Here is a 105,719-nt window from a genome sequence, read left to right on the forward strand (position 1 = left end):
CGGGGTCAACTTCTTCTGTGTTTTAAAGTAAGTATTGGCCACATTGTCAGTCACCACCGTGAACTTAGTACCCAGCAAATAGTGCCTCCACACATCCAGGCAATGAACTACTGCAGTCATTTCCTTCTCATGTGTTGAGTATCGTTGCTCTGCCTCCTTCAACTTTCGACTCTCAAAGGCAACAGGGTGGTTGTCCTGCACTAACACACCACCTATTGCTCTGTCATAAGCATCAGTATGCACCTCAAACGGCATACTAAAATCAGGCAGCTTCAAAATAGGCTCTGTGGAAATGGCCTCTTTGAGCTTCTCAAAACTCCTCTGGCATCTTTCATCCCACACCCATTTTGCATCCTTTTTCAACAAATCTGTCAAAGGACTCACTTTCTTGGAATAGCCTTCTATAAACCTTCTATAGTAGTTGGCTAGTCCCAAGAAAGACCGCAACTCAGCAACCTTCGTTGGAGGAACCCACTCCACTATTGCTTTAATCTTTCTCCCATCCATACGAATCTGTCCTTGGCTAATCCAGTGGCCAAGGAACATCACTTCCGAGCAACAAAACTCACATTTCTCCTTCTTGACATACAGCTGGTGCTGCCTCAACCTTGCAAACACCAATCTCATATGCTCCACATGAGCATCCAAATTCTCACTGTATATCACAATGTCGTCTAGATAGACTACCACAAAACGATCAAGGAATTCATACAGCACATCGTTCATAAGATTACAAAACGTGGCAGGAGCATTTGTGAGGCCAAAAGGCATCACAAGAAACTCGTATGAGCCATACCTTGTTACACAAGCCGTCTTCTGCTCATCACCCTCCGCTATTCGAACCTGCCAATAACCTGACCGCAGGTCTAGTTTTGTAAAAACAGAGGCCCTTGACAACCGATCAAACAAGTCTTGTACATTGGGCACAGGGTACTTGTTCTTCACTGTGATCTTGTTCAAGGCTCTGTAGTCCACACACATTCTTAATGAACCATCCTGTTTCTTCTGAAACAAAACAGGAGCACCATATGGGGCCTTGGATGGTTGAATGCACCCTGCATCAATCAACTCATCCAACTGTTTCCTCAATTCCACTAACTCCGATGGGGCCATTCGATATGGGACACGAACAGGGGGTCTCGTTCCAGGCTCCAATTCGATTTTGTGGTCAAATGTGCGGCGTGGGGGTAGTGTTTTGGGCAACTCAGGAGGCATCACGTCTGTAAACTCCTCCAAAACACTGGCCACTGCATCGGGCACCTCCACCACTTGATCAGGTTTAACTTCCACCAAATCCGCAACAAAAGTGTCCACACCCTTCTTCAGTCCGCTCTTCAATTGTAAAGCAGAAATCACCTTCTGCTGCTCCTTTTCTTGTACCTTCCCAGCCAAGGTACATTCAACAAAGCAAGGGCACATGCCACCCGAAATCACCATACCCCGCTTGTAAGGTGTCAAGGTCACTTGAGCATTGAGGAAGAAGTCAATGCCCAAAATCACGTCAAAGTCATCCAGAGGGACCACCATGAAACTGCATTCGTCATCCCAGCCACCCACCTTCAGATTTGCCACCGCCATGCCACACACCGGCTGTGCAGCCGAGTTGAGGGCTTTGATTCGGCTTGAGTGTTGCACAACACTCAACCCCAAATCTTGAGATCTCCTCTGTGCTACAAAGTTGTGTGTAGCACCAGTATCAAGCAAAGCCATCACCTCTTTCCCATTGATCCTTACTGCAACATATAAGAGTCCATGCTGCAGTTTGGATCCTTCGACGGTCACCACGTTCAGTAACTGAAGAGGGGCCACACGCAAAGGAGCCACTTGACTGCAATCACCACTTGCATCTTCAGCAACCAATGCATTGATTTTCTCCTTCTTTGGGCAATCCCGTGCCCTATGGGGACCATTGCAGATAAAACAGCCACCACCACCCTTGGTGCTGTTTTTGGATTTCCCACCGGATTGGTCCACTCTCTTGGACTTGGAAGGCTCATCCTCCTTCGGTTTCTTCCATCGACTCCCGTCTTTGCCATTTTTGGATTTCTTGCCCTCAGCACTCTTCTTTTTACCATTATCATTCGAAGATGATGAGGAGCCAATATACTTGAAATCCAACAACCCATCAGCAGCGGCAAAGGCAGCAGGCAAAGTCTTCACACCCTGCCTTCTCAACTCTGTCTGTGCCCAGCCTTGTAACCCAGAAAAGAAGTTGAAGAGCTTGTCCTCCTCGGACATGTTCTTGATGTCCAACATCAAAGAACTAAATTCTTTTACATAATCCCGAATACTACCTGTGTGCTTGAGTTTCTTCAGAGATTCTCTAGCCACCCAAGCAGTGTTGCAGGGCAAGAATTGATCCTTCAATTCCTTCTTCAGCACTTCCCACGTCTCAATCTTTGGCCTGTTTGCATTTTCATCGTCCTGCAAACGAGTTCTCCACCAAAGCTTAGCATCACCGATGAGGTACATGCTAGTAATCATCACTTTTTCATGGTCTGGACAATGGCCAGCATCAAAATACTGCTCCATGTCCCATAAAAAGTTCTCCAATTCCTTCGCATCCCTAGCCCCATTAAAAGGCTTTGGTTCAGGAACCCTTATTTTAGAAGGAAAGGGCTCAACCGAAGAAGTGGAAGGTATGCTGTGTGCAGTCCTCCGAAGCACAGACACCTCCCCCTCCAGCACCTGCAACTGGACCTTCACAACACCTGTGAAAGTCTCCATATCCTGCATCAAGGCCATCTGCTTCTCTTGCGTTTCTGTGATAAAAGAAGCAACGCTGTGAGATAGGGACTCCAGGTTTGCAGCCAATTGATCCATCCGTTCAGAAACACTCGCTGATTCATCGGATGGAGGGGCACCGAGATAACTCTCCAGGCGTGCCACCCGCTCAGGCGTGACAATTGGTATCAGAGCCTAGTTATGGCTGGTGGTGCTGCGATTGAAGTCCTACCTGAAGCGTAACCCGACGAGGACGTCGTCTATTTCAGGTGGGGCAGGTTTGTCAGGACCCTAGTCCCTCGGCATGGCCATGGCATGGTTTGTCTTGCACCATGCCAAGGCAAGATAAGCATGGGCGTGTGCCTGTGGTGGGCACAGCGATGGCAAGCAAGACTCGGTGATATGCTATGTTGGTGCATGGCAAGGCATGGCATGGGTTGGTGCCCAGCGTGCCTCACTCGGTGATATGCTGTGTTGGTGCATGGCAAGGCATGGCATGGGCTAGTGCCCAGCGTGCCTCAATTGGTGATGTGCTGTGTGGGTGCGCAGCAAGGCATGGCATGGGCTGGTGCCCAGCTTGCTTTAGTGATGACATGTTGTGGTGCGTGTCCGATGTGTGGTGCATGGCTGAGCGTTGGCACGGGTTAGTGCCAAGACGGCGTGATGGGCGCACACTGCATGAGTAGGCATGCAGGTGTGTGGGCGCAGGACAGCGCATGGGCACAAGTGATGGTGTGGCAGTCTTGACGTGCAGACATGCAGGCTGCGCGCAAGTGCTTAGCGTTGGGCAAGTGTGCGGAGCATGTTGCGTGTGGTGTTGGGCGCACATGGAGTTGGGCGTCAGGCGCACGGGCAGCGCCTAACGCATGCGCGGATCGGTGCGCGCGCGCTCGCATGGAGCAGCGCCTGAGACACGCGAGGGCTGATGTGCGCGCGCTTGCGCGGGGGCGCGAAGAGCTGGCGCGTAACCCTGTCTGTGCGCGGGCTGTGGGCTGCGTGGCAGGCAAGCAGGCAGGTTTCAGAGGGCTGTGTCTGCATGCCACACGTGGGCACCATGCACTTGCTGGGCTGACTTGGTTGAGCGGTTTCCAACAATTATGAGCGGTTCCCATCGGTTACGAGCGGTTAGACTTGCTGGATGGTTTGGTGGCCTTCATGCAAGGGTGTTGGAGACCTAGTCCTTTGAGGTGGCACGAGAAGACATGAGACAGCATGTCATGAGCAGTTGGCGAGGCAACTGCAAGGCCAGGTGGCTTGATTGTGGATGGTCCAGCATACCCATGGCAGTTAGGGTTGTTAACTGCCAATTTTGTGAATGTAATGCTGGAACCATGCTTGAGACATCAGAGGAGTGTAGTGTGGTGATCCTTGCATTGGTTCTTGGCCGGATTCCTTATTCTTAATGAGATAAAGAAAAAGGTTGGGGTGGTCCCCGTAAATATTGGTGTTGCTTTGTGTTGCCTTGTGTTGTGATTGTGTTGCTTGTAGTTTGATTGGTGGCATTCGTTGCTGTGTGAGAACCTCGGTTTTATTGAAGGGATTATTGAGTAGGTTGACTAAGGAGGAGTTCCTTAGGCCGCACAAAGGCAGAAAAATTTGATTTGAATTTTAGCCCTTGTGACAATTGGCAGGTTAACATCTCTACTCGTATTAGTGACACGTATTTTGGTGGAAAGTGAAAAGTCACTAAACCGTAGCAGCTGCTAAGCAAAACATAGATATTGGGAGGAGGGATAGGAAGGCGGCAGCAGCTATTACAACTCCTTATAGTGTTGGAGGCTTGCGGAAAAAACTACAGCGCACTTTACCCGGTGCATCTTCTACTTTGAAGTTCGACCCATACAAACCAGTACCCACGCGACTTGTAAAAAATTTTGACAAATTTATGAAGTCTGGTTGGGCAGCAAAGGTTGATATGGACATTTTGACTGCGGGTAAAGACTTTTTCCAGTTGCTTATAAACAGTGAGAAGTGGCTGAATCACGATGTAAGTATTTTTCGATCAAGATTTTTATTTTATAATTTGATAAATTCCATAGATAGTTGTTCAACTGCATGGATGTAATTTAAAATTAACTCGTCTTTCAATGCAGCATATGGAAGTCCTGCCTTACCTATTTTGTGTACGTGCCAATCAATTTTCTGATATTTTTTATCCTAGTTTTGAGGTGCTAGATGGAGAATTTTGGGTAAGTAACGACCAGGTGTCCTATATGTGGCTATTGTGATTTTGGATAACTAATAAATTATTTTGTTGTAGGTATACATTGAGCAATGTCATGGAAAGTTCATCGACAATCCATCTAAGTTCCAATTCTCATACGCAATGCAAGAATATGTGCTGGGGATTCGAATGAAGGAGTCCAAGCCATGGAAATACATAAATCATGTAATATATACATGTCCAAATTGTGTAATGTTAACTATTCATTTATTCATGTGCCTTCCTTTATTTATTGTGCTAACTGAAATTCTGTAATGTATTGACAGTTGTTGATTCCACTAAACAAGCGCAACATACATTGGGTGGTAGGGCACGTGGACTTGAAAGAGCGTCGCATGACTGTATATGATTCAGATAAGGCTGGTAACCGATACAAGGGACAAATTTATTTCCAGAAATTATGCATAATGTTACCATATTTACTGCGGTCTGCATCCTTTTATGAGCATCGGCCGGATCTTGTAGACTCCGTTGACGAGTTTACATGTGAATAGGCACAAAATACCCCTCAGCAAAGTAACGGGTAAAACCCCTTAATACTTACATGTTTGTTGAATAAATATTAACTATTGAATATGGTTCTAATAATACTAATATATGTTATAATAATTGTTTGTTTTTGTAGTGGTGACTATGGCATATTTACACTCAAGACCATCGAATTTTTACATGCTAGATTACCATTGACATTCACACAAGATAACATGGAGTTCTTTAGGAAGAAGTATGCATATGAGGCTTACAACAAAGAACTTAGCATATGAGCTGCGTGGTGATGCTTTTTTCTTTCCTTTTGTCATGTTTATAGATGCATATTATTTATTATATTTGACTTTTAATTGTAAATATAATGGTGGCTTATAATGTTCATTCAACAAAGATAACAATGTGGTATTGATGTAAGGATAAGTAATTGACCTTATAGGAAATGTGTCATGTTTATTTATTAGAATTCCGTTATGCACAAAAGCCTTAAGAGCTCAATTGCAAATTTTAAAAAATTTTCCGTTTGTCGGAAATATTTCCTATAGGCGGAAAAATTTTCCTACTGGAGGAAAAATGGAGGAAAAACGTTCCTCCAGTCGGAAATCACATATGAAGAAAAATTGAAGCCTCTTGATAAATTTCCGCCAGGTGGAAAAATTTTCCTCCAAGCGGAAATAGTTTTCCTCCTGTTGGAAAACATTTCCTCCAAGCGGAAATCGTTAAATAATTTTTACTCCTGTTAGAAACTAATTTTCTCCACTTGAAAAATCAATTTCTAATAGATTATATAAGTTAATAGTAGGGTAAAAAAAATTGGGAGTGGAGACAAATATTATATAAGATGAAGATGGAATTAACAAAAAATGTAGTGACATTTAAAATCAATAACCATTTTAAATAAAAAAAAATTGATATATGTTTGTTTTTATTTTCAAAATCATTTGGACATTTCATAAAATGATATGTAAACTAAAGATTGAAAATCAATTCCAGAAAGCCTCTTTTCATTTAGGATTAAATTCAAAAAAAAAAAAAAGATTGCTAATAAATCTTCCACCGTGGAGTAGAAAATATTATATCCAATATATGAAATAATTATCAAAACATATTAAACCATAACACTAAATTAAAACTTTCTAATTCGAAGCATAAGACAATGGATTCGTACGTCTCTGCCTATAATGTCCAACACCACCGCATCGGCTACATCTACGTCCAATAACATCTTCACCTTCGGATGGTATGCGTTGCATCCTCGATCTACCGGCTCGCCTACGTGTCCATCTTGGTGGAAGAACAATGCAACTTGCCACGTCATCCGGGACATGCTACTGTTTTTCATCTAACAAAGGATAAATGGACTCAGCATAAGCTGCATGATATGCATCCGCGGTGTAGTAATGAGAACACATGCCATAAGGAGCAATTTTTCGGTCTCTGCAAGCGGCAATACAATGATCACAAGGATATTGATCAAGATCGAAGACTTTGCATGATCATGTTTTTGATTGGAGATTAACTGTACCCCTCAAACTCCCACCTTGCACAAGAAATTCATGCATATTAATGGCTTTCACACGTAGTCCGATGGACTCCAAATTTCGTAGTTTGAGTTGCTCTTCCATATGGTTAGTCACAGACTTTGTCAATTTTGCACCTGCAGTACGTCGCTCATAAAACCACCTTTGCAGTAAATCCCGTATGTCCTCTATTAATGCTACTATTGGCATCTCTCTAGCATCTAGCAGAATGCCATTCAAGCTTTCTGCAATATTGGTGGTCATGATAGTGTACCTTCTACATGGACAAAGAGACCGTGCCCACCTTGTAGGGTCACATGATCGAATGTACTGGGCAGCCCTACTGTTTTTTGCCTCAATTTGCCCCATATAAAACTCAAAATCTTCAACCAAATATGCACTAGCTGCGAGTATGAAACATTGTATTATTGATTCATCTTTCGCATGTCCATTTGCTTTAATATTTCTGCTTATATGGTACGTGCACAACGCATGGTATGCATTGGGAAAAACTTTGCGTAATGCCCTTTCAATAGCGGGGTGTCTATCACTCACAAACACCAAATCTGGAAAATCTCCGATGGCATCCTTCAGGTTTTGGAAAAACCATGTATATGCTTGCTCGTTCTCTCCATCTCCAATGCCGAAAGCCAAAGGATATATTTGCTTATTGCCATCCATGCCCGATGCAATATACATGTACCCTTTGTATTTCCCTTTCAATGTAGTTGCATCAACAGCCAATACGGGTCTTATGTGGGATTTAAATCCCCTAATGCTTGCTCCAATCGCCATAAAGAAATATACAAAATTGTTATTATCGTCTGTTTTGATACGTGTAACAGTCCCAGGGTTCTTCGACACTAACTCATAACAGTAGGCAGGTAACTTAGCAAAATTCTCCTCTGGAGATCCCCTAACACTGTTAAGTGCATACTCTTTACCTCTCCATGCTTTGTTGTAGCTTATATTCACCCCATATTTCTGCAAAAAATCATGTTGAATTTCTTTGGGTTTGTAAACACGTGCAATACCTTCATATTTAGATTTGATACATTGCCCGATAACCCGGCTACTGGCTTGCTTGTGTTCTCGATGCACAATATCTAACGAGCAACTGTGTACATTATCAAAAATTCTCACAACAAATATTTCTCCATTTTTAAATGTGGTTGCACGTAGTCGCCATTTACAAGTATTTTCCAAGCATACAACCTCATACCGTTGTGTAGTTGACCGTGTCACCTTGAACTCCTTATTTTCTCGCATGCAATAGCTACTCAATTTATTCTGTAGGTCACGTTTGTTGCGAAATAATTGTCCAACTACTATGCTCTCACAGCCAGTGAACTTTGACGAAAATATGGCCATAAAACCACTTCTGTTGCTCGATGATATGTGGTCACTTGTAGCACGATGAACCCTAACATCATCAACTCCTTCATTGTTCATTTCAGGATGCATATCATTATCATTGTCCTGCAACTCATGATCAAAATCTACATCATTATGATCAACATCATCCCCTGCTGTATTGTAATTCTCATCATGATCAATATGATGCAACTGCTCATACTCCTCGTCGTTAGGAAACCGTTCAGCATAGTCACCTCCAACATCAACTCCTTCGTGAATGTTAAATGATGTCCAGGCCCCACGAACATCAACTTGATCTCTAAACTGAGTTTCTTGAACCATAATTTTCTGAGATGTAGCCTGAATAGGTTCAGTACCGGAAGCTTGTGGTAGACTAGCGCCAATTGGAGGACAAGAAAAAGAATGAAGATTACTCCCACTATCCGAAGCAAATGCTGTTTGATGAACATTTCTACATACATGCTCAACTTTCGAAATCACCTCAACATACAATGGAGGCCGCATCATTGTCATCCCTCCATTCCTCACTTCTTGAAGAAAGCATTTCACATCCCTATCACATCGTATTTCTGTAGGATCCAACTTTTCTGCACATCGTCCATATATCCATTTTAGCTTTAGCAAATATTCATTTCGATCTATCTCAATAGAATTGAAAATCTCATCCTCTAACTCTGATTTTGTGCATCTCTTGCCGAGGGAAACCATTACATTTTTACCATTTCGATATTCCCAATCACCACTATCATTTTGTACCAATGTTCCATTGTATAAAACCGTAATTACAATGTCATCATCTTCCATTTTACTACAAAATTAAATGAATAACGTTAAACTAAATCAATAAATATATAAAATTTTGAATAATACTAAACAAACATATTAATTGTATTAAAAAAGTTGATTCTGTTTTTTTTTTCGGGCCAAATATAGCTTTTTCCTACTGGCGGAAAATTGGCGGAAAACTGGCACAAAATTGGCGGAAAACTGGCGGAAAAATGGCAGAAAACTGGCGGAAAACTGGTGAAAAACTGGCAGAAAATTGGCGGAAAACTGGCGGAAAACTGGCAGAAAATTGGTAGAAAAATGGCGGAAAATTGACGGAAAATTGGCAGAAATTTTGTGAAAACTGACAAACTGGAGGAAATTGGCGTAAATTCATCTTTTTCGCCAAATTTCCTCCGTTTTTACTGTTTTTCGTGATTTTTTAGTTTTATACAAAATTTCTCCCATTTTCCAACCATATGCCACCTAAGTATCTTTAAAATCACATATAACATCTCATAAATTAATTTCTTGCATACCCATATCAAATAAAAACTTAAAAAACCCTAAACTAATAAAACTTACAAGAAAAAAGAGAAAGAGAGAAAACAAAAAAAAACACATATTTCCTTACTTTCATCTAATAAGAAAAAAGATAAAATTTTTACCTGATTTTAGTTTGAGATATGAGAAAATACAAAAAAATGAGAGTGAGAGGCGATGAGATGCAAAGAGTTTAGAAAAACCCCACGAATGGCTGTGTAGAAACCCCACCCCCACGAACGGCTGTGTAGAGGAAGAAAGGAAAGGGTGTAAAAAAAACTTTTTGTGTAATTTTTAATTTTATCAAGGGTATTTTTATCCCAAGGTGGCTAATTTTTTTTAAAAAAAAAATTTTTGCTATTTTTCTAAAATGAAGTTGTAAGGTGGCTATTTATGGAAAAAAACTCATACTATAAAACCTGAAGTAGAAAATCTAATGGGTCAACTCAATCTCGAGCCCATATAACACAATTCATTGGGTTGTTAGATATATGAGTCCAAAATATTTTATATATATATATATATATATAATTGTGCTTTTTATTTCTAAAAGTTATTTTTTTCTTTTGTATGTTCAGGATTTACTATTAGATTATTGATAAATTTGAATACTATTTATTTTCTATGAACTTTTTGTTCTTTTATTGTTTTATTAGATTAGTAAGGTCTCGTAAAAGGAGCATCCTAATATAAGCCCCTGCAGGACACATCCCGATAAAATTGGAACATATATAGGAAAAAAATATATATTATACGAAGAAAAAGCAAATAGCAATTTGTAAAAGTAAGACAAAGAATAATTAAATTTGAACATTCAAATGACGTTGAAAAAGTAGTATTTCTTTTTCATTTATCCTCATTTCCTTTCTCACATACTTTTTTCTTCAAATACTCAAAGGAAGAGCTGAGAAAAAGAAAATAGTACATAGTTACTAGACTTTTTTTTTTTTTTTTGTGGGTAAATTACATAGTTACTTTACTTTGTGTTGAATACTTTAATTTTATTTATTTATTTATTTATTTATTTCTTAAAGAAAAAGAAAGTCCTCTTGAGTTTAAAAAAGTTATATATTAAGGATTTTATAAAAAGAGACCCACAGGATAGCCAACATTTAATCCGACCAGCAGCGCATCTGATGCGCAGCATTAGCGGATTTTGCCGATCAAACCCAACGATTCTTCCCTACGAATAAAACCATCCGAAGATCTTTTGCACACGTAAATCTCCACCATTCAGATTCTAAAGTTTCACAGTGGGTCCCAATCAAAATATATAGTCCCAGTTATCAAAACCAGTTTACAAAAATGAGTCAAAGGTCCCTACGCTAGTAGCACTATACCTAACCACAGCAAAAAGAAATCGAGAGAGACTGAGAGAGTGGTACACGAAAACCGAGTCACGCGTTAATTGAAACATTGATGAAGCACAGCTGTTACCCAATCTTTCTCTCCACCGCCATGTGAAGTCTGTCCCCTCTCTCTCTCTCTCTCTCTCTCTTCCAAACCTCTCCAAATCCAAGCATAGAGTCCCAAACCCCTTGCTCTCGCTTTGCCCAGTTCTCTGTCTTTCTTCATCGTTAATGGCTTCTCTGAGTGTTCCTAAGCTTCTAGCACTCTTCTCTTTTGTAATATTACTGGGTTTGTGTTCATTCTCTGATGCTCAGCTCGATGATACGAGCTTGAAGCTGATGAGCGACGCATTGGAATGGCCAACCACAATGTCATTCTACGACGAGCTTGACGAAGGCGATGAGGAGGAAGAAGACGTAGACGGTGCGTTTGGACGTAGATCTCTCTTCTGGAGGAGAATGAGGTACTACATTTCTTATGGTGCGCTTTCAGCCAATAGAATCCCATGCCCACCTCGTTCTGGTAGGTCTTACTACACCCATAACTGTTTCAAAGCCAGAGGACCTGTTCATCCTTACACCAGAGGTTGCTCTCGGATCACACGTTGCAGGAGGTGAATATAATATTATGCAATATGATCGAAGTTGTTTATTTGGGTTTTAATTTGTTTAATTAATCTTGTTTTGTTGGGTTGGAAATTGGGAATGTATAAGAATGTTGGGAGATCTAAGAATGTGGAACTGATTTTTTCTTTTTTTTTCCTTTTTTCCTTTTTTTTTTTCTTTTTGGGGTATATTAGTGTGTTTGAGTGTGTCATAGACTCATAGCTACGCATCAATTCGTTGCTGGCTTAATTTTAATGGTGTATTGTTATTGTTGGCACTATTATTTCTATGCGAAAGAGACATTATGTTCATGATGATTTTTATATATGCTGATGGGGAAAGATTAAAATCTTGCTTAGTATTTACATTTTTGATTACTTGTCTTTTCCATACATTTTCTTTTAACCTTTTGTTTGTTTAGCTTTGACTGGCAAGTCGAATGGATTAACAAACAACTAATGCATTGGTATTTTATATATTTCGTTGACCAAAATCCTTATGAACAAAATCCAATGAAAATGGTTCGTAGTAAAGAGTAAAAATGCAGAGAAAAAATTGAGAACATGCATTTCGTTGCCTGTGCTAGTTTGAAGTGGGCTTAAACCATCCCATCCACCGTCCAACAACATAATAAATTTTTGTCCACTGTCCACGTTAAGTAGTTGATGTGCATTGAATTATGTTGTGGCTGGAAAAGTAGCTTGTTGTCTCTGGCACCACATTAGCTCTAACTCATAGCCTCATAGCTATCAAGATTTCTCCTTCTTTAGGTGGCATATTTATTAGTTCCAGAATGGCAATTTTGGCATTATAAGCAAATGTTGAAGATTATTAGAGTAAGCAATGGAAATGGTCATGTTTCAGGATGCGTTGCCAAATCTATACAAACAGCTTCGTTAATCTTTTGTGGTGCAATTATGGCAAATTATTAACAAAGACTATAATTTGTGTGGTTCAGGTGGTTTTCTCTCTCTTATTTTTTTATCTTCGAAGAATGGTTTTTTTTCTTTATTTTTAAATTTCTGTAGAGCATGATTGTCCATTGAGCTATAGATTCTCTGTTTTGTCTCAAACACCGTGCGATGATTCCAAGTGTAGTGCTGATCATGATGCATGATATGATTTGCATTATCCCGTTGATTGAGGAGTGCAAGGAACCGCAATTAGCGTGTCCTTTTTGTTATCATATTAAATCTGTCTATATCTGTTTATAAATATTATATTGTATATTTAATATGATTTAGACAATTTGACAAAATGTCCTTTGTTCTGAGTACATTATTTACGTTAGAGTAATACAGCGTGGCTAAAATTGTTTATCGCATAGGGTTTTTGAAGGGCTAATGTCTAAGGGCAAACAGCTCACGTCCTCAGTAATTAGTATATATTCTTGCAAATCCAAAAAGAATTACATATCAAATCTATTTTTAAAAAATAAATTATCAAATAACCAATGATTAAGTATTTTATTTAAAAAAAAATTGCAATGATTAACAAGAGTTGAGGTCCTATAAATTGAATTGACTTCTAATTATTATGTTTTCCCTAGTTGAATCTCCAATCGTTCAGCCACATCTTTAAATATCTTGGAGATTTTTTTATTTTTTTTTAACCTGGCCTTTTTATTTATTTATTCATTTTTCTTATAATTAATCTCCATCGCCGTCCGGCCTCCCATTAGACAGGGGCGGATAATGTAGTTTTGCCGGTTGTTTTACTTTTATCATATTGTCATATGACTTATTTGAATGTTAATTTAAAAGACCAAACACTACCTTAAAATTTTCTTGGTTGGGGGAATGAAAATGCTGTAGTTTTTAATTTTTAGGTGAAAAAATAAGGTAGTGTTTGGTTGGTTTGAGCGTTTCTATCACAAAAAAATAGATGTGGAAAGTGGTTTGCAATAGCGTCTATTTATATGGATATGCCTTCTCATGTCTCGTGCCCTTGTTCGGCTCGTTTTTTATTGTCTACCTACCATTTCTGACGTCTCGTCCATTTGCCTCCTTTTTATTTATTTTTTGAATTCTATGATAATATTTTATTTGATTATTGGTGGTCAATACATTTTTTTTTTTTTAAATGTTAAATTTGATTATGCGGATGATCGGAGTATGTGATTTTTGTGAGATAAAACGTTGCACTTGCATGTATTGTCATTTTTGTTTCACAGTTTTATTATTATTTATTTTTCTTCTTTTGTTTTGAAAGAGATTCTGACTAAGAAACACACAGGCTCGTAAGGAAACAAAAATACACGAGGTAGAGTATTTAGGCTTAATTATCGTCTTCCTGAAGAAGGTCCAAAAAGAGAGGAGGGAAGCTGCTTATGCATTGATGGACTCCTCTATTATAGCATTATCTAGAGGTTCACCCAAACACACCTGAGGCACGACCTTTCAATTATAAGATACTACAAGGTTTACCTTTATCAAAAAATTAACATAAAATGAAGAATACGATAGTAAGATTTTTACAACTCCAAACAAAAGAAAATGCTTTAACGTCCAAATATGAATTCCTAATCTAGATGCCTATTTTTCTTTTGAGGATTCTTTGTTTCTTTGGATAATTTTCTACATTTTGATGATTTGTTTTGAAACTAGCTATTTTTTTTCTTGACCAACTAAATAGAAAGGAATTATAAATTCTTTTAAATAATTCTACAAATATCAAAAAAATTAAAAAATGATAAATGTCATTATATTATGATTAATATTTAATTATGCGTAAAATTTTATTTATCCATATTTAAGATATATAAAAATAAAATTCTAACCCATAAAATAAAAATATATCACTTTCACATTATTTTGATTGAATAATTAGCTCATCTAATATAGGAATGACAATTTGCCCCGAATAATCTACTATGTGCAATGCACCGCCCCTAAAGGAGCATTTTTTTCCCCAAAAATCGACATTGCGATATGGACTCCGGGCAAAAGTTTAAAATCCAAATCGGGAACTAACTAAGATCCGAGAATAAAAATCCCAGTTCGAACCCGGCCTAGTATATATATTTATTTTATTTATTTTTTATAATTTCATTTATATAAAACATCAAGAAGTATAATTATAAATTTAAATCTTAATGTATTTTATTGTATTTTTATTTTGCATTTTAGTCATTTTATTTTTTCAAAAAAAAATTTATATAAATTTTTCAAAAAAAAAATTATATTAATTATTTAAAAAAAAAATAGAAAAAATCATCCTATCCCGTCTTCGATTGAGAGATCCCATCTTCGCCCCATCTCTAAAAAAAAAAAAAAAAAACAAGAGAAACCAGGAACGAGATGGGAATTTTCCTACAGAGATAGATGAAATTTGAAAAACCGGCCTGCCTGCCTCGTTTACAATCCTAATCTAATATTTTTTTTTTTTCTTGTTGCTCCAATAGCCATCATGGGCTCAATCTAGATAAGAGAAAATGAATCTTTGTTATAGTTGCTTGTTGGCCTAATTTAATCCGTCTCGTGTCCTAGACGTATTTTTTCCGAGCATTTTAAAAATAATCAATTAAAATAAAAAATGAATCTGGGCCCAAAGTCTAGTCTTTCAAACCAAGGTAGCCACAATCCACATATTGGACTGGATACAATTCGCGGCAGCAACATTATATCATTGAATGGGGTACTCAGTTCAGTTGGGCATCTGTTTTTTTTTTTTGGTTAATGAAAAATCAGTTGGTCATTAGTTTTGGTGAAAATTGGGAGTCTCCGGAGTATGCACTGTGTCTTATCGATATACTTAGGACTATTATTATTATTATTTATTTATGAATGGCTTATCAATATAGGCTTTGACGAAATGCTTTGGAAACTCACCAACCTACTAACATTTGTAATTTCTATGTTGTTTAATAACATGTTTACATAAATAAACAAACAACATAGTTAGTTTTTAGTTAAAAAATAAATAAATAATATGGTTAGTTTTTAGCTTTTGTTTCTTTATTTATTTTTAACTTAATTGTTTATAATATTTATGTTAAGTGTATATCAATCGTGATTATAATTTGTTAGATATTTTAGACTAACTATCGATATATAAAAAAAAAAAAAAAAACTAAAAAAAAATTCAATCAATGCAATTTGAAGTTGTGTTTAATTTAATATTTATATTTTTTTTGTCTTTCTAAACTAAATCTTAACTTAAATGCTTAATGAACTCTAACTATTACGAATTGATATAAATAAATTACATATAATTAAATAGAGATAAAAAAAAAACAAAAAAAACAAAGTAAAAAACAACTATGTTACTTAAAAGAATAGTAATTGTAGAATATAAGTATATAAACCTAAAAATGTCTACCATGTCCGTGTTAGCTGCCAGCCTCAAGGGTGTTGTTTATGACCGATGGCAAAATATAATACCCAAAAAACTAAAACCTAGTAAGACCATTTTATTGATGGCTTTTTCCTCTTTTTTTCTCTATGCTCTATTTTGGGGTTTTTCATAGTGTGAAATGGCCATTATTTTTTATAATGTCCACGTGAATAAGCAATTGAAATTGAATTTCCGGGAAACTTCAATGCATAACCGAGCATCTGAACCTGGACTTCATGCCAACAGTTTCTTCCTGATTTCTCACCAAACTTGGGCCTCCTCAATATTTTTAACCATGTGGAGGAATAGTCTCATCTTTTCCTCTCTCATTCTATTGCATAGCACAAAAGACAAACTACGACATTTCCATCTCTATCTTCTGATTTTATCATTGTTTGGCCGTGCAAATATAATTTTCAAATAATTAATAAAGAAAAAAAAAATTCTGAGAAAGAGAAGGCCATGATTGGTGGATCAAATCTAGTTGTGTAAACCCCCATTTGATAAATATGTCCACTTATGGATCCATCCCATCCGTATGCGTCCAAAGCTCATTCGGCTTTACACATTCACAGGAGAGCTAGTCACGGTGGCTCAAAATCAAAATGGCTGGCTATTGGGCCCCCACATAAAATCTATGAAATGTAGGTGAGCCCAAGGTCAAGCCCGGGACCCACCCCGTACAAATTATGGTTCTTTGGACGGAGACTAACTTGCGACCCCTGACCGCATTTGGTGCACCGTGCACCACATGCTTGTGCTGTGCGGTGGCTATTATTTTATTATTTATTGTTTTTGATTTTTTATTAATTTTGGGTGGGGAAATTAAATATTAAAATATTAATAAATTGACCTGACCATCTGCAGGGTCGTAACATCTGCTTACACAAACGGTTCGGTGCATCTGGGCTCACGTGGGCTTCATTGTTAATCGACAAATCACAATATCTCGCTTAATGCTTCTCAACTCTCAACCAACAATGACATTTTTGACGCCCACTTCAGATATTTGCCCTCTGCCTGATTTACTTGTGGAACTGTACGCTATTCACTGTACAAAACTAAGCCACAATAATTTAGCTCACTATAGATTTTTTTCTTTCTTTTTTTTTTTTTTTCAGTGTTTTGATATTTTTATATGCATTTTCGATTTGTTATTTTTTTTCAATTTTCTTAGAAACAAAATTAGTATTTGTACTTAAATGAAATGCTAATGATATATATGGTGGGTAACAACTATTTTGAATAACATAGTAGTAGCAACTTTTCACTTAACAAAATCCTATATGTATTCAATGGAAATTCTAACATCCTGTATTTAAAACTATCATGATCTCTCTCATTAGTTTTTAAAATTATTTTAAAATATGTTTAAAGTTTAAGTAGCAATTAGGATCATGACACGAAATCAGATTAAAAATAAATTGTTTAATTAACTCAAAATTAACATGAATAAATTAAATTAATGTATAAAAAATTAAAAATATATTACAATGGAAAAAATAATTAAATTATATAATAATAATAATAACAATATTTTAGTTAAATGGGTTTAAATAGGTTAGTCTGTTTACCACAAATATTAAATAGGTATAATTTATTAACATGAATGGACACATCTTTTGAATAAATTTAAACGAAGTTTTACTTTACTTTTTAAAAATTTTAATATGTTTTTTTTTTTAATTTAAATATGTTGCTAAACTTATATGATACATGATTATATTTTTACATTTTGATTAATAAATAAATTCAAAAAATAATAATAGCTATTTTGAAAATAAACCTATATGGATGTTCTAATGGAAAAACTAAAGCGATACATTCAACGTATTATTATAGATTAATTAGACACAATAAAAAAATACACACAAATACAAATGGATGTGTATCCACCTGTTTAGATTTATATTATATAAAATTTAATGGCTATAGACACAAGTATCTGGTTCTCAACTTTGGAACGAGAGCCCCAAAACAGAGCTTTGAACAGAGAGATTCAAAAAGAAAGGGTGGCGGTGGATTGCGGCTAACAGTCTTTTCTGCACTTAAATTATTACATGATTCTAAGCAGCAACTTTACGTCAACAATATAACGAACCCAGTCAAGTAAATGTAACGCATTCTTTTCATATTGCAACGCCACATGAAATTGACACCGTCCAATTGGAAATATGTTGCATGGCTTAGAAAATCCCTTTAATTAAATAAAAAATCCATCAGCCTTACAAACTTTCATGTGAAAAGGATTATAAGGACAAAAAAATAATCCCATCATGCGTTACGTAAGCTTTTAGTCCCTATTACATGGTTCATATAATATGACATATTTTATTTTATTTTTTGGGTGAAAGGTTCATGTAATATAACATGTTTTTGTGTGACATTGACAATTACATATTGCGTTTTTTCAAGGGTCCCACTTTTTAAAGATTTAATTCTCATAACCCAAAAGGCTGCTACACAATATTTACTTTGCAGGTCCAACACTCCAACTTGAAGGGCTGCTCTTATATTCAATTAACCGAAATAGGTATGGTTTTGGGTGGTGGCACGTGACTGGACGCTTTGGTACCCTGGAAAGTCGGAATCTTAAGTATCTAACTCCACGAAAACGACGCAGCTTTCTTCAAGGGTAGGGAAAATTAAATTTTTTTTATTTTAGATATTTTTATTTTCTTTAGATTTTACAGTATACTTATTAACTGATATATATAAGCCGCAAAAGATTTACATGAAGAAACGTTGGGTCCCAAGGCTGAAAATGCGGTGCCCAACAGGAAATATAGGCAAGTGGCAGATAATATAGTTTTTTTTTTTTTTTTTAATAAAAAAATTATTATTATTATCATTGTTTTTATTTTTTAAAATAGGTAAGAACGTGGTCACATGTGGAAGCAAGTTTGCGGACCAAAAAACATGACCCTCTTCTTGTTCTCTATGTGGTTGAAGTTACATGTCCTGCTGATCTTCTACTGCTATCCTCTAGTCTCAACCACTATCTCTGCCTCTTCATTTTGCTTTGGGCCATTTTTCTTTTTAGCAACTTGCCTCTATTTACTTTCCGACTTGTGTCTTCTGTTTTACTTGTATATATCTTTTATGTGCAATTTTAGGATAATGTTTGGTCATAAAAATACTTTATTCGATTAAAGTTTCTTAATATTTTAAAAAAAGTTTTCTTAATAATTTTTTTAAAGCATAAGATTTTAAGTATATGTTCTAAAATGTTTAATAATTTTTGTTTTTTTTACAAAAATCATCTGATCATTGAATGGATACATCATATGTTTAACTATGTTTGAATCTTATCTTTAGCTACCCATAATTTCTATCTGATTTTATACTCATTTGATTTATATATATGTATATATATATATATCCATTTAATAGCCAAAATAATATTTGTCAACAATTTTTGTTAAATATTTTGGTTTATAAAACACTCCCTAAAAATGCCGTAGATAAAGGCACTTGAGATACTACAAAATAAATCTATTAAGATTATATCAAGTGCTGGCTATTTTGGAGCAAAATTGATTTTTTGAAATGTTATTCGATATTAAATTTTTACATTATGGAATGAACATGATCATTTTTATGGTAAAACTGGATAATTAAATATTGATACATAACATTTAATATAAATCTGATAAATTAATTTGTTACCTCTAGCATTATTTAAATGATTTAATATGAGGTTGCTAATTGATTATTATTTATAGCTTTCACCAGACAATTTAATTAGGTGATCGCCATCTTATTTTATTAACCTGATACATGTGTTTTTTATTTTTCATTTTGGATTTCAAATGGTCCCTATCAAGATTTGATATGACATTCAGTTAGCTAAATACAGAGAAGGTTGATCTGAAATAAAAAGTTGTGAGATAGATGCATAAAATTGAGTGGCTTATTTTATTTTATTTTATTTTTCACAGCTCAAACAGATGAAGAAACTTTAGGAATATCCAATAATACCCATACTCTATGAGCTGTTTACACCCTGAAAATTTAAGGAAAACATGTGGTTCTGCCAACTTTGGTTATCATTACCTCTTCAAAATAGTAGCAATCTGTGCAATCACAGCATCGGCATATGTTTCATTTTTTTTTGTATTTCGGAAATATTTCAAATGCTTATGGGTCAATTTTTTTTACATTTAATATGAGTCACGCTTTGCCAAATCTCCATATCTATAGATAGTTGCATTGTACTTTTTTTTTTTTTTGTTCTTTTTAGGTTCATATAGCTGCATTAAGCTTCAACATCTTATAAAGGAAAACGAAATTTTAAAAGTAAGTAATTATTTATTTATCAGTAATGCAATAATTATCAGTAATGCAATTACATTTCTTTTTCTCGAAGTAACAAATTAATATAGAGGCTGGCCGTCACCTGCTTTGACAACGAGAGGAAGAAAAAGAAAAAGAAAAAAAAAAAAGGGGAGTGGGGACATAATATTTTGTTGCACTTCCTTTATATATGCACGTTTTGGGAGTGTCCACAAACATTGTAAATAAATAAAATGAATAAGAAGCACCTATAATAAAAAAAAAAAAAAGCACCTAACTAAATTATTGCTTTTTATTTATTTTCAACTTGATGAAATAATGCCTTGTCTACATTGGAAAATCTTATACTCGCATGCATTGTTTACATGAATAAAATAGATTTCCTACTAATGAAATATAAAATATTCTAAAAGCACTTCACGTGATGAATTTTCAATGGTCTTACTTTTTTCTTTTTATTTTGGATAAGAAAAATAAAACAAGTATGGCCAAATACAAACAAATAGAATAATATTTTTATGTTTGCGTTCAGATTTTGATGATTTTATATTACCTAAAGGAGATATCTTTTTACAATTTGACCATTTTGTGTTTCAACGAACTTCCGTTTTACCCAGTCCGCAGAAATATGTAAAGAAATATATATAAAAAATACTTAAAAATAACAAATAAAAAAATAATTTGCGAAAGAAAAAGTATGCTTCCTATTCATTGCTGTATAATAAAATAATAATTATCAGTTGAGCCATAAATTATGAAATCGCACAATTTTGGTAAGGAGATAATATTATAATAGTTGCCATTTAAAAAAGCTTGTGTAATGCTTGATGAGCACTCGATTAAAGTAAGAAAGTTTGCTTGTAAGACTAAGGAATTAAATATAGAAACAAAATACGTAAATCAGTGGCAATTTAGTCTTTTTACATATATAATCTCCAATATTCAATGAGAATCTAAATCCGCGTGGGCATAAGGAAAAATCTTTACAGTAGAAGAAGACCAACCCCCGAAACCATATCAACCACGTTTCAAAGCTGAGGTACGCTAAATTCAGCCAAATTAGGAAACCAGTCTTATGAGCCAAAATATCCTCGACTATCACGTGCTTTAATTATGTCATTTACAAAAAACCCACAATTTTTTTTTTTTAAATATTAATTTCTCCGCAAGTTCTCTATGTGTATATAAAAAGGATTTGGACTCCCAACCTTGTTTCCTTATTTGTGCTTCTTTCTTTTTTCTTCATCACAAAGAAAATTTTCTTGATCTTCAAACAGAGAAAAAAAAAAAAAAAAAAAAAGAAAGAAAATCCCACCCATGGAGTGGGTTCGAGGAGAAGAAATCGGTAGTGGAAGCTTCGCTACAATCAGTTTAGCAGTACCCAGAAAAGCCTCAGCTGAAATTCCTCCATTGATGGCCGTGAAATCTTCGGAAATCTTCAACTCTGCTTCGATCAATAACGAGAAAGAAATACTGGATCAGCTCGCAGATTGCCCGCAAGTGATTCGGTGTTTCGGAGAAAACTACAGCACTGAGAAAGGCGAAGAATTTCATAACTTGATGTTGGAGTATGCTTCCGGAGGCAGCTTGGTTGATCAGCTCAAGAAAAATGGCGGTCGGTTGTCGGAATCGGATATCCGACGATATACGAGGACGATACTCAAAGGTCTTTCGTTTATCCATACGAAAGGTTTTGTTCACTGCGATATAAAGCTTCAGAATATCCTAGTGTTCGAAAACGGCGCGGCTAAGATTGCAGACTTTGGATTGGCGAAGAAAACAGGGGAGAAGAAAACAGAGGTAGAGCTGAGAGGCACTCCTCTGTATATGTCTCCTGAATCTGTAAACGACAATGAGTACGAATCGCCTTCGGATATTTGGGCACTTGGGTGCGCAGTGGTTGAGATGATGACCGGAAAACCGGCTTGGAATTGCGAACCGGGTTCGAATATCTGTGCGCTTTTGATAAGAATTGGAGTTGGAGAAGAATTGCCCCAAGTTCCAGAGGAGTTGTCTGAGGAAGGAAAAGATTTTCTGGGAAGATGTTTTGTGAAAGATCCGAGAAAACGATGGACGGCTGATATGCTTTTGAAACATCCGTTTATCTCCGACGACGACACTGTTTCATTGGAGGAGTTATCTACGTCGCCGAGAAGCCCTTTTGATTTCCCAGAATGGGTTTCGATGCAATCGACGGTGCGATTTTCAAAACTGTCTGAATTTTCACCGGAATCGGAAAATTGGTTCGGAAGGGAATTGGATTCTTACTTTGGTTCGTCGTATTCTTCCTCTTCTTCTTCTACTTGTTTAGAAAATCGGCTCCGGCGGCTTATGTCCGATGAGACACCCTATTGGTTAGTTTCAGACAGTTGGGTCACAGTAAGGTGATCGGAATTTCTATACCTGTGACGCAGAGATTAGTAAGAGAAGTTGGAGTTGATGCAAATTGGAAAGAGAATTCTCATCACATCAGACGGTTGTGAATCACTTGGTTACAATTATTGATGATATTATTGTTTATTTTTATTTTTATTTTTTATTTTTGGGTTGTAAATAGGAGGAGGAGACAGACAGACGATTTTAGCAGTCCGATCTGACTTTAACAAGTTGATTCAACGGTTCCAATTGGCCCCTTTGTTTTGGGTGATGAAATTGTATATAAAACAATTTTTGAATATGAGAAAAAATTGTTCATAGAGTTTTACAAATTATAATTGCTTTTTGGTTTTTTGGTTTTTTTTTTTTTACCATTTTAATTGGAAATTTGGAATCGGTATTTTCTTCTTCTTCCTTGTTTGAAAAATTCCATTCAAGTTTGTAAAGCGTTATCGTGGCGTGCTGAAAACTGACACATATTGACCTCAACGTGGACCTAAAAAGTGGGTGAAAAAAATTGCTTACGAGTTAGTGGCCAACTTGAAGTTAGAACTCAAATTCTCTTGTTATTTCTTTATTTTTTCTGTCTCGGAACTTTTCCTCTTTAAATCCATGAATTTGCTGACTTTTTTTTTTTTTTTTTAATTGTATGATCGGAACAAATTGGTTAACATCCGACCTACTCTTCCAATTTGGTTCTTAACAATAATAACATTAATATTGTTATTTTATCAAAATAAATCCAAATATTAATATTGTTATTTTATCAAAATAAATCCAAATAATATCTTTAGTTTGATTCTGATTACTATTAGGTCGGGATATAAAAAATTAATAATGTGCAAAACTCGAAGCGAGATTGGTTGGGCATAAGAAGTGTTTTTCACATGGTTCCTAAGGTTCTTATTTTTATTTTTATTATTATTATTTTTTTTTGGGTGATCTTGCTGTTGAAAGATACTGTTAATGAGATTTATGGGTCAGAATAATATTTGGTGAAGTTGTAGATTTTTCTTGACTTAATAGTTAGTTTGTCACTATAAAGCTTGATGGTTACCAATAATAGGTGAGTTTCATAAGATCATTCATGTTTTGCATCACACACAAAACCTAATAGGTTGTGACGCATACGATCTCCTTCCTATTTAATTTCAATTTTAATCTCATGCTATATATATTGGCTTTCTATGATTGCAACTTCTGGAATTCCGTTGTCTTGCATTTGTAATTGGAATAAATATTATGATTTCGTGGAGTATTTTATATGTCTATAAAACATTCATTAATTGTTTAAGTTACATAATTCCCTTGGATGCAATCGTGAAGCTAAAATTCCCCCTTCACCTAATTAATCATATGTCCAGAAAAAAAAGGAATTAAAGTTACATGATTTGCAAGAAATATAGAGAGGTTTATTTATTTTTTAAGAAAATATTTATATGGATCAAGATTATGTTTTGTTTGCATTTGGTAAGTGACACCAACCCGAGTAGATGGTCTTGGGTCCCGGTGAATGGTAGATCGGATTTACGTGCGATGGTCATGACCAAACGCCTAAAGGCTAAAACAAAGGAAAATGGGCCCTTGAGTGAAAGGTTAAATAGACCCAACATATCATATTCCCACCCCAACTCAATCTTATAAATAAAAAAATCATTCACCGACACTGCTAAATTTATATTCTATTTATTATTATTATTATTTTTATCATCCTTCATGATGATGTCTAAAATCTAAGTAATGGCAAATCGATCTCTTTGATATAGACCCAAATTCCATTATGCTTTCTTTTTTAAACGTGTAGGGTAAGTATAAATGGGGACCAATATGCTCCCACCAAACTTGAAAGAGGAAAAAAGAAAAGTTTGATTTTCCTGAAAAATGAACAGCAGAAGAAATATAATGCGAGATTGAAACTTAACATCCTATACTTATAATTGCATTCTAAAGACACAATGCATAACAATCCTTCGTAAAAGGCTTGCAACTGTTAAATTGTAAACCTCATTGCTATTACCAAATATAAAATTGAGGAAACACAATCACATTGGATATGAGATATTATGTTGTTGCTTTTTTGTTTTTTTTAAGCTTGATATTATGTTAGTGTCAGCTGAGCTGAGCAAACAAAATCACTATTTTTTCTAACCAAATTCAAGGAAATTGAATTGAAACTCGTTAATTATGCAGGTTAATAACAATATCAATCGGTATGTTGAAAATTTGTTCCTGAAATTTTATTTTGGGAGTCATTGACATTCCTATAGGATCATTTCCTAGCTTCCGTGAGGAGAGACCAAACTATGCCCCTTTCATGTCATACCAGAAAAAGATTACTAGAATCCTAATCTCTCCAAATTTATTTTAGACATAGGGACTGATTATGTATTTAGCGTGAGCTACCATTAGACATTGGAATTTGAAAGTGGAAAAATATCACTCAAGCTACTGAAAACATCTGTGTAGAAGAAACGCTGACTAAAGTTAGTATTTTTTCGGTGTCGACTTAAAGAGCTCAATCCGGATCCGAATCCTAGCAGTCAATCCCTTGGGCCCTCATATAGGCCCAGAAGATCTGATTTGCCACTGTCCAGCTGTACACAGCTTTTTTGTTTTTTTATGGAATTAATTATATATAATCAAAACGAGAGAGATCCAAAGAGAGAGAGAAACAAATACAATATAAAAAAATTAAGTTGATTATGACAAGTACAATATAAATTAGAGTTTTTTTTTTTTTTTTTTAATAATAATTTACGTAGATCATTGATCACTGGTAATTGCACTTGTTGTTGAGTTTGATAGCCACATTCATCTTGTTAGGATCCATAACCACAGAGCACACGACCTTCTTGTAAAACTTGGGCTTGACCAGTTTTCCCAAAACATAAGCTCTTGACCGAACCATGAAAACCAGTGTAAGTGGCACAGGCTGATTGGGTGCACCATTCAAGCTGCTCAAGCTAGCTCCTCCTCCATACAGTGGAATATGGTTTCCTCTCAACACCACCGTAATAGATCTCTGACTCTTCCTTGACTGATAAAATTTACGAATCTGCAAATTTTAAAAATATATTTATTGCCAAAAAAAAAAAAAAAAAACCCATAAAACTATGTGAATTATGTATAAGGGAAAATGGGGCAGTTGACCAAAAGACAACGTACGGTTCCAGTGGCTAAAGTGAGTTGAAAATAGGAGAGATCTAGGGGTGTGGACGTGACGTGGACTCCGAAAAAAGTGGCAGTGTTTCGAAAAGTAAGCTTCACCGTTGAATTCATCGACACCATGTCGGTGGCCACTCCTGAGAAATCCGCACCCGCTTGGATCACGAACTGCTCAAACGTTATGCTCTTTTCGTAACCACCCCAGAAAAAGAAAAGGAAAGAAAAATCGTCAATCACAAATTTAATAAAATAATTAATTAATATTTCTCAAAAAAAAAAAAAAAAGGCAAATTTCAAAAATGAGGGACATTTTGATTTTCCTGAGAAAGTGACAAGTGAGAAAACTTTCTTTTTTTTTCTACCTTCATAGTGATTGTAGGCTTCTGGGGCCGACTTGCACCCCAAAGAATCAGCGAGAAGAGAGAAAAGAGAATCAGAAAGCCTGCAACGAAGGCGGGAAAATAACAGCGGCGAGGGATTCCGTGAGAGTTCCTATCGTCGTCGAGAAGGCCTTCCTCTTCAATGGCATCGAACCGATCGATCTCTTTCCATGGCTTCCAACCAGCCTTGCGTGCAGAGCCATTGGTGGCGTTGTGCTTTCGGGAACCAGAGAAACGAGTCGAAGCGGACTCGCGGGAATGGGGGCCCAAAGAGGAGTTGGAGTGGGAGTGGGGAGGGGAGCCCATTGGGCTGAGGACCGGACTGGAATGGAAGGAGTTGGTGGTCTTTTCGCCATCGTGGGAATCGCGGGAAGGACTCTGGACGTAGTAGACGGGGCGGCGAGGGGATCGAGCCGGCGATGATTGGCTGAGGCTGCTCACCTCCGAGTCAGTCTTCGCCAGCACCGACATTGTTGTCGATTTTTGATGACCGAATGAAAAATAAAAAATATAAGCGAGAGAGAGAGAGAGAGAGAGATTTTCCCAGAGTTTGTGTGTGGAAGAAGGAAAGAGGAGGAGGAAGCGACTGGGGGAAGAAGAGTGAGTGTTTTTTTTTTTTTGGTAATGAGAAGAGTGAGTGTATTTGATAATTGATAATTTTGATAATTGATATAGGAGGAGGAGATTAAAATTTATTTTTCACTAAAAGGTAGAATCTCCATAACGTACGGTCTGGGGTTTGCACGTCGTGTTTTGTATTGTTTACTGTTTCCAAAGTCTTCGTCATTATGAATGTAATTAATATGAGAAGGTGCCCAGTGGACTTACAACACAAAACAGTATATCGCTGCTTGCTGTTAAGTACCAATATCAAACGTCATGATCAACTTCAAATTGATTATTGTTGATTTTTTTTTTTAAAAATTTTTAAAAATTTTTTCTTGTCCTTCTCTGTGCCTTCCTCCGTCTTGTTTTGATGGAAATTAATAAAATATTTTAGCAAGTTACTATGGACCCAAATCAAAGAAAAACTCTTTGAGTAACGCAAGAAAATAGTAATTGGAACTGTAAAAAACACACAACAGAGATGCGGGGCAATGTATGATTAAAAATAAAGAAAGGGTACATTTTTGTCACATACTGAGAATTTCACCACACGAACGCTTGGGGTCAAAGGTGTACCTCATTTTGTAGCAGTTTTTGCTGCAGAAGATACTACCACAGCAAGGTATGGAGGTTGGCAGGTCTCAAGCCATGGATAAGCGAGAAGGGTGAGAGCCAAAACATTCAATTAAGCTGCTATGCCTGATGACAATTTGTCGGTTTCCATCATCCTTTCTGAGACTATTGGAGACTTATCGGAGAATCTAAATTACAACAGCTAGTAATGGAGCAAGTTCCAAAATGTTTCAATAAAACATTTATCCGTGAGGCCGAATCTACTCAGAAGTTACAGCATGCCTTTTGTTTTGGTCGGGGATTTGATGAGGATTCCATAGTGTCAGTACTGGAACCCATTTGTCATTTCATCATGATGCAGTATGCCATTTTTAAGGTCAAATTCGAATAACATTAGTTGGGGAATAGGCAGTTTTCTTTCGTTTTTATTAATGACATTGAAGTTCTGGAATTAGTCTGGTAACCATAATGCTGATACTTTCACCACTTATTGCTCTCTACAACCCAACTTACTATGAAAACCAACTTGTTCCGTACAACCTATTATATAGCATTGAATGCATCACACATAACATTGAACTAGGCTACAAAAGATGGGCAATTCGAATCCAATCACCTTGATGAAGAAAAAGAGGACGTCACATCATCGTGGTGAAGAATAAGAAGAATAAGTTATGGTTTAGTAGTCACCAACGACTCCCAAACGATTTGTAAGCAAAAAAAAAAAAAAAAAAAAAAAAACGACTCCCAAAGGATTTAAATTTTAGTGAGAATATGTCCAAATTCTTTAGATACCATAACATCTCTGATAAGCTAATCAAGCGTATTGTCAGATGGAATGCCCTCTAATCTTCGGCAGAATGGCTGCCGCAGGACTTCACATTTATTTTTCAGTCAACTGCAGGACTAAATTTGATGCTAGGTTCAAATCCAAATTAAAATTTGGCTGAAACTGCATACTAGCACTTGTTTAGAGCTCCCTATTGATGTGAAGCAGAATATTTGAAGCACAAAAAACAGCTAGATAGAAAGTTTGGATCAAAAGTTTTTCCAAGGCGCCAATAATCCGGGGATGTGGGTAGTGAAACTTGTTAGGTAATTCTCTCACTTCAAAGATATAAAAGATGCCCAATGATGACGAAGGGTTTTATCTCTTACATGTTAATCTTTCATCCTCTACTTACAAACATGTTGATCAATAATGGTCATGTGTTCGAATGTAACATCTCAGGATCAGATAGTGTTCCTAGTCCAAGTCTACCTACCGCTTTCCACTACTTACAAAGCTTTCAAGCAATACAATCTAAGCTAACAGACTCGAATCATTTAAAAACCTCTTTTTGGCTTTTTGGTATCTAACCCAATGTACAGAAATTTGGTCTCATAAATTAATCAAACTCAAATTCTAATAGCATGCGATGTTCTAGTTGAAGGTTACTGCTAACACAGACAGAAGGTTAATTCGGAATTCAAAACGAGCTAGGGGATGATGCTATTGAATTTTAGCCTTGAAGCCAAACATTGAAGCATAGCATTTGCAAAAGCAAAAACAAAATGATACTACAAAAGAAGGCGATTTTTTTTTTTCAGAACAAAGTAAACACAACTAAGTATCTCGCTGCAGGCAAAAACCCAAAATTTAGTACTTTTCCAACATCGAAAATTTCAAATGATAGCAAACAAAGATGGCATCCCAAAATCCCCAGTCTATTAATAGTGATAATTCCATCATAAAATCAAAAAACATACTGTTAAAACAATATCTAAGACATAAGGACAAAAAAATGAGAAAGCAAGCAACAGCCCCATCAACGCAACCTCCTTGCCTCTCTTTCAGACTCGAGAAGGGTAAGAATATCGCCTTCCCTAACCGGTCCCTTAACATTCCTCATGATGAAACGGTTTTGGTCATCCAGAAACTTGACTCTCACCTGAGTCACCTGTCCTCTCGATCCAGTCCTACCCATAACTTTCACCACCACTGCATGTTTCACCTGGGATTCCATTCTTCACCTAAATACAAAAATACAAAAAAAATATACAAATTCAAACCCCACAATTATACTCGAAAACAATATACATTATAGTGCTAGAAAAATATAAACGAAACTAAATCAGATGTAAATATGAAAACTTTTTTAAACGGGTCGCTATGCTAGCATAAAATGTTTGCTAATCCACATAACTGCTTAGATCTAATTAGATAGGCTATCAAAAACAAAATCAAACATGGTGAACCATTCCGTTTCAATCAGACAAATAACAGAATCTGAAATACTTACTTGCAGAGATCTGAACAGAGGGAAGACGATGAGCAGCTGTGAGAGAAGAAGAAGCGGCAAGACGAAAACTAGGGTTTTATGTTAGCGCGGTATTATGTAGGCTGATGGTTTAGTATACAAATATTAGGACTGAAAGGCCCGGCCCAACTTTATTGTGGGCTTAGTCAAGTAAAATATTTTTTTTATTTTTTATTTTTTTTATTTTGTTTTTTGTTGTGAAACCAGAGAAACAGTTTTTTCCCCCTAAATAAATATGACTTTTATATTAAATAAATATTAATAAATGTATATTCATAAGTTATTTAATTTAATTTTTTTTTTTTTTGCATTGCTTTGAACATATATTTTTCTTGAATAAAACTCTTTGTTATTTTTATACTTTTTTTTTCCCCAAATGATATGAAGCGGTTGTCTATAATTACTTTTTTTTTTTTAATGATAATTACATTTTTGTATAAACAAATGAAGAACATAATGTTTCAAGTATTCCATTATTTGAAATTAAATATGATTAAATAATATGCCGATATTTTAAGAAAATTATTATAAAAAATGATTAATTTTAAATATAAAAATCTATATATTAATAAAAGCAAAATAAGAAAATAAGGTTCAAATTTAATAACGTTTAATAACTATACAACTGTTTAGCTAAAATTGTAAATATTGGTAAATTTTTTTCAGACCCCAAAAAGAAAGAGATATGATCGAAAAATCAAAATGATCAAGTGCAAGAAAGTTCCATCTATTGCAACTTCTTTTTCTCCAGAAAATCATCTATCACAACTTACTAGCACAAGCTATCCAAGTCAATTCCAACCACTACAATTCATCATTTCCCCCTTTAATTTGACCATAAAAATTATCATCAATAATCAAGATATCAAATCAATTAAGAGGGCCTCAGATCATTGACATTTGAACCGAAATTTTCAATTGTGGGCTCTTATGTGGCATTAATTAATTCCACATTCTTTAGTCAAAAAAAGTTAAAAGTGCTATGAAGAGTACCAGAAAGACGTCAGGAGAAAAAAGGAAAAAAAAAAAAAAAAGTACAAAGAGAAAATGTCGAATTCTCATATTTCCACATTATTTTTCTTGCCTTTATTATTGCCATTATTAACCCACCCACATTTGCTCAAATGAGCAATTATAAATGGCTTTCCTTATAATGACTTTGGGTCGAGGTTCGTGGCCAATATTGGACTCCTCACTGCATATTTACCACTATCCTCCACCCAAGTCAGAGAGCCTTGAACCACCTCCTCTTCCAACAATTTTGGACCTTCCAATATCAATTTGTAACTTAGCCTTTCAAACTTCTTCCTAAATACCAGTCTCTGCGGCTCAACCTTCACATTCAAACCAGCCATGGAAGTCAAATTTGCTGTGTAACTCGAATTGTCCTCACCTACATTTGTCACTGTCCTCCTAAATTCCTGTACAACTATGGCTTTCTTACTTTTTTCATCTCCAATAAAGTAAGCAATGAAAGAAGGGTAATTAAGATCCAAAGACTTATTAACACAGCTTTGAGCAGATCCACTAATAATCCGGATTTGTTTTGCTGTGTAATTAAATGCACAGAGGAACTTAATGTAATCCTCTGTTTCAGCTTCATATATGAGCCCCGGATCAAGAGCCTTGTTGGGTTCGATATGTCCAGAGCCAATGCCTAAGGAGTTGGCTGGCTTGTCATCATCCCCTGCAACATCTTTGATGGGTGTCTGAGCGTTGTCCAATGGATTCGCTGTGGTCATGATAGCCGATCGAATGGCTGCAGGGCTCCAATCAGGGTGAACAGCCTTGACCAGAGCCGCTACGCCGGCGACATGAGGTGTGGCCATGGAAGTGCCCGTGTCGATGTTGAAATTGCTGAACAAGAACTGCGATTTCACCTTGGCGACCGATTTGGTGGGTAACCATGATGCCAAGATTGATGTACCAGGGGCGAGAATGTCTGGTTTCAGAACATTTGGGCAGCTCAAAAATGGTCCTCTGGAACTGTAATCGTCCACTTTTGGTGCTGGCTTTGTACCCAGGATTGTCTTCCGGAATTCCAATTTTGCTTTCGGAATGATTTTGGTGCTGTTTTTAATGTAGTCGATTACTTCTTGTCCATCTTTTAAACCGATAAAAGCTGACAAAAATCCAGTGTCTCTGGTGTAGGAATCGGATAATGTAATATTGGTAATGAATATTCCTCCATAAACATTTGCGGAGTTGACATTTTGGACTTGGTCGTTTATATTCAGATTGTCTTTGCAGACTACAATCTTGTTTTTGTGTCTCTTCAATTCCTTCACATCTAAGCAACCATCCACGAAAACAATCGGAACCTGGTCTGAAGAGTAATTCCCTGGATATAAAGTCTCAATGCTAATTTTCACACCATTTCCCAAAGTTATAGTCCCTGAAAATTCTCGATCCACTGTTCCTGCACCTACTGTTACTACCCATGGGGCTCCATTGATTAAAGTCCCATGAATAGATCCATCGTTTCCTGCTGCAGCGGCAACAAAAATTCCCTTCTTCGTTGCGGCAAAAGTGACTACAGCAATTATATCATCTTCAAGAAAATGGTTATCTTCATCGTTAAAACCCAAAGAGATAGACAATATATCAACCCCATCTTCAATGGCTTGGTCTATTGCTGCAATAACATCAGATTCAACGATCCCTCGGTTCCAGACCACTTTGTATATGGCAATTCGAGCCATCGGTGCCATGCCTGTAGCAGTGCCATTTCCATAACCGAAATACGAAGCTCCTTCTACGAATCTCCCTGCAGCTGTGGAAGCAGTATGTGTTCCATGACCATGCGTGTCGCGTGAGGAGTTCATCTTAGTCTCAACACCGGGATTGCTTTTGAGATAACCCTTGTTGTAGAACCGAGCTCCGATGAGTTTCTTGTTGCACAGAGAAGAATTGAACTCTGTTCCGGCTACGCATTTTCCTTTCCACCTAGAAGGGACTTCACTCATTCCTTTATCGTTGAAGCTCTCACTCTCTGGCCAAATTCCTGTATCGATTACACCGATTATGACATCTTCACCGTAACGAGAAGCAGGCCAGGCACCAAAGTTGGATCTTAAACCCAGAAATTGAGACGAGTGGGTGGTATGGAGCTTAAGGGGACGATCAGGGGTAGAAGAAATATAGCCAGGGGAGTTTTTGAGAGCTTCAAGCTCGGAAAGAGTGAGTTTTGCAGTGAAGCCATGGATGGAATTGGTATAAGTATGGATGAGTTTTGAGCTGGTTGGTGCTTTGGAGTTGTCTGATATGGAAGAAAGAGTGGCTGAATACCAGCTGTGGTGCGTTGAGAAGGCTCTAGGCATGGCTGATGAATCCATGTGCACAATGTATACGCGAGACTCAGCAGAAAGTGTGTAAAAGCATGAGCTTGCAAATAGAATTATGCAGAAAACCTGTAGGTTTAGAGTTTCCATGGCTGAGCAGATGAAATTCTATGTTGGGAACGATTCTGCAGGAACAACAATGTTCGGTAACCATGTGTTTTGCAGGGACAGTGGAAGCTAGGAAAGTCAAAAGGAGTTGCCAAAAGCACGATGAAATTCCGCCATTGATAGGCATGTATTTGTTTGTTTTTTATCTTCGTCTTTTTCTAAAGCCATTGAATAAAAAAGTGGGACAATTCTATCTTTTTCGCCATCCAATATCCACCTCATGCTCCATATCTATATACAAACTATTAATTTGCTTTTTGGCAAATAGCGACTTTTGGTTTTAATTTGCTTGTGACCTTATAATAATTATGAAGTGAGAAAAAAAGAATCTACCTTTTTTTTTTTTTTTTTTTTTGGTGGGTAATAAAAGAATCCACTTGCTTTTATATTGGGTTAGTCTGACAGAATAACTAGATGGGCAATCCCTCCACTACGAAAAAATTGTGTATGACTGTATGGATAGGATTAGGTCTTCTTTTGTTGTTTGTTCGAAACGAGTTTTCCATTTTTTTTTTCTAAAATTAATAATAAGTCGGTTAAACATGTTCATTTTTTTTTTTTAATATTTTCAAGATTCTATGTATATTACATCAAATGTTCATTGCAATATAAAAGTTGTTTTAAATCAAGTTCAATATCAAAAAAGTTTTCAGATTCCAAAAATTGCTATCATGGCATTATATTAGTCGAAAAGATGCAGCAGCACAACAAAACTAGTGTTTTATTTTACGCAGTACTTTGTTGCCAGAAGGTTTAATATGCAAATATATGGAAAATAATTTTACATATTTTTCGTAAAAAAACCTAGCTATTTAAAGGAATAAAGTACAATTTTCAAGGGAAAATATTTTATAAATAAAAGAGAATCTAATAAATAATTTTGAAAAAGAACAATTAAGAGGGGTCAATTTATTTATATTATATTTTTGAGTGGGGCCACTATTTGTTATGTTGTGTAAAACAATTTTTTTTAAAAAAAAAAAAAAAGTAAATCTGATATATACATATAAAAAAAATAAAAATAAAAATTGAGAGGCGCATTTACCCTCCCTTGTCAACATGTAGATCCGATGAAAAAACACTTTGTTATTATTATATTTTTTTGTCCAAATGAATGTTTATTATAAATTTTTTATGAAGCTGTCAATATTTTTCATTATTTACATTGTAATACTAACAAATGAAGAATATAATGTTCGAATACATCAAACATTTTATAATTAATATGACTAAATAAGCATGAAAAAAAACGACCAAATAAAATACTAATTAAATGTTCTTTCAAAAATTAAATAGAAGAAAAATATTATCAAATAAGATTTAATTCAAGTTTTGAAAATCAATATATTAGTAACTATAGAATAACAAAGAAAGTTTCAGATTTAATAACGTTTAATAATTATACAATCACAATTAAATTTTGTAGCTCTATTGGCTTTTTTAATTTTAAGAAAACTTTTTAAGTTTTCTCATTTGTTTTTAATCAATACGATCAAAGGGAATTTCTGACCCCCACGTAGAAAAATGTTGTCTTCGTAATTGGAAAATTCTTTATCTAACAGAAGCATTTACAATTAAGCAAAGTCCTAAAAGTTTTTCGTCTAAAAAACAAAGTCCTAATTGTTAGGAAAATTGAAGATTATTGCTACTGCAAAATGGAAATCAGAAATTTTCTTTTTCATTACAATTTGGATGATAGGGATTTTCATCCAAAGAACATGTACTTAAGAGTGTGTGTTCCCAATGATTTTTACCATTTGACCAAGGTCATGAATACAAGAACAGCACAAAATTTAAGCGAAAGAAAGAAAAGATAAAATTGAGAAAGTGTTCAGTTATAATAGTAAATATTTTTTTTAAGAGCCCAAAGAAAACAAAAATTATAATTTGACAGAAAGAACAAAAGTGATAAGTGCAAAAAAGTTCCTTCGTGCTATCCCAACTTACGTGCACAATTTATTCTGTCAGTTCCAACAGTTATAGTTCATCATATCCCCCTTTAATCTGACCATAAAAATTCTTATTAATAATTCAAATTAAGATGCCCCCAGCAGCAGAATGGTCATCATAAGCATTTGAACCACAGGCTTTCAAACAAAGTGTAAATGCTATAAAGAGTATGACAAAGACGTCAAGAGCAAATATTCTTAAAAGCTCCCGCACAAAAAAGAAATAATCTTAAAAACAAAACAAAAGGCACAGAGGGAAAAGCGTCGAATTCACATGATTCTACTTCTTTTTCCATTATTTTACTTACTAATTGTTATTACCATAATTAACACACCCACATTTGTTCAAATGAGCAATTATAAGTGGTTAATGGAGTTTCTAAAAATGATTTCGGGTCGATGTTTGTGGCCAGTATTGGACTCCTCACTACATATTTGCCACTATCCTCCACCCAAGTCAGAGAGCCTTGAACCACCTCATCTTTCAACAATTTTGGACCTTCCAAACTCAGTTTGTAACTTAGCTTCTCAAACTTCTTCCTGAATACCAATCTCTGCGGCTCCACCTTCACATTCAAACCAGCCATGGAAGTCAAATTCGCAGTGTAACTTGAACTTTCCTCACCTACGTTTGTCACTGTCCTCCTGAATTCTTGCACAACTTTGGCTTTCGTACTTTTTTTATCACCAATAAAGTAAGCAATGAAAGATGGGTAATTAAGATGCAAAGAACTGTTCGCGCAGCTTTGAGCAGAGCCAGTAATAATTCGTATTTGCTTTGCCGTGTAATTAAATGCACAGAGGAAGTTAATATAATCCTCTGTTTCAGCTTCATATATGAGCCCCGGATTAAGAGCCTTGTTGGGTTCGATATGTCCAGAGCCAATGCCTAGGGAGTTGGCTGGCTTGTCATCATTCTCTGCAACATCATTGATGGGTGTCTGAGTGTTGTCCAACGGATTCGCTGTGGTCATGATTGCCGATCGAATTGCCGCAGGGCTCCAGTCAGGGTGAACAGCCTTGATCAGAGCCGCTACGCCGGCGACGTGAGGTGTGGCCATGGAAGTGCCCGTGTCGATGTTGAAATTGCTGAACAAGAACTGCGATTTCACCTTAGCAACCCAACTGGTGGGTGACCATGATGCCAAGATTGATGTACCAGGGGCAAGAATGTCTGGTTTCAGAACATTTGGGCAGCTCGGAAATGGCCCTCTGGAACTGTAAGAGTCCACTTTTGGGGCTGGTTTTGTACCTAGGATTGTCTTTCCAAATTCCAATTTTGCTTTTGGAATGATGTTCGTGCTGTTTTTGATGTAGTCGATCACCTCTTGTCCATCTTCTAGACCGATAAATGCTGATAAAAATCCAGAGTCTCTGGTATAGTAATCGGATAATGTAATATTGGTAATGAATATTCCTCCATAAACATTTGCGGAATTGACATTTGCGACTTGGTCGCTTATACTCAGATTGTCTTTGCAGACCACAATCTTGTTTTTGTGTCTCTTCAATTCCTTCACATCTAAGCAACCATCCACGAAAACAATCGGAACCTGGTCCGAAGAGTAATTCCCTGGATATAAAGTCTCAAAGCTAATTTTCACACCATTTCCCAAAGTTATAGTCCCTGCAAATTCTCGATCCACTGTTCCTGCACCTACTGTTACTACCCATGGTGCTCCATTGGCTAAAGTTCCAGTATTAGATCCATCATTTCCTGCTGAAGCAGCAACAAATATTCCTTTCTTCATGGCAGCAAAAGTGGCTACAGCAATTATATCATCTTCAAGAAAATAATTTACTTCATCACTGTATCCAAAAGCCAAGGAGATAGACAATATATCAACCCCATCTTCAATGGCTTGGTCGATTGCAGCAAGAACATCAGATTCAACAATCCCTTGGTTCCACACCACCTTGTATATGGCAATTCGAGCCATCGGTGCCGTGCCTGTAGCAGTGCCATTTCCATAACCAAAATAGGAAGCTCCTTCTACGAATCTCCCCGCGGCTGTGGACGCAGTATGTGTTCCATGACCATCCGTGTCACGTGAAGAATTCATCTCAATCTTAAAATCGGGATTTTTTTCGAGATAACCCTTGTTGTAGAACCGAGCTCCGATGAGTTTCTTGTTGCACAGGGAAGAATTGAACTGGGTTCCGGCCACGCATTTTCCTTTCCACCTAGAAGGGACTTTACTCATTCCTTTATCGTTGAAGCTCTCGCTCTCCGGCCAAATTCCTGAATCGATTAAGCCGATTATGACATCTTCACCGTAATGGGAAGCAGGCCATGCACCAGAGCTGGAACTTAAACCGAGAAATTGAGAAGTGTGGGTGGTATGAAGCTTAAGGGGACGATCAGGGGTTGAAGAGATATAGCTGGGGGAGTTTTTGAGCGCTTCAAGTTGGGAAAGAGTGAGTTTTGCACTGAAGCCATGGATGGAATTGGTATAAGTATGGATGAGTTTTGGTGGCTCGGAATTGTCTGATATGGAAGAAAGAGTGGCTGAATACCAGCTGTAGTGCGTTAAGAAGGCTCTAGGCATGGCTGATGAATCCATGTGCACAATGTATACGCGAGACTCTGCAGAAATTGAGTGAAAGCATGAGCTTGCAAATAGAATTATGCACAAAACTTGGAGGTTTCGAGTTTCCATGGCTGAACCGTTCGATTTCTGCGGCAACAATAATGTTGGCTATGTATATGTATAATGTGCAACACAGTATTTACAATGTGTTTTGCATGGACAAGGGAATCCAGGAAAGTCAAAAAGAGTTGCCAAAAGCACGATGAGATTCCACAATTGATAGATATAAATTTTCTTATTAATATTTTTTTTTTGTTTTTCCTGTTTTGCTCTTTTTCTAAAGCCACTTGACGGAAAAGTGGACCAATTCTTATCTTTTAAACCATCCAATATCCAACGTCATGCTCTATATCAGTACAAACTATTATTTGTTCTCCGTGACAAAGAGATAGGCATTCCTTATTTTTAATAAGATGTTATATTAGGTGGTGTCGTTTTCTGTCCCTGTTGTATCAATTTTTCAGATTAGTATTCAATTTGGTTTAAAAAAATGCATGATTGGAAAATATGCGTGTTGGAAGCATACGATACAAGAGCCGTGGCCAGTAAGGCACTAGTATTATTAGCATGTGACATGTGCTTTTGTCTTTGGGGCCATGGTCTTTTTGGCTAATAGCAGCTTTTCATTTTAATTTGTTTGATGCTCTTTATAATAATTATAAAGTAAGAAACAAAGAATCCACAGGCTTTATTAAATTGACCGAAAAAGGGTTACCGGATGGACCGTCCCTCTACTGTATTCCTTTCCCTTGTAGCACTTACTTCTGCGCATTTTAGTCGTGGGATTTTAAAGTTTTAGCAACTCTGGCTTAGCCAAACAAGGATTTTTCATTTTTTTTTTTTTTTTTTTGGTATAACCAGGTTTAGTCTTTCAGACACAGGGATTCAGATCATCTAAGTCCCTTCTTGAGATAATTCGCCTGAAGAAATTGTGTATGGATAGAATTAGATCTTGTGTAGTTGTTTCTTCAAAACGAATTTTTAAATTTTAATAATAAATCCGTTAAACAATGCATTCTTTTCCTTTTTGTATTTTCAAGATTCTATATCAAACATGTTTTTTTTTTTTTTTTAATTCCCCTTGAGTCCAATATCAAATTGTTATCATATTATTATATTAGTTTTAGAATTATATATCTTTATAAAAAAGATTATAATTCTATATATGCATAAATAACATAGTTTTCATCTTACGTTGAACATTTAATATGATAAAAATTAAAAGTGCTGCTTATCCGACCAAATTTTTAGTATTAATTTATAAATAGAGATCACATATTTAGCCTTTAAAGCATCAATATGTTCCCATATTAAACATATTATGTAATTTGTTTCTTATAGACATTACTCACATATGCATGTATGTATGTATATATATATATATATATACATACATGTAAGCTTTATTCAAATCACACTCAAAATACAATGAGCGTCAATTAATTTTTTTGTTTACATGGCTCGACTATAAATTGGACCATGCCAAAAACAATCGTCACTTGTATGTCCAAAAAAAATGATTATTTTATTATTATTATTTTTTGTTGTGACAGTTGAATTGATTATATAAGCTTTAATTATGGAAACCCAAAAAAAAAAAAAAAAAAAAAAGCGCACTCACTGTATACACTGTAAATTAAAACATATTATCAATTGTAATATATATATATATATATATATATATGTATGTATGTATATACGATCAGATTTAAATTAAATTTTTAATATCATAATTAATATTAAACTTATTATTTTAGTTTTTAAATTATATCAAAAATTAAAATTTAAAATTATATTTACTAATTATTGGATTCTGATAAAATTAATTTTTTTCTAAATAAAATTTTAACATGTCACTAAATTCATATGTAATTACTTTTTAAATTTTAAATTACAAATTTTGATATAATGTAAAAGCTAATAAATAAAAAAATTTAGATATTAAAATATCCGATCATCTTGATATGAACCTAACTCTCTCTCTTTCTCTTTCTATTCTATATATCTATATATATATATATATATATATTACTCTTTGCCTTTGTGTGCAATGCCGATCTTACAATAAAATTATTTGTCTAAAACAATTTTTTTAAATAAATAAATAAATACGATATATACATATCCAAAAAAATTAAGGGAAGTACTTGCCTTCCTGGTAATTAACCATGTAGATCCGCCTATGAAAAAAACCCTTTGTGACTTTGATACTTTTTTTTTTAATCATTTTTTTTTTATGAAGTTGCCAAAAAATTTTCGTCATTTACATTTTAATATTGTAACAAATGAAGAATATAATGTTTGAAGTATTCGATCATTTGAAATTAAATATGATTGGATAATATGCTAATTAAATTTTTTTAAAAAAATTAAATAGAAAATAAATATTATCAAATAATATTAATTACATGAATCCAAAACTTTTCAGTCTTACATATAAATAGCTTATTAACTGAGTTAACTTTACTGGGCAAAATTAATTTCAGATTTGAAAATCAATATATTAGTGACTACATGATATGAAAGAAAGTTTCAAATTTAGTAACGTTTAATAATTATACAATCCCAATTAAATTTTGTAGCAGCTTTATTGGTTTTTTAATTTTAAGAAAAGTTTTTAAGTTTTCTTATTTGCTTTTAATCAATACGATCGAAGTGAATACCTGACCCAACGGACAAAAATTTGGTCTCCGTAATTGGAATATTCTTTATCAACAGGAAACATTCACAATTAACCAATGTCCCAAAAGTTTTACGTCCAAAAAAAAACAAAAAAGTCCTAATTGTTTGGAAGATTGAAGATTATTGCTGCCGCAAAACTGGAGGACAATTTTGATTTGTTTATTCTTTTAATTACAACTTGGGTTAGGGGATTTTCATCAAAAAAATCTTAATTTGAAAATGGGGATTTTCATCCAAAAAATCTTAATTTGAAATGTATTGTCAATAGTTTTATTAAACTAAACTTACGAATACAAAAACTATCCAAAAGTTAAGTGAAGGAAAAGAAAAGATTAACACGTTAAGGTATGTAGTCCCATAAAAATAATAATAATAATAATTTGACAGAAAGAACAAAAATGATAAGTGCCAAGAAATTCCTTCGTGCTATCACAACTTACTTGCACAATTTATTTTATCAATTCCAATGGTTCATCATTTTCCTCTTTAATTTGACCATAAAAATTCTTATTAATAATTCAAATTAAGCTGGCGTCAGCAGCAAAATGGTTATTATAGGCATTTGAAAAAAAGGTTTTCAAACAAAGTGTAAATGCCAGTATGAAAAAGACGTCAAGAGCAAATAATCTTAAAAACTCCCGTACAAAAGTAATAAAAATTATAATAATAGTCTTAAAAACAAAACATAGAGTACACAGAGGGAAAAACTTCGTATTCACAGGATTCTAAGTCTTTTCCATTATTTTACTTGCTATTTGTTTTTACCATTATTAATCCTCATTTGTTCAAATGAGCAATTATAAATGGTTAACTGAGTCCCTAAAGGTGGTGTTTGTTACATAGGATTGGCCAGGACCGGATGGGTTTGAGTCCCAATCTGGTGTTTGGGAAGGAAAATGAAGGACGGGATAAATGTGTCCCGTTAGTCGAATTATCCGAAACGAGGGGGACAAAACTAACCCACCAAAACACCTGGGTCACTTTTGTCCTGCCCTCTTTCCATGCTTTCAACCTGCCTCTCACACCCGTTCGCCACTTCTTTTCGATTTGAAGCCATTCTTGACCTCGAAGACGTTTGAAGCCATTACTACCAGCACGCCAGCCACTGTCAAAGCTAACCCTAACTCTGCCGCCGGCGAAACCCATTTCAACTAGATTGTCTCCCCGAAACCGGCCTTCTCTCCCAACTCCGTGAAACGGCATCGTTTGGTACGCAGGATAGATCGACGAGCTCCAATCTGGAATCCACACCCTTTCTATCGTCGCCAAGAGTCCTCGCTCGAATCTCAACCCAAACGTCGACCAGAAAACTGGGTTTTGTGCTTAATTTGTTACTGTGAGTGGCCGATATCTGTGCTTAATTTGTGGTTTATTTTGTTATTTAGTTTTGAATTATTAAATTTGTAATCGTATTTCAGCATTTCAGCATTTCAGCAACCGGCCTTCTCTCCCAACTCCGAAATTCCAGCATTTCATTTCTTTTTCCCTTGCCCACTCTTCCACCCTGCTGATCCCCAAGGCCAATGACCGTATCTAACAGGTAATTATTCATTCCCAATACTCTCTCTGTCTTTTGCTTGTTTCTTGCTAGCCTTCCGCTGAATGTACGTACTCACCATTCACGTTTCCATACATAACGTTGTATTTTTCTGTACATAACGTCATAAATCACTCATTCTTTTGCTTAACACACCCATCACAGATTCATAGCCAGTGAATCAAAATTTTTCACAAAATTTCAAATTATAAAGCTGTCTAGCATGATAAATATAAGCAAACTTAGGTCATTTTCTGTACAAATCCTTATCTTCATGACTTCACTCTTCCTAGTACTTGGAGGAAATAATGAAACGGATAGGATGTCATTGCTTGTCTTAAGATCCAAGTCTTGGACATAACAAGCTTACTGGTAAACTGCCAGAAAATTTATCCTTATTATCCAAGCTTGAGGGAAATATGGAGAGAATGCTGCCATTAGAATTAAGGTGGATAAAATGTAGATCATTGTGAGCATCTGCATATTCACAACGAGTATGAAATATGTACCTTTGAAAGGGTCAATATTGGAAGAGGAATATGAGTTTAAGATTTAGGATATTGTGATGCATGAGTGGTGTTCATCAGATATGTACCTAGTTAAAGGATCAGATTGAAAGAAAAATGTGAGCTTGTCAGCAATAATGTTGGTAATGATGAAAGCCAATATAAGTAAACGTATATAAAGCATAAATGGTTTCTTGAAAAAGACAACTTGGCCCTTGATGTGTTTGTATGATTAAAGATGGTCTGATTGGGATTTTTTTATTTTGTTTTCCTTTCTGCCTTCCTTGTACTAACGCATTGTTATAAGATAATCTGGTCATAATTGAGGAACGTATAGTTGAGAGAGAGATTATCTCTTTGCAGATTGTTGTAGTTAACTATTAGGTGTTGAAGGCATATCTATGCATGTTATATTTAATTTATCATTGTTATTTGTTCAATGAATTTGAGTGTAATCTTTAGCTTTCTATGGAAAAAAAAATAATAAGAATTCAAGTTTATGCAAGCCATTTGTCTTTTTATTTCCTGTGTATATGTGGAAGGAAAGGACAGCAGACATAATTGATATGGGAGTGGATGGTTTTGTTCTGTGAGATTTGGTCTAGCTGCTCTGCTTTTATGGGTTTTTCTGTAGCGATTTCTTTGTGTCTTTTCTCCTACTGTCTGTGGAGTAGTTGATATATTATGCTTGTTGCTGTCCAGATTCTACTTGTGCTCCATGATGTGAACACTGACCAAAATATTACATCATAATTTCTTTGTATGGAACAAATTAGAATTGACATGTCTTGTATTGCTTCCAGCTAATTTTCAGTGTTGCTATGATTCACTTATGCTAACTTTAAGCGTCGTATGCTTATCAGTTGTATGTTTTCCTGTAAAGAGGCTTTGATTTTCTTTTGTCGATTGCCTTTTTAAATCGTATATGTTTTAGATACATATATGGAAACTGTATCTAGCTACTTAATTATCTGTACATATAATATGATATCATATCAAGAACATGAGTTACATATAAAATTTGATATTACAAAAATTTTAAAATCCTTGTTTATTTGGGATTAGAATTGATGAGCAAAGCTGCTTTCGAATATTTAGTTTAATCCAATCTCTGGTCGAGTTCAAGGGATGGTCGTTCTGTGCTTGTCTTCACCATATAATGATTAAAAGCCTGCATGTAGTATTGAAGATGGGAAGAAGAAATGTTGAGTTTTTCAGAAGATATATTGCTAAAAGCTTCTGCGAAAAATGATATTTCCTCCGCTGAGAAAGAAAAAGTAAATAAAATATAAATACTGGAGTTTATTTTAGACATAATGGTAAGTTTGAGGGTTGAATAACTTCATTTTATCTCTTTTAATTATACTATTTTTTTTTCACTTTACTTTGCATATTATGATAATCAATGTTAAGATTTATTGGTGTTTGTTTCGAAGGTGTTACATATTCTGAGAAAAAGGGAATTAGAAGTTGCAGACGAATTTTGATAACTTGAAATTTGGAGTAGCTTGCATTCATGTCATACTTTAAATTGCTAACTGGTTTGGTTTCTTATGTTGGGGCACGTAAATATGATTATTCCAATTCCAGTCAATCATATATCTCTGTTCTTGCATACAGGTTAGTGAATAGGCCATGGGAATTGGATCATTGAGATAAGCCCAAATTAGCCGAAAGTGTCAAGGCCAATCTTGTGGGCTTCATTGATTGGATTCCTTCTCTTTGTTTGAAAACCATAATGTAGTTTAATCACTTTTTAAATGGCTGCTTTTCGGGTTTTGATTTTGTCTCCTTTCTTCATTGAAAATGTTTGTTAGGGATGTTGTCTAAAAATATATATTTATTAGAGTTAATGGTAGTTATAATTTATTATTCATTTAAATTAATTATAATTTTTATAAAAAAATTAAAAAAAAAACAAGAAATAAAATCACAACATTAAACTGAATTTAAAATAGTTTTTAATTTAGTGTTTTTAACCTTTATATTTAAATTTATTATTATTTGAAATGCTTAACAAACTTTGATTAAAACTACACCAATAAATATTTATAGCAAACACATCGCATGTAATCAGGTAAAACTAATAAAAATTAAAAACCAAACTACTTATTGAACAACACTTTTAATTAATGTTTTGTTTTCGCCTACAAACTTGTTCTTATAATATATATTATTATAGAATAGTATGAATAAACATTATTGAATATATATTAAAAATACTTAAATCCACCTTTTATTTTGACCTTCCAAATATATATAATGTTTATTGTGAATGCTAATATATAAATATATTATTTATGGAAGATTTTTGTTTTCTGTATTTATTCAATTGTATTGGCAATAGCAGCTCAATTTATTGTATTTCTGATAATTTTTTTTTATTTGTTGTTTTTTTTTCTTTTTTGTAGAGATGGATAGAAGAAAATTAGTTGTGATTCAATCTTTTTGTTGGGGCTTTATGTTTATCTTTTTTATGTACATGTATGTAGCGTGGCAAAGGAAAAATGAAAGACGTGTTAGGAATAGAATAACTAGGAATACCGAATTGCGTACATTTTTTATAGATAGTTTGTTGGACAATGATGTCACTTGTATTAGTCAATTGAGGATGGATAGGAGAACATTTGTTATTTTATGTCGGTTATTACGCCAAGATGGATATGTGAAAAGAGATGGTACTGTTACATTGGAAGAGCAAGTGTGCATATTTTTGCACATAATTGCTCATTATACAAAAAACCGTACAATTATCAGTCGATTCTATAGATCAGGGGAGACAATTAGTAGATATTTCAATTCAGTATTGAATGGGGTGTTGCGCTTACATTCCATTTTGTTGAGGCATCCTGAACCTGTGTCGGATAATTGCTCGGATGATAGATGGAAAATGTTTAAGGTACGTATGTGGACTAGTTTGGTTATTAATTTTATAGTTAGATGACTTGTAGCATTATCTGACGTTAGTAAAATTGTTTGTGTCGTAGAATTGTTTGGGAGCATTAGATGGAACTTATATTAAGGTGAAAGTACCTGAAATTGATAAGCCAAGATATCGAACAAGAAAGGGTGAGATCGCAACAAATGTCTTAGGTGTATGTAACCCGAATATGGAATTTATATTTGTATTACCGGGTTGGGAAGGCTCCGCTTCAGATTTCAGAGTACTTAGAGATGCAATAAGTAGGCCAAATGGACTAAAAGTACCAACCGGTAAGACCAATCCTTAAATATTTCATCGAGTGGATTAACATTGCATAAACTAATAGGAGAAATTTTTCTGTGTTAGGTTGTTATTACTTAGTGGATGCTGGTTACACAAATGGTGAAGGATTTCTTGCACCATATAGGGGAACAAGATATCACCTTTCCGAATGGAGAGATGGTTGTGCACCCATAAATCATCAAGAGTATTTCAACATGAAGCATGTATCAGCTAGGAATATCATAGAAAGATGCTTTGGGGTTCTTAAAATGTGATCGGCAATTTTAAGAAGTCCATCTTTCTACCCAATTGCAACACAAATCAAAACCATTACTGCATGTTGTCTGATACATAATCTGATTAGAAGAGAAATGACACTCGATCCTGGAGAAGTCGAATATGATAGGATGGAAAATATGGACATTAATGAAGAGGAGGACATTATAGGATCAATTGCTTCCTCAGATCAATGGACGAATTGGAGAGATGAGTTAGCTAAGCAAATGTTTGGTGAGTGGAGAGGTCATCATGATTACTAGTTGATGGTTATGTAAAAAATTATGTTCTCACTGCTTATTTAATATTGTTTGTTAAATCTTTTGGATAATATGTATGAAGGCAAACTTATATTATATTAAGTGCAACATTTGAGATTTATTGTTATTTTGTTTGCATCTTGTTTTGATAATGTTGGAATCATGAAATGTTTACTTGAATAGCAATGGAAGCTGGAGGTAGCAGTAACGATAATAGGTGGGGTGAATCTAGGCGTACATGGAGTAGAGGTGAGGAAAAAGCTTTGTTGGTTCTTTTAGATGAAGCTGTAGCTAGTGGGCAACGTTGTGATACGGGAGCATTTAAACCTGGTACACTTAATATGATTGAGCGACAACTGGCTGAAATGGGTCCTAACTCGGGATTGCGAGCAACTCCACATATTGAATCGAAGCTAAAAAAGTGGAAGAAGCAATATGGCATCATATACGACATGCTGAACAAAAGTGGATTTGGATGGAATGACACTCTTAAATGTGTGGAGATTGACAGTGACGATGCTTGGAAAGCATATGTGCAGGTTTTGACTTTGTTAGGAAAAATAACTTTATTGAATTTTGTGTTTCTTATCTTAAATATATAATGTTTTTACTAAATGATGGCTTTTTTTATTTTAGAGTAATCCAAGTGCAAAAGGTTGGTGAGATAAACCTTTCCCGATATATGAGAGGCTTGCTAATATTTTTGGGAAGGATCGGGCAACAGGACATGGAGCACAAACTCCAATTGATTTAGTTAATGATATAAATATGGAGCCTGACAATGACCAATTTGATGATGTGGGTTCTCCAATGTCTATGAATCAAACACATAGTCAACTGCCCACACAATCCCAATTAAGAGGTAAGAGGAAAGCTCAATCGAAGAATGTTGACATCGTTAGCGGGTTAAACAATGTAGCAGATAAGTTTATAGATAAATTGGCTACACAGTTAGACAAGTTGGAGAAGTCTGATATCAACTATCCACAATACTTAGCTATGGAGCTTGACAGGTTAGGATTCCATATTACTGACAATCTCAAAATCTCTAAGGCAATGAGATCGGATCCATCGAACATTGAGGTTTTCAAGATTATTAAAACCGATGCGCAGAAGATTGAATTTGCTCGTGGATTTTTGGATAACTAAATTAGTATGTTGTGGATTATATATTTATGGATATGTATGAGAGGATGACAACTATGAACATTTGGAATTGAAACTTATGGACATATATTGTAACGTATTGAATGTTGGTTTCTAATTATGCATGTATGGATAATTTTATTATTATGTGTTATGTTTTAGAATATTAACATGCACTTTATTGATTTGGTTAGTTGTTATTTTGTTTAATAATTTACTATATTATATTGTCATTTATTATTATATGCAGGAATATTGAATGGCAAAGAGAAGGGTTTATGTTGTGTTTAAAGGTAGACAACCAGGGATATATAATTCTTGGTCTGAATGTCATCAACAAGTGCACGAATTTACAAATAATTTATATCAAGCCTATAATACAATTGAAGAAGCTGAAATTGCATATGTTGAGTTTGTAGAACAAACAATGAGGAATCGCAATGAAGCAAATCCAATACAAAATACCACCACCGTACATGCACGTGCTCAAGTTCACAACGAGTGGGGTAATGGTTTTGTATTAGGTTGTTTATTTGGCGTACTATCAATGGGTTTATTTACTTATTTCTTATATAATTAGATTATCCTTGTAAAATCCAATATATATATACGGATATCATACTTGTTAAAAGTGTAACTACATGTGACATTTATTTATATATCTATATATCTATATGTATGAATTGAAGATGGATATATTTATGCTATTAACAAGTTCTTAATTAAATATTATGTCAATTTTTTTTATTTGTATTTAATTGTTATTCATGATTAGTAATTTTATTTTAATCGGTTTTGAAAACAATATTTTAAGTAGTTTATGGGTGTTAAAAAAAATTACAAATATATTATAAATATCATTAAATTATTATTATTATTAATTAATTGAACATATAAATATCTATACAAAACATATTAAATATAAGTAATAATAAAACTTTAATTAAATATAATATTTAATTTTTTTGTAAATATAAATATAATTTTAAATCTTTTTATATATATAACAAAATAAATATTATAATTATAAAATAATCCAATCCAGTCCGATCCTGCACCAAACATGCGACAACTAGTCCAACATTCAGTCCAGAACTATACCAAACACAGTACTGCACTATTCGATCCTGTCCGATCTGAACCTATCCTGTCCGATCCGGACCTATCCTGCGTACCAAACAAGCCCAAAGTGATTTTGGGTCGATGTTTGTGGCCAATATTGGACTCCTCACTGCATATTTCCCACTATCCTCCACCCAAGTCAAAGACCCTTGAACCACCTCATCTTTCAACAATTTTGGACCTTCCAAACTCAGTTTGTAACTTAGCTTCTCAAACTTCTTCCTGAATACCAATCTCTGCAGCTCCACCTTCGCATTCAAGCCAACCATGGAAGTCAAATTCGCAGTGTAACTTGAACTTTCCTCACCTACATTTGTCACTGTTCTCCTGAATTCCTGCACAATTTTGGCTTTCGTACTTTTTTTATCACCAATAAAGTAAGCAATGAAAGATGGGTAATTAAGATGCAAAGAACTGTTCGCGCAGCTTTGAGCAGAGCCAGTAATAATTCGTATTTGCTTTGCCGTGTAATTAAATGCACAGAGGAAGTTAATATAATCCTCTGTTTCAGCTTCATATATGAGCCCCGGATTAAGAGCCTTGTTGGGTTCGATATGTCCAGAGCCAATGCCTAGGGAGTTGGCTGGCTTGTCATCATTCTCTGCAACATCTTTGATGGGTGTCTGAGTGTTGTCCAACGGATTCGCTGTGGTCATGATTGCCGATCGAACGGCGGCAGGGCTCCAGTTAGGGTGAACCGCCTTGATCAGAGCCGCTACACCGGCGACGTGAGGTGTGGCCATGGAAGTGCCCGTGTCGAGATTGAAATTGCTGAACAAAGATTCCGATCGAACCTTGGCGACCCAACTGGTGGGTGACCATGATGCCAAGATTGATGTACCAGGGGTGAGAATGTCTGGTTTCAGAACATTTGGGCAGCTCGGAAATGGCCCTCTGGAACTGTAAGAGTCCACTTTTGGTGCTGGCTTTGTTCCGAGGATTGTCTTCTGGAATTCCAATTTTGCTTTCGGAATGATTTTGGTGCTGTTTTTAATGTAGTCAATTACTTCTTGTCCATCTCTCGGACCGATAAACGCTGACAAAAATCCAGTGTCTCTGGTGGAGGAATCGGATAATGTAATATTGCTAATGAATATTCCTTCATAAACATTTGCGGAATTGACATTTTTTACTTGATCGTTTCTATTCAGATTGTCTTTGCAGACCACAATCTTGTTTTTGTGTCTTTTCAATTCATTCACATCTAAGCAACCATCCACGAAAACAATCGGAACCTGGTCCGAAGAGTAATTCCCTGGATATAAAGTCTCAAAGCTAATCTGAACACCATTTCCCAACGTTATAGTCCCTGCAAGTTCTCGATCCACTGTTCCTGCACCTACTGTTACTACCCATGGAGCTCCATTGGCTAAAGTTCCAATAATAGATCCATGATTTCCTGCTGAGGCACCAACAAATATTCCTTTCTTCATGGCAGCAAAAGGGGCCACAGCAATTGTATCATCTTCAAGAAACTAATTTACTTCATCGCTGCATCCAAAAGCCAAGGAGATAGACAATATATCAACCCCATCTTCAATGACTTGGTCGATTGCAGCAAGAACATCAGATTCAACAATCCCTTGGTTCCACACCACTTTGTATATGGCAATTCGCGCCATCGGTGCCATGCCTGTAGCAGTGCCATTTCCATAACCAAAATAGGAAGCTCCTTCTACGAATCTCCCTGCAGCAGTGGAAGCAGTATGTGTTAAGCAGTATGTGTTCCATGACCGTCCGTGTCGCGTGAAAAAATCATCTTATTCTTAACATCGGGATTGCTTTCGAGATAACCCTTGTTGTAGAATCGAGCTCCGATGAGTTTCTTGTTACACAGGGAAGAATATTACACCGATTATGACATTTTCGCCGTAACGGGAAGCAGGCCAGGCGCCAGAGTTGGAATTTAAACCGAGAAATTGAGAAGTGCGGGTGGCATGGAGCTTGAGGGGACGATCAGGGGTAGAAGAAATATAGCCAGGGGAGTTTTTGGGCGCTTCAATCTCAGAAAGAGTGAGCTTTGCACTGAAGCCGTGGATGGAATTGGTATAAGTATGGATGAGTTTTGAGCTGGTTGGCGGCATGGAAGTGTCTGATATGGAAGAAAGAGTGGCAGAATACCAGCTGTGGTGCGTTGAGAAGGCTCTAGGCATGGCTGATAAATCCATGTGCACATTGTACGTGCGAGACTCTACAGAAAATGTGTAAAAGCATGAGCTTGCAAATAGAATTATGCACAAAACCCGCAGATTTAGAGTTTCAATGGCTGAGGAGATGGATTTCTACAGTAACAATAATTTTGGGTATGTCCTATTTGTATAATGTGCTGTACTATATTTTACCATGTGTTTTGCACGGATAATGGAGCCTTGGAAAGTGACCAAGAAGGATTGGACAAAAGCAGGATAAGAATTCCACATAGACATTTTCCTCTCTTTTTCTAAAGCCACTGAGGAAAGTGGGAAAATTCTGTCTTTTTCTCCATCCAGTAGCCACCTCAATTTCTGTATCAACACAAACTATTATTTGTTCTCTGTGATCTGGGACAAAATAGATAGTCATTCCTAATTTTCTAACAAGACGTTATATTTGGTGGTGGCCTTTTCTGTCCCTATTGTATCAAATTTTGAGGTTCGTATTCAATTTGGTTTAATTTGCCTAAAAGGGCTTACCAGATGGACCATCCCTACACTATCACTATGGAATATTCTCTGATAGCACTTTTTTCCACACATTTAGATGCGTGGGATTTAAAAACTTTAGTCGCCACGTGTGACTTCGCTTAGCTCACCATTTCATGGGGTTCAGATTGTCTATCCGATTTGGCCTGGAGAAATTGTGTATGGATAGGATTAGATCTTGTTTGGCTGTTCGCTAAAACGAGTTTTTTTCTTTAAAAAACTTAATAATAAATTGGTTAAACAATATACATTTTTTTATTTTTAATATTTTTAAGATTCTATATACATTACATAAAATGTTCGTTTACAATCTAAAAACTTTTTTAAATCAAGTTCAATAGCCAACATGTTCTTTTCTTGTTTTTTATTTTTTTCTGAGTCGAATATTAGACATATTTTCAAATTTTAAAAATTTCTATCATAGCATTATATTAGTTTTAGAACTATATATTTTTATCCAAAAAAAAAAGTTTTAGAGTTCTGCACACACACACACACACACACACACACACACACACACACACACACACACACACACACACACACATATATATATATATATGTGTGTGTGTGTGTGGAAGCTTTCTGCAAATCGCAATCAAAATACAATTAGTGTCAATCATCTTCTCTGCATCTGTTATATACAGAGAAGTTTAGTCGCCTGTTACCGTGGATCATACAGAGCAATTTTTAATTTTTTTACACAGCCCGACTTTAAATTGGACCACACAGAAAACAATTATTGCTTTAGTTTAAAGCACTGTATGACATAATCGATTATATAAAGCTTCAGTTACTTGCTTTATATTGTTTCTCCCAAAAAAATAAAAAATAAAATAAAATAAAATTACCTGCTTAAAATTCACTATATATTAAAAAATTATCAATTTATATATATATATATATATATATATATGTATATCTTACTCTTTCCCTTCTTTTGAAATGTAGATCTTGCAATTAGACTATCTAGAAAAACTTAAATTACATATTACACTTAAACAACTTTGGTATGATATTTTACAACCTAAACTAACCAAAATCTAAAAGCGTTATTTCTTTAGTCAAATTAATAAACAAAAGACAAGGACAAGATTGTCTGTTTACCCATCAATTTACCTACATGGGTTAAGGTCTTCTTTTGCCATTCATTTTTACCCATCAATTTACCTATATGGGTTAAGTTCTTCTTTTGCCATTCATTTTTCTTTTTCTCTTAGTCATGGCTTCCGCAAGGTATTTCCAAAATGGAGTTTAGTACTTTTTATTTATTTTGAATTTTTAGTTAGGGAGTTGTAAAAAAATTTTGACAAATTATATCCTCTATTATAAAATTTATTAATTTTTAACATATTCCATGAAATTTATTTATTTTTTTTTCATTTTAATTTCAATTTTCTTGAATTAATTTGAGAGAAAATTATGTTAAAATCCTAAAATTCTAAACGACAACCACCATCACCAAAAATCGCTCCAAAGTGCATAAACAAACCTCTCCATATCCATATTTCTGGAAGGTTTTGAACAGAGAAGCTAAAACAGAGAGTGGCATTGTATATGAGATAAGAGTGGTGCTTCGTCATATTCGGCACCACAAAGTCAAAGTTCAACCAACAAAACTCATAATATCACAACAATCAGTTCCCAAACACTAACAAAATAGTCAAAAATGGAACAAATAATGAAATTAAATCAAATTCATGGGAAAGAACAGAATCGAAAACAGAGGAGGCCAAAACACTTGTTTTTTTTTTTCTTTTTTTCTTTTTTTCTTTAATTATTTTTGGTTAAAGGAAGTGCCTTTTCTATGGAAATTCAAGATGACTTGTGGGTAAAAACAGGCAGCCCAGCAAGCAATAGCAATCCAACGAGATTTCCAGCAGATTAGAATTCAATAATGCCATTTGTTAATAGTTTTATTTTTAAGTGTTTTTTGTTATCTCTACTCTCTGTTCTCCCTCTTCTTTACTCATGGAATCTTAGTATTATTATTTTTATTATTGTTATTATTATTATTATTATTATGATTATTTTGTTTTTGTTCGTATAGAATTTCTTTTATTGCATTATTGATCTTTTTTTTTCTTTTTCCTTTTCTTTTTGGGGTTCTGTTGTCCGCTTGATGTTTTCCAAATGTAATCTATGATGCTGGGAATAAATCCACTGATGACTTTAGAAGGCTAATCATCTATGAGTCATTGTCATTTGTTCCCTCTGATTCATATATGTCTCAGAAAAATTTGATCTCAATGTGCAGTAACAGGTACCCTTTCTCTCTCTCTCTCTCTCTCTCTCTCTCCCGCCATAAGAACACTCTGCTTTCTCTCCCACTACAGTTAAAAAAATAAAAAAAAAACTGTTTTGGCCTTTTCATCTTCACCACCTGCACCGTTTTAGAATTCTTCCAAAACTTGTTGTTTTGACTATTTCAATTGAGACAAAAAAACTCAAACACCCACTCAATTCAGACTCAAGGGACCCAGATGCCATCGGACTCGGTCAACCAATATCGAAGACCACCTAAAATCCATAACCTAGGAGCTTTAACCGCTGAAGCAAGAATACCTTCCATGCCTGCACTGTGACTCCACAAACATAAAATTCTATTGCATTGCCACCGTCGGTGCTGGCAATGATAGTGGTGGAACAGCAATCCGAAGCTCGTGGCAGTTTGAGAATGATGGGCTTGGTGGAGATTTATGAACCGTGGCCATGTGTAATGCGTAATGTGTAGAAAAAATTTTAGGGTGTAATATGTAAAATCTGATATAATTCAAAACGCAATAATGCCAATTTTCCAAAATATAAATGAATGATGACTTATTATACATTCATGACATACGTATACACGTTAGAAGGTCGGATTGGAAGTATAGCCATTGTACCAGTCCTACACGACACGGTAAATTCTAGGTTTGACCTTATTATTATTGTTTTTAAAGGATAAGTGTATGAAACTCTTAAAAAAAAAAGACGGAGGACTATATCAGAGATATTTGAATCGAAATCCAATTTTTTTAAACAATAAGTATATGAAACTCAGGAAAAAAAAAAACAAAACAAAACAAAAAAAAAACCGAAGGACTAGATATTTGAATCAAAATCCAATATATATCCCCCGGCTTATATTAGAAATGATGGAATATATAAAGAATTGAAGAAATGTAATTAAATTGATGATAAAAATATTAATTAATTTTTATAATATCATGCAATTAAATAGAAATGCATTATTATTATATACATTTTTTTCATTATAATTGGTTCTAAGGATTGAATTGGTCATAGTGGAATCCAGGATACATATGCATGTGCACTGAAACTCTGGAATGGTAAAAGTTTTTTTTTTTTTTTTTAACTTTAAAATTAATATAATATATATATATATATATTATTTTAATATTCAACAACCACAAGAAAAAAAAGAAAAAAAAAAAAAAAAGTGGGATATTCTTGTCCTTACCTTTGGCATTAGACATTACAAGTTAGGACAATGAATGAGTCATGGGAAGTTGCAAAGTAGAAGATAAGAAGTTGCAAAGTAAAAGATAATTTTAATTTGATGGAATTGCATACACTACTATTTTCGTAAGACTCATTCATCATTAAAAAAAAAGTTTTCGTAAGACTCGTTCCTCAGGATTTTTCTATGCAAAATCATTCTAGAAGTCCAGAGTATTTCGCTACTTTCAGACATCGATTCGAGTTTTCATATTCAACAATCAGACAAAGCTTTCAAATTTTCTTTGTTTATTATGCATAAAGGACAGTCAAACTTCTAAACTCCATAAAAATAAACGTAAATATATTATCAAATAAATTAATAAACATGCTAATTATTAACTAAACAAATTTTGTAAATTATCACCAAGTACATGTGGTGTAAACATATGTGGTTGAATGTCGTCTGTCTTTATAAATCCATTGAAATACTCAACATTTCAGGCTGATTAAAAAATTTATGACAATCACATTCACATTCTTAATTAATCTTCTCAATTTCCCTTTTTTTTTTTTTTTTTTTACTTTTCTTTTCAAAATTTGTTTAGAAGAATATGCACTTAACAAGGACCTTAATTAAAAACCAACCAATCACAATTTTACACAAACTAAGACATTCCCATCATAATAAAAATATTTAATCCAAACTGAAAATTATTTTGCATAAAAGCTTTTTTTGCCACCCACAAAATTACTGAATGAGGATATATCCCACCGTTGAAGTGTACACTCTGTTTTTTATTTTTGAAATTTCTTAGAAACATCGCCAGCCGAAAAATAATTTAATTTTTTTTTTAAATCCTTTAATTAAAAATAAAAAAATTAAAATAGATGTTATTGGGGAGGGATAGGACAAAAGGAGACGTACCTAACGGACTAGGACGCGTTTCCTTATTGGTTTTAAGGTCGGTAATCACTTGGGGTTGGGTTTTCTGCACCTGTCTGTGTCTATTGCAATAAACTCTTCCTCCCCCATAAACACAAAGAAATACACTGATACAAATCTCTATATTATATTTATAGTGTATTAACTCACTATCACTCTCTCCTTCGGACCCCCCAACAGAAAAAAAATGAAGGTAAAATTAAAAAAAAAAAAAACAATCTTCTTCTTCTTCATCACATTCTATAAAACTCTCTGAGAACTCTGTTTTCTGTTCCTTGTTTTCACATACCCCATGAATTCTGTTTCTATTTTGTCCTTTTTTTTTTTTCTTTTTTTTTGGCAGAGAAAAAATTTCTTCAAGAGTCTCAGATTTCAGCTCCTGTTTATCTCAGTTTTTCTGCTATCATGTTCATCTGGTCTCAAGGTTCTTTATCTCCATTTTCCAATTTTTATTATTTATTTATTTTTGCATTTTCCTACGAACTTTTTTTTTATTATTATTTTTTCTCATTTGGGTATTTTGATTTTTCCGGGGACTTCCAAACAGATCGGAGAGACTTGTTCGAAAGATGGTGAATGCGATTCCGGGTTGCGCTGCGAAAAATGCGATGCGAATGGAAATACCCGATCCAGATGTACCCGAATCCAACCGCTCCACCCCACTTCTAAAGTAATTAATTTCCTTTTGCTATTTGAATTATAAAAATATCATATAAGAATATGATAACAGAGGTACGCATTGGTGATATTAAAAAATGTTATTAAATTATTTGGTTTGGTACATGGGATTAGGTGAAAGGTCTGCCATTTAACCAGTATTCATGGTTAACCACACATAACTCGTTCGCTATGTCTGGAGCCAAGTCCGCCACCGGATCGGTTCTTGTCTCTGCCACCAATCAGGATGACTCTGTTACCTCTCAACTCACTGTAAGATTTCCTTATCTTTCTTTTTTTGGACCATAGTCTTAGATTTCCCTATTATTTAAACTTTTTTTTTTTTTAGCTGCAATTTCATTACACACAAACCAACACCACATAACCAAGTTTTTTTTTTTTTTTTCCCTCTATATTTAATTAAATTTACTACAATATCTTCTTCTGTTTTTTTCTTTTTTCTTTTTTGTTTGGGTTGTTCCTACTCTTTCCCCGAGAAAAAAACATGTTTGTTGACGTGGCACGTGGTTTTCGGGTAAAATTATTCATTTTGTCATACATACATACTGTAAAACATAAATAGGGTTAAGGTACTAAAAACAAGCAATGGCAGCCAAGCAAAGGAAAGGGCGTTGGAATTTAGGCCCTGAAAGGGCAAAAGTAAAAAAGTATTGACACTGATGATCTGGGTCTGTAATTAGTTATTGTTGCAGACTTTATTTGACCTTTTAGCTTAAAAAGCAAGCATGAAGTGCTTTTTGCTCTTTTAGATTAAAGACAAGCAATCCAACTCACACACTTGAAAGCCTTTCGACAACTATTTATGCAAGCAAGCTTTTTTGTATATTATGCTCCATTTGAGAACCCCACCACATGTCTAGTCATTAAGCCCCCCATACAGAAAACAGAGGGCCCAAGTAATTTATTCTTCTAATTTAAGGTTTTTTTTTTTTTTTTTTTTTTTTGGGGTAAAGTTGATTCTTTATTCAGATGCTCTATCAATTACAAACTTCACTTTTTTCATTGTTTTATTTATTTATTTGTTTATTTTTCCAATATGATAGAATGGAGTTCGGGGGCTTATGCTAGATATGTACGACTTCAACAATGATATATGGTTATGCCATTCCTTTGGAGGCAAATGTTACAACTTCACATCATTTGTAAGTATAAAATATTGTCAAGGAATACTAGATAGTTGGATGGTGAATATATATATATATATATATTTTTTTTTTTTCATCTAGTAATTACTAGATTGTGAACGTGAATGTGAACCAATTTATTACTATGCAGCAACCTGCTGTTAATGTACTAAAAGAGATTCGAGTATTTTTGGAAGCCAACCCCTCGGAGATTATCACCATTTTTATTGAGGACTACGTTACATCTACACAAGGCTTGACAAAGGTCTTCAAAGCAGCTGGCCTTGATAAATATCTGTTCCCATTGTCTCGGATGCCAAAGAACGGTGGAGATTGGCCAACGGTGGATGATATGGCACAGAAGAATCAGAGGTTGGTGGTCTTCACCTCAAAATCATCAAAAGAGGGTTCTGAAGGAATAGCTTATGAGTGGAACTATGTAGTAGAAAATCAATGTGAGTTTTATTTTTCCATACTTTTAAACTATGTGGCTTATGAGTTTTCAAATGTGCCTAATGTGGTGAACCAATTATGATGAACATTTAGATGGAAATGGTGGGATGAAAACTGGATCGTGTCCAAATCGTGCTGAATCGTCTCCTATGAATACAAAAACAAAGTCACTTGTATTGCAGAATTACTTCCCTGATAATCCAAATGTAACGTTTGTTTGCGTGGACAATTCAGCTCCATTAGCTAGCATGACGAAAACTTGTTATGAAGCAGCTGGTAAACGGTGGCCAAACTTCATTGCTGTCGATTTCTACCAGGTATTTGTTTATGCGCCTTCATTAAACGATGCTTGCGAAAGTAATGCTACTTATGCTAAAATTAAGAAGAATAAAACAATACATTTAGACAGAATTGAACACTATTAGTTTGCTCAATTTATTGCCTTGTATGTTGCAGAAAAGTGATGGTGGGGGAGCCCCAGAAGCTGTGGATATAGCAAATGGACATTTGACATGTGGATGTGACAACATTGCCTATTGCAAGGTTTGCAAATTTTACTGTTTCATTGGCCTCATAGAATATCTCCATTATTTACATAAGAATATGAAGAGCTTTTAAAGGGCTTATTGTATGAAGTTAATTATTAATTCACCTGAAAATTTGCACTTATGGGCAGGCAAATGCCACATTTGGGACATGTGATGTTCCTAAGATTTCTCCCCCTCCACCAGCAGCTGCGTCAACTACCACATCAGAAAACCCTAGCAGCATGGCTTCTCTGGATAGCAGACCAGTCCACCTACAGTGTCTTTCTGGGATAATTTTGGCTACGACGCTCTCACTTTGGTTATAGACTATGACTGTATACCATTTTTACCATTTTTTGAATCACACGGCATTTTTTTTTTCTTTCTTTTTTTTTTTTTTTTTTTCTTTTTTCAGATGATATTGATTAGCTTCTGGATCTTGAGGTTTGTAAAATTAGACGATCATATGAGATTATAAGCATGGTATTATATGTCAGGCTTGTGATTTGCTTTTCTCTATTAGAGATATGTCAATCAAGTGCAGAATTCCCTGTCAGTTTTTTCCTCTGTTTCGGTTATTGTTAGTTTGGGGAACATGTTGAGGGTTGTTTGCACTTAAAGGCCAGTTTCTTACTTGAACCTTTACTGCAATCCCCAAAAGCAGCTATTCTTTTATATTACATAGTTGAATCAATTTCTTAATAGCTTAAAATTTGTTATTTATGTTAACATGGTATTAGAGTTTATTTGGTTGCTTTTGTTTTACTTTGTTCCTTAAACCGTTGAGAGATAACGTATTTTCATACTTTTGCAATTCAGATGTATTTATAGATATATATATATATATATAATTATGATTTGAATGCTTTTTATATGTAGACAGTTTGAGACAGTCCTTGTTAGTTTTCAATAAAGTCATAGGACCCAGTTGAGTAGTTTCTTAGATAAGGAGTAGCCGTATTTGGTAGGGCTTTACCAGTCTGAATAACTGGCAACTTTAGTACATGAACAATATAATTTAAACTTATTTCTAATTAGTGGTGGGCAACACAAAGAAGCAATCCCATTTCTGTCACACAGCCACTTTGGCTAACAAGGCCCTATAGAAAAAGAACATTGTCAGCTGAGCATCACAGTCAAATTTACAAGTTCAGTTGTTCCTCAGTATAGGGCTCGTGTAAATTACAAATCAGAAAAAATAGGGGAAAAAAACACAAAATACCATTTTCATTTTGTTTGGAGGGCTAGCATGTCTGGTGGTGTATGGAGAAACTGAGATTATACAGTCTACAAAATTTCAATTTACATTGATCATCTGCATGTGCTCTGATCCAAACCCAATCCATAATAACTTTCAGATTGATTGTTAGCACGTGATTTGTTGTCTTGACAGTGACCTCTTCTCAATGCCATCAGAAATAGTATATAACAGTGTATCATGACCTATCCTAATGTATCTAAGTGTATCATGACCCATCCTAATATATCTAAGTTGCTAATAATGGAGGCCTTCCAAAAGCTCTGTTCATGGCAATCATGCTTCCTCTAACAACAAAAAGAAAGGCAAAGCAAATTACTCATTGTCATCTGCTTTAGTTAGCAGTCATGACAAGCGAACTTGGTGGAAATAAGGAGGATGAAAGTTTCAAACTCTAAAGTCGGAGAAACATTAAAAATTGAAAGGGAGAAGATCCATAAATCACGAATGGTAGGCTATGTAAATTTTATTTATACATATATAGAGAGAGTTAGTCTATGATCAGGGACTTTTGATTTAACTAAATTGGAACGTTTGCATAAGCATCCTCATTTAATAAAGCCAGATTCCCACCTTGAGAATTCTTACGTATATATAAATACAGTCTAATTCAAATGAAGATATTCTCAATCTTTTAAATTAAGGATAAATGAATTTGATCATTTAGAATGTTGGATCTATATGATTACATGTAATATAGTAATATGTTACAATAAATACATGTAATCCAGCAGCTCTAATGATTTGGCCCACTAATCTTTAAAAGTTTTAAGGATATTTTCACCTAAACACTATTATATATCAATATATGTATATACATATGTATTTTGATGGACAGCAAATTTGGCTGCATGGCAATGTAATTCTCTGCAACAAAGAGTCTTTTTGAAAATTAAAAGTCAACATCGAGTAACAAAATCAATAAAAGCATCCAAAGGACATGCTTATTCTTGGCTTCATTTACTAGCAACAAAAAGCCGAAGCCGAAGCCGAAATGATTGAAAGCCTCTTACGACTTTGCATGAGTAAGTGGACCTATTAAACCGTCAATGGAGGAGGGGTCCAAATATTCCCAGATAGGCTACATTCCCAGCTGTCAAAACTTTCTCAAGAGTTCTCTATGCTATAAATAAAGGCCAAAAAGCCATGTTACTTAAGGGACCTCAATTCATGATCTAGAACCCACTTAACTTAGCATAAATATTCGGTGCTTAAAAACCATTATAGGTACTTGACTGTCTCGGCTCTTCAATAAAACAACTTGGTTTTTTATATTTGGATGCGATTCCAAGTTGGAAGTAAGTTTCTACCTCTGACTTCAGGCAAATAAATGTGTTGTCGATCCGTTCTCGGGCATAATATCAATCTTAATGGACGATTTATGATAAAGTATGTCAGGCCCATTTATGAATAGTCCTGTGCATTTCAGTTCTTTTGGACGTCCATGTGCATTTGAATTATGTATTATTTCATTGAGGCCACGGAATCGTTTCAGAGTAGCTTTGTCAACGATGAATGAGGTATGGCTTCCTGGTATTGTTAATAAAAAATTGAACTTGGAATATTTGACAATCTTTTTTAATAGCCATGAGCTTCTCTTATAAATAGTATTTACTGTAACATCCGAATTAGATATTCTTTTGATAAAGTATATGGACTATGGTATACAGAATAAGCCATAGTTCCAAAATCAATGTTATATATGTGAAAGCCACATAAATCGATATTAAATTGAGATTTGCAGACCAGCTGCTTCTAAATAGATTACAAGATTCACAATCCACTTCAAACAAAGCTTAGCTTTTCTTCTTGATTTCTCCATCTTGTCTCATCAGTATGTATCCCATTTCCATTCCCACTGTAATCCCCTGATTCTGTCAGTTGCTTTTCTTTCAGCCCGTTGTCTGTAGTGTCACCAGTTGCATTTCTTATGTCCTTTGCGGTTCTTCGATCCTAAAGAAAGTTTTTTAAAACTTGATAAGTAACACCAACTGAAAGAAACACATGAAAAAGGAGTAAAATGTGATAAAATATGAAACAGGTGATACTGGAGTTCTACCAGTTGATGAAACAATAAAGATAATTTGGATTTCATGGTGAGGGAATTGACTAATTAGTCTAACATTACAGACATAGCTAGCAAGCTATCTGGGTGATATTGATAAGTTACAATTTTCTGTTTTTATCATTTCCATGCTTCTAGAATTATCATCTTCAAAAATTTCCTCAATGGTTCAAAGGGCTTATGAATTTCAGTTTACCAATAATTCTATGTCAACTTCAAATACAACAAATATACAAGAGAGGATGAAAGACAAGTGAGGGGCAGGAGAAATTGAAGTGGTTTTCAAGAAGAACTGCATACATACATCTTTGAAGGGGGATTCTTCGGCTTCAAGCATGTGTACAACATGTCCCATTTTTGGCCGCTTCTGCGCATTTGGATCCACACATCGCAAAGCTACAAGAAGAGCCCGCTTCATAGCCCTCGAGGTGGGTTTCTGAGGTAGTTTAGGATCCAATACACCCTCAGCATTCCTGTTAGCAACCATCTTCTTAAGCCACTCAACTAAGTTCACCTGTAAGTTGTTTACATATTAAGAGAAACATGGGAGATTGAAAAAGGGAAAGGGACAAACTTCAGAACATTTTTCGATCATCCACATAGGTGTTTAGCAAAGTAATCTTATCAAGTGCAAACCTCTTCCGCAGGTCGATTGTAATCAACCGGATTTCTCCCAGTAATTATTTCCATGATAAGAATCCCAAAGCTGTATATATCGCTCCTTTCATTCAGCATACCTGTACTTGCATACTCAGGAGCCACATAGCTACAAAGAAACATACTATTACCACCTCTTTTGCAAGCACACAAGAAAAACACTCCCACAGACTAAGAGAAAATCTTATATACCCAAATGTTCCCATGACACGAGTTGTGATGTAGCTACTCTCCGAGCCAATGAGCTTGGCAAGGCCAAAATCTGAAACCTTGGGATTCCACTGCTTGTCAAGTAAAATGTTGCTAGATTTTACATCACGATGAACAACTTTGGGTTCCAGTCCTTCATGAAGGTAAGTCAACCTACAAGATTAGCTCACTTATGACCAATAAAGCAATGCAATGGATAAGAAGCAGGGGAAGCAAACATAATCAAAAATTTGGTTAATACCCTTTAGCTGTTCCAAGGATAATGTTCATTCGGATCTCCCAAGTAAGAGGACTGCAAGGCCCTACATCCCCATGAAGCCACTGTTCGAGGTTCCCATTATTTACATACTCGTACACAAGCATCCTATCAAATGGAGCAGAGTCATACTTAAAACAAACATATGCAAAATGATTTTTTTATCAGTAGGAAAAAAATAAACACTGGTTTGCTAGAGCATAGAGTGAGATTCAAACATGGGTTAGACAAAATTTATAATACCTATGAGCTCCTTCGGCACAGTAACCAAGCAATCTGACTAAATTCTTATGGCGAACGCGTCCAATTGCCTCAACTTCAACCTTAAACTCCCTCTCAGCTTGTCCCCTACCAAATGTAAAATCACTAATCCATCAATTCAATCAAACAAACCTTCAAATTTCTAATCCATCTAACAAAATTCGGTTTGTCTAAAACTAATTAAAGTCTTTAAATTTCTAATAACTGAACAGCAATGCATTATAAGAAACAACAAAATGAACTCAGATAAAGCCAAAAAAAAAAAAAAAAAAAATTACCTATTGTTGAGCAAGTTCTTGACGGCAACCTGACTGTTGTCCTCCAATATGCCATGGTAAACAATTCCGTATCCACCTTCGCCGATAACATTCTCGGCGGCGAAACCATTAGTGGAAGCCTCAAGCTCCCTCAGAGTATACCAATGTCCCCAGCCCAAATGAGAAACTTCAGGGACCACCATAGCCACCTGATCAACACAGCGAGCTTCCCCATTCTCATGTGAAGAAGACCTAACAAATCGTTCTGGGTAAGAAATCATATGGTCCTTTCCAATTTCGATATTGATTCTGTGGTACCCAATTGGGCTCTCATCTTCCGGAGGTGGAAGCAAAGCTTGACGTTCAATACCAGGAACTGGGTCGGGCTCAGGAAATGGGTCTGCCTCGATTTGGGTCCTACTCTGCTTGTTGACCATGTCGAAATGGTGGTGATTGTTGGTACGGACATGGTCGACTCTGACTTCTTGGATCTCTTTGGATACAATCGGGATTGTGGATTTGTTAGAAGATTTGTTCTTGGAGCGCTTGGTGGCCAACCAAAGAGTTATGAAGAAGAGAAGCAGCACAAAAGCAGCTCCAACGCAAACCCCAACAACAACCCACAAGCGAAAGCCAAAGATTGAGGTGGGTTTGGAGAGCTGGTCGCTCATGTACCCACTTTTGCTATCGGACATCTTCTACTTCTACTCTGATTAAAAATGTGAGAATCAGATGCAAATGCATTTAAAGAGAGGCATCGAACATGTAGTTAGTATTTATGGTCTGGGGTCTGTGAAGAAAGTAAACGCAGAGAGTCTGCAAGGAGGAGAAATGTAGGAAAAGAAGTGAGAGTGTGAGAGAGTGAAGAAGAAAATTGCAGGTGGCAGTGATAGGACTCTTTGGGAGATATGAATCGGCAAAATCTCATTCCACTTTTTGAAGATTTTTTTGTGATGTTTATTTTTCCCGGTTGGTAATTACGCGGAGTAGGATTTGGAAGATGGTTGGCTGGAAGGTGTATTTGGATTCCATACGTGTGTGAACGGCCTTTAATGTGCATGAACTTTAAATACTACTCTTTTTTTTTTTTTTTTTTTTTTTTTTCCTTTGTTTCTGTTTTTTAATTCAAAAGCTCTTTCATATATGAACATGTTTTGGGCTCAATGGTGTTAATTTTGCTACTTAATTTAATGCCCACATATTGATGTCGATTTTTTCTTTAATAATTTTAAGTTAGCTATATTTACCTGATAACAATAAATAAATGTTGATTTTTCTTTTTTTTTTTTGGGTCCATTTTTCTCTAAAGTTGCTAAATAAGGGTTTGAATTAACAAATAATCTTAATCTTGTTAACTAGTAAATTACTCTTTATGAGATATTATTTACTGTTTATTATTATTATTATTTTTTTTTTTTTGGGTCTGATGAGTGATTCATAGCAGCTGTGTTATAGTAGAATACTGGTTTCAAACCAGTAATTGCAAGCATTTATGAAGCTGTGCAGCATATCCGCTACGTTGTCTGTTGAAACTCCGTGACAATTAACTATTATTATTAGAAATGTGCTTCAACGACGATTAACTATTGTTATAAGGATTAAGTTTCCCTAGCTGAAAGTCTTTAGATTTAAATCGTAATTGACTAATTGTTTTGTAGGTTTAACAAATTTATAGGTTAATCATAAATTTTTCTTTTTCAATTTTGATCCAAATGTCAACTCAATCCTTCTATCGGACTTCCTTACAGCATCAATAAATTCATACAGTTTTTGGATTTCTTCAAATAAAAAGTGTTGAAATTTACTAAAATCCTAAAGAAAAAGTAAATCTTGTGAGAATATCTTTTGTTTATTAAAACTAAGTTAGGACTTATATTATTTCAAATTTTAAAGCAATTTCAAGGGGGAGAGTGGTTCTATTAGGAAATCGAAATCATTATCATTGATTTTTGAATTTGTGGACAATATAAGTTTATTACAATACTAAAATATTTAAAAGATAAATTGCATTATGTCTTGATTCAATAACTAATAAAAATGTTTTAATGATTTTATAAGTAATCAATTTAAAATATTGACTCTACTAAATAGATAAGACTAGTTGATGTTTAAATTCATAAAAAAAAAAATTAAAATAGTTCATCCTATATGGTATAGTCCAAAACCAAAAGGAAATATTAATATTACTTCCAAAAAGTACTATTGCTAGTGTGTGTATATGTAACTATCAATCATGCTCAATAGTTAATGCAAAGTTTAGCAAGCCATGTCACAATAAAGTATTCCACCACAAAACCTTATTAATATCCCATCCACCGTGCCATTAGCAGAATTTATTCTGTCGATGCCATTATAAATGAAAGAAACCTAACCCCCTTTCATTGGTCATCACCTAAAACACAAAATGGGTACCAATAATTTTTAAGTGGGGCATATGAGAAGTGGGTGCTTTTGTAAACATATTTGACAATGAAAGTAGCATTGGTAGACCTAGCAGCTACCCATTTTGAATTATATGTGTTTTCATTACTCTATTCTCTAAATTTGCATTTAATTTACCGAGTACTTTCGCTATGTAATCAATTTTAGAGCGGGGAAGGTAATCAACACGATTCTCATTATTGAATATATATATATATATATGTTTATAATTTTTTTCGGTGAATTTCAATATATATATATATATATATTATAATGCATGCAGGAATTATTATAGGATGGTATTGCTGGTTGTTGTTGTGTTTTGGCTTCATTTTCCTGAAATTAATTAATCCTGCATTGTCGCGTTCTGTCAGCATATATACAGTTGCTAGCTTTTGGGTTTGATCTTTTATAAATGATGAATTTAATGATCAGAACAATATTTCCTATCTATTAGATATAGAGTATGTTCTTTGTTTCATTAGCATTATATTGCATAGATGCTGATCTCTACCATTACAATTGAATTATAGGGCCAAAAAAAAAAAAAAACTGCTAATTTTGATGAAATTGGATGATTTTCCTACTAAAAAAAATTGTTTTAATCACCCCAAATGATTTGGCAAAATATCAGTTTTTTAAGTTGTATTTGTTAATGATAAGAAAGGTCATATTTATTAGTAGGCATTCAATAAGGGTTCGCATCCAGTTGGCTAATTTGGTAAATATACCATTCCAGCTTTGTAAAGGACAAAACCAAATATATATACATATATATATATATATAAAATAATAAAAAAATGTGTCCTAAGCAGACAGGAGGTATCCCCAACAATACCAATACTTAGAAATTGTGAGTGGCTTTGCTGAGGATTTTGGGTTAATATTATATAGATGTTACTTTTACATTATTGGTGAATCAAATTAGCCGCTTTATTGATCTTTAGAAGATGCTTTCTTAGGATTTGGGCATCCTATAAACCTAAATTAATTAGGGGTTTTCTGTTTGCTAGTCTTTGGTGTGGGTGCTTTAGGAAACTACAAAAATGATGAAAAGCATAAAGAATTATTGCACTCAAATGTATGCAATGGTTTTTTATATTAAAATCTTAACAAGCAATAAAAAAAAAGCATGCAGTAAACACAGAAGAAAACAAAAGAAAGATGGTTTTATTAATAATTCAGATGTGAGTTTGATATGTAAAACTTTTGAAAACAAATAAATGAGATAAATCACCACAGATAATAAAAGTCTAAATAGTTGGTTTTAGACACTCCTTGTTGGGGATGTAATATGTATATGCTTACAACATGTGGGTCAAATGAAACAAGAGTTGTTGTCAATCATGTAGTATTTAGTCTCAAAAATCCTAACATCTATTCTTAGGTATCTAATCAGATGTTTTTTCAAAATTAAAAATAGAAAAGGTATCTAATTAGATAGTCCTTTTTTTTTTTTTTTGTCCAGGTAGAATGATCAGATGGTCCCTTGCTTTGGCTTAAGAGGAAGGCTAATTTGGGTGAGCCATGTGGCAGGTAGGCATTGGCCTGAACTAAAGGTCTTTGGCCCTATAAATACCAACCCAAAAAAAAAAAAAAAAAAAAAGAAAAAAAGAAAAGAAGAAGAAGAATAAGCTTCATTTGGCTTGATAAAACATTTCTAGTTTTTTACACCAAGAAAACTACTTTGATCATTAATTGTAAGAGATTTGACCATCATCAAACTAGACGTGCGAAATTGATGCATCTTGTTGTTTGCGTTTCTTACTCTTTTTCATGTTTGTTTAAAGGTGAGTCCTGATTCCCGACCCCCTCAAACAAAATAGACAATATCAATTAAGAAAAAAAAAAAAAAAGGAAAAAAGATACTGAAGAATGATTGCCCCCAACAGTAAGATGAAAAACCCAATTGTCTTACAAACAATAATGGAGGAGTAAAACCGAAAAATACAAATGAAAAAAAGAAAAAAAAGGCAAATTCTACTGTTATCACTGCTTGCTCCATAAGGAGACTTGAATTCTCTCTTTAATTCAAACCCACATGAGTTCCAAATTTTTTTTTTTTTTTTTTTTTTTGTTGAACAATTGTGGGGTTTCCAATTGTCCAAGTGCAATTTTTTGTTTTTGATAATTTTCTATGCGTTTTGATTTTTTGGTTGAAACCTTGATTGTATATTGAGTGAAACTAAACAGTATGTAATCCTGACACCCCCCAAAAAGAAAAAAGAAAAAAAAAAAGAACTGTCTTTAAATTTAAAATTCGCTATATTTTCCCCTGGAAACACCAGACCGAATGGCTTTACTATTTTTTTTTTTAAAAAGATAGAAGAAATTAAGCCCATTTAGATTGTACTATTATTTGGGCCGAAGAGATAAGCCATGAACCTGAAAACAAACTTCATACACTCCCATTCTCATTAGATGTACTCAAATACCCTTTTTCTCTTTTTGAATTTTAAAAGCCGTCAACGTTTCTTTGGCCTTTTTACGACTTCTTTCTCTCTTCTGCACGGAAACCTCTCAGCAGTCACTGCGGCGGCATGTTGAGGAAGGGTATTTTGGGTAACTAACATAAATGGAGATGTATTAGCGGCGAAAGAAGCTCCCACCGCAATCCACACAAGTCGAGCCCACCCGAGATGAGAGCAACCCAATCCACATTTACAGATTCACTGATCCAACGGCAAAAGGCTTATCTGGCACTCGAGTCAGCTCAGTGAGTTAACCAGGACACATTGTTCTGTAATTTGTATCCATATTCGCGCCAAAACTACAAAAATCTCCCGCCATTTTTATGGTGTCCAAACAGGCTCAAAACCTGGGAGAAAAAACGACAGAGAGACCGAGATCCCGAGACTGAGAGAAAAATGGCGGACGATCAGCCCTCAGTAGCCAGCAGGAGGCGGAGCAGAGGGGCCGAGGCGACGGCACGTGCCGAAGCCCTGGAACGCCTCAAGGCTTTGCGCAGCGGTGGCCGGCGATCCGAAGCCGGTGGGTTTAGCATCAAGATGGAAGACCCAATTTACGATACAGTCGCCGACGATGAGTACGAGGCACTTGTTGCCAAGCGCCGTGAGGAAGTCCGAGGCTTCATCGTCGATGATGATGGTCTAGGATACGGCGACATAGGTGAGGAAGAGGACTGGTCTAGAGCTGGGCTTTCTCTGTCTTCGGATGAATCTGACGGTGAGACGGGAAGGCCCAAGAGGAAGAAGGTAGAGAAGAAAGATCCTAAGCCCAAAAAGCCATCCGCCACTTCCGCTTCCCTTTCCGCCGCCGCGGCGATGATGGGTAAGCAGAGGCTCTCATCGATGTTCACTTCGTCGATTTTCAAGAAAACTAGGGATGAGAAGGCTAAAGGGTTATCTTGCGATAGCATCGTCGACGATGTTATTGCTGAGTTTGCTCCTAACGACGCAGATAGAGAGAGGCGCAGAAGAGCCCAAACGGGTCATTTGCCTGGTGCTAGGAGTTTGATGCCCACTGTTAAGAGTGAGAAAGACTCTCACGGTGTTATTAATCTACAGGGTGGTTCTGAATCTGTTTCAATTCTTGGAAAAGATGATCCTGAATTGACCACGAATGTTGCAAATGGTAAATCTGAATTGGGATTTGATCAAAATCAGGAAGAAGTCGATGAAAGAGGGTTGATTGTGGGGTCAGAAAGTAGGAAGGACTTGTTTGATGAAGTGGCTCAAGCCCCATCGTCTGAATCCACTGATTCTTTAGACAAGGGAGGTGTCATTGAGAAGAAAACTAAAAATGTTGTTGAAATGAAAGCAGAACCGGCAGTGAAGAAAGGGGAGGTATTTACTTTGAATGCGAAGATCAAAGAGGAAAAGGATCCTGCATTGAGTGCTATTGCAGGATGGCAGGCGGTCCGGAGTGAAGGGACTGTGGATGTTGGTGGTGGTGCTGCTGAGGTCAATGCTGGTTCAAATGGTGAAGAAAATTCAGGTTTCGATTTGGATTCAGATGGCTCGCTGCCTTTTTACATTCTTGATGCCTATGAAGAGTTTTATGGTGCTAATATGGGCACTGTCTATCTATTTGGGAAGGTGACAAGAAAAGATAACATTTTTGTTCATTTTGAACTTCTGAATTACTTTATCTATTTCTGGACTAGACAATTTTCTGAATTACTTTATCTATTTTTGGACTTGACAATTTTGTGACCTCGACCTTGAGTGCTGTTATATTGTAAACAATAACGTTTGACCAAACAACATTTATTGCTGCAACATAGGTCAAAGCAGGAACTGCATATCACAGTTGCTGTGTGGTGGTCAAGAACATTCAAAGATGTGTCTATGCAGTTCCAAATAGTTCTTCATTTCACTCTGATGAAATGGTGGAGCTTGAAAAGGATGCTGAAGAGTCTCGGATATCTCCCACAGAATTTCGTAAAAAGCTGCAGGTAAGTTAATTATCTTGTATACTTAATCAGTTAATTGTTTGTGTATTCTCTTCTTGGGCTTCATTGTACCTTTGCTGCTGTTGATTGTTTTTGCTATTCTTAGGACATGGCATCAGGATTAAAGAGCGACGTGGCAAAACATTTGTTAGATGTCAACGTATCAACTTTTAGCATGACCCCAGTCAAGGTTTGCAGATTTAAATTGTAGTGTATTGCAAGCTTGACTAAAATATGAGTTAAGTTTGTTTGTTTGTTTGTTTTTTTTTTTTTTTTTTATTCATTCTTCTTTCCACTTCCTTGTCCCACTTGTTGCTTATTTTTATTGTGTGCTCATTTCACAGAGGAATTATGCATTTGAACGATCAGACATACCTGTAGGAGAGAATTATGTCCTCAAGATCAACTATCCTTTCAAGGTAGTTCAATTGGCCTCTGAATCTAGTCAGCGCAGATTAGAGCAATAAAGTACATTCTAAATTCCTCATATGTCAATCATGTAATCGTTTTTTTCCCTTAAGATCTGGAGTTTTAGAAGTTACTATTTATAAAGCTGTCTTTGAAGACTTGATGATAATACCTGTATAATATCCACATTTATAGGGCTTCATCATTTTATGGGTCAGTACTGATTCCATTCTTGCAGGACCCGCCGCTTCCAGCAAATCTAAAGGGAGAAACTTTCTGTACCCTGCTAGGAACACATAGCAGGTACAAGTTAGAAAGCTGATCCTCATGTCTAGTTTTTCATGTATGACTTTTCCTTAGTTCTATATGGTCATTCTGGATAGATTGCCTCAATTGGATTGTAACCTTAAATCAGTTAGCTATGTTAGTTCCCGATACTCTAGGTTCGTAGAAAAATATAAGGATGATAAGATGAATTCATCTCACCTAGCATGATAAACGAATACAGGCTGAATGTTTGTTTTGGAATACTTTCTTGATAGTTATAATATTACTTATCATCTTTCCTTCCCTACTTGCAAGATAAAATGAATGGGCATGTCATGATTTTCCTAATGCTTGGATTGCTGTTGTAAAGTCAATTGTTCTGGATATTTGATGCTTTAAGAATCAATTGAATACAAATTTGATGCACTTCCCTGGTTAATCAACCTTTTAAAAGATGATGTTTGAATCTGATGTTTTTGCAATGTTCCTATAAGATTTTAAAATCTTGGACAAAAAGAGCTGGGACGCTTGTTTTTGGAACTCATTTTTACATTGTTCATGTTAGAATTCTCTAGTGGATTTTGTCCAATGATTTGAAATAGTCTTTGTCATTTTGTGATTTTGATATCCTAGGGTCTTATTTTATTTTATTTCTAATTATAAGATTAGTTTCAATGATGTTGGAAATAACTTTCTTAGGTTCAAACTAAGCACAGGATCCCGAATTTTTTTGCATATGATGGCTAGTATAATTTTTAGGAGTTGTCAAGGAATTTCTTAGGAGTATCTAATTATTAGCCATAAAGTTTTTTATTTGTCTTTCATTTGACAATGCTGTTATTTTCTCAATCTAATTTGTTCATAATTCAAGATTGCTTAATGCACTCCTTAGTCCTTTTATCATAAATAAAGGAAAGAGAACCTGACACATTGCAATATGCAGTGCTTTGGAGCTTTTTCTTGTTAAAAGGAAGATAAAAGGACCGTCTTGGTTATCAGTATCAAAATTTTCTAGCTGCCCAGCTCCACAACGGGTAAGACCTTGGAATCTGTGCATCTCATATTATTTTTCTCATCAAGGCTTTTTTATTTTATTTTTTATTTTTTTAATTTATTTTTTTTTTATTATTATTTTTTTGCATTCCTATTTATCTATAATAGCTTGGTTATACTATTACACAGGTCAGCTGGTGCAAATTTGAGGTGATTGTTGAATCTCCAAAAGACATTGGTGTTTCAACTTCCTCAAAGAACACTATAGAGATTCCTCCAGTGGTTGTTACAGCCATAAATTTGAAAACTGTTATCAATGAGAAGCAGAATGTTAATGAAATCGTCTCTGCATCTGTTATCTGCTGTCACAAGGCCAAGGTTAGTTCTTAAACTTTTTACAGCACTGTTTATTGCACTTTGATCATGACATGTTCATATCATTTAAACATTGTCTATGGTCACTGAGCCATTCTTATAAATATTCTCAAGGTCATTTTAACCTAAAGAAAAGGTGGTTTGAATTGCAAGCAATCTTACATTCTAAATTGCAAAAGTTGTTTAAATACCAATTGTTGTTTCTTTATTTAATTCCAATGATATTGTCTTACACTTCACATGAATCATGGAGTTGTATGTTAATTTGTATAATCTTTACAGTTTCAAGCTTTTGTGGCACTTTTGGATTTGAATTCATATTAATTCTGCCTGAATATGGATGGTTTTTAAGATAGGATAGTGGAATGGTTTACTGTGTTGGTGTTTAACTTAAAGCTTTCATAATTATAATATTATAACAAATTCTAGATTAAGTAGATGTTCATCAATTTCTATGCATGTAGTCCTTATAAGTTGTTGCATCATGCTAACAATATGCTTTTTGATTTTTCAGATTGACACTCCGATGTTGGCCTCAGAATGGAAGAGGCCTGGTATGCTAAGTCATTTTACTGTTGTTCGCAAGCTTGACGGAGGCATATTTCCAATGGGATTTTCTAAAGAGGCTACAGAGAAGAACTCAAAGGCTGGATCAACTGTATTAAGCTTTGAAAGCAGGCAGGTTTTCACTCATATTTTATATTCTAAGAAATTGTTCTCTCTGTTCCCTCAAATAAAGTAACGACCTTCATATTTGTTGTTCATCTCCCTGAAATGTAGTTTAACTTCGTTTTGCAGTGAAAGGGCTTTGTTAAACCGTTTGATGATTGAGTTATACAAGTTGGATAGCGATGTTCTTGTTGGGCATAATATATCTGGGTTTGACCTGGATGTTCTCCTTCATAGGGCACAGGTGTGAAAATTTTTGCAGTGATCAATGCCCAGCTATTATGCACAAAATGCAAATTTAAGTGGTAAATTTGAGAAAATAGGAAAAGTGAGTTTTCATTAGATATAGTGAGTTGACATGAATGAATTATGCTTATGCCAGTTAGCTGCATGCCAGCCATTTTGAAAAATACATTACACACAAATTTTGTTTTCGTAAATATATTTTACTTAAACATGAGGTTAATGATCTTCCATTAAACTTAATGCATTATCACATGCTTTTATGCACCTAATGTGCTTGTCTTGGTTTTCCAATTTCCAAATTCTGTTGTTTGTCAAGCAGATGTAAATATGAGAAACCGTCACTATCACCAAATTCATCTATTATAATCTTGCTATGGTACCTAAAATGTAGTGGTTCTCCAAAATGCATGTTCTGTTGCTTAATTCATCATTTGTACATGGAGTGAGCTCAACTCTTGCCTGAAATGTTTATAAGCTTTAATTTTGCAGGTTTGTAAAATGCCAAGTAGTATGTGGTCAAAAATAGGTCGCCTTAAGCGATCTGTGATGCCTAAGCTTTCGAAAGGAAGCACCATTTTTGGGTCCGGAGCAAGTCCTGGGATCTTGTCATGCATTGCTGGTAGGCTGTTGTGTGATACATACTTGTGTTCTCGTGACCTATTAAAAGAGGTGTGGTAGTTTTATAGAAGATTAATCAATACAGTGAATGCTGATTAGGCTTAGTTTCTCAGTGCCTCATGTGTTAGTGTTGGATTTTTTAGGTTAGCTATTCCTTGACGCAACTTACAAAGACCCAGCTGAACAAAGACAGGAAGGAGATCAGTCCACAAGATATTCCTAGAATGTTCCAAACATCGGAGTCCCTCATGGAGCTCGTATATTACTACTCTCACATTTGCTTTTATTACTATTATATGATCAATTGTTTCCAATTTTCTTGTATAAAATCATGAGTAAATATCTGTTGTCTTTTGTTTTCCTTGGTAGAGGGTTCTAGTTAAATTTTCAGTATATGAGGTTGGTAATGTGGTCCTTATTGCCAATAGTGTTGTAAAACTAAACTATAGATTGTTATAATAAATGTTGTAGAAAACCTCGTTTAAGAAGACTACATTCAGGATTATGAAAATACATAAAAAATGTCTGCCGAAATTTGGTCATTTTTCGTGGTCCCTTTGGTTTGTTTATATCATCATAAAGAATAAAAATCATATTTAGAGTTATATTAAATCTTGTGTTGTCTCCATATTTTAAGAATTCTTATTCCATAGTTAGAACCTGCCAGTTATTATGTTGTAAGCTGGAAATCGTTATATTTTTTTTTTTCTTCATTCAGATTGAATATGGTGAGACAGACGCATGGTTGTCTATGGAGCTCATGTTTCATCTGAGTGTTCTTCCCCTCACACGTCAACTGACTAATATAAGTGGTAATCTTTGGGGAAAAACTCTCCAGGTGAGTCCTAATATTATTTATATGTCAATTTATCACTTTAAGCAATACTCTAGATGATCTAAAAGGTATATTTTGTTATGTAATCTTATGCTTTTTCAGGGTGCTAGGGCACAAAGAGTAGAGTATCTTCTATTGCATGCATTCCACGCAAAGAAGTACATCATCCCAGACAAAATGACATCTTATACAAAGGAAACAAAGTTGATCAAACGTAGAATAAATAGTGATGTAGAGAACAAAAACGTTGATGAGTTGGATGATGCAAATTTTGATAACGATGCTTCAAATGATAATCATGGAAAAGGCAAGAAAGGTCCTGCCTATGCAGGCGGATTAGTCTTGGAGCCAAAAAGAGGTTTATATGACAAGTATATATTACTTCTGGACTTCAATAGCCTTTATCCTTCTATTATCCAGGTCAGTTACTGCTGTTACTACATTTACTACTACTGTTACTGCTATTACAATTTTTATTTTTTATTTTTTGTTGACACATTGATTTTACCCAGGAATACAATATATGCTTCACAACAGTAGAAAGATCCCCAGAAGGATTAGTTCCCCGTTTACCATCTAGTAAAACACCTGGAGTTCTACCTGAGGTATAGTTTACTCAATACAAGTTTGTTTTTATTCTCTCTTTTTTTTTTTTTTTTTTTTTTTTTTTTTTTTTTCTGAAAGCAACAATCTTTTTTTTTTTTTTTCGCATTATTTATAAATATGAAAATAATAAAGAAAATAAAGAGAAATGTTAGTGTCGTATACAATAAATTTTAACAAGAGTTTATAAGTATTCAAAATGTAAATTGTAAAAGTAATAGATAGTGTATGGTAAGCTGGCTAATTGATAAGCATTATAATACGAGAATGGAGTTGACCACCTTATATTATTTCATGTGTTTTAACTTTGTTCCTTCTCATGCTATTTTGTAGTTACTAAAAAATCTGGTTCAAAGGAGGAGAATGGTCAAGTCATGGATGAAGAATGCATCTGGTATCAAGGTCCAACAATTTGACATTCAACAGCAAGCACTGAAGCTGACAGCCAACAGGTTTTGTTTTGTTTTGTTTTGTTTTTTGTTGATTTGCCTTGTCATCTCATGTCATGTCTTAATCATTGCTTTAATACATTTCCTTTGTGTGATTTAATATTTCTGAACTCAGTATGTACGGATGCTTGGGGTTTTCAAATTCAAGATTTTATGCAAAGCCACTGGCAGAGCTTATAACACTACAGGTAAGAGAAACATGTGCTGCTTACTTTCAAGATTGAATGTCTATTCTCTAGTAATTCAGTTGGCTTTCATACTGAATTTCTTTATTTTACTCATCAAATTGCATTATTATTATGCAGGGAAGAGAGATTTTACAGAGTACTGTTGACCTTGTCCAGAATAGTTTGAACTTGGAGGTCATATCTAATATATCTGTTTTCTTATTTGAGTGCTTAAATTTCAGCTTTTAAAGGATGCAACATTGTATCTGCAGGTTATCTATGGTGATACAGATTCCATTATGATTTATAGTGGACTTGATGACATTGCAAAAGCAAAATCCATTGCAGGAAAAGTCATCCAAGAGGTAAGGTTATGATCAAGGACATGATATTTGTAGGAGATGATCAACGTGTTCTATGGTGCTAAATTTTTAACTTGAGGCCTTTGCTTATATAAGGATTTTAAAGTCATTACCATGTACAAGATGATATGAATGGAGCAGAACTGTAGAAGGTCCCTGTATTTGTTCGAGGAGAGTTTAGAATCCAGTATATGAATACTTAATGCTTGTGTATAAAATAATGTTTGGCTGCATAATTGTGGTAATGACCATTAAGTCAATCCAAAGAGCTTTTCATTTTGCAGTTCTTTTCTTGAATGATAATTCTTTAAGTCCATCTTGGCAGCATACATTACTGAAACATTATATATAATTTTTATTTATTTATTCATAAACAGTGCAATAAGTGGTTCCATGTTTCTTTTGTAGGTTAACAAGAAGTACAAGTGTTTAGAGATTGACCTAGATGGTGTGTATAAGAGAATGCTACTTCTCAAGAAGAAGAAGTATGCAGCTGTGAAGGTGTTATTCAAGGATGGAAAACCATATGAGGTTCTCAAAAATATTTTCATCATCTCGTTTTAGTCTTTCCTTTTCTGGAAGGCAAGAATAACAGTAAGTTATCTTTGTTGGTGCAGGTTATTGAACGTAAGGGCCTTGATATGGTTCGTAGAGACTGGAGCTTACTTTCGAAGGAATTAGGAGATTTCTGCCTCAGTCAAATTTTGTCAGGAGGGTAGGTTTTGCTGTAATACTTCAAAATTTTTTTTTTTCTCCCCAAAAAAATGTCTGCTAAAGTCATTATCTGGTCACGTCATCTTTCTTATGCCAGCAGGTCCTGTGAGGATGTTGTTGAATCAATTCATAACTCTCTGATGAAGGTGAATTAATGCTTCTTTTGCATTTGCTAAGACAATTTTAATTTGGTAAATGTGTTGGGAGGTAGAAGTTAAAGATAATACTCGTCGTCCTGAGAGATTGGGACCCTAGACTAGGTTACAACTGTAATTGGACTTTCTAATTTTGCCGAAACCTGACTGCTTCATATTGTCAACGAACCCATTATATCGATATAGTTAGACGCACTCAGCTCAGAAAGCTTTATCAAAACATAATTGAATCAAGAGAAAAGTTGAGGGTAACCATTTTATTATTATTATTATTTTCAACAAATCTATTCCTCAAGGACTGAAGACTGCTCCCCTTATGGCATGCTGAACCCACTAGTGTTTGGTTTTTGAATCTTTCCAGGGGTAGAGTTGTTTTAGTTCTGTCACCTACTCAAGTTCTTCCAAAGATTAGATACCTGATAATTTTTCAACCAACAAATGACCAGCATACTTACAAATAAAATAGATAATGTATTGATGTTGAGAATTATTCAGTTTTTGCGTATATTGAACAGGTACAAGAGGATATGAGGAAAGGACACGTAGAACTTGAAAAATATATCATCACAAAGACATTAACTAAACCACCTGAAGCCTACCCAGACGCCAGAAACCAACCACATGTTCTAGTGAGTTGAAGAAACATTTTTTGAGTGCATCTTATTATGTCCCCTTTTATTTTATTTGAAATGTAATTCAACTCTCTCTTGCTTTGGGCTTCTTCTGGGAACATTTCTAGGTGGCCCAGAGATTAAAGCAAAGTGGTTATGTTAGTGGTTGCTCCGTTGGTGATACCATTCCTTATATCATTTGTTGTGAACCGGTATGTCATTTAGTAAATTCTGTCTTCTGTTTAACTATCAATTGCAAACTCAGCTCATGGTCCCCTAGAATCTGACAAATAATCATCATCATTGATACAATATTTCTCTCTCCTGTCCTCCCATTTGCTGGACAGGGGGCTAGTTCAGGTAGTTCAAGTGGAATTGCTCAACGTGCTAGACATCCAGATGAACTAAAAAGAGAAGATGGGAAGTGGATTATTGACATTGAATACTACTTGTCACAGCAGGTTTTGCATTGTTTATCAATTTCTGCTCATTTGTTGTAGCATTTTGCTTATTTCTATACATAAGTTGCAACATGGCTTAATTTCCATTTGCAGATCCATCCTGTGGTATCACGCCTTTGTGCTTCAATTCAAGGCACTAGCCCAGAACGCTTGGCTGATTGTTTAGGGCTCGACTCTTCTAGGGTAAATCATTGTTTCCACCTAACCCGTTAATTCAACGATAAAGTTTTTCCTTCCTACTTCTAACATTGTAATCTGATTTATTCTTTTAGTTCAAAAGTAATTCAAGTGAAGCTGCCAGCAATGATCCTTCCAGTTCACTCTTGTTTGCTGTTGACGATGAGGAGAGGTAACCTTATCTTTTGTCTTTCAGATGCACCTTTATTTTACCCATCACGTAATGTCCTTAGCATCCATATTTTCTGTCAGGGTGTGCTTATTATTGGTTATCATGTCCGCTCAGTCATTTCAGAATTATTCATTTATATTAAAGTTATATTGATATAGCTATTTAATTATATATGGAACTATAGTAGCCAATTCTGTAAAGATTTGAGGAACTTTCATACTTTATCGTAATACAGTCTATTCTGGTTTCTTTAAGTTTTTCTGTTGTCTCGTATATGATGAAATCGTAAATTATACCCTGTTTCTTGTTTGAATCATATTTGAATACTGTTCTGCCGGTGTTTACTGGTAGAATACTCAAAAAATGAATGGACATAATGGACTTATCTGAGAGGTCAGTAATAAACGGGTTTCCTTTCAGGTATAATGGCTGTGAGCCTTTGGTCTTGTCATGTCCGAGCTGCTCTAGTACTTTTGATTGTCCTGTCATATTCAGTTCCATTTGCAAGTCCATCAATGAAAAGCCAACAAGTTCACAAGCAGACGAATCTAGTTGCAACTTTTGGCATGGATTGAGGTGTCCTAAATGCCCAGAGGGCGGTGATGTTGGCAAACTATCTCCAGCAATGATAGCCAACCAGGTAACCATATTTAGTCCCTCCATCTAGGGAAGCGGTGAAGCTTAATCATGGGTCTTATGGAAACTTTGTGCTTTCTAAATTCGTAAACAAAAATTTTCAGTTCACTGAACTTGACCATGTACGTGTATCTTTCAGGTGAAAAGACAAGCTGATGGGTTTGTTTCAATGTACTACAGGGGCTTAATGATGGTAAGTTACGTCTCTCGTAGATTATTCATAGGAACGTCAGAATGTTAACGGAGTGGCATTTTATGGATGTGATAATGAGATTCTTTTCATTTTTTTTTGGTTCAGTGTGACGATGAAACTTGCAAATATGCCACGCGTAGTATCAACCTCCGGCTTGTTGGTGATTCTGAGAGGGGAGCAGTTTGTCCTAATTATCCTCGCTGTAATGGGCGTCTCATAAGAAAGGTTTTACATCACAAAAACTTTGTTGAAACTTTTATATTTAGGTTTTAACTAATTATTTTTTGGGGTTAAAATTTAACTTTAGTTATGATCCGTACTTTGACCAGTACACGGAGGCAGAACTATACAAGCAGCTCACATATTTCTGCCATGTGTTGGATACAGTGCGCTGCATAGAAAAGGTTAATTTTTTTCATTTTCCTTGGAAGTAGTTTGATGGGCAGAAGAAACATTGTCTATGAACTGTTTTTAAGTTTGTTATGTTACTGTGTATATATTTGTTGATCTTGTGCATTGGAAACGGCAGATGGAGCCTAACACTAGATTGCCAGTAGAGAAAGAGATGGCCAAAATCCGGCCAATTGTTAATTTGGCGGCATCAACAATTCAAAGGATTCGAGACCGATGTGCCTTTGGATGGATAAAGCTGCAGGATCTTATTGTTGCAGTTTGAATCGCTAAATGTTGCCAATGTCACCACCTTAAATTCTACTCATAATTTTTTTTTTTTTTTTTTTTTTTTTTTGTTTTTTCAAACTTCTGTCTCATAGCGTATGTTTATATCATGTATATCCAGAAATAATATTTTAAGAAATGTGGGGTATTATTACCCAAAAACAGAAAACGAAAAAGGATATTTATTAATCTTTAGCATCTAATAAATTTAAAACCATTGGTACCGAAATTGACAACCATATAATAACAGGGTTCTCAGCAATAAAATAAAATGAATCTCCTTTTAGGTTCTTGCTAAAACATAAAAAAGTAAAAAGGCCTAACGAACATTGGCAGACAGACAAGCTGAAAGAAAACAATTGAAGTTTATTTACTAGCTTATTTAACATCCAGTGATTGGAAACATTGTAGAATTCCAAGCCTGAGGCGGAGCCAATTTAAGCTTCACTGGCTCCTCGTGAATTTCATTAATTTTAAAAAATAAATAAATAATAAGAAATACAAGTTTTTTATTTCTTTTTTCCCTCATAAATTTACTTTAATTACTGAAACTTCAGTGTCATAACAACGATAATAAGATATAGGAATTGGGTAGAGAAAGCAACAATTATTTTATTGATCAGGAAACAATTATTTTTTTGGCTAAAACGATCAGGAAACAATTAGCTATACGTATGATGTATGATGTACTGATGTGATGTTGAACACATTGTACGCGTTCATGTTTCAAAGATGCTCCTCCTAACCCTCCCAGCTCGTATTATTGCTTTTGCGCTAGCAAATATACACCCCGCCACACTGACACCCATTATAAAAGATCGCTCTCACTGCAGCTCCCCAACAGGTGCCTCATTGAGCCATAGGAAATGAATGAAGTCGTACAATTTAGCACTTACACTAACCTGCTTACCATAAAATTAATAGTTATATCCCACGCCATCACAGTGAATTCAGAGGTTAAGAATAATGTGGAAGAGGTATATTGGTACCTTATAGGGCGTTGGGTTCAGTCTCCTCATGTGGTCAGGACGCATTTGTTCAAGTTGTTTGATGCAGCGCTCCCTTATGTCCTTCAGGGGCAGCAGATCTTCTCTCTTATTACCTTCAATGAACAATGAAACCCAGTTCAGAAGTATTACTTAAAAAATAAAAAATAGAAAATAAAAAAAATCATAATAGACAAGGAAGGGCAACAATCAATGCTATTCTCTCTTAAATGATTGTCAAATATCACTAAGCTCACACCTGAAATCCCAGGCCAATAACATTTCAGAAGCTCCTCAACACGCTGTGGCACCACATATGCTCTCTTGGATTCATTGAATGGATGGCGACACAAGATTCGTTCTCCCACCTGTGTATTAGCATACAAAACCAAATAAAAATTTCTCTTCCCATTATTCTGGGTATTAATATGGACAGAAACCCTATAATTTGTATATAATTTCAAAAGCAAATGACGGAAGAGTAGAGACTGGTGTAAAGAGATTCCATTGAGAAAAAGGGCAGTCAAATTTATTTATTTATTTATTTTTTTGTTTTGAAAGAACAAATGAAAAGAACAGTTTGACCCTGAAAGGAAAAACAACATGCATCTCAACTCCAATATGAGACTTCAGAATACAACTGATAGAGATAGGTATTTTATTTTGTTTATTCATTTGTTTTCAACTCGTATGAAAACCAATAAGAAAAACAGATAACTGCCTAATTCAGTAAGCAATACTCACAATCAAGGAAATTCATTTAGACGTGTGCATTATATAGAAGTAAATTTATTTATCCATAAAACTTCAGGACCCCATAAAATAACAAATGCTGCTTGATGCAGTTTCCAAATTAGTGTTTGGAAAATATTTACTTGATATAATAAGTTCCCAGATTTACAGGATACCTTTGGAGGGGGTTCATTTTCTCCTGTCATTATATCTACCAAGGGATAACCTTCTTTGCCGTACAATCTGTAAGATCGTTTTTTGCAAGGAATGGAGACCTACAACCAAAAGAACAAATATTATATATATATATATATATATATATATTATAAAATTAAAGTGTAAAACATTAGAATTTCTTGATAATGTAACCCAACCTTTGAAACATCTTCAGAAAGCTTGATGCGAGGCTGATTATTTATTTCAACAAGCTTGAACACACAACCTAAAGCAGCTTGGGCATAACAGGTAACTAGATTTGTTCCAATTCCAAAAGCATCAACCTCATGACCCTGTAGAAGAGAGAGAAATTTAGACAATAGAAATCCCCAATACTTCATGCTTTCTTTTTTTTATTTTACTAAAAAAGATGGCAGAATATCCAGAAAATTCTCTGCTGTTAAACACTTTATACTGCTAGAGTAGGATTGAAGGATCATTGTTCAGATCCAAAGCAATTAGAAAATATACTTCATATAAATCCAGATTGGTTGAAAACTGTTACCTGTTTGTTTAACGCATCTAAGGTTTCCTCATTCAGGTCATTACTGGCAGTGATAACCATCTTTCCAAAACCAATCACTCCAAATTCTTCCTCAATAGTGCAAAAGATCTTCCTAGCCTCACAAGAAAGATATGCTAGATCGCCAGAGTCCAACCTAATGCCTGCTGCTTTATACCTAAACATTAAATCATCTAATTCATGACAAGTCTAAGAATATCTTATGAGAAAGATCGAATGATAGAAGCAGATAATATTCAAGCACCACACAAACAAAATTGAGAGACATAAAGTCACAAAATAATATAATGTTGCAATTGAAAAATTAAAAGCAGCTTGCCGGAAGAAAAGCTAGATGCTTTATAGAATAAAAAGTATATTGTTTGCAGTAAGCAACTTGCTTGCAATGCAGAACAAGAATCTAATCGATGTTTATAGGAAGTAAATTGTTAATATATGCATCCAAATATGAAGGCACGTGGTTAATCAACCAATAAATTTTAAAGCAAAGATTCACTCAGTGACCAGCACATTTATATTGACAAATCAAATGTCAACTTGTGTACAAAGGAATGGCTGAAACAGGTTCATAAGTCCAACTGTTTTAACACACGAGAAGTGAGTATTTGGCTTTAATCCCTTGAAAATAGACGCAAATTATCACGTTGTGTAGCTCCTTTCCTAATACAGGTACTTTTACATTGCTTCTCTATTATCTGAATCTAGAAACTACTATGCAATTTATTTATATATATATATATATATATATAATTTAACATTTTCACAAGTGTGAATTGATAATCTATTATTCCAGTGGGCAGTATTTATTATAGCCATTATCTTCATCATTAGTGGTGCAATAGTAGTTTTCTCATGGAATTAGCAAAAAATATTTAATTTAAAAATTCAACTCCAATGTGTATATTCTGCCAGCTAAAAGCATCCACAGCACAATACAGGACTGGGTTAAAAAAGAACAGAACAACAAAAATGAATATAATTTTCCAGCACTCAAGTAAAGAGAATAATTTGAATAAAGTAAATATGATACTTGAAAAATCCTTCCAGACATACCCCAGATCATTGAGTGCTAAAGCAACTGCACAGAAGTTAGGAACTCCACTTCTCACAACCTAGTAAAATGAAGCCAAAGCCATGGTGTAAAAGGAATGCCATTGATCACAAGAGTTTACAAATTGTTGATTTTATATTAATGATTATAAAATCAACTAGCTGGAAAAATTAAACAATATAGCAAAATTTGAGCATTTTACATAATACTGACTAAGAAAGCTGACTGTTTTTATCTCTCAAGTTGGATGCAACATAATTTAGGTATGACCAGAAGAAGCACCACGTCCACCATAGTTATAGTATGATTAAAATCAATGAGGAGATGTCAATAAGCTAAAGTTCATTTTACGAACATGATACGTAGCTATAACTTCAAAAACCTTAACAAAAAATATTAAGAAGTTGTATGTTGAAACATGAGTTGGAAACGGACCATGTTACAAGCAGGTTATTCATTCTAAACAGAAAGAGTAAGGAACAAGGCATTGAAAGTAATATTTTATTACTTACATCATATGTGTCTACAAGAGCTAGAAAGTTAGTAGGGAATGCCAAGGCATATGACGTGAAAGCAGCTAGCTCACTTTGATTGGTCTCACCAAAACTGCCGTGTAATGAATTTGACCACTGCAAATTACATGACAAATATTATCATTATTGGAACACAGGTACAACCCACTATGGAGCCATATAAATATATTTAGACTATATATGCAAAATAAAAAAAAATTAAAAATAAAAATGTAAAAGCATTAACGTAAGCTAAGCCAAATATAACTTCACAGCCTATATAATTCCCTTTGATCATAATCCTTCATTCTCCATTCTAAGAGTAAATGAGAATGGCTAGTTTTAACCTATTAGCAATCCGATAAAAACAGACGGTTACATAAACGTCATGAAAGAAGGCATGAAATACAGAAAAAGAATCAATTGATAAATATCAATATAAGTACCTGAACTTTGCTTAACCACGTTTGAACTAGACTAACAAAATCCTCACAAATAGTCGAACCATCACGGCTGGTAAGCAATCTATCAACTATCTCATCTGGACTCTGCAAGCCATACAAATAATTAGACAAAGAATATATTCAAGCACAATACATAAACAATGAAAGTGATACTAAGGGACTTAGTTTTACATATCTGAAAAAGGAAATCATTGACAGGTAAAATAAGACAGAACAGAGAGAGAGAGAGAGAGGGGGTGGGGGTGTGGAGATGCATTAAAAATTACTGCTTCAAACCTTTTTGGTTAATACAGATTAGTCTTTAAGTTTATATGCATGTAAATTGATGTTTAATACTTCTAAAGAAGGTTGGGATAAAACTGCAATAGTTACAGACCATAAATGAGCTAACAAAAGCATGAGAATGTGTTCCACGAAGTGGTATCCCGAATAACTTCCCAGCTGCAACATTGCTGTTATAACAGAATATAAACATGGACAGACCATTAGCTCAGGATTGACACAAAAGCCACTAAAGTAATAAAGCATGTAAGAATCAAGTGACCTACTAATGTGTGCGCTTTTATACATATTTTCTTGATCTAAACACTTCAATATACACATAAAAACAGTGGAAACATATGGTCCCGAGTTTATTTGAACCAAATTACTAATTGGCCAAGAAATAATAGAAATGCATAATGCAACATAAATTAGAAGGGTCATAACAGATACAATGCTTAAACATTCCACAAAAAAGAATCCAAAAGAAAAAAACACATGAAAAACTGCAAAATCTAGAAAACGACACTCAATATACCTTGTCGCATCAAATCCTCCCAAATAGCAGTACTTTGACGCCCCTATTCCACCATCAGGCCCCTAAACAAAACCATCTTTCTGATGAAGATAAAACCAGATATGCTTACATAGCAAAATGCAAACCACAAATCGTGTTTGTGGAAATCCAAATTCATGTAAGATACCTGAGCTCGTCGAAGCCCAAACTCAAGTAGCATTTTCGACTTTCCAGCAACAAACCGATGCCTAGCAGCATTAGTGGTAACTAATGATGCATAATTAATTAGATTCACAAATGGAGTTTCCAGTAATTGAACCACCTGCAATGGTAAATTAAGTTTACTATAATAAACTACATGTTTACCTAGGAACTAAGCTGAATTTAGAAACCATATTGACTGCAATGACCAAACAGGATACTATTGTAGTGTGTGGAAAAGAACCAGTTTGATGGTACTTACAGCAATTGGCCCCTCAACTCTTAGCATAGGTACCTTCGGGAAAACAACTGATCCCTCTGGAACAGCATACACTTCAACATCAGAACAGTCAATTCCTCTAAGATAATCATAAAAGCCATCCTGTACTTCAACACCAGAATTTTATTAGTAAAATACATATTTGAAAAGTGAAGGGAAAAAATTTGAAGGTGGAAGAGTATCTTAACATTACATTTAAATTAACAGCCAAGGGACATATGATGCAATCTCCTCTATAACAGTTCTTTCACTTTAGTCTGGCAAATTACTATTTTGCAATATTTTTGGTGGGATGTAAAGTAACAAGATGAGGTGCTGGATTGCACAGATCAAGGACAAATAAAGTCTGCAAGAGGGGGCAAATTTTGAAAGTTGCATATGATTGGGCTGTTTGGTGGGCTCGAGTGAAGGGAAGCCAAGCATTTTAAAATTTATAGACTATTTCTGGGATTAAGATTCACAGACAATTTCTACTTTCAAATCTTCTAATGTTTGTTTAGGCTAGATCATAATTAAGGTCTACCAGCATGACTACCTCTCATGAACTAAATTCAGGATGTTATGTCTATGATTATATAAATTAGTTTACCTCACATGACGAAGGTAAGGCTTCACGGACGAAAGAGATCTCCTCTTCAGTTAATTTGAAATTAGCAATGAATCTTATGCATTCTTCTAAACCAGCAAAGACTGTATATTCACCACCAAATGGATTCTTTCGAAAATACAGATCAAACCTGAGGAAAATTTTAAAGACCCGAAGAAGCTTCTTAAGAAGATATTCAAAACATTTGACCTCATATAAAATTGCTACAAAGTGCAGGTAAAATCAAAGTTGGCAACCAAGTGAAAATAAGATGCTAGCAGTAAATAAGCTTCCATGCTACAGTGAATGCTTGGTGTTCCTTAGTTCACCAGTAAAGCAATTCATCATTCAATGGATTCTGGGTAAAGCAATTCATCGTTCAGTGGATTGTGGGCAAATACACTTCAGAATACGAAAAACAAGTCATTTAGCCTCTACATTAAGTGGTTAGATTTCATTTGCTTTGATATTGAATAAGAACTCAATTCACTTATCCAACTATTCACTACCAAATACAGAAGAAGAAAGGAAAAGAGCAGGTGCAGTTGACTAATTAAAATTCTGCAGATCACTACAAAACCAGAAAATAAAGGCCCCAAGTGCCCGACTGAATTCATGAATCCAGCAAGGCCATATATTTTTCCAATTGAAACCAGCTCACCAAAAATGTCACGAAGTGATTAATGTCCATCAGACTAGCAGATATGCACACTTGTTTACATATAGAAGACTTGTGCTCTTAAACCACCCAACATATGTTGGGTCAAGAACTTCACCAGCTAAAGTAACAAGGCTTTACCCAATATTCAAAATTTATGACAGCTAATATCCGAAGAGTATAGTCATTAACTATAATGATCAATAACCTCCTTGTCTCTTTTTCTGTTTCTGGCCATGCGCAATAATTGGTTATCTGATCAACCTAATTCTAACTTCGAGTTCCTAGAATCATAACGTCGAAGTACAAACGCTTCTTAATGAAACTTAATTAATCAAATTTCATTGGTGGGATGCCACACCATAGCTAGAATGGAAAGCTATGGTCAGAAACTAACTCGAACTAACCAAAGATACATTACTAAGTTTTCTCTAGTAGTTCAGTCACTTCCAATGCCCCATTCACGTCTTATTGGTGATTGTTAATACTGTGTTGAGTGGTAAATTCTAGAAAGTGAGAACTATGATTTTTTTTAATTTTTTTTTTAACTAAAAATGAAAAATAAAAACATTAATAATAAAAGTAAAAAAGCTTAACTTTCTCAACCTGTGACAGCCTACCAATCAAACATTGCCGCGTATAAAAGCACAATGCATAAAAAAAAAAAAATTAAAAAAAAAAAATTCATAACTGAATCGCAATCAATTCAAAAAATAAAAATAAAAATGAATACGCTGAAGAAAGACCAAGAAAATCAACCACGAACAATCAGAAATCTCTCTGTTTGATAGCCGAGAAAAGTAAGGGATTGAAACCTGCCCCTTCCATCTCTCGAATTTCCCGGCAACCAAACAGGACCGTAAGACAAATAAAAAATAAATAAAATATTTAAAAAAAGAAGAAGAAAAAAGTGACTAACACGGCTCGTTCGTTATGCTTGCCGGCTTTCCAGTAGGCGTAAGCCATGGTGAACTGGTAGAGATCCGTAAGCAGAGGCGTAACCATTGGATTGGTGGGTCCTGGAACTACCGAAGAGGAAAGCTCTCCATTAGGCCCGTTCTGTTTGGCCTCCATTGCTGCTCCAAATTCCTTAGGGCTTTTCTTCCTGCTGCTTCTGGTTCTTCTTCTTCCCAAAACTATTTCGCTTTGCCTCCTATATATTCAATATATCTGTCTTACACAAACATATCTTCTATATATATACACACCGTGAACCCAAGCGTGCCCCTCACGAGGATCAAAATCCATAAAATGGAAAAACAAAAAACAAATAAGGTATTCAGCAAAAGAAAGACCGTTAAAAACGAAGAGACTTCCACGAAAAATCGTTAAAGAACAAAATACGATTTTCCACCCAAATTCAGAATTTAGAATCTCACACAGTATTCATAAAGGCTCTCTACTAACCAATACCCACGAACGACATGTAGCATCTTATTAATTTTTATTTTTATTTTTTTCCATTATTCTTGGATTGACAATAATTATTTATTATTACTTTTTTAATATTCTTGACCCTTTATTTCTATTTTATTTATTTATTGATTTATTTTATGAGTTTTGTGGTCCGTCTCAAACGCAATTCGCATTGAGTGCCCCCGTCAATGACGACAAAAGCTTTACTGTGTTGTGTGGCTTGCAAAACTGAATGGTCGTAAATCATACGTTGGTTTTGTTTGTAAAATTTTATCTAAATTACATCTAGAAATTGTTAATTAGAAAATATATGCAATGCATGAATTGCCGGCCATTTTCCTCGAGATCCAATTGAATATGCCTCACTGCATTCCAAGGTTGCTGCACAACTTTTTAATTCCCAGATGAAAAATTCTTCAAATTCTGCTAATATTCCTCCGCCTAAACCACCCATCAGAGTAAACGTTCAAAGGATTTTCGAAGCAAACATAAGCTAAAAACAAATTACTGAGTTCGAAGATGGAGGAGAAATCATGATTTTATCTCTTGCATGAGTGTTCGTATTGTAGGAAAGACAACAAAATGATAAAACAAAACTTTGTTTCATCAATCCAGTTAAGAATTAAGGCATTATCATTAAACATGACAACCTATGTGGGTTAAATATTTATCAAAACCATGTTATATAGGGCATTATTTTATTACCAAATTGGACAGAATTATATTTTAAGCAGTGAACAGAATAAAAATTAAAAATAAAAATAGCACGAATATGCCCAAGAAGCCGCACACAGCTTAGCAAATTGAAAATGCCTAATAAAAGCATATCAACCACTTGAGACAAAGGCATGCATGAGCCAATACTGGTATTGAAATTGTTGGTTATCCAAATGGACACGAGGAACGTACAAATGCAACGTTGAATATGTGGTAGTTATAAGCCATTTCAGGACACCAAAGAAACAGCAACTCTGTCAATGCGGTTGTTTTTGGCTCGTGGTGTTTGGAACATGGGACGGTCGCAATCAAACTCTTCTATCATTCTTTTTTTTTTTTTTTTTTTTTTTTTTTAAGTAATAAAGCTTTTGAAGAATAACGTTGTACTGGGCAGGGGATGGATGTTAGTTGAAGCCACTAAAGATTTTGTAAGGGATGAGCACAAAAAAGGATAAGGATGAGTGACGTGTCACTGCTATTAATTTACCCTTTTCTTTTATTTTCTTTTTTTTTTTTTTTTGCTTGCTAAAAGACAAAAAAGACAAAAAAGGATTCACTTTCCAACTAATCGTACCCTAATTTTTCTTTGCTGGACCTAAGTGAGTCAAACATGTTTTAAACAATTTATTACCGTGCGGAAGAAAGTTTTGGTCCCTAGTTCGAAAATTACACGTTTCGTTCAACAACAAGAATACAAAACCACAAGGCCAATTTGACTATGGAAAAAAAAGCCCGGAACGTGTTAACTACTGCGGAGAAACTTTATAATTTTGCAGACAGTTATTCCAAGTTTTGACAAGTGCTATCACTTTGAATGTCAATTCGACGTTACTTTTACGATGTGATTGACCAATCAACCAAAGCATTTGGACAATCCCTGTCAAGTTTTGACAGTCTACATAGAATCTTAAGGACTTCAAATATTGCAAAATCTTGATCTATCATGAATAAGTCTGTTGCTGCAGAGTAATAGAAATAAATTTCTAGAGCTTCACTGTAACTCCAGTAGTCAAGGAGTATCTATAAAAGTACGATATCATAGACAAGATTTTTTTCAGATGAATTACAAATTGTGAATAATAGTGCTTGCATATGTTCATAGATACAGAATACAGATGTTCCTTTTCTTAGCTATAATGGATACAGTAGATGATATAAATAAGATGTGGCCACTAAAAAATAAATAAATAAAGAGTTTACGTGTCTTATATCCGGTTTCTACCAATTAATTAACAAGCCTTGCCATGCCTGTTCAAAAGACATTCTACTAAATTGTAATCTAGCTTAGAAGCAAGCTCATAAATCTTAGCATAGTTTCTGAGACTCAGCACAATTCCATCTCCAAAATCAGGTGGAAGTTATAGCCTATACTGGATCCAAAAAATTTGAGTAGCCAAGTCGAAAAGAACTTCAAAGGTCTGTTCTTTCCATCTTAATGTCATCATTTGGGACACACCTTCCTGTCTGCAAGCTGTCAAAATGCAAAAGAACCAAATGTATCAAGTAAAGGAATGTGAAATCTCACGCAGCAAAATTAATTACCTAGTCAAATGGGAGGAACGTACAAGGTTTTGCTCCATGGCCTTTAGAAGCCCCCCTTCTAACCGGTCTCTTTCTGTGATGCATGTTTCTAGATAGTTACTTCCCTTTATATTGGATGTTTGTGCATTGAAGGCCACAGTAGCCGTGCCTCCTGTATTAGAGTCTTACAACATATAATTACATGTCACACAAAGGGTTAATGTTCTTTTCACAAACACAAGATGACACGGAAACATTCATATAAGCAGTCTCATTTATCCAACGCTTGGATCCTACTTATGTGCTGCTTAACAAAGTGATTAAGAAAAATTTAACTGTAGGAACGCAACCCACCTAAAGGATTTGTCTCTAGATGATTTACAATTGTCTGTTGATGCTGCATTGCGACATCCTTGCAAATTTCCTTTTGCATGGAAAGAATGTGAACTGGCTAGTATCATTGCCTTTTAAAGTTTTATAAACATTATTCGTTGGAAGGCATTAAGTAAACTTACCTCAGCTGATGTGTGCAGTTGAAATGGTCCTAAGTGAGCCTGAATTGATGGTTCGATTCCAAAGGAACTTTCAGAGCCGATTATACTTGACATATTAGGTACAAATGTCTGGTTTGGGGCAGAGCATTGATTGGACAAACCAAACAGATTTTGTGTTGAGGTTTCTTGATCCATAGGAAGGGTGCCTGACATATTCAGATGCAGAGATCTATTTCCCTCTCCAAAGTCCATTCTCGTCTGGGAGAGTTGAATAGGCGGCAATGCTCCAGGTACACACATAGGATGCAAGCTTAATCCATTTCTCATAGATAACATCTGAAATATTAAATCACAATGTAAACAGGTCAAAATTAAACTTGGTATCATAATCTCTTTACATTTTGATAGTTCTTGGAATTTTCATAGACAAAATGAACAAAAAAATTAATCAACTCCCCCTCTAGTTTAAGAAATTTTCATATAACCATAATGTTACCAAATATTACTAAAATTTCTCCTCAGAGTTTCTCTTTTTTACTTTATTCCTTCGATCAAAAGATTATCTTTTTTTTTCACACGCTAATCATTTTGTACAGAAGTGGGTAAGAAAAAATTATTTATAAAAAAAGAACCTTTTTTGATGCTGTCATATAATGGATGTTCTGAGGGTGATAGCTAGCTGCTAAATTATCTTAGATGTCACATTAGAAAGCACAATAAAATCCCTCGTATGATTCGTATATTCAAGGGTAAAAAGTAAATATCAGCTTATGCGGAAAGCATGCTTTACTCAATGGACATAGTTATTACTAGAAATCCACTAATTCAAGAAAGCAAGAACCATATTTTAAGCACAATAGCATCTTCTTAAGAATATTTTAGCACTCTGTTTGTTGTGTAAGAAGTGTGAGAATTTTCAATCTGACAATTATTAAATGCCACATACCAGTAGCTATCAAAGTTATCTCAATCAATCCATAAAAATTAAAGGAGATTGGTCCTAGTTAAAGTTAGCAACTTGGCATCAAAATGGTATGAGCTACAATCTAAAACAAAATATACTTTAATGTCACAACCATGCACCAACTATTACGAGGAAATAATGCTTCCTTTTTCTTTTTCTTTCTTGTGACTTTTCATTTTCCATCTTTCCTTAATATCACTGCCTTCTAATTTATCCTAAATCATCCCTGATGATCCTTTCGAATTGGATATCTTTTCTCAAAACAAGAAATCATAGAACTCGTTACTAAATTTAGACCAAAGCAAAACAATTTCACAGAATTGCTCCAAGGAAATAAAGTGCAAATCAACTTTACACTGCAATCAAAACTAGCATTTATTAGTAAAGGTTGAACACCAGAAGCCTTGATCATCCTTAATATGTACCCACTTTTCATTACCACAACTAGCAAATTCTAACTAACGGAAGCCTGGATATGTTTTCTTTCAAGCAATATTATCCTTCGAATGACATTGTACCCAACATATGGACTCAACAAAAAGAACACAAAAAACAAGCATGCTAGACCCATACCTGTACTTGGAGCTGAAGCTGCTTAAGATACTCAATTGCCTCGTCAAGCATCGAAGCCTTGTCCGTCTGCCACGTAATGATAACCATGTCATTCACTCGTAAACCAAGTATATGCATAAAACAGAGCTAGCATAGCTCTATGTATATACATTTACCTTGTTAGAATTTGGAATCAGATTCTGCAATGCCTTCATTTTCTCATTGATCCTACTCCTCCTCCTCTGCCCAACAAATCCCATCCATCAAAAACCAAACCATAAAATAAAGCAAAACGGGAATAGGAATATCCAATTAGAAAGTATAAAAACGAGAGCATCGAACTACCAGTGTACCTTTTCAGACAAGTTATGAACCTCTGCAGCTCTGCTTCTCTTTGAGGAACTGCGAGCAACAGGCTTTGTGGGTACCTCTTCCACCAACGCTTCCAGACCCTCCTTCATCACATATTCATTATCAATCGAAAGCAAATGATCCAAAGAACTAAAAAAACAAAATTCAATGGGTCCCGATGCCGAGAAAATTAAACAAATTTTTCAAAAGAAGAATAAAATAAATTAAAAATAGGAAATGAGATTCTGATTTCTCTTTAATTGTACTGTGATTCCTAACTTTTTTTAAAGTATTGAAAATAACAACTACAAAAAATAAAAAAGAGCTTGCGTCCGTTGCTTTTCTTTACTCCTTTATGACAGCCGTTAGATTAAAGTATTAAAAAAAAAAAAAAAACACTGATTTTTTTTTTTCACTTTTCCTCCTTTTTCCTAATCAAAACAAAAATAGCTAAAAAAAAAAAAAAGAAGAAGCAAAATCCAAACTTTTGAAAAAACCCACGCAATAGTACCTACCTCGCTTTCGCAATCATAATCATCGTTCTCATTCTCACTCGCTCCCAATGAAGAAGATGACACATTCGGAGCATTCGCACTCGCATTGCCCAAAAAGTAAGCACCGGAAGAGTCAATGGCCGAGATCCCTTCCCCTAGGAACTGAGGCCGACATTGACGATGCATATTGTCCGGCAAGCCATGGGAGGTACAGAATCCCATAATGGACGAAGGCGAAGACAACGAAAACTGCGCTCGCATGCCCGCTTGGGCCGCAACCAAGGTAGAAGAATCTGAAGACGATGATGACGAGGATGCTGATCGGACCAGAATCTGCTGCAGAAATAGCGAGATTTCGTCTGGGGCCGCAACAGTTTGAGCCACTGAAGCTGAAGATGAACAGGCATTTTTGTCATACTCATACACATCCCCCATCTCTCTCTCTCTCTCTCTCTCTCTCTTCTGTGTTTTTTTCTGAAATTTTCTTTTTACTGGTAAATTTATTTTCCCTCTCTTTATTAAAATCTTTTTCTTTCTTTCTTTTTATTTTATTGTTTTGGTTCCATGGCCGTGAGAATTTGGCGAGTGTGTGTGTTTCTGTGTCTGTGGCTTTTGGGTTTTTGGGTTCAGTTTTCTGCTTTTCTCGGGGTATTAAAAAGCCATGTACTTACAAACTTATAAGCAATTTGAGCTGGCTTGGGAAATTGTGGGCGGGTTTTAAAAAATAAATAAATAAATAAATAAATAATTATAAAATCCAAAGCGAGGGAAGGAAATGAAATAAATGAACATTGTTTGATTACACCACGCGCCATTTAAAGAGAGTGGTCAACGAGTTTTTGACGCCGGTGTTTTTACAGTGTTGTAAGATGACAGCCGTTGTTAATTTTTGATTGGATGGTTGGGGCTGTCAAAGTGCCAAAATATGACAGGCAAGGGTATGGTAACAAAACTGTTCCTGTCACGCTCACACGTGAGGTGCACTACCACTTCTGTAAGTGTAATTATCATTATTCCTGTGCCCTCCGGCCTCCGTAATCCGTACTTTGTTTTTTTGGCTTATTGTTTTTTTTGTTTTTTTTTATACTGTGCCTCCGTAGTACCATATAAAAAAAATATTTATTTTCTATCCAGTAAAATATTTTTCAGTTCACTTTGAATTTGGGACGTCAAAGACTCGAATTGACAAAATTACTGTTTTCTTTAATAAAAAAAAAAAAAGGTAACAAAATAAAATAGTTCAAATTATATGTTTTTCTTGGCTGGTCTAGTGCAGTACTGCTCTTCAAAATGATTATATAATAATGCTTTCTCTATTTTTTTTTCCAACAAAATTGATTTTATAGGTTTTTTTTTTTTTTTAAAGTTTGGTGAGTAACAAGATTGATTTTATATTTGGAGGTCTGTTTGGTCACGGGATTTAAAATAGACCTGGCAATTTGGATCATGATACGGCGACACGACTCGAAAACGATACGGAATAAATGGGTTTGGGTTTATTATAAATGGGTTCGGGTCATAATCGGGTCAACCTGTTTAACACGATTATTAATCGTGTCATTTTCGAGTTGACCTGTTTAACTCGAAATTGACCCGTTACGACCCATTTATTAAACGTGTCAGTTTCAACCCGACACGATTATATACCTATTACAACCCATTTAAATTTAATTTTAAATTAATATTTTATCACTAATATAATATTTAATAACTAAAAAATATTATAAATTAAAAATTTTATAAAAATAATTTTCTATTACTAATTTTTTAAAAACAAAAAATACATCTTTAATAAAACAAAAACATAAAAATAAAAAAAAAATTCGGGTTAATAGGTTAATTTTCGGGTTAACGGGTTAATAGATTAGTTTTCGGGTTAATAGGTCAATTTCAGGTTAACGGGTTAATAAGTCAACACGACGCGTTAAAATAATCGTGTTAAACGGATCGTGTCGTGTTGACCTGTTTATAAACAGGTCGGGTTAGTGTTTTAGGTACCTGACATGATTAATAAATGGGTCGTGTTCGGGTTAGGCATTTTTAACACGATTATTAAACGGATTGACACGAATACGATCCACCAACCCGAATTGCCAGGTATAATTTAAAACACTTGTGTATTTATTGTAATAATTACATTTTTGTGAAAAGGGATAATTTGATGGTTCATAAAGAAACAAACAATAGTTGTTACTTTTTAGAAGTTTTGTCATTTTTTGATAGTTCCCTTTAAATAATGGTTATGGAACGGATGCCTCTACCATCATTTTTTTTTTTTCGTTGTTGCACACTTTAATTATTAAAACTCAAATAGATTATAAATATGGCTTGTTTAGAAATTTGATAGATTCAAAAAGTTAAAAATAATTTAGGTGGTATATAAACCAAAATATGTATATGACTTAAGATTCGTTTCAAAAGAAGTATTTTTATATGTGCTTTTTACTTTTGTATATAAATGGGTCTATAGTTGAGTAATAGTACATATTTCATGCATCATATAAATTAATAGAAATATATATTAATCAAATTATTCGATATAACCATAGTAATTGGAAAAAAAATTGAGATTTACATTTACAACAAAAGTGAGATCAAATGGATAAATAACACATCATTTTATATTCCAAGTTTCAAAAGCTAAATTCATTGTTTTTTCCCACCATATTTTTCAACTATTATATGTAATTACGTACCAAGTTAGTAAAACGACCAACAACAGAAAAAGAAGGAAAAAAAAAAAAAAAAAAGCATTATGCAGAGCAAAACCTTAAAATCTCTCGGATCAAAAACTCCAAAAGTTGCTTAGAAAACACAAAAAGGTCAAATGAAAAAACCTTCAAAGTCCAAAAAAAGTTCCAAAAGTACGAACTGGGAGAGGCACAGCTTTTGATTGCTAACAAGTAAGAGTGTGATATTTGAATGGAATGAAACTGATTCCGACGAGACAACTCCCAAAACCAAATCCCCGTGTTAAGAATACATAAAATATTTAGATAATAATAATTAATAAATGAGCTGGTAAAAAAATTTTGGATTCTGACCAACAATACAGAAATTTAAGTTCCATTATCATTTCGTCTCGGTAATATTTTAATTATAAACACCAATGTATGTCATTTGTCAGATTATCTGATCTAATGATATACTAGCATTTATACCTTCAATATTTTATGCATTAAATAAAATACAAAGTACAAAAGGATAATGGTATAAAGAAAAATACATGAATACAAGTGTCCAAAACTCCAATAGAAAAAACATGGAGAAAATGGTTGATGTGGAACTGAAAGAATGGAATAAAACTGAGGCAAAGCTTGGTTGGTTGCGAACAGATGGAGCTTGGCTCGTGTAAAATCAAAAAATGGAAAGTACTGGTAATTATGAAGTGGGCCAGAGGATCGGACCACTCGCTATCCTCTCTGTCTCTGTCACGTCCGACCCAGCGTCACCTTAATCACGGTACCAGACACTAAAATTATGTAACCCAATATATATATATTTAGCAATATCTTTTTTCTTCGTACGCTTACGTGTCGGTTTCCTATTAGTTTAAGAGATCTCGTATCCAAAGCTTCGTCTACCCTACGGTTGGGACCACCAGAGTATCCGTGTCACCATCATCGACGTCATACACATCGGATCAACATCCAAACACGGCAAGTAATAGCCTCTTTCCCCTCCATCTAATGGCCCCAGGGTTCCGGATTTGGACGTTTCAAGAGGGATAAGATGATTGATCATCGAGATCATCACCTATTGATCTTTGATCTGACGGTTGGTGACCAATTTTGTTGGCACAAGCAAGCTGGGTGATTTGATTGGTGGGTTTGTGAAATTTAGGGGAGCTCAGATATTTCAAAGGCTTGTGAGCGCGCACGTGTTGGGTCTGTGCTTGCCTACGCGAATCACGAAGATGATCGGACGGTTTGAATCTGAGTGAAAGGTACATTCTACTACATCTAATTCTCTTTTCTGTGTATTTTTAATCTTCACTTGCAGTCAAAATGGGACCGAATCGGGCGTCATTTCTGATCCAACCACTATGTCTATGTTAGAGCTAACGATGATAGGAAGAAAGAAAACAAAAAAAACAAAAAAAAAGTGAGTGAGACTTGGAAAGCCCTGATTTCCCTGATTTATAATACGGGAAAGGTCAAATATTTCAAATTGATTTTGTAAAGTTACATTGTCTTTTCATGTTGTTAATAATGTATCTCCTGAAAAGAAAAAGTATTGAGTGACCGGAAAAATAAATAAAATAAAATAAGGTTTTTTTATGCAAAATAAGAATTTTTTTAAATAAAATTAAATCCGTTTCATAATTAATTTTTAAAAATAGTTTTAGAAAATAAATTAAAAAAATAAAATTTTAAAAAATTTAAATGATATTTTTTGTTTGCTGCTTTTTAATTTAAAAACTGTTTTTAAATATTATTGATCAAATATTTTTTGTTTTCATAAAACAAATAAAAATAATTTTTTATTTTTTATTTTTAAAATAATATTTTAAAAACTGAAATTAAAAAATATGATCAAAACAGAACTTAAATTTTATATATTAATTTAATGAAAGATGAATAAGATGAGAAAAAAATATTATATGTGAAAAAATAATAAATAAATGTATTCTGTTTATCCATTTGCAGCTTTGCATTCAAAAAGTGTATTTCATTTATCCCATATAATATTTGTTTGGAGATAGGAGAGAAATACTACATTTTTTTACAAAGTAATGAGGAAATGAAATTAAAACCAAACAATAAGCTTTTGTATTGCAAGGTAGATGCAGAGTATGTAATTATAGATCATACTATTCTTTTATATATTCAAGCACAGCAATTTATAATCCCACAGTTTCCTTGGAAGATTTCATTTTTGAGTTTTTTTTTTTTTGGGTAAATAATTTAATTTTAGGTAACAATAAAACAAACCAAGACATCAAAGCAAACTTGATATAAATGACCATGCAACTTTTGACAGTTTCAAACTATGAATATGTCTGATTAAAATTATAGTTCGTAAATTTAGCATAACCTGCCTATTGATCAACCCGAAATTGGAAAACCCAGTTAAATGTTAATCGCTAAAGATAAATAAATAAATAAGAGAACAAAACTAAATCAGGCAGTGCAATACTGGGCCAGATAGATTGGGCCTCATTTCAGAGTCAGGATGCTAAAAAATCCTTCCTTTTCCATAGCTCTGTTTGGATAGGAACTCTCTGTTTGGGCCTGCTTTCAGTTTAATTCTGATATCGTTCAATTAATTAATTATAGTAAAATGACATATATATAAATATATATATATATATATATATATTTTTTTTAATATATATTTTAATTAGTTTTATAAGTTTTTACACAAATAAAACATCTCTCCAAGACTCTTTCTGGTTTTACATTTTACAGAGCTATTAACACATTTTGGCGGGAAACTTCTTCTCTTTTATACTCCCGTTGGCCGTTTCTATACCATTTCTTCCCTCTTAACTCCAAATTTTCACTCCAAACTTTCTCTGTTATGAACCATGAGATTGAAAAATTTCATTAGAAACCATTGAAGGAAAAAGAAATAGTTGAAGAGAAATTTTGGAATCTATTCTTTTTGTAACCTTAATAATTAAGTGAATGAATAATAAATCTTTTTGTTGATTTTTGGGGTTCTAAGCTGAAAGATTCATCTTATAGGAGAAGTAATCTAAAACTCTAATATACTCTTTAAAATATTCATGTCTGATCAATGTGGAGGTTGTATTCGCACATTTTACATTTTTAGCTTCTTTTTTTTTATTCTTTTAAAAAAGCAGCATTTGAAGGAAATTTATGCAGTAAACTCATGCGAATGGCAGCAATATTAAGCAGTAGTTAAACAATGAGCAGTAAATTCATGTGTTTACTGACTAGATGGCGGTAGTTAATCGATTGTTTTAATGGCAGTTAGTTTTTTTATCTAATGGTTCTGCATTTTAGTGGGATTTTAATGCATTTTGACATGATGATTTGTCGCCAAATGGAAATAAAAAATTATATATTTCGCTTAATTATGTGGATCTTGAAAACTTGTTGTACGCTGGATCTTAAAATCCGTGCCTCTGACCCAGAATAACAAAAGTTCTGGTAAATCTATATGTTTTCTGTGTGTCAGTGAAGCCAAATGACAAAATGGGAGATTTATACAATCTTAAAGTAGCTATCTGTTTGATCAGAATCTTTAATATATCTATATGTTTTCCGTGTTTGTAAAGCTAATTGAGAAAATGGGGGCGTTATACAATCTTAAAACAGTTTTTCGTTTTATCAAAATCTTTATTGTTATTATTATTATTGAGGATAAAATATACTTTATCCATTTCAACTTTGGCTGGTTTTTCACTGTAATATGTAAACATATTACCATCTATATTATTGTTTTATGGACATTTTACTCCAATTCTAAATCGCTGTTAAAAAAAGGACTTAAAGGAATGAACACATGTGCACCTAATGTGACCAAAATCAAGGAATTTGATGGAAGAAAGGTTTAACTTTGTTATCAATGTCAGAAAAGCAACGAATAGACTGAAGAATGGTACTGCTGGATCAACATCAGGCTCTACAAGGTAAGATATATATATATATATATATATATATGTGTGTGTGTGTGTGTGGAAAGAAAAATAGAAAAATAAAACTAAAAATGAAAATAGAAAATCCTTTTTATCTGAAAAACCAAAAAGAATAAGCGAAAAAACGAATTAAACAAAATTTTTTAAAAGTGGTTTTCGTTTAATCACAAGAACAGAGACAGTCAAGCCCGCTTTTAAAGAAGAATTATGGATTTCTGTTGTATCTTTCAAAAATTCTCTCAGTGCTTTGCAATTCGATCTCTGCCTCTCACACTATCCCAAGTCTTCATCTTAAACTACTCTCTAAATCCTTCATCAAATGCTATCTTAATTTATATCTCTGTTTTCTCCTCAACATATCATGGCTACCTTCTTATTTACTTTGATATATATATATATATATATATATTTGATTTTTAGCATTGCCAGCGTGAGCTTTCTTTGTTGTTTAATCTTCTGCTTTCATTATGATTATTATTATTATTATTATTATTTGCTTCTCAGATATGGAGACCAAAGTCAAATCTTTCTTCCATCAAATGCCATTAGTTTTGATCGCATGAGGAGCACGTGTCATTTCCGTTAGTTTTGTTTTAACAACCGTTGAGAATTGTACAAAAATGACAACAAAACAATAGTATAGGTGAAAATGGGTTAAAATTTCAAGTCTACATGGTTAAAAAAAGAAAAGAAAAAGTAAAAAAAGAAAGATAAATTTCAGATAGGTAGAGTATTATTCACCCTATTTTTTAATCTTTAATATTTGATTGATGGTATGATATGATATTTGGAAGATTCTTCAACTGGCCGCACTTAATTGTAGAACACTTTGGAAAAAACCAAAGAATAATCAATTAAATGGATAACCATAAACATATAAACAACTTCAAGAAGCAAGAAAAAAGTGGATAATTAAATTGAGAAATGTCTAAAATAAATAAATAAAAGTCATTGGTTCAATGAGGGCAAATACGTGTTAATTCGTTGTTAGCAGTCAAACGAGGAGATATTAGTCAATTGACAAATTTAGATTGAACCCCACCAACGGACAACACACCCCTTTACAGCATGTTTGTCTATGTCCACGTAAAATCGATTCAAAGGAGGTGGAAAATCCCAAAATAAAAGAAACAGAAAGAATAAATAACCTGTACGATCAGCTAAAAATAAATAATAATAATAATAATAATTTATTAATAAATGGATAAGAAAATTATTATTATTATTTTTTGATCTGAAAAAAAGTGGGAAAGAAGCGAAGAATAGATTTCATGAAATATGACCATATTTTTTTGGGTAAATAACCACGAGGACATTTTATTAATAAGAGAGTTGAGGCTGCTTAAATATGAATTGAAAACGTTCGCTGCAAACGAAGAAAGAAAAGGGAGAATAGATTACTTTTTCCCTACGACTACGATCCGTTCTTATTCTTTGTACCACAAAACCTGCTCAAAATTTCATAATTTAGCTTTGTAAACTTTTCTATTTTCTACCGAGCAAGGCCAAAAGGTTAATGAATCGCACGTCATTTCTGATGCAAAATACTATGTTAGAGCTAACAAGGAAAAGATTAAAATGAAAATGAGAAGTTGTTTTCAAATTTAAAAAAAAAAAAAAAATCTGTATAATTTTGTTTTTTAAAAATTATTATTTAAATATATAAAAATATAAAATAACTTTATACAATATTTTTAATATTTAAAATATCTACTTTTAACTTAAATCGGAAAACGTATATATATATATATTTATTTTTTTCTTTCTGTTTTTACAGATTCCTTGCAAATTAAAGTTCATTAACTTTGATATATGCAGGATGATTCTTTTATTCTATTTTATTTTCTTGGGTATTTCTATCCAGTATTTCACACAACCCAAATTGTCAGGGTCTGCCTACTACGCTCAGGTTGGGCCAATGCACCTATGGGGTCCCAAAGATCGACCACTAGCCCTGAACCTTTTTACTTTTTTCGAGAACATCATTTAATGATCAATAGTTTTAATTATTTAATAATTTTGATTAATTATTCTCATGCCTTTAGATTGTTGATATTTTTAACTTTATTTTAGTATAGAAAATTTGTATTTTCCTTTTTGGTATTTATTTTTCATTTAAAACTACTATTTTCTCATGCCACAATACTGAATTCAATGTCCACATCCCAAATTATAAAATAAATAAAAATTGAGTGATTTAGTAGGGAAAATTTGGTGGTTTATAAATATGGTAGCAAAATTGGGTCCGGTACAAACCCGTTGAAACTTGAATTTCAGATCTAAACTGAACCAAAGGCCCAAAATTTCTGGAAAGCCCAAATTCAGAATACGAAAAGGATGGGACAATTAACAAAAACAAACCAAATCAGGAAATTTTCTTTGCTCTTGTTTGGGTTAGCTTTATACATATAATATATTTGTTGCATACATTATGAAAATAGCTCTCCAATTCATCAGAATCTTTAGTATTAGACAATATTTGGAAGATTCTTCAACTGGGCCCACGTAAAATATAAAACTCTGTAGAAAAAAAAAAAAAACAAAGAATAATCAATTAAATGGTATAAGCGACCTCAAGAAGCAAAACCCCAAAAAAAAAAAAAAAATAGAAAAGAATTAAAAATTGAGAAAGTGTCTAAAATAAATAAATAAATAAATAAAAGTGATCGGTTTTACGGGTGCAAATACGTGTTAACATAACTCGTTAGATACCTGTTAGCAGCCAAAGGAGGACACATTGGTCAATTCCCATTTGCCAGATTTAGATTGGACCCAACGAAATGACAACACACCCATTAAAAGCCTCCTTGTCTCTGTCTCCACATTTATAAAAATGGACGCAAAGGAGGTGGAAAATCCCAAAATAAATAAAAGAAGAAACAAAAAATAGAAGAAAAGACCTGTACGATCAGCTAAAAATAAAAAAATAAAAAAATAATAATTGCGTTAATTGGATTATAAAAGTGGGAAAGAATTAGATTTCATGAGATGATGACGAAACCATGAGGACATTTTATTAGGAAGACACGAGGGGTGTTTATAAAAGATGAGTTGAAAAAGGTTTACTTCTAACAAAGAAAGAACAGAACAGAGAGATTACTTTTTAACTACGACTACGACCCGTTCTTATTTTGTGTACCACAAAACCTCCTGAAAATTTCATAGTTTTTTAACTTTGTAAAATTTGCAAACTTTCTCAACTGACAAAGAAAAGGCCAAAAGCGGTGGTGGTGGAGTTTCAGGGATGGAGAATGAGGCGGAGATTGATCGGTTGCCAATGGACCTTCTGGCTCATATCTTTGTTATGATCAATTCATTCACTGATTTGGCCCAGTATGTTGCTTTTCTCTGTTATGTTCATACTTATTGTTTCTGATATTTTGTGGGTTTTTTTCTTTTTTTTTTTAATAGTAAGTATTTTTTTTAAAAACAAAATTGTTGGCGTGGTTGAAAATATTGGATGGCAGGGCAAGCTGTGTTTGCCGGAAATGGAAACACGGGGTGAAGCGGTCAATGGGTCGAAGAGAGAATTTGAGCTTTGCTGGTTGGAAGATGGACGATGACTCCACAGCTCGTCTTGTTCGCCATGCCTACAGCCTCAAAGAACTCGACATGTACTACTTTCTCTAATTTTACTCATATTTTATTGTTCTCTGTCTTGGCTTGAATACCAGACTAAATTCAATGCCATAAAACACCATTGCTGAGTAATGGGTATTTTAGAGTCTGATAGGATTGGTATACCAATTTTGTTTGGAGAATTTTGGCGCATTAATTATATTGCTTAATGGGCTAACAAAAGAAAACCGATCAAATCTTTTTATAAAATTTAAATTTTTATGCGATCGTAGTTGGTTCTGCTGCTTCTGCAACTGCTCACAGCTGAGAGTGAAAAGTGGCATTTCACAGGTGAAGCCAATGAAATTGAGACTGGATAGTTGAATTCGTACGAAGAATTGGGTTTAAGGCAATTTTATGTTAGATAGTTGCTTCCTCTGTTTATACGTGGTTGGAGAATATACAAAAATGGAGCTTTGGGATTTGTTGAATTATGTTTTTCCAAAGACTGATCCCGTTCTTGTATTTTGATGAAATAGCAGTGGCCTTTTCTTACTGCTATTACTCCAAACCCATGAACAAGTTTGAAGTTTTTGTAAAATGTTTCTAAGATAATATCTTCAACATACGAATTTGGCATAAATACCTGCATTAATAATATTGTTCCAAGTTCTTGATTGTCTTTCTCAATTTTTCAGTTCAAGGGGCCGTTGGGCTTGCCATATAACTGACAATGGACTACATGAAATATCCAAGGCCAAGTGCATTGGCAATTTAACATCCATATCCCTTTGGGGTATGACTGGGATTACAGATGAAGGTGTTGTTCGTCTGGTATGGTTTTTTTCAGTTTCAATTTAATAACAGATAGCACTTTATCATTGCCTTTTTTATTTATTTTTAATTATTTTTTAATCTTAAGGATTTACTATTCATCTATTGATAACTTTTTGGCATGATGGTTGATTCTCTCTCTGTCTGAAGGAAGAGGAAGTGGGAACCACCATATTCCATTTATATTTGCTTCAAAACATAGACATCAATTCGAATATGTTTTTTGACTGTGCTTGATTAGATAGCCTTTTGCTTTTATTTTTCTGAGGTCTGAGTTCCATCATTTCCAACAGATATCAAAAGCTAATTCCTTGCAGCACCTGAATATTGGTGGGACATTTATCACAGATGAATCACTGTTTGTCATTGCAGAAAGCTGTCCACAACTGAAGGTGAGAAAGTTTAGAGGGTTCTGAATTTCCAATGTTATTGAACAATGGATATTAGCTACTTAAGCACACAGGGAATATTATAAAGTAGTTTTTCATCTTTTCAGAGTATCGTCCTATGGAGCTGCCGCCATGTAACTGGGAACGGTCTTTTGATTCTTGTAAACAAGTGTCGGAAGCTCGAGTCGATAAATGTATGGGGAACTAGAGTTTCTATGGACTGCTTCATTTCTTTGCTTACAATTAGTCCAGCCCTTCAGATAAAACCCAGAGGCCTACTGTTAGATGTTGGCAATGCTCCTCTATTGCCACTTGCATAAGAAATCCACTCTTATGGTTGCTTGGAAATTTGCTTTGTGTGTATAGATAAATATTTTTTTACTTCAAAAGTTTGTGACTCATCAGCTAAACATATCCTTGCCCATTGCCAAAGGAGAAAAGGTGTGTGGAGGGAGAGGATTTTAGGAGCTATTTCAAGCTCTTCTTCTTCGTGGTTCATTTCAGATTGTATTCTTTTATGTAAAGATGTAAATAAGTTACAAAAAATAATAAAAATAAATAAAATGAATAAGAGAATTAAAGGATCATCATCTTTGATTATCGGTGTTGTTTGAGGTATAGGTGTTCAAACATTAAGGCAAATTACGTCAAAAAATAAAAATAAAAAATTAAGGGAAATATGTAAGGAAAATCATTTTAATAATAGTATGGAAGAGAGCTGGAAAAAAATATATAAAAATAAAAATAAACGAATATTAGCCAAATATATTGCCACCTTTGGTAGTGAAAAATCTTGTAGTCTGCAAGTTCTTTGATATTGCAGAGTTTTGACGGTAGGTGCAGAAGAAAGCAAAGCATATATCGGTAAAAGCCAAATCATATGCCATATCAATTCTAAACATTGCGTTTAACTATTGCCCCTTTTTTTTTATGGTGAAAATTATTGCGTTAAACTATTCAAATCAAATTCAGATCTCCTTATTATCATGCTGAAAAGATCAACCAGTATAACCTATTTACTAGTTTTACATTGTATTTTTAATATAGTG

General features: G+C 34.5%; 12 protein-coding genes and 1 pseudogene across 15 annotated transcripts; 5 read left to right on the plus strand and 8 right to left on the minus strand.

The window, feature by feature from the left end:
* Positions 1–11,076: 11,076 nt before the first annotated feature.
* Positions 11,077–11,905, plus strand: LOC107424509 (protein RALF-like 34). The gene has a single exon (XM_016034327.4). The coding sequence runs from the start codon at positions 11,220–11,222 to the stop codon at positions 11,604–11,606; it is 387 nt and encodes a 128-aa protein (XP_015889813.2). The 5' UTR covers positions 11,077–11,219; the 3' UTR covers positions 11,607–11,905.
* Positions 11,906–21,421: 9,516 nt separating this feature from the next.
* On the plus strand, positions 21,422–22,933 carry LOC107424505 (mitogen-activated protein kinase kinase kinase 20). The gene has a single exon (XM_016034322.4). The coding sequence runs from the start codon at positions 21,543–21,545 to the stop codon at positions 22,611–22,613; it is 1,071 nt and encodes a 356-aa protein (XP_015889808.2). The 5' UTR covers positions 21,422–21,542; the 3' UTR covers positions 22,614–22,933.
* Positions 22,934–25,262: 2,329 nt separating this feature from the next.
* Positions 25,263–26,908, minus strand: LOC107424523 (uncharacterized). Its single transcript, XM_016034348.4, has 3 exons — positions 26,129–26,908; positions 25,767–25,952; positions 25,263–25,656 (listed from the first exon to the last, which is right to left on the minus strand). The coding sequence occupies exons 1-3, from the start codon at positions 26,615–26,617 to the stop codon at positions 25,372–25,374; spliced, it is 960 nt and encodes a 319-aa protein (XP_015889834.1). The 5' UTR covers positions 26,618–26,908; the 3' UTR covers positions 25,263–25,371.
* Positions 26,909–28,883: 1,975 nt separating this feature from the next.
* LOC107424518 (small ribosomal subunit protein eS28) lies at positions 28,884–29,738 on the minus strand. Its single transcript, XM_016034345.3, has 2 exons — positions 29,608–29,738; positions 28,884–29,338 (listed from the first exon to the last, which is right to left on the minus strand). The coding sequence occupies exon 2, from the start codon at positions 29,329–29,331 to the stop codon at positions 29,134–29,136; it is 198 nt and encodes a 65-aa protein (XP_015889831.1). The 5' UTR covers positions 29,332–29,338; positions 29,608–29,738; the 3' UTR covers positions 28,884–29,133.
* A 922-nt stretch (positions 29,739–30,660) lies between these two features.
* LOC107424496 (subtilisin-like protease SBT1.9) lies at positions 30,661–33,296 on the minus strand. The gene has a single exon (XM_048479505.2). It carries the CDS (start codon positions 33,054–33,056, stop codon positions 30,774–30,776), a length of 2,283 nt encoding a protein of 760 aa, XP_048335462.1. The 5' UTR covers positions 33,057–33,296; the 3' UTR covers positions 30,661–30,773.
* Positions 33,297–35,162: 1,866 nt separating this feature from the next.
* LOC107424541 (subtilisin-like protease SBT1.9) lies at positions 35,163–37,846 on the minus strand. The gene has a single exon (XM_048479503.2). It carries the CDS (start codon positions 37,681–37,683, stop codon positions 35,350–35,352), a length of 2,334 nt encoding a protein of 777 aa, XP_048335460.1. The 5' UTR covers positions 37,684–37,846; the 3' UTR covers positions 35,163–35,349.
* Positions 37,847–48,072: 10,226 nt separating this feature from the next.
* LOC125423854 (subtilisin-like protease SBT1.9) lies at positions 48,073–50,946 on the minus strand (annotated as a pseudogene).
* A 4,501-nt stretch (positions 50,947–55,447) lies between these two features.
* LOC107424532 (PI-PLC X domain-containing protein At5g67130) lies at positions 55,448–58,925 on the plus strand. The gene is made up of 9 exons (XM_048479520.2): positions 55,448–55,609; positions 55,760–55,840; positions 55,964–56,086; positions 56,209–56,346; positions 57,138–57,236; positions 57,370–57,673; positions 57,765–57,988; positions 58,128–58,214; positions 58,348–58,925. The coding sequence occupies exons 1-9, from the start codon at positions 55,604–55,606 to the stop codon at positions 58,522–58,524; spliced, it is 1,239 nt and encodes a 412-aa protein (XP_048335477.1). The 5' UTR covers positions 55,448–55,603; the 3' UTR covers positions 58,525–58,925.
* A 2,095-nt stretch (positions 58,926–61,020) lies between these two features.
* Positions 61,021–64,212, minus strand: LOC107424531 (probable serine/threonine-protein kinase At1g01540). The gene is made up of 7 exons (XM_016034356.4): positions 63,184–64,212; positions 62,888–62,992; positions 62,630–62,752; positions 62,371–62,541; positions 62,158–62,287; positions 61,826–62,035; positions 61,021–61,409 (listed from the first exon to the last, which is right to left on the minus strand). Exons 1-7 carry the CDS (start codon positions 63,855–63,857, stop codon positions 61,242–61,244), a joined length of 1,581 nt encoding a protein of 526 aa, XP_015889842.2. The 5' UTR covers positions 63,858–64,212; the 3' UTR covers positions 61,021–61,241.
* Positions 64,213–68,187: 3,975 nt separating this feature from the next.
* On the plus strand, positions 68,188–79,981 carry LOC107424534 (DNA polymerase alpha catalytic subunit). Of its 2 annotated transcripts, none has more exons than XM_025076104.3 (31): positions 68,188–69,641; positions 69,830–70,000; positions 70,104–70,187; positions 70,342–70,416; positions 70,644–70,708; positions 71,616–71,706; positions 71,855–72,043; positions 72,555–72,718; positions 72,839–72,953; positions 73,445–73,624; positions 73,717–73,830; positions 74,292–74,411; positions 74,511–74,828; positions 74,921–75,013; positions 75,345–75,463; positions 75,576–75,648; positions 75,766–75,822; positions 75,900–75,992; positions 76,398–76,520; positions 76,607–76,704; positions 76,801–76,849; positions 77,374–77,487; positions 77,598–77,681; positions 77,817–77,930; positions 78,024–78,113; positions 78,203–78,279; positions 78,700–78,919; positions 79,055–79,108; positions 79,214–79,333; positions 79,438–79,512; positions 79,638–79,981. In XM_025076104.3, the coding sequence occupies exons 1-31, from the start codon at positions 68,451–68,453 to the stop codon at positions 79,782–79,784; spliced, it is 4,677 nt and encodes a 1,558-aa protein (XP_024931872.2). In that variant the 5' UTR covers positions 68,188–68,450; the 3' UTR covers positions 79,785–79,981. The 2 variants fall into 2 exon arrangements, with proteins under 2 accessions (XP_024931872.2, XP_015889844.2); XM_016034358.4 differs by having other exon boundaries at positions 68,189–69,641; positions 76,804–76,849.
* Positions 79,982–80,273: 292 nt separating this feature from the next.
* On the minus strand, positions 80,274–88,188 carry LOC107424535 (nicotinate phosphoribosyltransferase 2). Its single transcript, XM_016034359.4, has 15 exons — positions 87,693–88,188; positions 86,119–86,266; positions 85,512–85,631; positions 85,236–85,370; positions 85,070–85,131; positions 84,647–84,722; positions 84,253–84,354; positions 83,807–83,923; positions 83,297–83,355; positions 82,226–82,400; positions 81,879–82,013; positions 81,681–81,779; positions 81,032–81,140; positions 80,776–80,888; positions 80,274–80,688 (listed from the first exon to the last, which is right to left on the minus strand). The coding sequence occupies exons 1-15, from the start codon at positions 87,845–87,847 to the stop codon at positions 80,611–80,613; spliced, it is 1,683 nt and encodes a 560-aa protein (XP_015889845.2). The 5' UTR covers positions 87,848–88,188; the 3' UTR covers positions 80,274–80,610.
* Positions 88,189–89,945: 1,757 nt separating this feature from the next.
* LOC107424512 (transcription factor SPATULA) lies at positions 89,946–93,985 on the minus strand. 3 transcript variants are annotated; one of them, XM_060819135.1, is made up of 8 exons: positions 93,304–93,985; positions 92,791–92,889; positions 92,614–92,679; positions 92,459–92,524; positions 90,943–91,257; positions 90,782–90,851; positions 90,472–90,611; positions 89,946–90,377 (listed from the first exon to the last, which is right to left on the minus strand). In XM_060819135.1, exons 1-8 carry the CDS (start codon positions 93,715–93,717, stop codon positions 90,348–90,350), a joined length of 1,200 nt encoding a protein of 399 aa, XP_060675118.1. In that variant the 5' UTR covers positions 93,718–93,985; the 3' UTR covers positions 89,946–90,347. The 3 variants fall into 3 exon arrangements, with proteins under 3 accessions (XP_060675118.1, XP_015889819.2, XP_015889818.2); XM_016034333.4 differs by having other exon boundaries at positions 90,472–90,599; positions 92,791–92,892; positions 93,304–93,984; XM_016034332.4 differs by having other exon boundaries at positions 92,791–92,892; positions 93,304–93,983.
* Positions 93,986–102,902: 8,917 nt separating this feature from the next.
* Positions 102,903–105,257, plus strand: LOC107424516 (F-box protein At5g67140). The gene is made up of 5 exons (XM_016034336.4): positions 102,903–103,222; positions 103,357–103,503; positions 104,146–104,281; positions 104,575–104,673; positions 104,778–105,257. Exons 1-5 carry the CDS (start codon positions 103,134–103,136, stop codon positions 104,988–104,990), a joined length of 684 nt encoding a protein of 227 aa, XP_015889822.1. The 5' UTR covers positions 102,903–103,133; the 3' UTR covers positions 104,991–105,257.
* Positions 105,258–105,719: the final 462 nt, after the last annotated feature.

Source organism: Ziziphus jujuba, chromosome 7 (genome assembly GCF_031755915.1).
Source record: "Ziziphus jujuba cultivar Dongzao chromosome 7, ASM3175591v1".
Taxonomy (NCBI): Eukaryota; Viridiplantae; Streptophyta; class Magnoliopsida; order Rosales; family Rhamnaceae; genus Ziziphus; species Ziziphus jujuba.

What these genes read in the sequence shown, in the direction of transcription:
- LOC107424534 (XM_025076104.3), top strand. Translation starts at nt 68,451, where the DNA reads ATGGCGGACGATCAGCCCTCAGTAGCCAGCAGGAGGCGGAGCAGAGGG. An exon ending in CTGAAGCTGACAGCCAACAG is followed by an intron (nt 75,464 to 75,575) that starts GTTTTGTTTTGT and finishes TTCTGAACTCAG; the next exon opens with TATGTACGGATGCTTGGGGT. An exon ending in GAAACCAACCACATGTTCTA is followed by an intron (nt 77,488 to 77,597) that starts GTGAGTTGAAGA and finishes GAACATTTCTAG; the next exon opens with GTGGCCCAGAGATTAAAGCA.
- LOC107424512 (XM_016034332.4), bottom strand. Translation starts at nt 93,717, where the DNA reads ATGGGGGATGTGTATGAGTATGACAAAAATGCCTGTTCATCTTCAGCT. An exon ending in AGCTTCAGCTCCAAGTACAG is followed by an intron (nt 91,258 to 92,458) that starts GTATGGGTCTAG and finishes TTAATATTTCAG; the next exon opens with ATGTTATCTATGAGAAATGG. An exon ending in TCTAGAGACAAATCCTTTAG is followed by an intron (nt 90,612 to 90,781) that starts GTGGGTTGCGTT and finishes ATATGTTGTAAG; the next exon opens with ACTCTAATACAGGAGGCACG.
- LOC107424496 (XM_048479505.2), bottom strand. Translation starts at nt 33,056, where the DNA reads ATGGAAACTCTAAACCTACAGGTTTTCTGCATAATTCTATTTGCAAGC.
- LOC107424535 (XM_016034359.4), bottom strand. Translation starts at nt 87,847, where the DNA reads ATGGAGGCCAAACAGAACGGGCCTAATGGAGAGCTTTCCTCTTCGGTA. An exon ending in GGAGGATTTGATGCGACAAG is followed by an intron (nt 84,723 to 85,069) that starts GTATATTGAGTG and finishes CTGTTATAACAG; the next exon opens with CAATGTTGCAGCTGGGAAGT. An exon ending in TTAGCACTCAATGATCTGGG is followed by an intron (nt 82,401 to 83,296) that starts GTATGTCTGGAA and finishes TTTAATGTTTAG; the next exon opens with GTATAAAGCAGCAGGCATTA.
- LOC107424532 (XM_048479520.2), top strand. An exon ending in CATGTTCATCTGGTCTCAAG is followed by an intron (nt 55,841 to 55,963) that starts GTTCTTTATCTC and finishes ACTTCCAAACAG; the next exon opens with ATCGGAGAGACTTGTTCGAA. An exon ending in GTTACAACTTCACATCATTT is followed by an intron (nt 57,237 to 57,369) that starts GTAAGTATAAAA and finishes ATTACTATGCAG; the next exon opens with CAACCTGCTGTTAATGTACT.
- LOC107424509 (XM_016034327.4), top strand. Translation starts at nt 11,220, where the DNA reads ATGGCTTCTCTGAGTGTTCCTAAGCTTCTAGCACTCTTCTCTTTTGTA.
- LOC107424518 (XM_016034345.3), bottom strand. Translation starts at nt 29,331, where the DNA reads ATGGAATCCCAGGTGAAACATGCAGTGGTGGTGAAAGTTATGGGTAGG.
- LOC107424516 (XM_016034336.4), top strand. Translation starts at nt 103,134, where the DNA reads ATGGAGAATGAGGCGGAGATTGATCGGTTGCCAATGGACCTTCTGGCT. An exon ending in AGCCTCAAAGAACTCGACAT is followed by an intron (nt 103,504 to 104,145) that starts GTACTACTTTCT and finishes TCAATTTTTCAG; the next exon opens with TTCAAGGGGCCGTTGGGCTT. An exon ending in AAAGCTGTCCACAACTGAAG is followed by an intron (nt 104,674 to 104,777) that starts GTGAGAAAGTTT and finishes TCATCTTTTCAG; the next exon opens with AGTATCGTCCTATGGAGCTG.
- LOC107424531 (XM_016034356.4), bottom strand. Translation starts at nt 63,857, where the DNA reads ATGTCCGATAGCAAAAGTGGGTACATGAGCGACCAGCTCTCCAAACCC. An exon ending in TGTGCCGAAGGAGCTCATAG is followed by an intron (nt 62,753 to 62,887) that starts GTATTATAAATT and finishes TCCATTTGATAG; the next exon opens with GATGCTTGTGTACGAGTATG. An exon ending in CGTGTCATGGGAACATTTGG is followed by an intron (nt 62,288 to 62,370) that starts GTATATAAGATT and finishes GTTTCTTTGTAG; the next exon opens with CTATGTGGCTCCTGAGTATG.
- LOC107424523 (XM_016034348.4), bottom strand. Translation starts at nt 26,617, where the DNA reads ATGTCGGTGCTGGCGAAGACTGACTCGGAGGTGAGCAGCCTCAGCCAA. An exon ending in AGCCTACAATCACTATGAAG is followed by an intron (nt 25,953 to 26,128) that starts GTAGAAAAAAAA and finishes GGTTACGAAAAG; the next exon opens with AGCATAACGTTTGAGCAGTT. An exon ending in TCACTTTAGCCACTGGAACC is followed by an intron (nt 25,657 to 25,766) that starts GTACGTTGTCTT and finishes TAAAATTTGCAG; the next exon opens with ATTCGTAAATTTTATCAGTC.
- LOC107424505 (XM_016034322.4), top strand. Translation starts at nt 21,543, where the DNA reads ATGGAGTGGGTTCGAGGAGAAGAAATCGGTAGTGGAAGCTTCGCTACA.
- LOC107424541 (XM_048479503.2), bottom strand. Translation starts at nt 37,683, where the DNA reads ATGGAAACTCGAAACCTCCAAGTTTTGTGCATAATTCTATTTGCAAGC.